The following is a 144179-nucleotide window of genomic DNA, read 5'->3' on the forward strand; positions in this document are numbered from 1 at the left end:
ATTACCTTTAACATACAGCACATTTTACAGTCTAGCTCCAATTTGGTTGTTGGTTTTTGTTGGTTTTTTTTTTGGTTTTTTTTTTTTTTTATTTCCAGCACAAGGACATCTATAATGAAGTGGGGCACCAGCATGTGCTGGCATGCTAGACACACAAAACAGTGCTACACCAACCAGGAGTCTTATTAAATCAGACACACATACCCCCATGTGCTCTTGAATAAGAAAATGGGTAACAACTATGTCTACAGAACAGCATCAGTGGACCGAAACAAAGCTGAAAAAACAAAGCCTTCTGTAACAACTTCAAAAAATTGTTTCCAAAATGAAGAATATTATTACAAGTTAAACTTCAAGTGACAAGCAAAAATAATATCAAGTAGTATTGGAAGCTCTTACATTTAATGTTTAAAGCAAAAGGCAAAAGAAAACTTTCAAATTTAAGCTGAGATACAAATTTGCTTTGCGACTTTGAGCAACGTCTTGTCCTCTTCGTGCCTCTATCAGCCCAGCTTGGAAGTATAGTAATAAATTAAGAAACACAAAAACAAAAAACAGGTCTTCGATGAGATCCAGATGCTCTATTAAACTGCTTTTCTCCTTAAACACCTTCCAAACCATAGCTAAATAGAAATACATGCGACAGCTGAATTTTAAGCACGCATGTGAAACTGTACAATTGTCTTATTTTCCAACAATTAGAAGTTACAATAATTCTTCAGGAATTGGAACAGCATTAGGTTCTCCTATGCATAGTAAAGGTAATTACAACAGAACTGCCCTGATGCCATCTCAAGATTAAAGGATCATATACTTTATGATTCTCTGTTTGTACAGTAACTTATTGTGTGGTTTACCTTGGCTAAGCAACATGCATGCTGAGGCTGCTTCTTATTATACGAAATTCAATATTTTCGCTGTTACCATGTCCTTTTTCTGGCTTCTAATTCCCTACCCTTTTTGAACTTTGTATGGGGTTTTCTCATCTTTTCCTGCTAAGAGAACATCGCTTTATCAAAGAAAGTATATTTTTATTGTATATACATACAAGATGATGATTGGAACTGAACCTGAACATAAAAGAAATTATGCTTATAAAAATACCGTTATCTTAATGTGTTTTAGTCAGAGCTTTAGCTGAATATACTTTTGTTTCCTGCACAAAGAAATAAGCAGAAAACGGGAGAAAACTATAGGACTGATCATGTAACTAAAGACTAATACCATAATGGACATGAAAGAAATTAAATTTGCATGAACACCTACAACACTGCTGCTTTATGTCTGTAGTGTTTGACTTTGCTACAGCAACTTCCTTTTCAGTATAATTTTTGTAAGAAGCATTTGCAGCACATACTATCAAACGCGATACCTCATGCACAACAGGTCTGTCAATTCTGTTGACTCAGATTGCCTCATTAGGAACTGAAAGGGGTGACTAACACAACCTGGGGCTGCTTCAAAGGCAGTTTCTTAGACGTTAAGGAAATGCCTATGAAGCCCTTACTGCTGTTGAAGCACTATTCTACTACTGATGAAACTGCTTCAGTTTAAGTGTGATACAGAGCAATGCCTAACTACAAACAGATAAAGAGTTCCCAGACCATCCATTAAAATGAAGATTTCATAACGCCTACCTTACTGCGACTTGGGACAAGTGCTGCTGAGCACTGGTGGTGTTCTTGAGGGTTTTCTTCTTGCCTCAATAGGAAAAAATCCTGGTAGAATGTTTTTACCCCCTTTCTTTGTAAGAGTTACAGCCACGGGATAGGCCAGGAGCAAATATTTCTCTCTGAACTCAAATTATCACTAGCTCTTTGCTAGGTAAGCAGTGTACCCCACATGCTCTTATTTCTTACTGCTGGAAACAGTACACACTGACTTAAGCAGATTTCAAGCTCAGCGTAACTGCACAAGATAACTGGCACTTTCATAAAAAAAAGCCATCATCACTTCAGTAGATTATCAGGCTCACAGCTGAAATAGCAGAACACGGTTGCTTGCCAAAGGACATGGAGAATGTTAAAACATATTACAGATGACATTGCTAAGTGGCAAATGACAAAAGACAACAAAGGGAATGAAAACTGATTTATACCAACTGGGTCTTAAATGAAACTGCAGTCCCTGACAGAAGCTGAGGTCTGTCAGAAGCCCCAAGGCATGCTGCAGGTCACATAATAGGAATATAGCTTCTCACATCCCATTCCCAGTATTGCTGCGGCTGGTCCTCCCGTGTCTCCAGCTACACCGCCACATCTCATTGCCACCTAGCGGCTAAGAATATTCAATACCTTCCACCTTTAGTCAGGGGGTGTAAATAGTTTCAGGTGTTTATTGTGGGTTTTGTTTTGTTTTTTAAATTTACTCACTATTTTCAGATCTGTCCCTTACCATAACATTGCATGAGACTGCACTAACCACCCACACCAGCAACTTTAACTTCCATTGGTTTGTGAACATGACTGAAAATAATCATTCTTTTTCCCAAAGTCAAAACCACAAAAACTGCAAAGCCAGCAGCTAGATTTCTATTTATTAGAAATGTCTTATGTAGCATGCTGCTAAAGCAATTCCCTGATTCTAAAGCAATACGAAATCACCAGAAATAGGACATGTCAGAGGGCATTTCTCCTATGAGGAAACCCCTGAAAGTTTTAGCACAGTTCCTCACAGAAGTCAGGCAGACTTTGAGAGACCCGAGAAAGTACAAAATGATTAAAGTGCACATAGATAAAGTAGCTACTTGCACTGATGCTGGTTTTGCCTTGAGGCAAGATGCTTAGTTCTTCTCTTCTGCCTACAGGATGAGACACAGTTACAAACAGAAACACTAGAAGCTAAAATAGTGAATGTTAATTTGAGAAAAGGCATCCTTGGTGCATATATAAGCTCCTAACTTGACAATGACATGTAGCTGAGCACAACGACCTGAAGTTGTATCTGTATCTCAACAGTTGTCTGATGCCCATGTTTTATCATAAAGAAAAATGCTAGAGATTATTCAAAATAACTTCACAGGCATTTACTTTGAGACTTTCATCTCCACTCTGCATATGGCTCACTAACTTAAAGTGCAAGAAGAAAATTGGTACAGGCTGAAAACGAGCTCCGTTTTTATAATAGCCTGAACCCTGATGCCTAGAATCCAATATAGCTTTCTTGCAGTATCATAAAAAAAATCACTTCATACCCCTTTGCATCTTTATTTTGCAAGCTTGCCTACCCCTAACCCATCAGGACAGGGCAGCTGAATAGTTGTGGCCAGACAATTGACAGTTCAGATGCCAAAAAAAAATGGCCCTTTAAAAGACAAAGCCAGCTGTGAATACTGAGTTGTGCAAGCGCCCACTGGAAAGAATAAAATCATAGGTTTGACCTTGCTCCACCCATTCATTTTGGGCAGAACTTGCCTAGAAGAGTTAGTGGTTTTGACCTCAGTTTCAAGAGCACGAAGCTAGATCATCTTGACCAGAGCCTTTGATGTCAGGAAAAGTTATGCCTAATTTACCCCAGCATTACTGAAATTAGAATCTAGCCCAGGGTAAAAACGTCTTTTAAATTACTCAGGCTAGTTCTCCTCATGTGCAGGTTTGTAGCTGCACCACAGCGGCTGTTCTCCTCATATCACCTTTCCTATGACTTGGTGTATTTCATTGTTTCCTTCCAACAACAGCATAGGAGTCGTTCTCAGGGTCATCGTTAATTATGGGACTTTGCTCAGTGAAGGGAACTTTTCTCCCTGCCTTCTCATATGATCTCATTTATCTGCATTCTCTTCTAACTGCATACATCTACAGCTGGGCAGAACCAGACAAACCCACTGGGCAGGATAACCTACATTTTCTCTAAGTCTGGAAAGTAAATGGGTAGTTCTGAAGTAAAAAAAAAAAAAACAAAAAAAAAAACCGCATGAAGAAAATATGGGTTGTATATACTTTGATGATCTTTACAAACAGGATTTCGCCCCTGCCCACTCCCCACCCCCCCACCTCCCCCCCGGCCAGAGGGACTAATATAAGTCAAACTATTCAGGGAAGGAGATACTATATTAGTGACAGAAAGGGTGCTGATGAACTAAGAGCAGAAGAAACTAGATCAAGTGAACAGAAAGCAAGTTCATGATTGGATGTGGCTGCCGAAATATCTTCCCATATCTCCCTCTCCTGACCTTTAGTAAACTATATCCCACATTTTACTTTCTCCCTGTGGAGCTATATTGAACATTTACATTCCTCTGCCTTAAAGGACCAGTTCAATACACAAAAGCCAAGCAAGCTGAAAAAGGTTTTCAGAAACAGACTGGCAGATCCACAATCACTGGTCACAGCACTAGGATCTCTAGCAAGATTTTTCTGAGGCTGCCTGGGAGCCAAACTGAGTGGCTGCACTAAGCACATTTCACTGAACAGGCTGTGAAACCTCGAGTCTCAGACAGCAAGAACATGACTGCAAAAGGCCACGAGCATCCTCCTCTAATGTTGACATTAGCCCTGCTTGGAGCAGAGGGTAGGACTAAGTCACTTCCTGAAATCCCTTCCAACATAAATATTCAGATACCACCAACATCTTTAAAATTTCACCTTTTTTTTTTTTTTAAACATCAGTTAAACACAAATAGAGGAACACAACCTCTCCAGGAATCAGCTGTGCGCTATTAAAAAGCATGCTGTAATAAAATCTTTAAGTGAGTCTTAAGTAACTATTAAACAGATAATAATGCACCTTCCTACAGGCAGCAATGAAATTAAGTACTAAACACTACAGTCAGAACAAAATTATTTAGCATAGATGCCTTAAAAATTCATTATTAAAATAAAAACAAAGGACATTTGTCCACCATACATAGGATGCCATATGAAGAACTCATTCCCAAATTTCTGCCTAGGAAAGCAGAATTAGATATAAAGCTTCTTGGAACTTGCTAGAGAGGAGGGAATGAAATCTACCTAAACATTCACTATTTTACCAGCTCATACTAGACGAGCCTTAACATTTTACCTGGGATTAAGCCTTTTTCACAATCTTTGCTATTGTTAGAGGTCACATCTCTGCCATGTAGGACCAGCTGCAGTAGCTCAGAAACAAAACAGCCTGCCCCATCAGGCCAGCTAACCTGTGTCCCCACAGATTTACTAACCTTGGGATTAGAGAGAGATCAGCTTTATAATTAATATAGATTACAGACACCTGCTAGGTAGCTTCACAGCCAGCACTAATCCATCTGTTAGTACCCTGCCCAGTGCCGAGCCAGAGCGCTTTAAGCCAGGGTTGCAAATGGGCTTGAATGGAACTGGCCGTCCCAGATCTACATTGTGAGGGGACTTTTCCCTCTCTGGAGAATTTGGAAGTAGTCATTTAAGCCAGCTGGTATTTGTTGTGCATAAAGCAAAGTAGCATTAATTCAGGAAATTAATCATAGACTTGCTCACTTTCTATACCAGGCTTTATCCATTAATCTGTACTTGCAGCAGAAACTCTAAGTCACATCAGTGACTGAGACAGCCATTGTGAAAGCCTGATAACAAAGAGTTGGAAAGCACACAAGCAATGATAAAGAAAACAAATCAAGGTTATGATATCACAAAAGGAACTTTGTCTGCTTGGCCAGAAAACAGCGTTTCTTTACAGTATTACTTCCTCATTGTCTAATGAGTGTTTTGTACTACTAATTGTAAAAGTTGCAAACAAACCAATTGCCATATTCTCTATCAAGCAAAGATCACCGCCATTTCCTATGTGCAAGTATGCAGTTCAAATAGGTGTTAGTGACGCCCTGGACAGTGCTAGAGAGCAAACAAGGTAGCAGAGGTGCTGCAGCATCGCGTGGAAGTCAAAACTGTTTTGCTGTATGTGCAGTACCTAGGATCAAACTTTATGATGAGACATAAAACCAATTACATTTTATCAATACGTTGCTAAGAAATAATCCACCCAAAGCCATTGCACTGCCTTCCTGTGAATTTCCGCCTGAAGTTTCTGCCTGCCTTGAGGCCAACAGAGACGCTGTGCTCATGAGAACTGTGGCTACACAATTCTGGCTGGTTGGACAGTTTGGTTTGCTGCACCAGCCTGTTTAGTTCTGCTTTATCCTCACTGCCTACCCCCTGCACGGGCCAATCACAGTGGCTTGTTGGGCATTTGTACTCCAGTAATACACTGGAATAATAATAGGAGATCACATGTTTGAATTTACATCTGCTATCTTCATCTCCATCTGGGACAGATGGGCACTGATAGGTTTAGCTATAATGTTTTAAGGCATTACTGCTCTCAGCTGTCCACTCACATCTTTGCCTGTGGCGAACACATGCCAGTCCTGCAGGTTCTGTAATTTGCAGCTTGGCAAATTTAGCTGCAATCATTCACTTCTGTAACTCCTGCTATGTAACTTCTGCAGAAAGATGGGGTAGACACCTGAGAGTGGGAACATAATAAGCCATATGCCTTAATCTGACAGAACTCATCTGTCACAGCCAGAAAGGCCAATATTTCAGTGACAGAGACTTAGATACACACCCCAAACAAACCAAAGTTCCTTCTGACATGAAGCTACATAAAATCTAAGAACAATTTCTTCCTATTTTCTATTTGATCAGTAGAGGTATTAAAACTTTTTTTTTCCATGTGGTGCTTCCACTATAGGTCTATGTAAAAAGTGAGGTCATGTAGCCTTCCATTTCAAGCACCTTGACGTTCTTCATATAGTGCAAGTCAAACTGGCCCTAACCCAGTAAATAAATATTTCCAGTGTTGCTGCTTTCTCTATATCCTGCCCAAACGTAATGACACCACAGCAACAGTTCCTGGCACTTCAGAGATGATGGGAAAGTATAAACAGTGCTCCATCTGCAGTTCATTTGCTATCGCTGTAAAAAAAGAGCAAAACAAGCCTTTGACTGATGGTTGGTTTCCACAGTTCGGTGGCAAGAGCTTTGCAAATGAACTATTTCAGGCAAGAGCTGGTGGCAGTTATTTGATAAAATGCAGCAGTTCTGATAAGAACTGGATTTTTTTAACATGGACTTTGTAAATGATAGTATTCAAGGACAAACTTGTTAAGTCAAATTTGACCCAGGTGCTGAATGGGTAAAAGCTGAGGCAGAGATTACTGCAGGAAAGATTGATGACACTATTAACGTGAATATGTGCAGCTACATAGCTGTGCACAGAGGAAAAGTTTTGTTTGGAGGCAGAGTAATTGAAATCTGGGTATGCTTTAGGGATACCCTTTTGTATACACAGGTATTTTAGCTCAAAGTTATTCAAATATACTTGAGTTCCTATAAGCAAGCTTTAAAAATAAGTATTTTTAAAATTTTATCTGATGAATCAGTTATAAGGTAAAATCAGCACAGGTCTGCATCAAAATACACTCTATTTAACATTATCCAGCTACCCTGTACTGAAAGTGAAAAATCCTCATAATAATATGCACAGCTGCTCTCTCTAATATAACATGTTTTTCGTGCTGCTGCAATGCAATCAGTGTCTGATATTTTTAATTAGTATCGTTCCAAATGTGTAAAATTGAGCTCTGATCCTCCTGAGGAAAAACATTTTATAGTTCATCAGATGTGAAGTACTAATGTGTAAAGAGCACAGTTCTTGTGTCAAACAGTAAGAAGACTTTAAGCAATTGGGGACTATATTCTTACCTTGTGAAATCAGCCAACATTCTTCTAATATCATTACTTCAGTCATTTACATCGGCTGAAGAGATGGCATTCAAGAGAGGGAGGGCCCTCCAGAGAGAAGAGGCAGGAAGAGCAGCTGATCTCATTGCCCACTACACTGAGTAATTAGAGGGGTCTTCCACCTCGTTCCAGTGGGACAGCTCTAAATAGACAGTGGACCTTAGTCTCTAATAGACAGCAGACCTCAGTCTCTACTTGTACTCTTACAAAGCTCTGGGCACCCCTGTCTGATGTGTAGCTTGCTGTCCGTTTTGTCCCAATATTCAAAATTGTTGCATATCTGTAATGAAAGCCAGATGGCCTTCACATTTATGGGGACTTGATACACAGTTGGTTAAATTCAGCACTCAACCAAATCTCAGTATTGACCAAAGTTCTCACCTCCTCAGGGTACAGTAAACACCACCTCGGTGTCACTATAGGCCTCAGTAGTTTAAAAGTTTCACACTGAAATTGGCCACTGCAAGGGCAAAAAGCATTTTTTCCGCTGACTTCAATTCATCCTTCATTTGCAGCTGGTTTGGACCCTGCCAATACTGTTAGGTGAAATTCTCAGATCTGCTAAGAGATTGTAGCTCATCTTCCTGTGACTCAACAACCTCAGTTTATGAGATGTTAGGCCCAAGAAGCAATTTTGGAGGAAACTGGATTGTGAGAACATGACTCAAATGTTACAGAGTTCAGCGAAAAACTCGCTGAATTTGTTCCATCACACTACCTGATGAGTTCTTCTTCAGTCTTCCCTGAGTTTGCAGAGGTAGATAAATAAGTCAGTGAGACATAAATATAATCAGTTTTGAAATCTGCTGAATAAAGGAACCAGTCTTTTTTCCTGATTACCCCCTGGGTCTCATTTTGTTTAAGTGGAAAGGCTTTGTGATTAAAACACTGCGTATTACCAGAGCGACATCCCGTTCCCAGGCCAGCCTGTGAGGATTTCTCCTCACTCCCAGGCTCTCAGTTTGCAAAGTTCCTGAATATTCACGTGCCTTATTCTCTTCAGATTAGGCTGGACTCTTCCAGTAATTCCGAAGGCCAGGCTGTGAACTTGCTGTACTGAGATTTCTCATCTGCAAAATGGTGTTTCTTTACATCACAGAGGTGTGGGAAGCATGAATTCAAATACTTCCCCGGAAGTCAGGGATTTTGAAGAAAGCGGCATGTAGGGCCTACCTGTGCAAATTCACCAGGTGCATGCAGGGGTTACTGTCCCTTTTGCCTCCACTGCAAGTCCCTGCCATGCAATGTGGCCATAATTGCATCTTGGCATTTCACTTTTGATTGGAGTTGCTTCTACTCCAGAATATTATAGGAAGGTAAAGAGCCTGCTGGTGTTTAGAGTTCAGTGCTGCTTGGCTGTTTATCTCTCAAGTACCTTTCAGAGCTCTTAATTGGAAGCTCAACATTCTCCACAAATTCATTAAAACATTTATTGTTTAACTACGAACTTCTACATAACCTGGTCTTTTCTTAATCATAGACTTTCATTCCTTCTTTTCGCAAAGAGCAAATGGAATTGCATCTTTCTTCTGTTTTTTCTAAACAATTCGTTTATTCATACTGGCAACCAGGATATAATCTCTCCTTTCCAGCTGGGAACTGCTTGCTCCAATCCCCTGTTATACACACCAGAAATTTAGCAGGATGAATGAAAACAGTGACACATATTAAGCAGTATGCCAAGTTTTGTCTGGGTATGAAATTTCAGAAAATCTGCTAAAATGCAAAATGGGTGTGTAACTCCATCTATCTCTCCTTTTGCCATAATTATTTACATGGAACCACTGGAGACAGCATGTCATAATATTCATTCATACTTGCAAACCACAAACAAGGAGAAAGCTGAGCCAGGACTAATGCAAACAGACAGAGAAAGAGACAAGTACATCTGGCTATGAATAAACAGTCAGTTTTTCGCTTCCTCTCCTGGAAACTTTCTTGACTTGTGTTCTACCTCAGTTTATTCTTTCAGAGATGAAATGGCCTGCTTGGTACTTGTGTCACGTTTTAAAGCATCCTCAGATTCAGGTGTCATAAAAGACTTAAAGTTTACAAGAGCAAAAGTAGAACTAATTTTTAGAGCCGACAACCCGTTGCTGTATAGGTGACTATAGGCTGAAGAAAAGAATCATAATCATATAATCAGTTCTGTATTACTGATCTGGTTTTTTTAGTTTTTAATTTAAGTCAACTAATCACTGGTTACTATCTACATACAAAAACAATACTAAGGGAGGTGAGAAGTCAGACACTATGGGAGCTGAGTTAAATCCACACTAGGAATGGCCAGGTGATCCTAAGCAGAAGTTGCTTTGCACGCCTGCAGCACTGGCAGTGTTTTGGAAGGGAACGAGCAGCTAGATTTCAGATGTAGGGTCAGAACTGTGCTTCCCCACAGAGGATAGGAATAATACCACAAGAAAATGCAGGAAGGCCCCTTTCACAACACAAAAATGGCACTATGCACCAACGAGCTGAAAGGACTCTAACCAACATAAAAATTCATCATAGGAACTGTATCACAAATCACGAGTCGTTGGAGCACTTTCCCAGACTTAGGTGGGCCTGGGATCAAGTCTACAGATTACGACATATTAACACCAGCTACAAATGTCAAGATTTATTCACTCTCCACCTCACAAATTTATAGAACTGCTTTCACCGTGAGAGGGTGAGATCCCTCATGCTTTTTACCATTTGTCATTGCTCTTCTAATGTTTGAAGCACACTGCATCATAATGAAAGAGTGTTTTAGGAAATATCCATAACAAATTGAATCAAACTGGAAATGCTGTTTGCCTGCTGAACAGACTTGTAATTAATTTTAGAAACCTTCACTTTATTTTTTCTGTCTCCATGCCATAGTAACTTGTTGTCTATTTATTTTAAGTACAATAAAAGGTTTAGTTTACTCTTCTCTGAAGTTATTCAGAATGTAGTCATTCATCTTTTTTTAACAAAATTGCAACAGTACATCACAAAAACATTCCCTGGGGAGTCTGAAGAATCGTAAGCAGAAATAGATGTAGGATTTAATATTACTATTTGTCATATTTGTCATAGGTGAGTAGATACATTCAGTTATTTCTATTGACTCCTCTAATCCTAAATCAATGTTCCAGACAGAGTTCGCAAAGAGAATTATTCCAAAAGGAATGAGCTTCTCAAAATTTAGTCAGTTATTTTTAAAAAATTCATGTAGAAAAAAACTGTTACAGAAAGATAAAACAAACCCAAACGTTATCTATTTTTTAAAAGAAAAAGTTCTCTGTCATTGTAATTGATTATTCTATAACTAAATCATACACAGCAGAAACACAAGGACTATTTACAAGCTAAGTGCTACCAGAAAGATATAATGTAATTAACGCCTATAACTTTCAATGGCCTGTATGTCGTCTTTATTTATTCTGTTATTTACCATAATTTAACATTTACTCATAGCACTTAATTTTGTAATCTTTCCTGCCATGTTTCTCAGTTATATATCTCATCTCTTTTCTAACTAAATGGACTGTGCCTTCTTATAGAAAGGATTTCCATAGGTTGTTCACAAATCCTTCAGCAGCAGCTCTAGGTCTGTTCAATTAAGCTATAGCGTGAAACAGCATTTCAAGAAAAGATGAAAACCTGCTTTTGCAGATACCCTCCCTGCACATCCATTCAAACTGGAATCCAGACTTCTTTTGCTTTTAGCACACAAGCTTGCAAATAAAACACTTGATCACCAAAAGTTCACAAATAAAAGTGCTTTTCTACAACTGGACCTGTGTGCATAGGCACTCGGACATACATAACTCTCCCAAATCTGAAAAAGCTCCCAAATTTGTAAGATTAGGAGCCTTTTTTGTCAGGTGGCCTTGAATGAGCATGGCTTACCTGCAGAAAGGGACAAAAGATAAAAGTTAACCATATTGGGAGGTTTTGCATTTTTTGTGTGAGAAAACTTATCTTTCAGCTGCATTTACCCACCTCAAACAATGAGATCACCACAAATCTATCTGCCTTGCTATGGGAGTAAATTAGAGACTATTTATATCCAGAGCTTTGAATATTTACTGCCTAGTAACACAGGACAAGACTAAGGAGAAAAAAAAAAGGAGAGAGCAGTTCATAGCTATCTGATAGTCAGTGCCCTTCGCCGGTCCTGGAAAGTTTTACAAACAACTGTGGCTTATTACTTTATGGTTTTGAGACCTCATTCTGAAATCAGTGGTTTGAAATTTGGTTTAAAGGAGTTTGCCAAATATGGTACTTAAGTTTTAATGGTACAAAACTAATGAAAGGGTAGGATATGCATAGATTATTGTAAATAAATAGTATGATATGTCATGAAGAACGAAGAAGGGAAGTAATGAAAGACAAGTATACTACTGGGATTTAGAGAGCCCCATCGCAGATTGGCACAAGCACAGTGAAGTTCTCCTGTTACGAACTCGAGCAAAGCTGCAAGAAGCAAAGCTGTGAGCTTTTATTTTGTGCCGAAAATGTTTTGAGAAGGCACTTTTCAGGAATTTATCCTAATGAAGAAAAAGTACATTTCCCATTTTGCACTCTCTCATTGTGGTTTTAATACTTTAAGGTAAAATGATTCAGATTAGCTATTTTTCTTAAGAAATTTTTTCCATGAAGGGGAAAGAGACAAATGTCCCAAAAAAGGATTTAGCACAGGCATTCAAGCTCTGCTGTTGGAAAGGGTTAGTAACAACACATCTTGAATGTCAACTCATTTTCTTTCTTATGTTTCCTTGCAGTTAGGTTTGGGTAAACTTCAGCAAATTGAAGTGTGTGCATACACACATCCTGCTGTTTATGGAGAGTGTAATAACACTGGAAGAGCTGACGTATTGTGACAGAGAATAAATACAAAACTGCATAAACAGATTTCATTGCAATTGGTAGTCCTTAGATAAATCTTCCATGTATCCACATAGTGCTGACCTCAGTAAAGACAGGATTTAACAAAACTGAATGTAAAATCCAAACCAAGGATCTAATTCCATTTTAATATATATTATATAAGCCCAGACTGCAAGTATTTCATTGCTAGTCTGGGTGTAGGAAGCTCAAGATCTGTCCTCCTTACGTGAGCATAAATATAAACATTTAGTTCAGTTTTCTGCAGGTCAAAGAATGTGCTAAACTTTATCATTATTATTTTTTAAATGCTCTTAATTAATCTCAGAACAAGCTGTAGCTAAAAGGTCATTAAGTGCTTTAGACTACAGAAATGCAGCTCCAAGGAAAAGTGTGTTTTTGTGTTGCTAGGGGAACCCTTAATGTGCTATGGGAGCAGTCACATTTTGAAAAACAAGAAATGAAGAAGTAGGTATTGTTTAAGGAAAAACATGAGAAGATTAAATCAAGGTCCAGAAGACCATTAAGCATAAAAAAGAGGGAGAGACACGGTATTTTAAAGAGGATTGTAGAAGACTGGTATAATGTTTATTTATAATATTTATTTATTAAAATTATATTTAGTTATTTCAGAGGAAAAGTTTAGAGCTGAACTATTGCCACAGACTGCTTAATGAAAAAGACTAATGATGCCCTGCAGGGACCTCAGAATTCTGACATGAAATCAGTGAAAAGATGCAGACAGTAGACCTTCCACAATATTTTCTTATGATTCCAGAAATCAGGTGAAATTTCTTCACTTCAGAATTTGTTGTAAATCAGATGTCAACAAATCTGCCAATCTTATATGCACAGTTGTGCCATATTTTACAGTAATCTTCTCTGTTCCCAGGGAAATATGAAAATCCTTGTGAACTGAACTCTAAAACATAGACTTCGACTGCTGTGGATTGGAATCACTGCTCTAACCAAAAGTTATGGAGTCAGGGTCTCAGCTGAGCCATGCCCATTTCTATCCACTGAGCAGATAATCTACAAAAGATGTAAAAATTAATATAAAGTAAATAAGTTTTTGAACAGCTTGAGTAGAACTGTGTAAATAACTGACCTTTTGGCCAACTGATCACACTTTATGTCACTCAGTGACACTAAAGTTTTAAGGTAATATGGTTAAACTTAATCTCAAGCACAGTTTTAAATTCAGAATTACAGTTTCTAAATTTTGAAACAAAACATTTTGACCTGTCTCAGAGAAATCTGCTTTCTTGAGTGAAAACTATTTGAAAAAACAGCCTCAGGTTATTTAATAGTTTCACTGCGCTGAATCTTTTTGGTGCACAAGGCATATATTTGAAAATATTTCCAAACCTCCACTTCTGATTGCTCTAAAGCCCTAGACATGAATCTTCTGCAAAGAAAAACGATACAGTACTGATCATAAATACAGAGCTTCCTCTTCATTGTTCCTTCTTATAATCGTCCTGGTGCCTCGGTACTAAATTTTGTGATTGGTTGCAATCCAATACTTCGGATAGCCCAAGGAAAAACCCAGTTCTACTGGTCACAAAAGAAGCAGAAAAAAGATATGTATATAATCGTCTATTAGTTATAGGAAGCTTATTTTATTTGCACACTTAGCAGTGCCTCAGACAAGGGCACCTAGCACAGACATCATAGCCAGTCTGAAGAATTTTTTTTTTTTTCTTCAGCATTTGTCAGCTCCATTAAGCAGCATAGGAAATTTTTCGTTATCTTGAATAAATTTGTCTGAAAACAGAAATTGTTTTCACTGGCTGAAGGGAAAGGAAGGACTATATTATTAGTTTGCTGCAGATTTTTTTTAATGGTAGAATTACTTTCTGACAAGTTCTTTTTTAATAAATATGTTTAGTAAACATACTTGGGAATTTGCTTGCCAAAATCATAAGTGTTTCTGGAAAATAAGCTTCATGAATAGGTAAAAAATATTGATTTGATACATATTTCTATTGTAGTTCTAAAAAGAAAATGCAAAGAAAGATGATACAGCAGGAAAATTATTTGTAGATAGGCTTTTGCTTAAGAATTCCCAAACTCACTACAGAAACTATAAATTCTTAACTGTAAAGTCTGAAAATCTGTGAAACATCTGTAACAGTATTTGATGATTTGGATGTGTTTCTCTACCCTGTGTACTTCCCATGAGCTTAGTTTGCAAGGAAACCTACACTGAAGCACTAACAAAAATGTGAAAAATATTACGCACTATTTAAGCCAAAAAACATCTATAGTTGAATTGTCTTTAGAACACACAAAATACAAAAATGCAAATTAATTTATCTGTCCTAATTCCAAAGTAACATTTCTATGCACAGACCTCAGATCTAATAGATAATTGTTGCATTCACAACTTTAGCTTCTTCTTCTGACAGTTTGGAATGTTACAGATATTGACAATAACATATTTAAAAGGCCTACATTGGAAATAAAACCTAATAAAAATGGGAAATAATAACACTGGAAAGACTACTTGTCTTAAGACAATAATATTAATTATTTGACCTTTTTCTTCTTTGCATCAGACACCTAGAAGAATATAATGTCATAAACAAACTTCCATAGGGACAAACTTTATGATAGATCATCTCTTTTGAGAGTAGCATGGTCGCATTAATACTCATGAGTTAAGTCACAGTAATTTATCATACATAAGGCTGTGACTTTAATGTTTAATTCCGCTTTCAGTTATGTAGCCCAATGCATCAGACTTCTCATTCTACTAAGTTTGATGTGTGCTAGACATTTGCAATAAAAATATTCTAGCAGAGGGGAGAAAACATCATTGTTTATTTCTCCTTATTCATGACTTGTTCCAGGTAGGAATCAGCTTGAATCTCGATTTTCCCTCTTTTTTGAACAAATTGTTTAGTTTCACTTTGCTTTTAGATGCTTCAATAGCATTAGTAAGAGAATATTTAAAGCTAAGCAAGGCATATTTTAGTTGATCATACTATAAAAGACAAAGTACAATCCACAAAGATTGCAATTCATGACTGTATTGTTCCAATATTACATTTCTAGAGCTGCAATAACTTTAACAGTACTACACCAGCATGTAACTAAATAGCACATTGGTGGCTAAGTCTGGACCAGACAAGCTTGTCACGAGCCAGTTCCCCAGCTGCTATGTGCCAGCACAGCTCTGTTGAAATCAATGCAATTACATTAACATCAGCCAACGATCTGTTCCACTGGATTGTGTTCTGATGTATTTGCATCCAAGCGTATATCTTGACCAATACAGCACACATCATGAATGGCATTAAAAGCATAGCCTGAGAAGAGTCAAAGGGGCAGCTGGCCCAATTGCACACCCCCAGCTGTGGCCAGTCATGGGTACTTAGGAGAGAAGCGTAAGAAACTGCGAATGTATCACGTGAGCTTTCTCTTGTAGGGTTCCAGCTTACGGAGAGCAATGAGTGAGCTGCTGACCCCTCGAGGCACAGTTTGCATCCGGCTCATCACTGTTTGTACCCACCGATCATCCAACACTCATGACATTTATTAATGCTTTATGAGCCCCTTTCTATTTTTGACATCCACAACATGCAGTGGCAATGACTCCCACAGCTGCTTGAAAAACAGGTCCTTTTTATATATTTAAAACAGCTGTTTGATGTTTTGATTGAATCATTGCTAGTTCTCACCTAAACAGTAACTTACTTGTCCCCCAATTTCTTAGCCACCTATTTGCCTTTCCAGTGTCCCCTCTCCATTGAGATGCCTTTAGAGCACTCTGTGAAACAACTACTTCTTTCTTTTTTTACCTCGTTCCAGCTGAGTATGTATCACTAAGGTCACAGAGGCCTGACTAGGCAGTGTTTTACCCCTTCTATAACCATTACTACATACAGGGTAAATAAGGTGCAGAGCAGTTGCAAAGCAATCCTAATTCAAAAGCATTTTATACCCAAATGTATGACATAATATATGTTTAATCATACAGGAACTGACCACTGCTTGATAGAAATCTTCCTGTCTCTCGTAGCATCAACAGAGCAATGTTAATTTGTACCAGATGCACATCTGGCTCAGCCTGTATAAAGAAGCTGTTGAGGTGGAAATTTAATATTTAGACTAGTACAAACTACAGAATTCTGATAAAAAATTAAATTTGGGTAAAGGATTAGTTACTACTGTGATTATCTACTAAATAAGGCTTATTTTTACAGCAAACAGAAATTTGCGGGTAATTGGAATGAACATTTTTGCTGCTAATGTAGTGTCAATTGCATGATGCTTACCCTAACTGTATTTATTATTGAAGTGGATGAGTGACACGGATGAACATGGTCAGACAGGTGACCTAGCACCTTAGGTTTCTTCCCTGCTTTTCAAGAGAAGCTAGTCATAGCCACAGACAGCGAGTCACACACATGAAATATTTATGTAGAGATGAATTTTCATACATGACAATGCCCTTAAGAAGTCATAAACCCTGAAAATCAGGGAATGTGAGAATAGAAATACTCACCACTAACCACACTAGGCTTTTTATGAATCAAGGGTTGTTGAAGATACTTTTGGGACCAAGGCTTGAGCTAAGCAAGTTCTTAAAGAGAAACAGCTTATGCACCAGTCTCCTTTCCTCCAGTTCTGCTGCTGCTTTTTCCCCCTGCTTCTGCTTCCTTCCTTCTTTTTATCAGGATATAAGAAGGGAAAATGATTAAGCTGGGGCTTAAATTAGAAGACTTGTCTTCTGTATTTACTGCTGTTTTCGAAATACGGGACTGGTCTGAAGCCAGGTGACTCGTGTCCCCTTAGTGATTGAAAAGCATGTAGGAGAGCAATAAGGTTGGCTACCTATTGTCCCGACCTTCCTAAGCAAACCTTATTCTCCCTACCCTGAATGTAGTTTCTCTGTCTTTGCTACTGGTGGGTCTGAGTGATCACTTGTTTTAAGATCTGGCAAAGACCTGAAAAAGGTGAACAGAGTACCATAATAGCAAGCTGCCGTGTGGCTTTTTGTTAACTTTCAACTGACATTCCAGAGATTTAATTAAATTTCTCCAATTTTGGCCATTGCCTGGAAGTGTGAATGAACAGAGAGAGATCACCTGAGTTTCTGCAGTCCTTACTTGACCTGAGGCACAGCAATGCATTATGGCACTGAGGGAGGACATGCTCTCCTTCAGAGAGCCACAGAATATAACAAAGGCTGTAGTGCAGCTTCACCCCCATAGCACAGAATGCTTATCATATTCTCGTCACATTATTTTCCTTGGATTAATCTGACATTTTTATCAAGGCGATGCCTGTTGGGTAATTGGAGCATTTAGATAACAGCTCTAAGCAGCATTACAGCTTTTGCTTTTCTCTATAATGGTATCTGAACTCCATACCCACCTTAGGTGTATTCTGAAAAAAAAAACAACATTGTGGAAGGATGGTATTGGGAAAACCAAAAGGAATTAATCATCAACAGGAAAGCAATAATTCCTTAGATATTTATTTATTAATCTACCTTAGTCTCTTTATGCACTGTGTTATTGCCAGCTCAACGGGGAACTCTTGTAGAATTAGCAACAGATTTCACAAGGCTTAGTAATGAGGTAATCATGCACTTTAAGTGTGACTAGCAAAATTATGAGTGCTGCAGAACAGTGCAGATGCTATACAACAAATTGTGTATGCATTTTAAGAAACAACAGCATCTGGATTTTTTATAGGGATGATGAAGCACTAAAATATGAGCAGTCTGATGCCCTTTCATAATGGGTTTGAATCAAAGACGTTGAAGCACAAAGAATGACTTCATTCTGTAGTAATACCCATTTGTTACTCTTTTTGAAATATCAGCTATTTCTATTCTTTTTGGTTTAATAATTTTTCTTTATATTTTAGGCCACCAACTAACTAATTAGACCTAGATTTGATAAGGAATCTTCTAAGCACATACTGCTGTCAGTTTGTCCTTCATGACCAGCTATCAGGGAGCATTCAGCAACCTAACTTCAGAATTACAAAAAGCTATTTGTGATAGAAAAAAGCAGTCTATGCCCTTATTTCATTAAGATGTATTATTCTCATGGAGTTTGAGTATTGCTATTATTTTTTAAAGAAAATATGAGAAATGGCATGAAGGCAATATAGAGATCTGGAAAAATTATTGAAATATCCATGAAAAATGTCTTTCCTTTTGAATGCTTTGAACAGTTATTACTCTGTTGGGGCTATTTCTGGTTGTTTGTTTTTACGAGGCCTCCTTATTGAAGACATTTCCCTGAACTTTGTGAAATCAAACTGGGATTCATAAGACTAAGGTAAGATTAAGTGACAGGACTTATGCCTGATCAGCATTCGAAGTCCCTTTTGAGACAACTCCAAAGTAGTTCACCATAATACTAAAAACTCTGTAACTCCAACCTGATAATCCTGTATCATAAATTATGGAATGATCCTAAGATTTCTGGCAAGACATGTACATAGAATACAAAACAACCACAAAAATTATAAACCAGAGTTGACCTTATGGACCATTTGGTTAATTTTTCATGGTATTTTCCCATATTTTCATGCCTCATTAGTCCACATAACTACGGCATAAAATCTGCGCCCAAGGCCATTAAAGTGAGCATGAAATAATGAGTCTAGGTCTTGTCAGTGGACAGGGCCTAGCAGGAAATCTACGTGAAATGCACCAAATTTAGTAGAGTTTTCAACATCTTCTGTTACTGAAAGTTATGAAAAAAGCAATCAGTTACTATTGAGTTATGTTCCGGTAAATTAGATATGCAAACTGGACACTCAGTTCTCATACTCTTAGCAGATGGCTAGAACCTTGACATTGCCAGACAAGCTAGCATTTTCGGTGTAATATTCCTTTTTACTAGGTATTTCCAGCTAGACTGAAAGGGCTGTCTTTGCTATTTAGTGTAAATGTCCCCCGTGGAAGATTTGTCTTTTAAAAAAGAAGGCAGTAAGAGTGATCTTGCAATGGTGCACTACACGTAGTCCTACTAGCAAAGACCTTACACGTAGATATTTGTTTTGGTGTAGTAAATTGGCAAGAGGGCCAACGAAGCAATGTGAGGGATGAGAAAACCAGGGGAGAAAATAAGGAAGGAATATGATTTAAAAAGAAAACAAGTATGCATGAATTATAAAGTAGAGCTACTCAGCTAAAACAGTTTATTTCTGGCCCTTTACCCATAGGATTTTTCCAACGATAACATGGCATAAGCAGTAATAAGACCATCATGAACGATGTTGCAGACAAATTATGGAAAAGTGATCAGATCCTCTGAGTTTGGGGGGATATTTTATGACTTCATACGCGTGTGCTGGATGCTTGTCACCCTATTCATGTCACAATGACTTTCATATGTTCATGAAACCTTATAATTCTATATAACAAAATGAGCACCAATTTACTTTCTGTACATCTCACAAATAATCATAGCATGAATTTAAACGTTACATTTCAATTTAATGAACTCAAAACCTATCAATGTTAAGCCAATGAAAGAAGTGTAATCAAAAATAGCATCAATTATTTCCATAACCTCTAGGGAAACCTAGGCCTATATGGTGGTAATGTTTAAAAAAGAAAACTGTCCTCTCTAAAAACCAAACAGTTGCTAGAGGTATGGAGAAAATTGTCCTCCAGTTATCTGAATGAGTTCACTGATTTCAGGAATAGCTTCTTTTCCACATACTGAGTCTTCTCCAGCGGGAATAGCTCACTGATACAGCGAGAACAAATGGAGCAAGATGTCTTCCTACAGTGTAAAGTCAGAACAGTAATGACTAGATATAAAATCTTATAATTTAATGCTTTGAAAGGACAAACATTTTGAAAGCGTGTTTCCAAAATACATCTGCAAAATAGCTTGTCATTTTCCTTTAAGACTCTACCTGAAGTATATGATATTCATGATCAAAGATCAGTGTCATTATTATATATTTTTCAAAACCTATGATGAAGTTATCAGCGGCTAAAGTCATGTCTTTGCATCTAAATGACACACTATGCTACTTTCTTCACAATTAACACTGGTGTTTCAGTGGCAGTTCTAGTGCAAAGGAAAAGCTGTGAAAAAGCTCCTCCAGCAGAAACAGCCATAGAAGTAACGTCACCATGTATGGAGGGATCAGCTGTCACTGAGCTTTCTGGACAATAAATAGCAGAATGAGTTTCCATAAGAAATGGAAAAACACCTAAAGAAATACCTGCTAGTAGAGGGCAAAGCAGGTCCGTTAGAGCCTTTAGGAGACCTGTGTGTAAGAACCTCCCTTGAGTTCTTAGTTATGTGTGTTACTACTTTTAATGGGAATGAGAGACAAAATCTGGTCATATCATACACGTTAGGCTTCTATACACAAAAAGTATCTTCTGCATTTCCTTTTCTTTTCCCCTGAAAGTTTTGAGTTTTGAGCTATGCAAGATGGATGAACGAGGACATAGTCTTGTCTTTGGAGTTTACAGTGTCCAGATTAAACTGAAGATATTTTCCAAAAGCATGTGTTATGTATTTAAGAAGTTCACTGTGGGGTGATAGAGATCAACATTTTTTTTCCTGGAAGAAGCTTTGTTTAGTTTCCATTAAGTAATGAGCTGCTAAAGGATTTGCTGCTATAAGAATCCGAAAAAAGACACCTTAAACACACTAAAGCAAAGCATTGTCCTGTGGGATAATTCTGTAGTACAAATTGGTGCCAGTAGGCATTCCATCACTGAAATATCAACTAGAAATAGCTAAACGTTGAAGATTTGTTCCAGAAACATTCTTGAGAAAATTGTTTTCCTGAAATACATAATCATGCTTATTTTTTTTACATTCCAGTGTTTTTACTGGTTTGCAGCCTTGACAGGAGACATGAATCACAAACTTACAAGCAGACAGCATTCTGCATTCCTTTTTGTGGAAAACTCAGGCCCTAATGATTTTTGCAAGATAGACCGAGGGAATATGCAACATGAACATTGCTTATTTGAGATTCGTTTACATAAAAATGAGAAAATAGGATACTTCTACAGTTAGCTAGAGCTAGACATAGACAGTGAGTAATGAAAGTGTTGTGAAACCCATGTTCGTTATTTTTTACTTAGCTAGGTAGTAATTTATTTTTATAAAAACAATTCGTTTTAATGGACTACTCTGTGAAGTATAACACTAGTAAACATGAGTGAGAAGAATAGAACAGAGAGACAGTGGAGTCAGTTGAATTTCATATTGAGGAATTACCAGTCAACATACCACCCAGCCTTTTTCATTCAAAAAGTTACTCAGAATTCATTTCGACAAGATAACCAATGTCAACCCACATGAAATTTTTCTGAGTGTTCAATATTCACACTTCAGTATCTGAGCTGTTTGCTCAACTTAGTTCCTTGATATTGTTCCCTCTTCCTGACTGGACAGCCTTCCAGACTAAATTTGTTTGAAACAAACTCTATCTCATCGTTAAATTAATCTCAATTTAAAGTCCAGCATTCACTTTCTGCAAACATGTTGTCACAACAAGCAAATAATAATGAGTGCAAGCATTTGCTGGAAAAACGGTGAATATCTTCTTGTACTGTTTTTGTTGCTTTACTCCTGTCATACAGTCTTCTGTAAAATATACAGTCAGTAAAAAAGTAATAAACAATTGACCAACACATATCCATTTATTTAGAAACAGTTTCTCGGTGAAGATTTGAGACTAAGACTTTGCATATGTCCTCAGTTGTATGACAGGATATGTTTTTTATCTAGCCACACAGGAAGATCTCATCTTTAGTTTCTACTTATGCAAGTAAATTTAGCATGATATCAAGCTCCTTACACATACACCTTTCTCTGACACCAGATCTATGTGGGCCTCAAAGCAGTGTTTTTAGGTTTACAGATAGGTTGTAAGGCTCTTGGGCTGTAGCAGCAATCACTAGAACCAACCCCAAACACCAAAACCCCACATACAGTTATCAAGAACTAAGCTCACTCCAGCCGTACTGGAAGCCCATAGATTTCAGCTCATTCTAAACAAACTGCAGTTAGCTGAAGGGTGACAGAAATAAGTCTTACTGGCTTCAGGTTTGAATTTCACTGGAATAGCCTGGCCCTCACCGGACACCCACAGGGAAGACAGGCATTTTCAGAGGTACCAGGACTCCACACTGACAGCCAATCCTTCCACACCACAGCAGTTTTGAAGTTGTTCGGACAAGCAACTTTGAAAAAAAATTCAGATTAAAAGAGTTCTTCCTTGCAAGGCCATCAAAAGAAGAATGGAAACACACACACAGTCCACTTCTGCTTGATGTGCAAAGCTCACCAGTTCAGCTTGTGAGACCTGTGTAATGTGAACACTACTATTAATCTACACATTTGCATAAGGATTTTCCCAGGTGAGCACCAGGAAAGTATGTTGTGAAGCCAGTAGATCAAGTTCTGCACCGATTTAAATGGGTATACAGTTCAGGTCACTTAATATCATTTCAAGATCTCTCTGCAGGACAGAAAGACAAGTATTACTTGTAAAAGGGCTAGTTGTAAAAGGGCTACAAGCAGTACTTGTACAAAGTCTGGGACTCCTTCGCTTCTTGGCCATTCCAAGTGCTTGCCAACTTGTAGGATTAAACCTGGTATTCATGTAGGAGACACCGTGGAGCACAAATCTGTGCTTCTGCTTTGAATTGAGGTAAGCAACTTAATCCTCCAGAGACAAAGTTACAACATCTGTAAAAAAAAAAAAAAGGTTTGAAAGTACTCTTTTCCTCTAAAGGGAGCATTATGAAGTGAACTAATTAATACTTAGCAAGGGTTTAGGGTTTCAGGAAACTAGCGCCATGGAAATGAAGGGTGCTGTGATCCCTTTATAGTGGAATATTTGCATTTGGCAAGTAGTTGAGAACTTTGGCATTTAGCCTGTGCCTTAGCATCTCTGGTGTCATGCACTCATATCAACATTTTGTTCTCTATGCTCACGTCTTACATTTCCAGAGAACAGTTACTTTTATCATCCAAAAGTGGCAATTTCCTTACAAGTCAAACTTTGCTTCAGTGTTATTCCATAATATCCTAAAAACAGATTCTATAGGTTTTTCCTTGCATTTTTTATTTCAGCTAGACAATTCTCCACTCCCTCTGCTTAGAAAAAAATTGAGGACAGTAATGGTTTGCTTTCAAACTACAGAGCACTCTGAGTTTTACACTTCACACTGGCTACTGTTGTATAGAAATACTAAAGGTGACAGCAGTGAAAGGAAACGGCTTTTCCGAGTCATAAACTCCTAGGTGATCTGCCTCTGTTTTCTGGATGGTATGAATGTTCTAAATTAAGAATCAAAGCATTCCATATTTCTGAGTACAAGTACAAATTAAAAGTAAGCATTTATAAAATACTTCAAGCCCTTGAACAACAGCAGGACATCACAGCCCATTCCACAATCACTTTTGGTCTGGTCCATTAACATTCTATATACAGTTGGGCATACATCTGATAAGCAGCCCTGAATAACAACATTTCTTTTTTTTTTTTTTAAAAAACACTTCACATATCAAAAGAAATATGTTACATGGGGCAAACCAAAACACCAAATGCAAACACCTGTAAATTTTCAGAACTTTAAGATCATAACAAAACTTACATCCCAAATACAAGCATTCTCACACTGATTTTATTGAATGGCTGGAGATTTCACAGTAGATGAACTCCAGTCACCAAATGCTCAAACTTTCTAAAATTCAAATACTTATCTGAATTTGAAATATGTCACAAGTTTCTCTTTGTACAATGGAGATAATTTTTGCTGTATTTGGTACACATCCATCAAATTATGCAAACTTTTAAAACGTGCAGGCTTACAGTAAGTACATCGAAAGCATTCAGATTGAAAGAATATGAATATTTTAATTCTATATGTTGACAAAGAAACAAAGCAGTACAAAATATGTAATTTTTAATGTGTGCTTTCAAAGGTTACCGTAACTGCATGTCAAGCTCAATTTTTTAGAATTGCATTCTCGAGAAGCTCCTGAAATGATACATAGGCTGAAATGATGCTGTACTTGCAGTGTTCAGTTTAATAAAAATGCTGAAAGATAAGTCAGAAAAGATTTGAATGCTTTGCAGAAGATTTTCTTTATCCCTGAAAACAGGAAAGTAAAAGCATGAATCTTAAATATTTAGCATTCATTAGTGTTGTGTCTGCTATGCTGTCTCATGTGGCCACATCGCTCATTATAAGCCAGTTGGGGAAAAAGGATCTCAAATGTGAGTGCAAAGCTGAATAGTTAGGTTCCTTATCAAAATGGAAGAATGTATCAAATGGATGCTGGGGTCTGTCCTGGGTCCAGTGCTATTCAATATTTTGACTACTGATCCAAATGGCAGATACAGAATAAGGTCATTAGATTTAGAGACAAATGAAGTCTGGTACATTGTAAGTACTTTGGAGGACAAGAATAGGATTCAATATGGCTGTCATAAACTGGATATGAATGGAAAACTTCAGCTAATTTTCAACTTGTACAAGTGCAAGCACCACTTTCAGGAATAATAACTGCATAGAGACAAAACAGGGAAGAGCTGAGGAGGAAGAAATTCAGATAGAAAAGGGTATAGAAATTATAGTTGACCACAGACCGGCTGTGAGTTTACAACGACATGCTGCTGCTAGCACAGAAATGTCACTCTGGAATGCAGATAGCATGCAAGTTTGTGCAGTAACCCTTTTGCTCTACTCAGCACTGATAAGGCTGTAACTGGATTATTGTGCCTAGGTCAGAGACCACACTTCAAGAAATTTATGAACCAATCAGAGACAGTCTCAAAGATAGCAATAAAAATGATAAACAGTCTATAAAATATGAATTATGATAAAATATTGGAAAAGTGGAATTTTTAGCCTAAAAGACTGAGGGAAGGCTTGATAACAGACTTTCAGACACGTAGAAGGCTACTTTATGTGTCTACAGAAGTAACAGGCTAAAATTAAAGCAAGACAATTCAGATTACATCTTCAGAAACATTTTATAATGAAAGGGCCATGAACAGCAGAAGAGTTTGACTGAGGTTTTCTGTATCGCTTCTGAAGATTTCAAGGCAGGCTGACAAATGCTTGTCTTGGAAGTACCCAAAGATTGTTGCTTTTGCCTTGGATTAGGTGACTTCATCTTCCTTCTAGCCCTATGATCCTGTAGTTTCTGTTTGCTCTTTATCCTGCTCAATCAAAGCACTAAAGGTCATAACTTACACCACACTTCAAAATACATTTTATTCAATGACCCCGGTATATGTTTCTGCTTCTCTACCTTCTACTTTAACTTCCAACTGAAGGGAAAAGACAAATTATTTCATTCAGGCAGATAGAAAATAGAAAAATAAATCTTGAACACTGTCATAAGTATCTCCAAAACATCATTTGTTGTTTAATTTACAACTTCAAACAATTGGTACAGCTCAAACCAAAAGGACAGAATTATGCAAGTGACCACAGGAACTAAGAAAGAAATTTTCTTCTATTACCAACAGTGGCATTAATCCTTCTATGGAGATGACTAGAAAAGTTAGAGTGTAGGGAATAATGTATTAATTTTTCCAAAACCATCCCAAGTCATATATCAAATTTCCATCCACAGCTCATTTGGAAGTATTGCAGGGAGTAGCTGAAAGCCATAAACTGTAATTACAAGTCAAACCATGCCAAGTCAACACCAGCATTGTTCAAGAAGTCATGCCAAATGACATCCCAGGCACACAATGTGGAAAGAGGGTTTGCCAACAATTTTAATTTGTGAAAAATTGTCTCAGTATTTAGTTTCACTTCAATATTAACATTGTTTTTAAAAAACGTCAGCCAGTTACATAGGGGCTGGCTGCAATTCAGGTGTGAAACAGTGATGAAGAGGGCCATTAATGAAAAATGCCAAGCCCTGAGTTTCATGTCATTAATATTTATGACATAGTGTGAAGAGTCTCATTTAAATGCCACTTTGTGTGTGGGTTGGGGTGGAGGAAGAAAGGGGTGGTAGGGGAGGAGAATCACTATTTATGCTGAAGTGTCAAGGCCTCATGACAGGGAACAAAGCCCTTTACAGACACAGGGTAGTAACAATTAGTCTAATGTTTGGATCGTTACACTTTATGCGACCTCTGATTTTAATGGCACAAAGTTGTAAAAACTGACTATTCTGTCAAGCTGCCAAGTGGAATGCATTTGGATGGGTATTTGGAAACCAAATGTAATTTTTAACCATCATTATTATTTTGGGCAAACTGCCTAAAGTGGACTGAACCTCAAATATTTATTTCATGCCAGCCTGCTCCTCCCGAAATTATGTTGTCATTTCGGGCAGACAATATGTGTTGTTTAACATGATGCTGTAACTCCTACCGGTGCCTGCTGAAGTCCCGAAGTAACTGATTTCCTCCCTTTGCAGAGAGTGGGCAAGAAGCTGTGTGGTGCCAGTGAGTACCGCCCTAGAGCCTTCCCAGGTCACAGGAGGTGATCAGGCATTCGCACCTCTAGGACTTTCATAAGCAACAGGTTTTGTACACTTACTAGGTTTAGTATTTAGGTTCCTCCGTAATGAAACACTACTCTGTACTGTTAGTGTAATCTGTCCCGGAATGACAATGCTCTGCACTTTGTCACATGGACACAGCGAGGCACTTTCATACTTCTATACAATTCATGCAAGATTTGCATGAACTTTGTAGCCAGTCCTCTTCTCTCTGTTTTTAATTGCAAATTGTCTCCTTCTCTTGACATAAATAGTCTGGTTTATGTCATAACTTAACTCCTACAAACTGCTGTGTTTTTTCAACTTATGTTGTTATGTCAAGAAACAAATGAAGAGCGCTATACACATCATATTTTTCATGCAAGTGTCTGGCATGCATATTGCTTACATAAAAATACAGCATTGTTTAAAAAAGAGAAAAATTTAGAGGGAGATGGTATAAGATAGCCACTTTTTAAAAAGCAGGAATTCCTTGGAGATTAATTTTTTTCAAATGACAGTACTTTATAGGCTACAAAGAAAAATCTGCTTTTCAAAATGCAGAGAACTGTCAAGTGAAATCAAATTTACAATTTTAGATTAAGGAATCCCTCATATTTGTAGCAGTAAAATATAAAATGAAATAATAGTGGAATTAAATGTTGAAAAATTGTTTTAATATGTGCTACTATAAACTTGGTAGTGCTCTCTGTTACTCAGGAAATGTATTAACTTTGAAGTCATTATCTCCTGTTTCTATTCAGAGAACGTCAAAGCTGAGGTTCAGCAGGAATCTAGAAACTTTTAAGGCAAGGATGCATGAACCCCCGGGGCACGTTTTCTTAAATTATGTTAGAGTTACTCTGTAACTATATCCATCTAGAGTATGTGGTAACATCCAGAAGTTAAGAATGGGTGATTATACTTTGGGCTGCACACCCAGCCCTGAAATAAAAGAGTTTAGTTTCTAACTGACTCTGAACCGACAAATGATGATCATGGAGAAACTCCTCCTAATGAATGCTAATGAAATTTTCATTAGTAGGGAATTTCTTACATGGAGCGTAGTGTGCAGTGCTTGGATGCTGTGGCAGTGGGGATCAGGAGTACCCAGTGCTAGCTAGGGGGATCGCAAGGGCGTTAGCAGTTGGAGAAGGCATCTGAGCATCGTGTTATGTGTCACAGTTCTGTTGGCACTTTAGAGCAGCAACCTCCTGCTGGTCCCAGCGGCTGTAATACAAATGGTGTGGGAGGAAACCTTACAGTAAGGAGCAGCAGTAGAGGTGTCAGTTCCTTGTGGCTCAAGCCATGCACTCTAGAGAAATGGTGCCTGGAAAAGACAGGGAAGCAACAGATAACCAAGACCTAGAGTATTTTCTGGCTCTAAGATGACATCAACCTATATGGGTGCTGAAGTTGCTACATATGCCATCAAAATAGTCAGAAGCCAGTCTAGACTTACCCCTGATCCTAGAAGTCACTTTTTAACATATATTATTTGCAATAATTACAATTTTCAGTTGCATTATCCACTTACGGAGTTTTCTTAGATGTTTCAGGTATTCTTTATTGTTCTCTTTGGTCCTGACTGACCTAAATAGGTTACCAGAACCAACCATATGATAATTTTGGGGTTTGCTACTTCATTTACAACTATTGTTTCATTCAAGTTATCAGAAATAAATTTAAAAGCCACTTGCTCCTAAGTTACCTCCAAAACATTTCATACACATTGGCCCAAATCAATATTTAGCTCATCAGATTGTCTTTCTCGCTAATTTTAAACAAACAACGGAATTATTCCATAACCCTGGAATGTGTCTTTGTGCTTTAATACAACACAAAAGAATCAGCACCTTCAGAAGCATTCACTAAAATTGTGTGCCTCCCTTTGGAGTGCCCAAGTCGCATTAGAATGACCAACACCCAGATTGCCAAAGCCATTAAAACTCTAAGTGTTGTCAAAAGGAGGTGTAGATCTCCACCATCCCTGAAAATAAGAAACCATTCACCTCAAACTGAGATCACAAAATCTGGGAATAGTAACTTTAACAGACGCTTCTCACAACATGATCCTGGTTTTCAGTGCCTGTGTTTAATAAATGCAGATCGCCAGAGCCCCACTTTGCAAGGTGCATTTGTTTGTGCATTACGTATAAAGAGTGTATTTATATGTACACTCAATGTTTGCATTTCCCTCTTATAAACTCACATGGTGGCTCTTTAAATCTGACTTTGACCGTTATACATTTGCCAGCCTCATCTCAGGTTCCATATTAATAAATTCAAAAATGCTGGTTGCCGTTTCGAAAGAAACCTCCTTTGAAGGAGAAAAAAACTCTCTTTGATACTTCTAGGATGGCCATGTTCAAGACGCACTTAGGATCCAGGCTGGCTAGAGGGCTCACCCAATGCTCTTATACTGCAGCAGTGTTAAGTTCAAGGGGAGGTTGTCCAGCATCTGGAACTGTTTAGTTTTTACTGAGCATTTTCTACTGAGCACTAAGGTGATCTTATCTCTCTTTATTACCTCTGTGCAATGTGTATACATGTGTTTCAGTAAGGTTATAATTTAGTGGGATTACTACATTCACATAATTGCATCAATCAAGTGACCATTTTAGGCCCAGTTCCTTGGCATTTGATCAATTCGAAAGGAGGGGAAAGTCTTTGATTTCTGGCCTAAAGAGGGTCACTGGAGAGTGATCTCAAAGATGCTGAATGCTGATTTCAATGGAACTGATGATCATGACATCTCAAAAGCAAGTGTTTAGGTGAAGAGTTCAGCTAATAAGGTCCCTGACTCCTAAGTGCTATGCACCTCCTGGGAGGTACTGAGACCAGCTGTCCTAGCAGTTAATGGGAGCTGAGGATGCTCAGTGTTTTGCATAACCCAGCTATAAATGCATTACACTTAACTGCATAATCTCAAGGATAAGAGAACATCTGTCATCCAATAACAGCAAACACCATCTGGTTTTGCATCACTATATTTCTACTTACTTGAACAAATGAAGCTCAAGTGACATTTGGCATTGCTTCAAAGAAAAAACAAAATGTATTTACACTTGTTACTTTGCCCTTTTGCACATTTTGAACAGCTATAATGAAAGGCTTTGCCTACAAAAGCTCTCATTAGAATAATTTGCTATTTGTGCTTTCTCTGCTATCATTTTGGAATTATATCATTTTTCTCTAACCAACTCATGGAAGATATCCAAACTAGTTATGAAATTACTCATGTCCCACTATTCCTGACCTTAACCAGTAGCCTATTCCTTTTTAAAACATAATATCAAGAGTCCTTCTTGATCTTTTCAGCTTCTGGCCCCAAGAAGAATGGCTGGTCAAGCCTTCTGCTTCTCTTTGCTGGTACTAAAACAAAGGAACTGCACAGTATCAGGCCAAAAATCTTTTCTATATGAGTAAACTAGACCTCTGGAATTTCACCAAAAGAAATTTACAGTTGAGTTGTTTTGAACACTTTGTACTGTTCATAATTCCTAGTGACTTCTTATTAATATGTTTAATGTCTGGAGGAAAATTAAATTGCACTTTACTGCGCTGTGGAGTCCATTTTTAAAGATGTTCAAATTATCTGACTAGATAATCATTCCTCTTCTGGCTTTTGACTATGGCTGTTCCCTCTGTCACTTGATTAAACAGATAGCAGAGCATGTGCCTTGGTCTAAAAGTAGGAAATGGTTCTTTAGGAAGCTTTTGGAAATCCATCATTTAATTCACTACTACAATGTACTCTAAAGGCAGTTAATCATAATAATTGATGCTATGCTTTCCAAATTTAGCCCTCAAGGGATTGATGTCCTGAGCACCCCCCAGAAGAGCACTCGACTTCAAAATCAAACTTAGGGAATAGCAGTAGAAAAACTTGCTCAAGTAACCCAAATGAACCAAATGTAAACATAGCTCTGAGAACTAAAAGGAAATTAGTGGAGAACTAGAACAGCTGATATAAATCTAGAGAGGCAAAACTATGTTTATTTGGAATCTTGGAATTCAAAGTCAATTTGTATCTAGTGCTTGGTTGAAATTTTCAGTCAACTTTTACAATGTTTGTCATTTTCTATACAATTTGTATATTTTATTATAATTTACACAACTCATCTCTCTGTTTCCCTAAATATAGAGAGGCAAGTTCTGTAGGTACGTTTTTGTACATATTTGACCAATTATATCCATGCACACACACCTCCAAATACTAAAGAATTTTATTTTAAATGGCTGCAAGCTCACAGCTGAAATTGCAGCTTTAAAACGACTAGCATTTCTAAAGGCCCCAAATTCTTCATCCACACAGCTGAATCCAACACTTGCATCTCTATTCTCACCATAAAACTGAAAAGTGACCTCTCAAGGTAATGTTTAATATTGTATGTCTTACAGTAGCACTTAAGAACCTGAACGACATGTTCCCACTGTATTTAGAACTGTGCAATATCTGTAATATGAGGCTGTCTTGAAGATTTAGATTGTTAGCTCCTAACAGACTAGAGGTAGGAGGAGAAACAAGCTCCGAGAGACAAAATCTTAGAAACCAACTCTACTGACTTCCAGTCCAGTGCATTACACAACAGAACATGTCGACTCTGAAATGATCATGAAAACTGCAGCAGCCTTTGAAGGGAGACTCACATACTTGTGTGCCATTCTTTAAAACTCTCTTCTAAGTCACTAAAAGAAAGCTTTGTATGTCCTTGCAAGTTGAAAATAAGAATTTATGAAAATTCCCCATGAGCACATCTGGAATAGTACCGAATATTTTGCTGCCATGAGAGCTAGCCTTCAAACACAGACACTGCAATGTTTTTTCTGGTTTTATCTGCACTGCACGCTGTAGTACTGCACAGACATAATTGAGCTAGTTCTGACCACACTACCTCAGCTGCTGAAAACAGGATCCTTATTAGTGCTGACATTAATGCAAGCTTATTTATCTCACTCTCCCTCAGCTATATTGCCACCATGCTTCTCTGAATGCCTTCTCAGCATTAAATTAAATTGTTAATTAAATTCTTCTTTTTTTCTGGCTATCTATGGGTTCAGAGGAGCCCTGCTTCTCAAACAAACAGTACCACAAGGCCTTGGAAAAGGAGACATAGGGAGAAGCCACTTATCTTCTTTTGGCTGCAAATCAACTGAATGAAAAGGTTTCTGTCATGATCACACTTCTAGATTACCATCTCCTTACATTTGTTGACATAATTCAGAGCTAGTTAAGTCCTTAAAACAGGTATTTCAAAATAATTCAAAATGCTTAGTTTAAGCATTACTAAGAGTAGTTTGAGTTGGTTTTTGTTATTTTTTCTCTAAATGAATGGTGTTTAGCACAAATTTCATGAATAGTTGTGGCACAAACTTTTAGGGATTTCAGTAACGTCTGCTGGAGGAAGGGCAAGTCTTGATGAGAAACTTTAAGTAATCTGCACTGAGGATCATTAACCTTACCAGTCCGGTTAGCTGGAGCCTGAACAGGACCATGTTCAGCATCCTCACTACATGATTGGTTGACAGAAACAAGTCCTGCATCTGGGATGTGAAATGAGTCAGGAAATGGTCCTTCTCTACCACACTGCATGTCATAAGGCCTATTCCCCAGAATAATTTCAGATCACTAACCATTTCATCAGTATTGAACACTTCAGTTCAACCCACCACTTTCTGCTGTGAATTGTCTACCCATTTTTCAGGGAAAATCATTTTAGTGTAAAGTCACTGCTCAGGACAATGAAGGCCTTGTGACAAGCAAAGGCATAACAAGTCTTCCACCAGGAATATGACTTGCCATACTATAGAAAGCCCTTAGGACACTGAAGAAAGGAGTACTAAGGTACTCTGATGCATTTTGTTCCCCGATAAGATATTAGTGGAGCTTACCATCTCTCCTTTTAAAGGGCAGAAACCCAGTTGACATACAAGGCGACCACAATTCGTGCCAAGAGACTATCATTTGGCAAAATGCCTGACCACTGTAGGTATTTCCCAGCACTTCCCCATAATCTTAATCACAGACCAAGACTATTAAATAATGGCAATTATTTTATTGGCTAGAGCTGACATAACCAAAGCTAAACACTGTCTGCTCTACCTTGCCAAACAGCATACCTGAGAGTACCCACCAGCACTCTCCAGTGCTGCACAGCCACTGCTATGTAATTGTATGCTGAATCTGTGCCACGTGGAGATTTTAAGTGGGTGGTTTCTCCTAAAAAGAAAATTTTCCCTGAAAGCTTTTTCTGATTAAGTTCCTGGAAAGAATTATAGGGTTTTTTTTTTTCTTTTTAATAGAAGAGAAGTTGAAAAGTGACAATTTTATTCTAATACCTTTATGGTAGTGTGTGAAAACTTTTAATATATATATCTGAGTTTTTCCAGTCTGGTTGGATAAGACTTAAGGATTTCTTTCAAGGATCACATGCAATAATACCCACTCACGTGTAGAGACTCCAGTGATGAAATAACAGCTTTTCTTCTCCTGCTGTTTATAACTGATACAGATCAAACCCCTTTCTCTCTTCCTCTGATCTCCCTTACACTCTTTTACACTGGTCAACTCAGAGTTTTGCCTGGTGTCACCTACAGTACAGGAGATGTCAAAAGAAGACAAAATTCCTTCCTGTACAAGCTGCAGGTGGATGGCAGACTTTTAATTGTCCTGCCTGGAAATGTCAAAGCAGGCAGTGCAACGCTTCTTACTTCAGCAAGAGGAATAAACCCTTGTTTGACAGTTTGCTGATTCCTTGACAATCTCTTAGAAAAGATAAATTGCCAACTTACTCCACTTCCAGTCACTAATGTATTTTCATATATCAAATGACTTGATATGTGGAAAAATAATGCTTCAAAATCAGAGATCAATGCTCTAGTGTAGAAGGCAAGCAAAATGAACCTATGACATAGCAGATCCCCCATATTTATAGCATACCTTCTGGCCAAATTCAGTTAGATGACAATGGCGGTCTGGTGTTTCAAGCCTGTGTTCAGTGCACTTCTCCACATGGGATTCTGAATATTTTTTGTGAATTGACCACATCTTTCTCCTCACTTTAGTAACACTTTGGCATGATATAGCACCTCTTTCTCTTATGTAAACATTTTAATAAGTTTTATAAGTTAATGAAGGAAAGCTCACGATGCCTTTGTAAATTAAAATAAATATTTTATACCTGGTTTGCAGTTGACATAATCCAAGACAAAGATAATTAAATAATGTAAATTATTGCTCATGTTAAATGATGAACTATTTTGGCCAGGGACTGTTTTTTATTTATTTAGGTCCAGAAATAAATTAATAATTAGTTATAACAAATAATTGGTTATAACAAAATAATCTTAGATTGTAACAGTGGTAGAAATGGAGATATGGAATTCTGACTCTGCTATATGAAGCCACTAAAAACTAGCCAATTAGACAAAAATGGCAGAAAATGAAAAGGAAGCGTAAGTAAAACCCTACTTGTATTGCACTGCTGGAAGACCTGCTTATGAAACTGAGCACTTGAGCCACTAAGGTACTCAGTGTCTTTCTCTGGTTCATAGCTCCAACTTTCCACCCATCTTTCCACAGATATTTTATTGCTGGTCTCTGCACCGCAGCCTTAGATTAATTTGTGAGATGGAAATTCTTCTTTTCCATGAAGAGGCCAATTCAAACAGAAGAACAGGCCGAGCGAGACTGGTGTGCTCCTGCCCGTGCTAAGCCCCCCACATCGCCTACCTCCGGCTGTGCCTGAGCATCACCTCCCACTGTCCCGGCAGCACAACTGTCGGGACAGAGCTGTCGGACAGGTCTCACCGCAGCCTGTCTGTGCACACTCGGACTCTAAGACCAGCACTGGCAGCTGGGGAGATTCGGGGTGAAGCACTTGGTCGGGGCCACCCAGCTCTCCCTCTGTTACGGCAGGCCTGACGGCGCGTGCATGCCTCTATCAAAAAGTAACAGTCACAAACTATCAAAGACTGCTTTTCCTCTCCAAATTGACTGCCTGGTGTTTTTTCTCAAAACATGAGTCCATCTGCGTCTTCCCAAGCTACGGACGAGTGGAGACATCTGCGTCATTTTGAAAAAAGCATTTGTGTTTGCTTCTAACGGGAAGTTGGAATTGCCAAGAAATAATTGTCCAGACTCTTGGTTGCTTTCATTTTTATACCTGTTATTTCTGAGCAAAAATGACCTGAATCTTCTCTCCTTACCAATGCAAATCTGAATTAAGCTCACAGAGTTATGGAGAATGAGGCGCTTAAAGCATCAGAACAAATATTCTTGAATCCAGAGGATATCTATTTACTTCATTTGACCATACTGAGCTCTCACTGAACATCACTGTACTTCCTGTGTGATAGCAAAGTTCATAGGGCTGATCTGGCTCATCCACTATATTAGTCACTCAGAGGTATTCAGACTGATGGACAGTACTAAGTATTCCCATGACAGCACTGGAGACAAAGACCATTTCTGTAAACTATTGTGGTACGCAAGCAGTAGAAATGATATTTTAGAAAAAGCTGAATCTGGTAGTGTAAATAAAAATAATAACAGCTTTTAAAGCAAAATTACCAAGGTCAAAGAAACACATTATCGTCATCTAGATCTGGGGCTTCCGTACGGTCCTGATAGAAATATCACGTCAGGTGCAAATCTCCTAATGAGGACCAAATGTCATTCTGAATAAACTTCTACTTTTCCCTACATTTGCATAAATCTAGATAAACCCTAGTGAAATGAATCACTGAAAACATACAGTACAGGGTAAAGAGAAGAATTTGACCTACTGCATAAAGATTGACTGTGTTTCTCAAATTTATTTAGTTTTGCAGTAGTGATGAGAATATGATAGTGGACAGCACAGATGAATCCAGGTATCACTGCAGCCATTTCTCATCCTAAGCCTGTGATGTTTCTACTGCACCACTGCATTTGGTGAAGTCAATGATGGGCACAAATCTATGCATTGTATCCTGTCGTTATCACAGAAATACGAAATAATGAGCCACTCCTTGCCATAAAATACCTGTCTGTCACAATTTCTCCTTTTTTCATCATTTCAATTAATTTAATTTATTTCAAGACAGCTAATAATTAAAAGCAAAACATTTTGTTTCAACTCTGCAAAAGATGTGGGACTTTCTTGAGGAAAACCAAGCCACACAACGACAACACTATTATTAACAATACAAGATCTGCCATGCAATGCAGTTTATGACTTATCCTTTCTGTGGCAGGAGAGTCATTACTTTGATAATTGGGATGATAATCTCTGGAAAGAAATCAGACTCTTTTATCCAAATCTTTCAGATGTATTCTTAAAATACAATGATAATTCTTTATTATTTTTCCTTTTTCGATGGAGATTGCATTTGGAAGCTGCAGCTCATCCTTAACTAGTAAAAGTTTACTTACACACAGGAGAACTGTAGCGTGAAATGTTCAAAATTAATAAGACGAGAATAAAAAGTAAACAAAATTTAAATATTTTTGCTTCTTAAGACCAAATTATGTTTTCAATCACATATTTAAAGTCCGATTTACATTTCCCAAAGTAAGAACTTCTGGCACAATACCTGAAAACATAGGCTTGTGGGAATAGAGTACGATTTCATAAATATTGGTGTTTATCTTCAGAAGCTTCCAGATAAGCAAGCGAAATCACAAGTTTATCCACCAAATGCAAATCTAGAAAACCTTAGCTAGTAGTGGCATTATGTAGTGACTTGGAATTAATCTAAGACAGCTACCTGTTTGAAAGAAATCATCTTCCTACAGGAATATCCTTGGTGTTCATAAGACTTCTACCTTAAAATCACATTACCAAAATACTAGAAGGTTAGGGAAAGTGATAAATTTCCTCAGAGGGAGTCCTATCTCTGAACACTACTAGCTTTTTCTCCCAGACATGATTATCCTGTGGGAGTTATATGAACTTGCTTTGAAGGCCACAATTTTTGCTTCAGAATGGCTCAGCTTGTTCTGAGCTGCAGGTATTTTGAAAACAAAATTAAGTTTCCATACAAGGTTAAAAATATTCCCTGAGCCCTCTCCCACATCAGACTGCAGGAGCTGAACGCTACTATGCTATCAATACAGTCAGCATATTTTTCAGGAACAAAATATAAACATTGAGTTAGAACACTTAATATAAGTTTGCTAAGTACTTTTGCTTCCTTTCTTGGTCATGGTTACGAGAAAGTGTTTGTTTAAATGTGGAGGAAAATGAATAGATTCCCCAGACTTCCCTCCTTTGCCAGCAAATACAGTGCTCACCGTACATTGCATAACATGTGGCGAAAAGGGAAAAATTAGATTCTCTTGTTAAAATACTTGTTGTCTGTAACTAGTTTGCTTTTCTCTTTTCCTGTAAATGTATACTTAGGGCCACCTCAGTTTCCACTGACTTCTATAGGACAGGTTTAGTCTTAGGAATAATGAGAAAGGTCTTTGGTCTAAATCCTATGCCCTCGTGTACTGGCATTAATCCCAAGCAACTTTCCTACCACCCCAACAGCAATGCTGAGGGCTGGGGAGATGGCAGCATTCTGTGGAACGGCCCTGAGGGGAAAAGCTCTTGATGTGGAGGTTTAGTTAACCACAGCCAATGTGCAGTATTGAGAAGAGAGGAAGATGCTACTCCAGCCTCACAACCTCTGCTAGGCTGCTGAGATGCCCAGCAGCAGCAATGAATTAGAGAACCAGAGGTTGCAGAGCAGCCAGACATAGAGAATGAGTTCAATCACAAGTAGCAGAGAAGACACACTTAAGTAAATAGCACGTATGTGGTGCCTCGAGCTTCCTTCTTTCAATGAAACCTTAGTAGGAACTAAGCCCACTGCCCATCTGGAGGCTGTTTGGGAGTGTGTGAGTTCTATTCCAGGCACTTCCCAGCAGAGTGTGTTAGCATAAGAAAGCTATTACTGCTTTCACTATTGGTAAAACGGCAGTGACCTAAGGGAGCCAAGGGGTGCAAACAAGCAGAGACTCATCTAGGACAAGGAAATCTAAGTCACTATTCAGGCACATTAAAAGGTATTCTTTTGAAGAGCAAGCCACGCACTGTGCTCTGTGGATAAGGACCTCAGCCCTAGTAGTGACATCAGCCTTTCACAATCACATCAAAACTCCTACACACAAATAAAACAGAATGGGCTTCTTTCCTTCATTTCTGGATATATAATTTTCACGAAGGAATTTAAATGCAATGTGCATATACCATTTCCTACCAGATCCACAGAGACAGACTTTATAGACTCTGATAAAGGCAACAGTAAGACGAGTCTATGTATTAACTTCATATCCCTTTTCAATGAATTTCTGTCTCGTCTCGGTGGGTCAAACATCTGTGGGTGATTTTGCCAAAACTCTGGAAGCTGGCTAGGAACTACCAAGCGCAAGTGAAAGCATCTGTGCTCCAGATAGCCCAGCTGTATGAGCGATGCTGCTCGTCTGCCTGCGGAGCACACACCATGCCAGCTGTTTGACAGGATGAATTGGAAGGGAGATCGATGAGAGGCTGTCTGAGAGAGGCCATGGCACACTTCAAAAGCATTTTTTCCTTTCACTCCCCTGCTTTTATGCACTGCTCATATTGCTTCAGTTATTTCACTTCTTTAATCTGATAAACATTAATAAAACAGCAAGTTGTCCTCCCAGCACTGATTTTTTTCATAATTTCTTTAGGCAGTGAGTTTACAGTCTGCTACTTTGCCAGGGTCAGACAGCTCAGGTTACACAGCCACTTTCCTGCATTAGCACCCAAGGATTTATGTAGAAAGTTTCTATTCTGCTTTGTAGCCAGTGAAAATCAACAAGGCCTGAGACAACCAGCTTCTTGCAACGTCCTGCACTGAAGGGAACACTGTTGTTCATTACATGAATGTTTAGTGGCCTTCTTTAAATTGTTTCATTTCATTGTGTCGTGCTTAGCTCGCTGACTAATCTGCTCTGCTGAGGAATAAAATATCAGTTATATTTTTCTCATTTTTGGAATAAAACCAGGTTAACCTGAACCCAGGTAGCCCGTTTTGTCTACAAGAAAGAAAGTAAATATTAAGAAAAGCTTTTCTCATCTTTTTGAAGGCCTTTTATTCTGTGTTTATAGCTCTTTTTATCTGAGCTTCATGAACATTTGTGTGAGCAAAGATGGGTTGGCATGAGGTTGGCATGAACAGTACGCAGAGAGAATTTCAGGCCTGTAACAGAGATTTGCTGTCTGAATTAGATTCTTGATTAAATAAAACACGTTTTGACAGGCTCAGAGTTGCCTTTTAAAGGTCAAGACATTCAGCCAGAGAACAGAAACAACACTATGCACAAAACACAAAGGCCTGGTCCACCTCCCAAGGACCTTTACTGCAGCACAGATCTGTGAGATCAAAAGGACAGCACTAAACCAGAAGCACCAGTGTGCATGGTCAGATAATGATGGCTCTCTAGTGCTATTAACTCATGTTTCTAAGCGCTATGAAAGAAGAGTTTTCTGAGGGAAATTTGAATAGGACAGGATATTGCACTAGAGCGTATGGTATTTTCAAGCACCTGGTGATGATAAGAGCGTAAATAAAAAGTGATATGGTGAAATGTGCTGAGAACACTAGATATACCAGAAAACTTTACTGTTGACCTGGAAGCTGGAAGAGTATTTATAGGGTGATGGGCAATACGCAGGGGGACTTTTCTCTGATTCCTTCCAAAAAGAAACTAAAAATAGGAGGGCAAATGAAAGTTAGTCTACCTCCACACTGGTTTTTGAAGTAGTGGGTAAGAAACGTTTGAGATCAACCTTAGCAGAAGGAAAGAAGCAAGAGAGCAGGTAGATTCCAGCCTGAAGCAGGAGAGCTGTTTGTTCTGAGAGAATAAATCCAGCTGTGTTTTTTTCGATTTGTATTTTGTGACTGATGGATTTTTAATTGAATTATACTGACACTGCAGACAGCGAAGAACCCGTGCAGGAGAACTCACTGTCTAAACCTGTCTGGGACCATATAGAGCTCCAGCTGAAGCTCCAGTGCCGGCAAGCTGGAAAGCTCTCTGCTGCATGGGTACTGTCCTCTCCTGAGATATTCAGTGACACCCTATCTCTCAATGAGGGCGTTAACACCGTGTCTCTTTTCAATGGGGCTCTTATTTTTTTGAGATGTTCACACTGTTTTGCTATCTTTATTTTTCCACCAGATTTGCCTGATGCTGGCTAGTGGATTTGAAGGATCCTGGAGTTAAAGGAACTGACAGATATTCAAAGACACAGATAAACACACAAACTGAAAGACGTTTTGGTCTTTTTTTATTTTATTTTATTAACATGCAGTAAGAAAGAGCTTCAGAAGTTATTTTATACTACCATTCATGAGCACAGCTCTTCAGAAACAGCAAGAATCCTGGGAAGAAGAAAAAAAAAGAAAAAAGAAAAAAGAAAGAAGCTCTGTTTTTCAGCGAGGGAGGTTGTTTCAATCTGAAGCTTTCCTACTGAGATGTAAAGTGACCAAACCGTCCTAATGCTTTGAGCCACTCTGAATGAAAAACAGCCTGAACCTTCAGGGACCATCACAGCAAGTAAGGACTGTTAGCAAGTGAAAACAATAGTACTATGCATGTTTCAACTCGATGCTCAGCAGGGTTTTATCTGTGTTAAAATCTACATTCTACAAGTTTTTATGGCTGGAAAGCACTTGGGAGAACTTGCAGCATTTACTTTCAACTTTACTAACTAGTTTAAGAACAACTTACATTTCTTTATTTTCTTCCCTTATTAGTAACTATAAGCATTATAGAATTCCAATTCTTGTTCCTTTTGTTTATAAATATATATATTTATAACCTTTTTGTCGTACATTTTCCATTCTGAATAATTCATACTATAGAAAGCAACAGAATTACAAGATTACAGCAATGGCAAAATTGTTTTTTCCTAGTAGTAATATTAAACTCCATCCATCAGTTAACCTGAACATTAGCCCATATAAAATGAACATCTTTCAACCTCACTACAAATTCAAAACCATCAAGAAGACTGATTTGGGTTTTTTCCTTTTGCTAGTTTTCCTTTCACACAACTCTGTATTCCCTTATCACCCCAAACTACTTTTAAGTAGCAAAACAGGGTCATATTTTTATTCACACACAGACAGAAATCAAGAAATAAAGAGTCAGCCACTAAGTAACTAAAGGGAATAGCTGTGATTTATCTCCTATAAACTAACAAAAAGATTTTGCCTAAGAGAAATGCTGGAAGGATAAATCAATCCACGCCTGAAAGACACTTAAACAGATTGATAGAAGATGTAAATTTATCAAAAACTATTCTGGTCAATTATCAATTACATGTTGTGTTTCCTTTACACTGAAAGAACATACAGTGGCAAATGTTTCCTGATTTATCCTGGGTTTTCAGGACCTTAAAATAAGAAAAGAGGAAGAGATGTGATTCAGGGGGGGCTGCAGTAGCTGTTTTCCTGTAAATACAGAATCCAATCCTGCCAATACAAATTTAATCAGCAGTGGTTTTTCCTTACAAACCCCATGAAGTCAGCTGTCAAATATGAAATAGATTTTGGCAGTTATAATCAACATGCATACACTGCACATTCAGATCATGCAGTATAAACGAATATGAAGTCTGTATACATGTATTGAAGTCCAGTACTGCAACACTTTTCTGCATATGCTTTTATCTGTTAATATCACTGTACCGGTGGTGTTTCCTATGTGCTCTGGGTAGCAGAAAATTCTTACAAAACACGGAAAGTCCCTCTTCTAGGTCACTAACAAAGGAAAACAAAATGACAGATAAAGGCCATGTACCACACACACAAAAATTCTGCCTTTCAGTCCATTTTGCCCCTCTGTCATCCGGTCTCATATGGAAAGGAGGAAAACAGCAGAGGATATGTATGTGCATGGTGCAGAATGAACTGAGAAGCCAGGCCATAGCCTGCAAGCACTCAGCTGTCCTTGCAGGCTAGCCCATGCTGTGTCACATTTCATTTCCTCAAGGGTGCTCTTATTACTATTCAAGCCATGAGAACATCACACAAACTACTGTTTCCATATAACCATTTTACTTCGGAAATAAATAAAATTAAAATAAATTCAATAAGCTCTAATAAAAATTAAATGTTTTTTCTTCGGGTTTCTAAAAAGAGACCAGATTTGCAGCTGGAAAACAGGAATGTCAAACACAGCCGGTAGCTTGCAAACAGCTGGAAGGAGTTTTAGGCTCATCAAGAGCCTACTTAATATTGCTGTTCCGAACTGGAACAGTTTAGCAAAATAATGTGCTTATTTCAGTATCACTGTCCCCGTGTACCTAGCTCTTTACGGCAGCTTTGTTCTCACACAGTTTGATTCTCCTCTGCTCTAAAATCTGCACTGAAGGCCTTAAAAGCAGGGTGCCACAACAGCTGACATGCAGGTACTTGCCTCATATTGGATACGGGACTTTTTGCTTTTGAAGGATGAAAGCCATTGTTCACATTTTCATATTCTACCAAAATAAATTTATGCTGAAATTTTTAGAGTAAAAAATCCCAGGTAGCTGGGTCACTGCTGCTTGGCTGTGATTTCCAGAAGTACTTACATATGGCACTGCTGCCATTGTAAATCCCAAGGTATCTAACTGGCTGCTTAAAGACATGAACAGAGCCACCTATATCCCTAACAGCATCCCATTCAGGCACTATATCCCCGTTACACTCCAGAAGTGCCTATTGCCGAGCTCCCTCAGAGTATTGCGATGAGCTTGGACCCTCTCAGGGATAAGCCCTGTTTTCAGGGCTGAGTGGCCAAGTTTCTCCTTCACCATGAGCCCACAGGCCAGCAGATCAGGCAGTCACCAGTGAGGTATGTGCTGTTTTTAGATGCTCACATAAGCCATTTGGGAGCAAAGACACCAAATCAGGTTTGCCACATTTGAGAACTGGGCAGTGTTGCTCACAGCCCCGACACACTGTTGACATGACTCTTTCTGTCTCTCCTAGGACATGGTATAACCTGCCAGAAGCAGCTTTGTCACCTCCATGCTACAGAAAGCATAGACAGACAGATTAAAAATCAGCTCGACAGTGGTTTAGAAGACTAAACACAATACTAAATACAAGTGACTCATCTGATGCAATTTTAGCTATGACAGAAACTTTGTCTATAGCCTAAGTCAAATCACATAATCTCTCCAATTTGTTATAGCCATCTGTAGTACAGGAGCAGTGACAACTACTGCTGTCCTCACTGATCTAATGGGGGGACACTGATTAATAGAAAAGCTTTTAAGAGATGCAAATGGTATTTGGGTTTTAACAAAAATTGTTTTACTTTGTCATTTGTAGGTTTTACAGCAGCACGTGACGTACCAACTATGTTAAATGCTGCAGAAACACATGGCCATGGACAGCCCCTGCCTCAGAAACCTAACAGTGTGCAACCTGCCAGTGATGAAATGTAAGTAGCAATTTCAGAAACGGAGCACCAAGTGGGAAAAGACACGTAGCCATGACAATGTGGACCTGGTGCTCTTGGAGCACTCTCTATTTTCCCGAGAAATACAGCTTCACTTCTTCAGGAAAGCAGGGTGGTGCTGACCCCAAGCTATTTGATGGGAGAGTCTAAAGATCCATTTCACTGATTTGCTCTAATAGTTTTCTTATTTTATCTACCAGACATAAGCTAGTTAACTAGTATCAAAAGGTTTTGAAGGCTCCAGGTCCCCAGGTCAGCCAAAGCTTAAAAAAAAAAAGAGAGATGAGGCAGCATGAACAGCATCTGTGGGTAACACCTCTTCATCAGATTGCAGCTGATTTGGGCTCAGCCATGGTACGTTGTGAATACACTCATTCAGACTCCCTTGGCTGAACAAATGTCTACACCACAGATGTCTTAAGGGGTAGACATGAAAACTGAAGGGGAAAATGGAAGGATCCTGAGTATGCCACACCCCTCTGGAAAAAATGGGATCCAGAAATAGACACTCCCCATGTATAACAACCTCTTTTCAATCTGACTGTTCTCATATGTTTCGTTCTTTCATTAAAATGCCATACAAGCCAAACCTATTCATTTTGCAGTGCTGCAGTTTTCCTTAGTTACAAACTAATCTCTTACATGTTTTCCTTGCTTGGTCAGAACAGTGAAGATTTTGTGGTTATACCTTTAGGTTGTAACATCAATGTTGTACATAAGTAATCGTTCTATTCGCTTGTTTACTGTTTAATTTTTTGTTGATCTTTCACAATCACAGATTAACACTTTACTTAATTACCAGAATATGCCTCTGCATTCCTAAAATGCCCTGAAAACAATTTTTATGTCCTTCATAAAAATACTTCAGTGATATATTCTGTGTTACTTGTAGGCTCTGTATTGGGCAGGGTACAAACCTCCATTCCCCCTCTCCTTCCATAAACTAAAAAAAATATGAATATTTGATGACATACCCACCCAAGCAAGAGATATATTTGTGGTACAGCTTCTAGTACAAAGAAGTCCTGACTCAAGTTGTGGTCTTTAGAAAGTATAGCGATGATTTTAATTCATAATTATTTTTCTAGAACCAGTGATGCATATGTAACACCAAAGATGTTTACTCTCATGAGTAAATCAGATCACAGTTTTACTAAAGTACATTTCCTCCTAATGGGTCAAAAGGAGTTAATTTATGCAACTAAGTACAGTGCAAGCTGGATCAAAGGAACACCTCACCTTTCAAAAACATCTTTCACATAGATCAATAGGAAATGTTCAACAGCTTAATTACTTTGGGGTTTGGACAAGATCAAGTCTTCTATTATTCTAGTAAATATTGTCAGCAAGTACAATTTTAGATTCATAAAATGCTTTAAAACTTTGGCACTAGCCAAATTTACTACTTTTATCTATTTGTAGCAGGACCGCATTGTGGTACAAATTTTCTGGGCACCTTGGATAGTGTACAGCAGATGCTTCACAGAGTTTCCAGGGCAATGACTAAACAGCAGTTTTACTCATTATGTTAAGATAGAAAACACTGAAATTAACTGCATAAACACTTTCATGTATGTTATATCGTGGGTTATGAAGATTTCATAGTGACAGTAACAAACAGTACTAGAAAGATTAATAACCACCACTAAAATATTCCTTATGTGACCTATCAAAGCATATGTTCACTACTAAGATTCCAAAACATCAGGAAGTAAAATAACACCTGTTTAACAGGTGTTATCCCTAAACCTCAGTAAGATTAAAGAAATAAATAAATAACCCTAAGAAAAACATGTCTTGAAATCCCACGTGAGTTCCTGAAGACAGAGGAGAAGCAAGCATTGTTCCATTATTTAATAAGGAAATTGCAGATCATTTTGCCTGACATCAATGTCAGGAAAACTGATGGAAAGGCTGGTACAGGAAGAAATCAGTGTACAATTAAAGGATGATAGTACAATTAATGCCAGTCAACACAGAAAATTAGTTTTGTCAGGAAAAAAAAAACCACCCAAACCTTCCTATTTTCCCATGGGATTATGAATTAGTTTGATAAAGGAAACTTCTGTAAGATTTCTGTAGGGCTTTGGCTCACAGCTTTACAGCATTTTTGGTAAAAAACCCAGCAATGTATAGTATCAGTATGGTTCTTACTAAATGGACCCAAACCATACTGAATGATCTGAAGAAAAATATGAAATTATTGCTGTAAAAACCTGCAAATTACGAAAAGTTATAGAGTGATAAATAATGGGAAGGGCAGGCCATTAATATACACCAACTAAGATCACTTAGTAAGGTCTGGACCATATTTTAACTCAGAGAAGACAAAGTTGTGCATTAAAAGAACAAAGAAAATTGGTCCCATGTCCAAGATGGAAAATTATGTTGTGAAAAGCAGTGACTCTGAAAAGAAAGAAACAGTAACAGTAGACCCAAGCACACACACATTCTCCGAGCAAAGTGTAGGCAAAAGTTATTCTTGTTGTGCAAGATGGGGGATAGCTGGTAGGAGTCGTTGGTGCTGTTACACCTCTCTGTGATTTCAGAGGGATCATTACTGGGAAAATATGCTGAAAAAAACATCTCCAGAAAACCAAGGTCTTTACTAAGAGAAACAATACTAATAATTTGTGATCATAGGGGGCCTTTAGAAACTCCAATTGTTAGATTAATATGTGAGAAGTTTAACAGAGAATTATGGTTTATGAATACAGAAACGGGAGAGAGATGGCTTTCTAATCGATTGGAAAAAAACATAATGGGCTCCATACATGCTACTGAAGACAGATAAGTGCAAAAGGAAGCCAGTAGAAACATTCAGCAGCAAGGAAAACTGTGAGAACAACATACTCTGGGATGTGTTGGTTTCAAATCCCTATATAAAAACAATAGTCTTTGTAAAACCTTGCATGAATGCTGAACTGCTGGGTAAGTTTCCATGGCCTTTTATTAGGAAAACATGAGGAGATCATCATAAGAGTAATGTGTTTCAAACTGCTGTGGATTTCCTTCTTGGTTTCACTATGAGAGTATTCCCCCCATGTTCCATTTCTGGCATGCTATGTTACGCAAATACTCACAGCAGAAAACACTGAGCTGTACATGCTGCTGCCAATGCTGGTCAGATTCTCAACGGATTTTGATACGTACCCTGCTCTCTTCTGCAGATACAGAATTTATCTGCTGCAAAACCTCAAGTGAAGCAGCATTATGTTTAAGAAACATAAAAGAAAGAGAAGAATAGCATAGAGCTGCATGGTAGTGGGAAAGATGCCTTTAGCTCCTCAGCACTGGGGCAACTCTTTATAACTCAGTTGACAAGGCAGAGAGAGACTGAAGCTGTGAATTAAATTAAATTTTGGATACAGTGACATGGGTGAAAGCTATCGTACTTCTCCAGCGGAGTCAGGGTTCTCCTCCTCACACATGCTTAAGCAGCCCATACAATCCTAAATAGCATGGTCCAAACATATGTACCTGAAAAACATCTGACTAATCTTTGTTTTATATAGTTGATCGCTGAGTCTCCTTCTCCCAACAACCACAATTAGGAAAAAAAGCTACTTATAATTTGACTTTATAATTATCTGTAAGTCTAAGCACAAAACCAATACTTCTATTTAAAATCACAGTTACTAGTAAAAGTACTAATAAGAGCAACTGCTGACTGAAAATAACTAACTAGCCAGTAGTTGCTGAAAAGCTCTTTAAAAATAAGCTATGTATCATGTAAATAAAGAAAGGCTTTGTTATGCACTTGAGAAGGGCCTGGAATGAAATCTGGCCTACGCAAGTTTCCTACTTACCTACTACCTCCTATTTAAACACTTCTGAACTCTACGTATACATTAAAAGAAAGAACAGGTTGATCACAGCTTCAATTTTTGACATGTCAGAAGCCCAGAAAGGTCTGCTGAATGCAACTGGAAATGGACTATGTGGGTGCACAGTTACCAGGGATTGTAGCCCATTTGAACCAGTCAGCGCACTGCGGTTGTTGTTACCCTGCACAATACAACCAGGGCATAATCTCCCTACACAACGCTGTGTCTGCATGTTCACTGAAGATGTGCTCCTAGCACGTAGGCACCAGAAGCTCTAGCTAGCTAAACCAGTAATAATGCTGAGAAGTCCACCTACAATTTCACCTACCTGCATCACACCCAATTGCCCAGACCTGTGCCCGTCACCAAATCTGTACTAAGCTTGGTGAGGCCAAGCGCACATTGGAGGACTGGCATAGAATACAAAATAACCTTGAGAAATTGGAGAAACGGATTGCAAGCACAGGATGGAATTAAAAAGGTTCAAGAGCAAGAAAATACAATTAGGCATAAGCAAGCAGGCAAGACCTGACTACACGGCAAGTGTTTACAAAAAGGGAACAGAGAGTACAGTCACCGCAAGTCAACAACATCAGGGGTTGCCAAGAAGGTCTATCCAAGGGTGACTGTATTAGCAGGAATATAGCCTGCAAGGTACCCAAAATATCCCTTCTACTTCATTTAGTATCGGTATGTGTTCGACTGGGTTACTTCATCCTAGCTTGGTGAGACCCCACAGGAGTGGTAGAGACAATCTGGGAAACATCCAGAGTGAAAAAGAATGATCAGAGGGCTAGAAAACATGATGTTCAAGGAAGAAGTGAGAGACGTGGTAGAAATTAGCTTGAAAGAGAGAAGGCTGAGAATGAGAGAGAGAGAGACTTGGTAACTGTCTTCAAATTTATCCCGAGACCTCTAATACAACATAGAAAAGGTTAAAATTTGAGCATACTGGTCAGATGACATATTAAATGCTAATGTTAAGCTCAAATCCTAAATTACATTTTTCAGGAGATAAAGTCAGACAGTATTTTCCAGACAAATGTCTATGTACTACAAACAACTTTGAGAAGCTGCTGGTTTCCTGAGGTTAACAATCATTTTGCATGGTACTTTGATTGACGCAAATGCTCAATCACATTCAAATCAAAATAGGAGGAAGCCACTATTTTACATGGCTTCCTGTAAGACATATGCAATGTTATCCCAAAGGAGAAGGCAGGTTATGCAACGAGTGAGCAGCTCTGCATAGCTCTGTTTATTTGGGAAGCATTTCCAGTAATTATTTGAAAAAGACTGAGAGAATAAACTGATAAGACATTCTCACGATTTAGTATTTTCATCGCTAAAGTAACAATTAGATTTTAAATGGATTGTATCTTGGTTGCTATTTCGCTTTCTTTATGCAACTTAAATAATGGGAGGGAAATGGAAACTTGCTTTACTAATATTAGGATTCTTCCACTGCGTGTGTGTTTGCATGTGTGTGTAAAAGTGCTGGCTAATAAAGAAGCAGAATAGTTTCCTCTACCTTATCATATTCTAGCCTCACTGGCAATACAGTACAGCCCTAAACTTGTTTGAGGAGCCAAAATGGACCAACTGTTTTCCAGATTTCAGGGATGGTAGAGAGACAGCCAATTCCCACTTCTTAGCAAAGCTAAATGCTGCTCCAATTCATCTAATGAGTAAGTCAGACAAATAAGTCAACTATGGTGACATTTGAAACCTTATTTTCTTCTCTTTAAAGGGAAACAATAAAGAAATGAATTACTTTCAAATAAGTTTAAATAAATATAGAGTTCTTTGAGCATAAAATATCACATAAATATTTCTCCTCTGATTACCTACTTCCATAGCCTTACTCATTATCATAAGTTAGCAGCATTTCTAATTTATGAGCCTTGGACATACAAAAGAAATCCCACCTTTCTTATCTCCTTACATGATAATATTTGCAAAACATACAAATGGAAGACTTCAGCTAAAAAGCTTTTCCATCAACCAGTCCTGCTATAGAATGGCCTACTGCTGGGAAAGCATCTTGGCTTGTGTTCTGATCTCTCGAGCATACTGCTTTGCCACAAGCAGCTCTTAAACTTGAACCGGACATATTTATTTGTATGTCATTACTACAAATCCTTTTCAGGTTTATAGCTACTGCACATCAATTCTGTCATCTGAGTTCTGGAAACAAACTGGAAAGCTGGGCGTGAGCTAAGATACACAGAGCTTTTTCAGAGCACTTTGAAAGCCAAAATTATGGAAGACTTTTTCCACTTTTACCATTCACTTCTTTGTTATGCTTGGCCTTCGTCCCCTCCTGTCACCTTAAAAATGAAAACAGCATGTTCATTATTATTCATGGAAATTCATCGGATACGGAGAAAGTATCCCTTTTTTTCCCCCAACTGTTCCATTTTTATTTCTTTTGGGAAAGACTATGCTATTCTCTGCTTGGGTAGCAATCTTTTGAACTGCTGCTTTGCCACTGAAAGCACAGAAAGATGATAACTTGCATTGGCTTTACCGATTCTCATCTTTAGGCTAAATCACGGCACGGCTGTCAAGCCCAAGGAAAGGGCACAGTGCCATGGCACTGCCCAACTTCCCCCTCCTTCGGTACACTGTCCTACACCTACTGGCCCAGCCTGGGCAGCTGTCCACAGAAGAGGCAGCTTCACCCAAGGGTCTCAGTACTTTGTGGCATGAAGTACGGGGATGCTGTATGCTCCTCAGCTAGCCTAGTATTTAATATGACATGTTTACAGCACTCAGAACAGTATCTGTTCTTGACTGGGGCTTACTGGATGTTACTACAGTATAAATGCTTATTTCTATTAGTGCTACTCCTAATTACACAAAATGAGATGCTATGTATTGCAGCTGACATAATTTCATTGACCATTACCTTGTTATTCTCCTCTGAGACAGAGAGAAAATCCTATCTTACTTTTTAAACACCAGTAATTAAATTATATATTTGTATTCAACCTTTCGTAAACAAACTCTTTCTGCCTCTTTACAGAAAAGCTATGTCCACGTGTTTGTTTAGTCTTGTTTTTCCTGTCTAGGTCACCTCTGACAATTCTGCAATTGCTTTTTGAGATGGTGTGAGCAGTACTGTGATCAATATTCCGTATGAGACCATTCAGGGAACGGCATTTCTGATATTTATAAAATCTGCATTTTATAATTGTATGTTTTATATTTCTGTTATACTTCTTAAGCATCCTAATATAGTGCTATCTTCCAAAAGCTCTGCCTAGCTTAGAAGCTTTTATTGCCGTGTCTACCGTAGCCTCAAAACCCTTTTCCTGAAATGAAACGGTTAATTTAGAAATCTGTGAGTTACATGACAGGTGACAGGTTTCTTTTCTTTTTTCTAACTTAACACACTTTCCAGGTTTTGACACTAAACATTGGCTTCATTTATTGCCATGTTGTCTGTTTATGCAGTTTGCTTTGTAATTCTGTATTTCCCTGCTAAAAGATTTCTCTTTGCCTTGGATACTGGCTTGACTCTTGCAGAATGTTTTATGGTTTATGCTTTATCTTCACATCTGCTCTTTGGTCACCAAGCAAAAGTCTCCTGAAACTCCTTTTATAACAGTAATGCTCATGTAAAACTTCCCTCTCTGTGTGCCTCATATTACACACAAACTCTTACAGCCAAAAGGTACACATGTCCAAGTGAGTGTTATGCACAGATGTCACACAAAGACACAGAAGAGAAAAGATTTCCCTCAAGTTCATGGACAGGCTCTTAATCCCTTTGCTGTGAAGTTCCTGCTGCTGCCCCTTCTCAGGCTGCAGAATCCCAACTCTCTGTCTCTATAAGCACTGCAAAAAAAAAAATTGCTAAGGTGTGCAGGGATGTCTGCTGTACCTGAACTGCGCTGCCTTGTGTAGACTGAAAGCGGTGTAAGAGTAGCAGAAAACATTTAATGTGATATTTCTCAACTGATTACACAGGAGAATAACTTTAAAGACCCTGAATATCCCTTTCCCCAGAAACATGCTGCTATTTGTTATTCGTATCTTCCCTTCAAAGATACTGCATGTGATGACACAGGAAAACATACATGGGCATCATACTCTGTGCAAGATCTTTTGTGAATGCAGATTATGAATTATTATAAATGTGTGCACATGCACACCTTAGAATGGAACTACAGTACATGAAAGTGATGCTCAGCATTAACCAAAATTTCAGTCCTTGCTGTCTAATATTGAAGTAGGAGCCGTGAGTCTGGAGCATCTTCAAAGCTAGGCTGTGCATATTAAATGTCTGAAATGGATCTAAAAGCCTCACTGTAGGCATGCAGGACTGAAAAGCCAGGGCTTTAGTACTCCTATCCAGGCTGAGGTCTGTCAAAGGTCATATACGACCCCCAACAGTGAAATATCCGAAGTGACAGCCGATTTACCACGTTTTCGAAGCAGGCTGTAACAGGCCACACCTTGAATAGAAAATAACTGCGAAGTGAGGGCGGGGGAAAAAAAAAACCGTTTTGCCGGACTCCGGGAGAACAATTTACTTTTTCATCGCGTTTCTTCTTTTTTCCCCAGCCCCGTGGGGAGCGCCCGGGCCAACCGCCCCAGGTCAGCCTCGGCGCGAAGAGCAGGCGGCCCCGGGCCGCGCACACCAACGCCTCCCTCCCGCCTGCCCTCCCCCGCCGGGCATCGCCGGGGCCGGGGGTTCCCGCCGGTGTCCCCCGCGGCGGGGCCGGGCCGGGCGGGGCGGGGCGGGGCGGGGCGGGGCCGGGGTGCGGCAGCCCCCCGGGGCGCTGCGGGGCCGCGGCGGAGGTGGAGCCGGGTTGTCCGCTGCGGGACGGGCGGTCGGGCAGGGGATGCGCTGAGGTGTCGCCGGCGCGGCGCTGGGGCCGGGGCCGGACACCGGGGCCTCCTGCCGGCCGCACACCTGGGAGGGAGCGGGGCGAAGGCGGGGAGTGGGAGCCGGCCCTCCCGCCCCGCCGGGCCGAGGGCACCGGCAGCAGGAGGAGGACCGGGGCGGGGGGGGGGGGCGGGGAGAATCAACGACAGCGGCGGCGGGAGGAGGCAGAGCGGCGGCGGGAGCGGCGGCGCGGAGCATGGAGCGCAGCTGCCCCCCCCCGCCGGAGCAGGAAGCGGTGGAAGCGTGGCTGGACGATCACGGCGAGTTTACCCGCTCTTACTTTGTTAGGAAAGCTACGAGGTAAGACCGGAGCGGCGGCGGATAGAGGCAGATCGTTCCTTCCCAGCACAAGGTCGCTCTTCCATTTCCCTTCGCTGTCTCCACAGAAAGTAAAAGAAAAAAACCGACACCCCCCCCCCCCCCCCCCCCCCGCCCACCGCAACCCCCACCCTCAAAAGAGCGACAACCGAAACCGGCAAGCAGCAGCTCCGTTCGGCTGCCACCGGAGCGCCCACGGCGGCGGCTGAGTCTCCGCGGAGCGCCGTGGGCGTTCGCGTCCCTCCCCCGGCCGCTGCCGCTCTGCTGCGGGGCAGCGGCAGCCCCGCACCGCCGGCCGGGCGCTCGCAGGGCTGTGAAGAACCTGGCCCGGGCTCGGAGCTCCCCGCCCTGGGCTTGTATTTACTTAGTTTGTGTTCCCCTGGGTTTAAAACAGACACAGGCAACTTCTCCTGAGCAGCGAGCGGTAGATGTTCCCCTGCCCTGCGAACTCGGTGGAAATAAGCCTCAGCTAAGGGCTGGTCTCTTCGGGAGGCGGGTTGTGGCATTACTTGGCCATCTCGAAACAAAGCGCTCAGTCGCCCTGCGGGCTTGTCGCCTTTTTTGACATCTCGGCGGCCGGGCGGTGGGTGAAGTGCCGAGGGGGCTGACGGGCTAAAGCCGTACGCCGTGCCTTCGCGACCGGCGCTCCGCCCGAGGAAGGAGTCGCGGGGGTCTGTCCGGTGGGGGCGAGCGCCTTGGGGTGCCCTCACCGCAGCGCGGGTGCGGAGGGGAGCGGGGGACACGCCGTGCTGCGCGGCGCGGCCGGCAGGGGGCGGGCGCGGCCGGCAGGGGGCAGCGCGGGGCGGGCAGGCGGCAGCGTCCCGCCGCTCGTCCCGCCGCTCGCCTCCCCTCGGCACCGGATCGTGCCGAGAGCCTCATGTAGAGACCTGAGGGGCTCGTCGGGGCTTTTTGTTTCTTCTTTTTTTTTTTCCTTTTTTAATTATTTTTGCACCCTCCCGGTTTGCCATGCTGCCTTTTGGAGATCAGACGAGGTATTTGCTCACCGTTGTTACACTTCAGCAGTGGGACTTCAAGTTGAAACCGAGTAAATTCGGCTATTTTTAGAAGTGGAGTCAGGTTTCCATTTTGAATATTTTCCGATAAACAAAGCGGTGGGGATGCAGAGCACAGGCGATCTGCAGCTCCCACGGTCCATCTCAGTGGAGGGCTCGGGTCAGTAAGTCCTGCGGTCTGTTCGTCGGACACGCTTCGCTCCGCGCCCGATCCGGAGCCGCTTCACCATCTGCTCACCGCTGCCGGTCCGCTTCTTCCCCGAGTCCCCGGGCAGGGATGGATGCATTCTGAGTGAGGTTTTGCTGCTGCTCCTCTCTGCATGGGATGGGGCGGTAAGAAGAGACATCCCCATTAATAATTGACTCGCAGCAAGCTAGAAAGCTTCGGGGGTCACCTGCTTTCTTGTGACCATCTGGCATGCCGTCCCCTTTCTTCTGTGGCTTCTTCCTTAGGTTCAGTTGACAGAAAAATAATAAAAATGCCTTTAAAAATGTCTTTTAAATGTTGATTGTTTAAAAAAAAACCGCTGTGCATAGATGTAGGATGCATAGATGGAAGTAGTTAACCGTGATATTCTCCAGAACACTAGTGCATGGTGTGTAGCTGAAGAGTAGCTTGTTTGACCAGGAAATAGGGTGTTAGAGGCTTTAAGATGTAGCATTTTATTAGTTCAGCCTGTGACACTTCCTTTGGAAACTGGAAGTCGTATTGAACAAATAGGAATGCTAATTAATAGTAACCGCTGTGTCAGATTTGTTTTCCCCATGGGGAGGTTTGGTTAGTCTTTTTTTTTTTTTTTTTTTTTTTTTTTAATACTGAGACACAGTTTTGTGTTTGTGTGGGTCTGAAAGAGGCAGTAGTTCACAAAATACAATTCAGTCATGTCTCCATGACGGCAATGCCTCTGCATTTAGAGATTTAGAGAGAGTTTTGCAGAAAAACTGTTGACTTTGAGTTCTTGCTTGGCAACAATTCTGTGATGTTTCTGAAGTGATGGAAACATTGCATTTGTCTCAAAACTCTCTTCTCTGCTGTCTTGCATGGAATGACTTTTTTTTGGTCTTTAATGTATAAATAGAAAACTGTATCTATATAATAAGGAATACCTCTTTTATATGTAACTTCATATTTGAAAAGACAAATGACAAGTTACTTGACTATGTTGGTTCAAATTTTATTCACTAAAATGATACCCTGTAAAGCTGAGCGGTTTGAAAGACCTGACATAGTTTGTAAAAAGGTTTAATGTTCTACATTGCAGTGTTACTTAGAGCTTGAAAATAGAAAACCCCTAAAATCTAATGCCATGCTTTGTTTTAGTTGAAGCTTTGTACAACAGCAGTGCCTTAAACAAAGACTATGGTGTTAATGTTTTGTTACTTAGCATTATATTTACTCTGTCAAGTAAAGCAGTGTTCCTTGAACTAGTTTCAACTGTTTTCTAATCTTAATTTACAGCTTCCCATTTTTTGTGTTGCTTCATAATATGCCAAAACCTTCACAGCTCCTAAAAGTGGTAGACCAAGAAGTTAGTTAATTTGGTATCTTGCGGAGCACAGAGGCATATTCTACTTCACATTGCAAGGCACAATTGCTAATGGATAAAGATATCTGTTTCCCAAATATTTATACACAGGAATAGGAAAAGGTTACAAGCTCAACCATTTGTTACAGAGTAATACAAGCCCTTTCCACTGATAGTAATAAGCTCTACATCAGAACCTAATTTAGCAATTTTATGATAGGTATTAAATAATTCTTTTTCTTTGCAATTAATTAATTCCCATAGTATTTTATACAGTAGAATTTTTGGTAATTCCCACAAAAAATGTTTTAATTAGGTGTCTAAATAATACTTATAAGATAAATGCTTTGGGTGATTTTATGCCTGCAGATTTGTTTTCTTGGTCTTTTTTTTAAAGTATGGGAGTCACGTCATCTCATGTAGTCATTGAATAGTTACCTCTTGTTCCATTTTGCATAGGGCAGTTTGATACTAGTACCTGTTTTCATGGTTTAGTTAAAAGTTACATTTTCTGGCAAGGTGGCACTTCAAAAGAAAATGTTGCTTTTTATTCACAATTACTTTGTATTAGCTATTGTTCATAACATGATAACTGTTAGATTTGCTAGGCTGCCCAATCCATATTCTGGATTCTTGAGAACAAAGGCTGCAGGTCAACTACTTGACAAATTTGCACCTGCTTTCGCCCTCTCCCCTAAAATGTGTTGTAGAAGATAAGTGTATACAAATGGCTTACACCTTGTATTTTGATCCTGCAGTGCCTCGAGGCTCATAGCGTCTACAGGCAGGCCACTTTACTGCCTTCCTCAAGTCTGTGATGGAAGGTGGACTGCCAGAGGCTGCAATAAAGCTATGTGGATTGACTTCCACCTGTACAGTGCAAGTTTGCAGTCTTACAAGCGTGTACTCCAGGTGAAAAATTGCTCCCTCCTTCGAGTATGTGAATAAACTGTGATCCCATGAGTAGGAAGCTGCAGAATCAGTTATTTATTACTTTATTTTGTACCAGGGAGACAAGTGGTCTACAGAGATAATATAAATAGCTATTATCCATGAAGTGTTGCTACAGTGTGATCAAAGTGCAGAACAACAAAGGGGAAATGTGTCACCAGCACGCTCAGGGACGAGATGAATTTGGTTCACTTAGTGATACAGTGTGCTGGTTGACAAACCTTCTGGCTGGAGAGTTTGTTACTGCACGCTTACAGGTTCAAGAGTTTCTAAATGCCTAGCTCCTACTAAATTTAAGCTATTTATTTTACTCCTTTTTTTTCAGCTCCTCTTGTTATTTTTCCCCTTTCAAAGTTTTAGTCTATCATGTTCTGGCTTCCCAGAAGGCAGAAATGTTTTGAAGTAAAATGATTCTTCTTTTAAATTGTGTCTCATGTTTACCCATACTGTTAAAGGCTCTTTGTAGCTGCTGCTACAAATATAATTGTTAGCTGTTACAAAGGCATAATCTGCAGCCTTTTTTGTCACAAAATTGTACTCCATTTACGGCTGAATTTGTTACCCTTTTTGTGTTCCTGAAGTTTTATCTTTTTATGTTCCTTTAAAAGAAAAAATTCATGCACTGTCATTTCAAATATCCTACTTATTTTAACCTCCTATGGAATACTTCTGTATTTCTAACTTCCTGTTTATCCCCACTCTTAAAAATAGAGGAGTGATTCTCTTTTAGTGCTCTTTGCGATCAGAAGCAGCAGACTGCCAAAACAGCCAAAGTGAAAATTCTCCGCTCTGTTAGAGGCAACTACATTGTTCCAGGCAGTTTTTTAAATGCATGGCATGATAGATACAAATTATTAACCCAAGTCTGGTATGCCTTTCACTGGAAATAAGATTATTTTGTTATAAATACATCTTGGCTTATTAGCAGGGTTGGGAAATATTTACAAATGGATTAAGGTGGGGTTGTATTTGGAAAAATAAATTTCCTTAACAGCATGGTACTTTATAGCACTTCACTGAGGATTCCAGAAGTGGCGCTTACTGGGAAACTGTACTTTAGTGGAACTCAGAGATTGCAGAACTTGAATATATCAGTTACATTTATTACTTTGAGAAAACTCAAGGACAGTTGTTTGGGTTTTTTTCTTCTTGATGGGTGGTGGACAATCAGTTTGTAATGTGCTGCCTGCAGTACAAAATTACTTAGGACGTTTGCCTGCTAATCTCTGTGTCCAGAGGGCTTTTAAAAATGTCTTTCATTTTGAGATGGCTACTTGATGTTTAATCTCATAAATATTCTATGTCATATGCTTTATGTCATTGTTTTCTTTGGTAATTTATGTGTGCTTAATTTTTTCTAATTGAAAGGAAATTATTTTTTGGAGCAAGTATATGAAAATTCAGATTTTGAAAGATAGAGCTATTGAAGATTTTCTGCATTGAAATGTGCTTTGGCCTGTGTTTTTTCTTAAAAAGAGATTACTGACATACAAAAAAATAATAATCCTAAAAATATACAATAGGAGCCTATCATGACCTCAGTCAGTAGGCAGTGGGTTTTAAACTTCTGTGATGGAACGACCCCTAACAGTTTTCCAGTGGAGGCAAAGAATCCTGTGCAGATTGTTCAAATATGCTGAGTGTGGGGACTTGCTTTTTTAAGTTATCCTACGTAAAGCATTTACAAGAGGACTCCAGCCCCACTGACTCTTCGGACCATGGCTTGAAAACCACAGGAAGTAGTGGTGTTAATGCAGGGATCAGAATATTTTCTCCCAGTTACTTGGTTTTATTAGGTGTTTACAGAGCTTTTCTGAGAATGAAGTACAGAAAAAAAAAAAAAAAAATGGATTTCTGTGAAATCTTGGAAAGTTTTCTTGTTGGTCTAATGATCTCCGTAGCTGTCCCACTTACAAATAATGTATGTCTATCCTTATGCCTTTCTTGATAACTGCAAAGTATTAAGATCACCCCAAAATATTTTAAACTCCTGATTCAAAAAGCACTCAGGAAGGTAAGGAATGTTACCCACATTCATGAAGTTGTAAATGTGATTAAGTATTTTTGGCATTTGTTCTTGGAAATAAAGCTAGGGGTGTGCCAGAGTATTTTGGAAACAATGTCTACAACAGCAATTACTGTAGACTGAAGAAACTGTCATTTATAAGAAATCACTTGCATCTTTAATTCCCAAAAAGCTATAACCTGAACTCCTACACAGAATCTCTGGTGTGAAGGTAAACTAGGCAGCAGATAGTAGTGAGCATCTCTATGTGCCTTTACTACGTACCCTTTGCCCTAGGTAATCAAGAAACAAATGAGCGTGCTCAGTACATCAATTAAAATACAACTGGTAAACCTTAGACGACAGGTAGAAAATAAGATGGAGTGAACTATATAAACAGTCAACATCTCTTTTTGCCTTCTTTTGTTTCAGGGTAACTTTATTATCATCTTACAGTACTTTTGATAATGCCAATAGGCATTTGAAATCTCATTTCCTTTTTTTTTTTGCTCTAGGAAGACTTTAGAGAACAGGGTAAAATTTCTGGCAACTGGTAAGAAAAGTGGAGCTGAGGCGTACATTGCCTCCGCGGGAGACAAGAAAGTTAGATACCTTTCTTTTATTTCTAAATTGTAGAAGTTCATGGAAGTTTGTGTTGGGCATCTGCTGAAGAATCATCACGTGAGGAGGGAGTTCATGTATTTGAACAGGATTAGGACAAAGACTACATACATAAAATAAAAATTCCAATCCATCCAATTTTGAAGCTGAAGTGAGACTTCCGTAGTGTGCAGACATTGTGCTAGCTTTCTGCACAAGGATGAAATTAATGATACATCACCTATGATGTTTTCAGATCAAATGGAGTCCATCATAGCCAATGCTCATGCTTATTTGAATGCTAGATTAAAGCTGAATTGTGTGGGAATATATGACTCAAATCAAGAATTACAAACAGAGCCATTTTAGACAATACATTCTTGACTTGAACTAATATGCTACCACCTATTTTGATTTTCACTGTTGAAGAGGAAGCATTTTGCTTTTGCCATGAATAAATATAATTAGTAAAACCACAGAATACAAGTCTTTCTCTTCCTTACTGGCATAGAAACATACGTAATTTGACATGGAGTGCTTTCTCATTTATATGATTTACTTGAAGAAAAGAAAACAAAAAGGCATTAAACACAAAAGGAGCTATTTAAGAAGCGCCAGAAAAGAAGCCCTACTCAAATGGCCCTTGTGAATAACGCAATGGTTGTAATTTCACGTTAGGTCTGGCACTGAAAATACAGCCACAAAATATATTTGCTTAGTAAAAGATATATATTTTCCCATTTATTTGTGCATTATGGTGAACTCGCCCCAGCACAGAGAGCCATCCCAAAGCCTCTGCACCACTTAAGTCCTACTTAACCCCTATTTTAGGAATTTAAGTGGAACTGAAGTGATGCCTAATAAGTCTTAGGGAGGTGAGGTTTCTAGGCAGGTGTGAACTTAATTTTTAATCCGTCTTTCACCAAAGTCACTGGCATTGTCCTATTGCTTTCCACAACCAAATCTTTAGGTACATGTTGGTTTTAATTTTTTTGAGCTTGGAACAAGAAGTAAATATTTGGAGGAGAAATAAAGATTATGTTTTAGAATTTGACCTTCAATCTTTGAGGATTTATTCTGTCTTTACACTGTGAATAGAACACTCCTTCTATGGAGGAAAGCTTTCTTGCGGGAAGTTAAGCTTGTAGTTTGGTTGTCACAAAACTTGAAAATAGCCAAGAATAGCCTGTTAGTGTTAGTCCCCCATTTCAAGTACTTTTGCTTCAAATAATAAAGCAACCTCTGCCTCCTCTTTTAAAAAATAATATGAGCATTCAGACAAGATTTACATTATTCCATTTTTCTAAAAAGTTGTTATTTCACCCTTTTGTGAGCACAGTTTGAATCAAGAATTAGAGTTCTTAATTCAGATCTCTCTTCAAACAGAAGTCAGTCAGGCCATTTAACATGTTTAAAGTTAAACGTATGCTTATATGAGTTGTGCCAAAAAACTGGCACTGACTTTAAGTCATACTTTGTCTTCAAAAACTGTTTGCTTAGCACTGTTAGAAATAGCATCTCTAGTAACTATAATTGGAAAGGGTTTAAGGAAAAACAACTATTGTCTTTGTCAATCTACTTTTTTTAGTTAGGTTGAAAACACTTCTTTTACAGTCAGTTTACTGTTTCTATCTAATGAGGCCTTATACAGTGTATTGAAATCTTTCCATGGTCAGAAAGGAGACAAAACCTCAGAACGTGATTGTGAAATAGGAAGTACTGGAAAGAAAATAGGAAGGCAAGTATAATATCTAAGTGACTATGACTTTCAAACTCATTTGTTCAAACTGAATAGTTTTCGAGTTGTTGCTAATCCTTTAAATGATTTCTATGTCTAAATTATGTCAAGATGTGGAAAGAAATTTGAAGACATCTAGTGGTTATTTTCAGGAAAGCAATTGAGAAAATAGTTACGAAGCTTGGCTTGAAACACTAGCAGGATTAGTGCACAGGAATTCAGATAGTTGAAAGCTGGTGTTTTCTAGTAGGCAAGTTTGGATTGAATCCCTCTCCTGAAGTGTGTTATCAGTAACTGCTGGTTTGAATGAAAAATTAGCAAAACAGTCTCCACAACTATCGAAACATTACATAGTGTATACATGAAAGACTCATGAGCAACAGAGAAAATAGGGAATTATTTGTGGTTTCACTGAAAGCTGCTCATCACTCAGTACTTTTATGGTACAGTAATTATTATGCATTCTTTGGACGATATAAGATGCAGTATACTATAATTGTTACATCTCAGTATCACTTTTGTGCTCTGTTTTTCCATATTTTGTCCAAAGTTACCAAATACTTGCTGAATGGTCACATAGATATGGTCTTATATATGTAGCATGGTTACATGTGTGAGCAAGGCAATTATAGTCTGACTGTTACTCTTTAAACATCTTTACTGGTTGTGGTTTTGGTGGGTTTTTTTTGAGAAGTGTGCTGTGTATTTTAAAGATAGTCACGATGAATTAAAGATGGGTACAATAAATTATTTAATATTCCCAGTGTATGACTAGAATAGTAATTAGGGTCAGGTCAGCATGGCTTGATACATATGGCACAGGAAATAAAGCAGGTTTCTCTTCAGGTCTTAGACCTGAGGTTGTCTACAGGTCTGCTTGTGCCCTTCTGCATGACCCGGCTCAAGCCATATTGCTTCCTTGGGCCTGTGTTTTCTCACCCAGCGGTTCTCCATTTTCGTTGCCTATTCATATTGAAAACTTGCTTTAGGTAGAGGCCTACTTTCTGTACAGTGTTTAACAAATCAGGGCCAAAGACTCTTAATTCCTATGAAGTTTCTGAGTTCTCCTGTAATGCAGATAGTGTGTACTTGTATACGAGTGATTATAGAGGGCAGGATCACATAAACCTTTTTTTCTTCAAATGTTTTACCTGCCATTGAATTTTCATCCCCTTCTCATCCCTATCTCTTCAAAATTCCTCTCCAGTTTTGTCAGTTGCTGATGAGGTCACCAGCCAAATTCAGCAGTCACTATTGTCATGCTCCTTTGAAGTTGTGTTTTATAGAGGAAAGACCAGATTTGGCTGATAGAAGTGACTAAAAAATGGTTACTTCATATCCAACTATTCCTGTTTATGAACTGTGAGAAAAAATACAGCTTGCTGGAGTGGAGGCTCATACTGCAGTAAAGGATGATGTTGCAGTAAAGGATGCACGCAGCTCACGAGGAACAGATGCTGGTCCCTGTAACTCCTCAACATCAGTGACTGCTATGCTGGGGTGGACACATTGCATTGGTTTTAACTGTCTGCGTAGATTACTACAGATCAGCATCTGCTCCTCTTCAACACTCCTGCAACTTAATTCTACAGCAAGGGTCTTGTCCTTACAATCTGCACTTGACAATGCCAGTGCTTACTGAAGAATATTTATATGAACAGAGTAGTCACAAGTGTTTGTTTCTTCCTGTAGTCCTTTCAAAATGACATCTTCATCATACATAGCACTAATTTCCAGTAACCTCACTTGTGGTTCAGTATGTGTCTGGTATCTGCTATCTGTTGAGCTAATTCTGTGCTGAGAAAGTAGTCGTGTTAGCAATAAAACTCTTCTCTCTTCTTGTAATGCATTGTTAAAGAGGATTGAGTGTCAACAAGCAAATGCACGTCAGGACTTGCTTTTAGATTTTAAATAGAGTTAGAATGCGTTGGTTAATGTGAAATGCTAGTTCTTCCACCCATGTGTGTAACTGTGTGAGTAAAAGGAGCTAAATAGTTTCTTTGTTAGAAGAGGCATTCAGTAAAGGTCAGTGAACACTGTTCTTATTCCAGCTGAATTTGAACGGCTTTCCTGTCGCCCACATAAAAATGCCTAAATGGTTTGAAGTTGAAAACCATGCTTTATAGTTAGGGATTTGTTGTTGTTATTAACCTACAGAGCTTCGTGAGATTTGCACACTATGCTGGCAAGTTATTGCAGCATCATCTAAGAGACGCTAAAGGGGATGGGAATACGTTACTCATAATTATGCAGCTCCACATATAGTTCTGTTCAATATCAAAAGTGCTTCATAAATAGTGCAGGTACCTAACAAGTAGTCAGTTCTTGTTAAAGAAATGTAATTACTTTCATGCAAAAGATTTTACAGCTATGTTCAACATCCCTCAATAATCTGCCTAAGATAGAGAAATGAGTAGTAAAAAGGCAAGAAGGTAAAAACTAAATTACCTCATGGCCACAGTTTGAGAACTGGTATTAGAATTCAGAATACATTGTTCTTACTGATGACTCCTACTGTACCATTAAGGCCCAAGAGGACACCATTACATCACACTCCAGAATAAATAAAATGGCAGGTTTCAACTGGTAAACCAAATTTCTGCTTTAGCTTTTGCTTTGTCCACAAAGGGGACCCTATTCTTTCTCTGCGTTCTATCTTGTATCCACACATCCACGTATGTAAATTCAGTGTAAAGCAGAGCTAGGTGAAATGATAGCATTTTATATTCTCCTTTCCTCCTGTGTAAATAAGCAGTGAATCAGATTGCTCTACAAATTGCTGTCACTCAGCAATAGCACAGCTTCATGCCTGTGCATTTTCAAACATGCCTAGAAAAAGTACATGGCTTCCTATGCCTAATCACTTGCTAGTTTAAGAACACTCTCCATCTGACACCAGGTTATTACAGTTACTTTTAAATCTTATTGTACATTAATGCCAGTCCTTGATGTTCAAAAATCAAGTCAGCACACACAATCATGAAACTGGGTCAAGTCACAAGCCTTCTTTTAAAACTATTGATTATTCTGTATCTACTTTCTTGTGTCTGAGGCTTTAAATGCACCCAGCTTGCATTGTCAGGTTCTTTTCTGCAGCCTTAGTGCTAGAAGCTGAATGTTGTTTAGAAAAAGCTAAAATTTCCAGGTAATTTCTTTTCTTGAGGAGATTAGAGTAAAACAAAAAGAACCCACATGTAACATATATGATGACAAGAGTTATCAGCACTGTGTTTACTTACAAATTTTTGCATTTTAAGCTTTTTATTTTACTTCAGGATACTTTTGGTCATTTTCATCACAAATTTTTATTCTGTTTTCTCATTCAGTTTAATTAATTAAAATTCCAAATGTTATCAAATACTAGCTTCTTATATTGGCTCTCATTGAAACAGCTTTTGCAAACGTGATATTGCCCTATGCAAATTATATTATGCATTTCAGTAATACATGGTCATGGCTCCCATGTTTACTATTTATCCTGTTTAAGTACTATAAAGTAATCTTGTTGAAGTCAAAGTTCTAATAATATATTAATTGTTCTTTATGCTTCTTCACTGCAAGAAACATTTGGATGAGGTAACTCCACACAAAAAAAAAAAACGTATCAGAGCTGTAATAAAGAAGGATCACCGGTAGTTTTTATTAATATCCTTGAAAAGCAGAGCTTGCTTCCTTTAAAATGAGCACCCAAGCAATGAACCAAAACTCTTTCAGATTGACAATGCAATTTCATTGTGTTCTCTTGCACCATGTTTCCAGTAATTGGACTAGTTTTAGATTTACAATAGACGTTGATTGAGGTATATTACTGCTACAGCAAGCACTGTTCCAGGAGCTTCATGGAAAATGTAAAAATGTAAAAACATGGAATGAAATCCTAGCTCTGTGGAACTGAGGCAAAACCCCCGCTGCCTTAATTGTCTCCAACTTTTCATTCAGTGGTTTTGGACTGTCATTGTCAGAAGATTCACAACTGCCCTATGCGACCACACTGGCCATTCAGCCTTGAAGATCACTGGGGCTATAACTGATATTAACCATGTACGTATGGTTTTGCATCATCAGGACCACAGTACACAGACAGAAGCCAAAATAATGAATAGTCTGCCATCCATTTATTTGGAATTGCACTGGTGTGAATGAGAGAAGAATTTGGTTTTACGGTGCTACACTGAGTGATATTTACCTCAGTCAGACATAGTTTTTTGAGTGGAAAACAATGACCAGGTAGCTTGTACTGAAGCGGAATCGGTACTGTATCATAATTACTTTCTTTTGCTCCAGTGCTCCCTTTACACTCACACTATATCCTAAATCAATTCAGTTTTTCATAGCATGTTTGCCTACAGTTGAGGTCTCCAAATGGTATGTGAATGCAAAATCTGAAAAGCTCTTTCAAACCTTCCTTAAAGAAGACAAATAAGTTTCCCGTTGTGGATTGCCTGCTAATAAACGTAATATTGGTGGACTTTAGATTTTAGTCGATTACTTTACTTTGAATTAATGGTTAATTACACTTGCAATATTGCATTCTACGACACAGATGAAGCTGTTCTGTAAGGAAAAAAATGCTATGTACAGTGCTTTTCATATTTCACATATACTGATGCATGTAACCGATCAGCAGCTGACTAACCTGACTAATTTCCATGGTTTCATTCAGCTTCACTCTTGAAATTCCTGTGGTCTGCTGAGCAAATAAAAAATATCCCAAATTTAAAACATGACCACCATGAAAGGTTTCTAAACGATCAGACTTTTTAATAGGATTTTTGCTGTTCATAGACCCATACATTATGTAATTCAGAAAAAAACCGTTTCTTCTGAGAGTAGATCATGTGCTGTGAGGAATCCGTGACACTGAGTATATGAAATAAAAAGCCCTGTATTTAAAAAACAAACAAACAAACAAACAACAACATAGTTTGGACAAGAAAATACTGTAGTGATAAGTAAAAGTATACTCCTGTCATTGATGATATGTGTGCTTATGGATATCCTGTATTTAGTGAGGACATTCTTAGGGCTGGCATTCTAGTACTAAGTTAATTTGAGTAACACAGTTAAATAGTAGAGATGTGTGACATTTTTTAATTAATGAAAAACTCTTCAAAAATATAATTTTGGGAGTATTCAGCATGTTGGGTTGAGTTTAGGCAACGGGTTTCATCTGCAAGGTCAGGAAATAGGAGAGATGCATGAAAACATTCTGTCTTTTTATTATTTTGAAGGGGTTTGAATCAGAAATATTCATGTTTCTTTCCAACAGTTTTTAAGCAGAACTTTTGTGCTTTGAGTCAAAACAGCATTTTTCATTAACTCTGAGAAAGCAAGGGTAGTTAACTTAAAAATAGTGTATAGGGGACATAAAAACAGGAAAGGCTGCAGGTGATTTGACAGAGAGAATTAAAGTTAAAATTATCTTTCTAGAAGTTAGAAATGGTCTAGAAAAGCAGAATTAAACCAGAAAGTTTTGTCTTCATATGAATATATATATATCTTACACATAAAATCAAATCTTAGGAATGGGAAAGACCAGACCTTTTCAAGCACACAATTACGGTGTAAACTTCTGATTTTCTACATTCTGAAAGCCACAGCGTAAGCAGTCTTCCTCTGCCCTATTCAGGTATTTCCTTTAGGCAGAAATAGCTTCCTTTTTTACGGGGCATAAAACATTAGTGCTTAATCTAGGCTAAGTGCTGTGTAAAATTGATGAGTATTGATACAGAGGAGCACTAAAGGTGCATTCACATCCACTGTATGAAAAGGTTTAAAGTTATCCTTTTTGAAGTGTCCTCTTCAAATATGTATTCGTTTCTAGGGATTTTTAACTTATATTATTCACTGTATTTTTATTTTTGTTCTACAGAGAAATGGTTAATGCATGGTTTGCTGAGAGAGTTCATACCATCCCAGTCTGCAAGGAGGGAACCAAGTCCCAGAGTGAATCCTGTGCTTGTCACCAGCCTGCCTGTTCTGAGACCACCAACTCTGGGACACCAGCGAGGAAAATCTCTGCTTCTGAATTTGACAGACCCTTAAGGCCTATTTTTGTCAAGGACTCCGTAGGAGCAGTGAGCTTCCTCTCCGGCTCTGAAAAGAAGGAACAGATGCCTCTGCAATCTCCAAGGATTGAGACCAGTGCAGGGGATCAGTGCTCAAGACTATTAGAACTTGTGAAAGATATTTCTAGTCATTTAGATGTCACAGCGCTTTGCCATAAAATTTTCCTACATATCCATGAGCTTATAGCAGCTGATCGCTATTCCCTGTTCTTGGTCTGTGAGGATAGCTCTAATGAGAAGTTTCTTGTAAGCAGGCTGTTTGACGTAGCAGAAGGCTCCACCCTGGAAGAAGCTTCCAACAACTGCATTCGCCTGGAGTGGAACAAGGGCATTGTGGGTCACGTAGCAGCTATAGGCCAGCCTCTGAACATCAAGAATGCGTATGAGGTAAACCATGAAAATTTATCTTGAACGATTCTTGAAAAAAGAAGAAGCCATATTATCAGCTGTTGTAATATTGCCATTTTAGTATACGTATTTGGAGCTATATTGACTTAAACAAGCCAAGATGCAAACCTGACATCATGTTTTTGGTTATAAGACATGTATTATGGATACATGCACATACAGAAACATGTAGCTATGACTAATGCTGGAGGAATGCTTACATTTTGTAAGTTTGCCATTAGCAGTCAGATATCGGCCCCATCCTAACCAGCTATGTGCATACCAGTATTTGCACTTCTCGCTTTGGACACTTAAATGTTTACAGTTCTGCTTGTATAAGGTTCTTCTGCACCACAATGAATGAAATTGTGAGTGTAATCGTCTGCAGAACTGGAGTCCTATGACTAAAAATACTTTGGAGAATTTCATAATAGCTGAGGCATAAAGAGTAAGAGCTGAATGAACAAGAACGGGGTGAGGGTTTGAACTGTAGAGAGGTCTTCCAAGTGAAACGATACTCTGCAAATGGAGTTATTTAATACAAGGCTAGATGAAAAAAGGAAGACAATCCAGCACTGGGAAAGGACATCTTTTACATCTCAGCTTAACATCTCTTCATTCCACACTCTTTGGATATGTTGATTCTGTGCTTTGAATTTAGGGATGATGGAAATTTTAATGAATTACTTAATTGATTAATTAACTAATTAATAAAGGCATACAGAACTGAAAATTGCCGCTTCTGATTTATCATCTCTCGGTTAATCGAAGCATGTTTACAGAACTAGGTAACGTTACTGAGTAGATTTTTTCAGAAGCAAAAAAGAGCGGTATGATTTCCTAAGGTTTCATTTTCAACAAACACTTGTTTGCTGCCTCTCTAAACATTTGCTAAGTATGTGTTTCCAGCAGGACATGACCTGTCCTTATAGCTTAAAAGTTCATTCTTGAATTGGGTCCATGGTGCTCAGCTTGAAATCAATTACTAGGGAAAGAACAGCAGCCTTTAAAAATATTGCGCTTTGTTTTAGTAAGATATTAAAAAACCCCCATCGTTTTATAACAATATTCAGCTGAAAAAATGAAACAAGCAATCTCTGGTAAAAGCAAAATCACTAACCACATTCATGAAACTTTGTTCCTCTGTAGCCATATGTCTTTCAGTATATTTCTGCAATTTCTTCTTGATAAAAGCTGTACTAGGGATGGTTAGTCCAGGCACATTTATTATAATGATGGTCTAGGCTCAAGAAAGGCTTCTTCTAGGGTTTGGGGTTTTTTTTGTTCTTTCTGGCAGTTTATTTATCCACAGGCATTCATGTTCCACATAAATGATTTTTTGTTGTTGTTTTAACACACTGATAGTAACAACTTTATATAATTATTAGCTAGTAGTGGAACTTCTGTTATCCTGGGTAACAGTTAAGTCAAATATTGTACTTTGCTTAACCTTTAAACCAGAGAAGAGAAAGAACTGGTCTTTAGGCAAGTAGTCAAATAATTGTATTTTCTTCTTCTATCAGGATCCGAGATTCAACGCAGAAGTTGACCAGATCACAGGGTATAAGACTCAGAGTATTCTCTGTATGCCAATAAAGAACCATAGGGAAGAGGTAAGTTGCAGTATTGGGATCACTTCATGTAATACTGTTTGCAGCTATGCTAATGCTTTAAATTTTTATTAGCCGGCAATCATTATATTACAGTATAATACTATCTCTTTTTCAAAAAGACTGCTAATGTTTGCTTGGACTTTTATCTTATCTAGTTCAGTAATGTAAGCCAAAGGGAATTGTCAAGAGGAGTTTAATCCCAGATGCAGAAATAGAATATATGTATTTAACTCTGGAAGTGCTCTTCCTGGTTCCTGTACCAAGAATCTGTCAGCATTAAAGATCTCTGCACATTGGTCTATCTCAGTGCACGCTTAGATTGCAATTAAGAGTTATTGTACTTCTACTGTACTTCAGCGTGGCTTGTATCCATTATTTTCTTCAGAGGACACACATTGGGTTTTATCATCTGCCTAAAAGGCTGGGTTTTACATTCTATTAACTCAGCTCATAAGCAATAAATTAAGAAACATGTTAAGTGCTTAATGTCAGGCATTGAAAAACACATGGTGTCGATTTGATTCGGAAAAGTAATCCACAAGTCATATAACTGAAATTACTCCTAATTTAAAACAATGTGAATCTGCTCGTTGACCTCTTGTACATATTTCCTGTACTTCTCACAGAAGTTCCCTCTTCCTGTCTGATGCTATTGCAGTAGGGAGAATTTTTATTATGGACTAAAGATGTCTTCTTGCACTGAGTAGTTGAAGAGTGTATTCAGTAAAGTCAATGAAAGCCAATGAATGGAAAAAAAGTGAGGTCCACTGTTTTACTTAGGGAGTAAGTAAAGTAAGTTTGGATTTTTTGATCCTGAATATAGTAGCCTTCAGCCACATCACCAGTTCTTAGAATACTCAGAAGGTCTAAGGCTCTCAACAGAGTGTGTCAGAGCTTTAAAATGGAGATTTTCTCTCCTGTAATTCCTTTATTTTTCAGTGTATTTATAGTTTGCTTCCAGAAAGCTCAAACTCCAAAAATAAATGCTGCCAAGATGGGTCTGAAGACATCATACCTTCTTTTTCTTGCTCTTCCATCTTTTACTGCTGTTACAAAATGTGTCACCTTGACTCTTACTTTTTTTTCATTAAACAAATTGATTAAATTTGTTTGTTGAACCTTACTCTAGCTGAGTCAGGTGATCAGCCAGGATTTCCTTTCTTCACCTACTGCTACTTTTAGTTTAAAATATTTTTTTCAATTCTTCCAAGGACAGGACTTGATCCTTTCCTACTCCCACTCCTGCTTAAAAGTCTTCCCCTTTCTAACCGGCAGCAGCCACTGCTAGCCCTGGGCCAGCTGACGAGCAAAGCAGATGTTGTGTGAAGAGCTGTCACGGACCAGTGGTCCATGTCAGGCTGATGCAAGGCTTTAAACTGTACCCAAGCCATCCCATTTTCTTTTTGTTGAATGGAAAAAATGCTATGCTCTGTGTAATTGGGATCAGAAATGAATTAGAAAATCCTGCTGGCCAGGGAGCATGAAAGTGCTTACTTCTCACCGAGTCCTGACGGTAGGTGGGGGAAGAAATAAGAGCTGTAGTCTGTTGGTCCAATACACCATGACTTACAGGCTGAATAAACCTGCAATTGGCCGTATCTTCAGCCAGCTTTCTACTCCTAAGTGCATCAGCAAGTGGAAATGAAGCAGGAATTTGTTTATTTTGAAAAGTTCAGCCAACCTGAAGTTTGAGGAGAGTGTTACACTCTATTTATATGCAATAATTTGAAGGGGCTAAACTGTAAGATTTCTTATAGAAAATGACAGGACTTTTTAATTTTTTCTGTTTTTAAAGTCTCTACCAGAAGGTTTTTTTCGCTCTCACCATAACACGTGGATGACATGTTTCTGGACAGATGTTGGAGTCAGTGAATGAGTCCTTAATTTGACATTTGCATTCTGCTGCTTTTTCTGTTTAAAAAAAAAACAACCCAAAACAACAAAACCAGAATATTGGCTCCTCCTCATTTAAAAAAAAAAAAAAAAATTTAAATCCCCAAAGCCCCTCTAGTAATATTGAGGCTAGTGGATGCTGCCTTAGCGAAGGATGTCAGCAACCACAGTCAAAAGACGATTCTGGAAGACATCCAAAAATAAACACTGAGAAAGAGAAGCAACTGGGGTTTTCTGTTTGTTTGTTTAGTATTAGTACTGTTTTTTTAAAACAAAAGAGTCAGTAATTGAGAGGAAGAAAATCTCATGCTGATTATTAAATCCTCTGGGCCTGCTGAAGTATGGAGATTTTTCCAGTAGATGTTTTTCACATTTGCCTATGTTTCCATGAGGCATGTGAGAAACTAAAGTCTCACTTAAAAATAACAGCTAGTAAGAAATTCCATAGATGAAAAGAAGAAAACAGTTTGGTTCACAGAAAAGCGCATAAAAAGGACCCAGGAACTAGTAACAGTGAGAAAAAAGCAGTGCAATAAGAGGACTTTACCTCTGCACAGATGCATATGAAGAATGGAATTACATTCACTTAATAGTAAAAGAACTTTTCTCAATCCCCTACTCAATCCATCTTGCTGACAGAAATGCCACAGAAACATTGCATTTCAGATGCAGACAATTCTGCTGATTATCTTCTTTCAGTTCAGAGGCTTGCATAGTGCTTGCTTTATGAAGAGTTCTCATTTTCCCATGAAGAATTACAAATGCATACTGACTGAGTTTGCATCTGACTTTGAACGAGGTTCTGATATCTGTAAACCCCTGCTGCCCAATCTCCCGTAACTAAACTGAAATTCTTTCCATCCCATCATATGACAAAAGTATTGCCACGTGATGCTTTCTGGCATGCAAGGCTGATCACTTGCTGGTTATCACCACTGAAGAAAACAAGGAGGAAGAAAGGCCTTGATAACCTGAATGGTATTCTACATAAAAACAAAATGGTTCTAAGTCAAATAATTTTAATCACCTATTCATGTATTTAAATTTGTTGTAAGGTGGATGTGAAGCCATAGCAAAGATGCCATTTTGATCCTGAAGGATTTTATCTTCTGGCGATTCTTCTGTAAGAGCAGAGAGCTGTATGTAGTGATCTAGACATCAGTATGTAAGACTTGCTACTGGGATTATCGACATGTATCAGAGGACACGTCAAAACCTTCAAAACAGACTGAATTTTCATCCTCAGTAGTACAAAAGCCACCAATGAAAAGTTAGTATTAGCCAGCTTGTTCCACAGAGTTACCGTGGTTATTTCTTTTGCAAGAGGAAACTGGTATTGATGGGCACAGGCTTTAGCTGTAGCTGTTACTGCTAACCATTTCAGTGCTACAGTGCTTGTACAGAAATCAGGGGTTTACCACTACTGGCAGAAGACCTAAGGCTGTGGCAGTTCAGCATTGTGTATCTCAAAAAGTAGTTTTTCATTCCTGGTATGTCCTTAAATCTTTAATTTTTCAGAAGCTTTAGATTATACTGATTTGCCTTCTAGACCTCCCCTAATAAAGTCAGTAAATGCAGTGATGCTTTCTTCTGATTTTGTTTGGTCTTGGATTCAGAGACCTAGAAAAATGACTACGGAAGTTGTTGCAAATAATTATCACCTCAGATTTCTCCATCTGGTTTTGTAGATGTTTGTAAACAAACAGTCATTTTGACAAAACTTGACAGAACTGAATAGGGAATGGAAGTCCTTAGCCTAAACCAACTTGGCGAGTTATCCAGGACTGATACAAGACTCAGTACAGCTTTAACTGGTTTGGAAAGTCTGTAGAATGGATGGTCTCTGATGCACAGAGTCATCACAGCTGCTGTAGAATGTCTACAGGAATGACATAATTTTCTGTAATTTCTGCATTTTTTTCTTACAGCTGTGTAAAATAATTTCCATAAAATTCTGTTTAATTTCTACTAAAATCTGTAGGATTTCCTCATATGGGAACTTCTGGCTGAATTAACTGAGACCTATCTCCCAGGCTCTGAGTATGTAGGGTTGAACTTCCTCCTAATTGGCAAGGGACATGTTTTATTCTGGCAATGCTCACTCCTATTGTTTAATTTGTTGTTTACTTTGCCCTGTCCTCTGTCACTGGGAAGCTCTTCCCAACGAATCAGGGGTGCTACTCTTATTTACAACAGCCTTTGAAAATATCTGTTGGATTTTATTGTATAAAATGTGACCAGGCATGTTCCTGTTAGCCAGCTAAGTTACCTTCTCCCACAGTGAACACTTCAGGTATAATACATCACAGTCACTGCAGTACAGTGTAGCTCTAGCCTTACTTTAAACAAACTAACTAAAGTTCCAGTAGCAGTCTTGCTGCAGGATTATGGAGATAAGTAATTTGCTGCTTGGGTGGATTTTCAGCTTATGCTGAGACATGTGTTATAGTAGCTAGACTGCTGGAAATCATGCAGGCTACTGCTGGCATGAATGATAGAAGAGGATGTGAAAGTTTTGTTGATTAAAAATGAAAGTCTGTAAATACAGTTCTGTCCCTGCAGGATAATTTTGTAAGCCTGAATCAAACCTCTACAAGACCAGAAGAGCAAAGTAAGGTTAAAACCACTTTGTCTTCTCAAGTGGGTATGTTCCCATCTTTAAAATGAGATAAAAGTTGAGTTTCCCTCTTCCTGTTACCATTCTTTGGCTTAATGTCATTTTTATTCAGCTGCCAGCAAAGTAAATAAAAAAAATATTCTTCTTGGGAAGCAAAATTATATTAATTACATTTTTAACTCAGCTGAAGTAAGAACCAACTAAAAACGGCAGTAGCTGCCTGTAGAACTGAAACAGCTTTCACAGAGTTAGGCCTCTAATCTTTATGTGCAAAAAATTGCACCATGAAACAATCCAGATAAAATTGAGAGCACAGGCATCAGCGCTAATGTCATCAGTCATCACCTATTGGGAAATACCCTAGGTAGCCTGCTTTTTTTAGAGACAGGAGTCAGCTATTGCAAGAAAATAGTAAAAATAAAGTTCTCTGATAATTAGAAGAAATCTCTCCTTGTAATGTGGAACAGGCTTTATTAAATGGGATAACTGTACAGATTGAGAAGAAAGGTTACAGAACAAGTAGCAGCACTGGAAGATTACGTCTTGCCAGCAAGGATACAACTAGGAAAGCTGTCTTCAGATGTGGTAAAACAGGTGTGGATATTGACTCAGTTTTTATTGGAGGGGTTTTCCCCCTCTTTGGGACTGAAATTAAGAGAACAGTTCCATCATCAAAATTGCTTTTTGTCTTTATGGTACATGTCTGTCTTCCGTGATCTGAATGGAAAATATCAAAGTACTTGGTTTCTGATCGAGGGGAAATTTTTCCAACTGACTTTAAAGAAAGCTGGACCATTAAGGTCCTTTACATACAGCGTGTTCCTCTTCTGCCCACCCGTTACGCCCTTTCAATGCACCAAACCTGGATGAAGGTTATTGACAGGAACTGCATGGCTACTATAGACACAGCTTGGTCTGTAATCCCACCTGTCTAGTCAGACTAGGGGTAAAATGGAAAAGAGTGTGTAGCGCTTAAGAGCTTGCTGGTTACTTTAGGGATTAGGCTAAAGTATAAGCAGATACTAATTACTTCAGTCTTTCCTCTCCCTTAGTCTTGGTTTTCTTCAGTTTTTTCTTCAGGCCAGAGCACTACCTTTTCTAGTGGTCCTCCCCTTTCATAGCTGTTTTTAATCCCTTTCTTTCCTACTAGTTTTGTCTTGGGTGGCCAAGAAATACCCAGAATAATTCTAAAGGCATAGTAGGAGAACGACAAGAAATCAGGCATACATAGCTGTGCTTCACTGCTACAGGACTCAGCTTTCAAAAAAGTTCTCTCGGTGTCTGCTTCTTAGAGAATTAAATACACATAAAATATTGTGCCTAAGTAACTTAAAAAAGACATTTTTGTTAGACTGGAACAGTGCTTTCATGAGCAAGTGTTTGAGTGGACTGTCATTTTTTTTACAATACTCTCCAAGCTTTACAGAGAACTAGCTTTGTCTCACATATGTCTTGTTTATTGCCACAAAGATTTCACACTCTTAATGTACCTGTTACCTGAATAAGTCTTCTGTATAGCTGAGCTCAGAGCAGTTAGTCACCTTTGATTCAATTTTTCTGCTGGTGCAAACGTTAAGTCCCAGCTGGAGATCACAGATCAGTCCCATTGTTATTTCAGATTTGTTAATAGTAAGTTTTAAAAATGCGGATTTGGGTTTCATACTGTGCTTAGTATTTTCCAAAATGCAGGCATACGTTCTGCATGGCCTAAAATGCTACTGCATGATTTACTTTTGTCCTAATTACATAATTACTTTAGTAACAGGAACAGATCCTCTTGAGTTTCCTACATCTTCTCCTAATTGCCTGGTTGCAGGCAAGACTCCAATAGCTAAATAATATCCATCTGAGGTTTTTCTCGTTACTGTCTCTACACATTCTACAGAATTTAGTGAAGTTCACTGGAATTTGCACTGATATAAATGAGGGCAGAATTTGGACCAGTTTAATTTTTAAAACTGTTTATTCGTGTGAAAAAAATGGGACATGCTACAAAGTTGTCTTTAAAAGCTTAGAATGCCACTGAAGCAACAACAACAAAAAAGGTTTGCATCTGCACGAATTTTTTATCATCATCAAGACAACCATGAATCTTTAGCAGGCTTATTCTCCTCATTACTCCCTCCCTCTTCAGTTAAAGCCTTTTATTGAAAGACCTTAACACAGATCTAAAAATGACCATTTCTCTTGGAACACATGCCTTTGTTAATGTATCAGAAACCTGCAGTTTTCTGATAAAGGGAGCCTGTCTTTTTGCTATATTAATATGGCCCTTTCACTGCTTTCTTACAGTTTTTTTAAGCACCACAGACATTCCTTTCATGGAGGGCATGTGTTTACATAAGATGAAAGTACTCACCTTTTGGATGCCTTGAAAAGCCTCTGACCTCATTAAAGTTGTCTTAGCTCATGCTGGATCAAAACTGAAAAAAATTAAATAAATTAAATAAATACCCACAGAAGATAGTGGTATGAGAAAAGGCCTAACCATTAACCTCTGCACATGTAGGATAACATAAAAGCATATTGACTGGTTAAAGGATTTGCTTACTATTCAAAGTCTGCTATAGAAGTATATAAGGCTAGTTGTACATTGTTATTACAGTAAGAGACTTCACTGGATGGGAAATATTCCTCACTGAAGTAAATGAGAGGTTGACTGTGGGAAAAACTGGGTTGTATGGAACGGAGCTGACAGTTAAGCTTTATTTCAGACAGACATTTTTGAGCCCACAGTTGGCAGTGATTCATGCTGCAGAACAATGACCTTATTTGTAACATCAGTATGCTGAGAGATAGTAAATTGTCTTCTTTTCCATTACAAAAAAAAACCCTGTATGCCTTCCATCAGTTTAACAATTATAAATGTAATGATTAACAGTTAAGTACAGCTTTTAAACATTAACACCACACAGTTTTCTTCTGATATTGTTTATCCCAAAAAAGCAACATGTAAAAAATACCATCATTAACACCTTGCACTGGTCTTACACTACTTGGATTTCAAACAAAGGAAGTTCTTTACAGCTTTGTCAATCATCTGTTGTAAGTGTGCCAAAAAAATCTGAAGAGACTAAAAAGCTTTGCATATACTTTATGGTTTCTTACCATGTACCCTTTCATGTTACTGTACTCAGCTACGTGGGCGAAGTAACAAACTTGTATACTATTTTTCAGCAGATGAAAATTAATCTGGTCAGATTCAGAGAGACACGAAATGCAAAAAATCACTGTAGCTAAACTCTAGATCAGGTACAGAGGCTACGTTTTGGAAATTTTGCCAGAGCTAGCAGGAAGGGTATTTTCTACACCCACAAGCAGATGAACTTTAGAGAGAGCTGTCGCGTGGTCAGGCTTATGACTGCAGAAGCAATTGATTGTTCCAGTTTGTAGAATCAATTTTGGATCAAATCAACCCCTCTTCATAAAAACATCCAGGACTCGTGTCACTTTTTTTTTTTTTTTGATATTTCAAGTTCATGCTCAGCTATTTGTAATATGAATAAATTAGGAAAAAACAGGCTTAAATAACTTCTGTTATCCAAAGGTCAACCAAATCAATACCTGTCATGATCATTTATTATCTTCTATAAATTTGTCTAGAAACAGAATCCAATGACAGACTCCTAAAAATTACCTAATTACTCCATTTTCAATACACTAGGTTGTTGGTGTGGCTCAAGCAATCAATAAGAAATCTGGAATTGGTGGCACTTTCACTGAACAAGATGAAAAGGTATAAAAGCTGGACATTTATGTCTCTTCTATTTCCATACGGGAATGTGGGATGGTTATGTTATTACTTTTCGCACTGATCAGAAATTTTGAAGTTATTAAACACCTCTGAAAAAGTAAAAATTCCTAGTAATACTGCAAATTTCTTTTTTTATGAGGCCATGAGAAATGTGGATGCGAAACAGTTTAATTTCTGGATCACCATGGTATCTCTCATACATCTCTGAAACACAGGCTTACTCTACTGAAATGCATTGTAAAACAGTTTCATAACTTTTAATAGACATAATTTTTTATTAATTGGTTCTAACTCTTCTGGTATCCCCACCAAACATATTTTGGATATTAAAATTTGTGTAGTGATTCTTTTTTAAAATACTGTATCACTTCTCAATATAGCAATTGCAGGATAAGAAAAAGCTGTGGATAAATTAGGAGCAATATATGAGAGAATCAGTAGAGCACCTTGATTGCTAATTCTCACACTGCAGTTGCTTTCCAGACATTTCCAGACTTCACATTCAGATTGGTATAGCAAAAAAGAGGCTGCACTCAGGCTGAAGAAGTTGACTTAATCCTCAGCAATAAAAAAAAAATAATCAGAATTCACCCTTTCCCTTTGAAAACTTCACCTTTAAAACAAAGTGCATACTGAGTATCTGCAGGATATCAGAATTAATCCCATTCCAAAAGGGAAAAAAATTGTGGTTTTGCTATGTTAGCAAGATTTTATTTCCACGGTTTTGCTACGTTAGCAAGATTTTATTTCCACTTTCTAAGAGACTCGATTCCGCAAAATAAGAGAGGCTGATTGTCTGCACTCAGTTTTTCTACATAAAATATGTATTGCTGCAAAATTACTTAATTCATTTGAACTGCTTCTTATATCAATCCTACTTTTACCAGGATAAACTGTGAAGATCATTAGTTTAAAAAATTAGAGAGATGAGATTCTTGAGGAAATAACAAATTATAAGTAACTGGAAAAAACCCAAAACCCTGAATGTGTGGTTGCCAAAAATAACTTTAAAATATCAATTAATACTTCAAAATGAAAAAAAAAAATTGCAGTAGCTTATCTTTGAATATAGTTAAGATGCTCTGAGACATTATCTTCATGAGGTGTTGATGTTCGTTTGTCTTCAGGATTTTGCTGCGTATTTGGCATTTTGTGGAATTGTTCTTCACAATGCTCAATTGTATGAGACGTCTTTGCTTGAGAACAGGCGTAATCAGGTATGGTCAAGAGGTTTGTCCCAAGGAAACAGAAATTACGATGGTTAGCTAGTAATCAGTGCCTGCTCCTGATCTCTCTCATATGGTAGTTATTGCTCTGCTATTTTTATTTACTCTAATTGAATGCTGTGTATCTCTGATAAAGCTCTAACTGACTGCACTGAGAAGGAGCTGGGCACGTTCCAGCTTGGGCTGTGAGAAGTGGACCGTCTAGGGGAAGAAGGTAGAGCTACATGTCAGAAAATTCATTCCATGTCAGTATACTTGATGTTGCCTGAAGTTATCCTGTGGCTCACTGTATGTATATTATACAACCAGAGGTGTACATACTCCAGAAATTTCAGACAGAATTATCCCTACAAAACAGTGGAAGTTACACAGATTGCTCTTTTAGTCTGCTACAAATATAAGTAGTCATTAACCATATTTTCAGTAATGATCAGTTGGAAAACTGAATTTCTTTCTGATTAATGTAACTGTATTTTGTAGCCATCTTTATAACTGATGGGTTATTAATGCCATGGCCTTTACAGGTGAATATGTCTGCCATATATGGTATGAAAAGGCTTTGGAGAAACAACTAGGCAGCAGTTGTTTTAAAAATTTTCTGGTAGGTCTGAGTTTCCAAGTGACTATCAGTGTTTGTAAATCGGTACAAATTTGGATAATCTTTTCAAATTGGCTCCGTGCTTCTTGTGAGGAAAAAGGGAATATAATATGAGCACATCTGAGCGGCTAGGTCCTTCGGCAGCAACTTTGAAGTACAGCAGACTGCATTTAAATGATGTTTTCACCAAATGAGTTCATTAGGATCTGTTAGAATTACAACAGATAATAATTGTGTTCAAAAGTCTTAAGAAGTGTAATTATCACTCTTTTTAGAATGCACACATGAGCCATAGGAAGCTATTAGGTTTCCTAAGGACAAATAACTGCGTGTTGTCTGGATATCTCAGGTTTCATTTGATGAACTGTTAATGCCTAAATCTTTTCTGTCTCTCTGACGGAAAACATCAGACAGCTAACTATGCTATTTGTTTCTTCTATCAAAACTGTCACACTGGCTATTATTTACTGTTACCTTGCAGTCTGTGTGAGAGCCTAAACTTAATTTTGGTCACAGACATACATGTTGACTTCCTTGATTCAAGGAAGAGGAGAAGAATCAAAGACAGTAGTAATGATAATTGTTGCTTAAATCACAATTAGTCAAAATTTCACAAAAGACCTTTTCCCCAGGTGCTTCTTGATCTTGCCAGTCTGATTTTTGAAGAGCAGCAGTCTTTGGAAGTCATTCTGAAGAAGATAGCTGCCACTATAATATCCTTCATGCAAGTGCAGAGGTGTACCATCTTTATAGTCGATGAAGATTGTACCGTGAGTATGTCTTTTGTCTAAAGGCAGAAGTGCTTATTCCCTGGGAGCAGTGTGGGCTTCCTTCCATTCTGACTCAATAGTACTTCAGACCCATAGTATGTTCTGTCGTCTTTTTGTCCTCTGCCTTTTCTTTTATGGCATCTACTCACATTAGGTGTTGACTTGGGAGGTTTCGATCTTTGTGGAGGCCAGACTGCCATTTTAGGTAGCCATTTTGCATTACCTGTTGGTAAACTATGGCTCTAAGCTGTCTCCTGTGGCATAGATCTTGAACGTTGAACTCTTCCATAACTCATTTTCTTGGCCACTGGTGTAGGATGGAAGAAAAAGAAAAGGCTGGGAGAAAAACAATGTGGCCTTTGCTTCCTGTGCAGATTCAGTTTTGACGGCACTTTTTAATTCTTGAGTGTATCTAAGCAGGGAGTTATCTAAACAAGGTGTCTAAACAGAATCATGGCCTGTCCCAAGGTCCTGGCTCACTGAAGCAAAGCACAACTCCTTTCCAATCTGCCCACTTGTATTTCCTTCCTATTAAAAATAGGCTGCAGAACAAGGAGCAGGATGTTGTGTTGCATGCCTCCGTCTTGTACTGGCATTGCTAGTTTTACCTTTGCTACTTGTTACAGATATGGGTGTACCAAGACCTGGAAGTGGGGAAGAATTTCCAGGTTCTGAAATGACACACAGCACTTGCAATCACCTGCCACAATCCCATCTCTCACTGTATTTAGAAGAGTGACGAGGAATTTACATAATTTTTGTATTCATATATTCACTGTCCTTGTGAGTTAGATAAACTCCAGCACCTAGTTTGCAGCCTGTGGTTTGAATCTTTAGAACAGAGAGAATCTGATTTCTCTCAACATTTAGGCTTCTCAACTGTTAAATAAAGCTATGTGAGAAGCAACACAGAGATCAGTCAGTATGTTTAAAAGGTTTTCATATCCTCACCTGTCCAAGCAAAGCAGGTCTAGAATTGGATGAATGTTAAAATAAAGTTCCGTGCTAACAGACAAATTTGGCACAGCTTGTAAATGCTGGCATTTCTTCTCAGAGTGATCAGTAAAGATTCAAGACACTTCAATGTTCTTTAAAGTTGTATCAAAAGATAGTTGTATGGTAGGATCCTGTACGCTCGCTGCTAGATATGAAATGAAGTTAAGTAATTGTACACTTGTCTTTTTTAATGCAACAAGCTTTTAATGAGCACTAGTATTCTAACTTATGACAACCTCGTACGCCTATGTATTAAAATATCCTCTCGGTGTTCCAGGATTCATTTTCTAGTGTGTTTCACATGGAATCTGAGGAATTAGAAGATTCAGCTGAAAATCTGAAGAGGTAAAACATTGAATTCAAACTTCTCTTCATCCCAGGAGAACGCTGAAGAAACTATGCTTCTAATATTTTTTTCATAACAACAGACCTTATTTCCACCATGCATTACTGCTGTTTTTATAGAGCAGGTTTTGTCTTGGTATATAGACAAACAGGTCACACTGAGCAGAATGGGGCCTGATCTCTTCACTTTGTCAGGTCTAAGAGCACAGCTGTATCACAAGACTAAACTAGGGAAATGTACAAAATATGAGAAGTAAAAATCTAAGTTGGTGGGGTTCTTTAAAAATGGTCTGTAAGAAATCTGTGTAGGTGACTATGTTGTAGAGTAGACATACCCACATTAGTTGGTAATCCTATTTATGATTTCAATCAATTATTTTAATCATTATTCTTATTTCATAGATAGGGAAGATGACTCAAAGAACGTGACTAAACAAACCAAGAGTAAAGTCCTGAAGTTCTAACTTTCAGTCATCTTTGAGAAACCATTAAGAAGTTCAGCTGGGAGGAAGGGAAAGATGTAGAAATAGTTGCATTAAAATACCCAGGTTAAATAGTTTCCAAATTTAGTCTGAACCTGTGTGTTGAAGTTGGAAAGTTGCATTACTTTTCTCTGTCATCAAAAACAGTTGTTTCAAATAATGTAAAAAGAGCGAGACACAGTTGTATATAAAATGCACTACTACAGATAAAATGTGCAGAGAGAAAATGGAGATTTGTGTAACCCTTTGGTCTTTTTTGCAGTGAACATTTATTATATTACATTTAATTCAATATATTATAAAATTATGTCCAAAGTGTGTGGCTGGAGCAACTAAAAAGTGTTGAGCTGTATTATTTTAGACAATGTACAACCAGAAAGTACGGAGGTACAACAGGCTAGTAAGATCACAGGGTGAAAGAGAAAGTTACTGTTTATTTCTTCTTCTACACTGTGGGAATGGTAAAGAGAATTCACCACCCTTATTCATTATCCCTTTGATGGTTACTAGTTAATGGACTCAAAATGTAATGTTCTGCTTGCATGGGCCATCAGTAAATTATTTCTCATAACTGATATGGAAATAATCTTGGAGGCTTAATCATATCTGAATCTTGTTCATGAGACAGCACAACTATATGCCAAGGACTGCACTATGAGTCAACTGTTGGGAGTTAGAACTTTTGCTATGCTTGAAGGGCATGATTCTGGGCAATAGCAGAAATACAATGACATGGATTAGACAGGAAGTATTGCTTTACATAATAAAATGTCAGGCTTATTATGTAATCAAAGACCCCGAATCAAACCCCAAATCAGACCGGTTTTCAGAGTTTTGGGGCATTGCCTTGTATAACCAAGTTTATGAAATAACAGAAGAATAATTTCCTTCCTCCAGCACTGTGAACATCCTTACACCAGCAGGATAATTAAGTCAAATGTTGGAGGGAAACTACAGGAGCTTGACAGGAATAGGTTTATTATTAGGATATATGCCCTCTGCCGAAGCAGGCAAAGGGTCCATGAGAATTGAAATGGCTTAATTAAATACATTGTGGCTAAAAAAAGGAGGAAATGATTGATTCTGTAAAGGTATTTTATGTCCTGATTTGGAATAAACAGTTCTATTTCAGTAACAGAATCCCCATGTAACTGATCATGCTTTTACTTTTAGAACAATTTTGAAGAATTAGAAGCAGAAATTTCACAAGTGTTCCCTGCTGCACTCTGTTTAAAGAATATGTGAATTTCATCCAGTATTGATTTTTCAAGTGTGTCAGATCTGTGCATGGAGTTTGTTTTCAAAAAGTTCTGTTTATTTCAATATCAACTCAGTTGTTCATTCTTTATCCTTCATCTGTATAAACGGTACCGATTTGTTTATTTCTTATGTTTGGAGTTCAGCGTTAAGGTCCTTGAATATTAAAGCAATGGTGGAACATATAAATCAATCCACTCTGCAGTTTTGTGATGACAGCTGGATTAGGATACAGGATTTGAACTCAACTCCATTATGTATCTATTGGTTATATCCTTTCCTCATACAGGAATGATATTACAATTACCTGCTTTGCATAATGAAGTGACCCATTTTCATACCAAGCACAAATAATAATGTTGTATCTTTCAGGGACTATGATACAAACAAAATCAATTATATGTATGCTCAGTATGTCAAGAATACGATGGAGCCTCTCAACATCCCAGATGTCTGCAAAGACAGAAGATTTCCCTGGACAGTAAGTAGAATAAGCTTGGATTTGAAATTCAGAAATGGAAACTGGTTTTCTGTTTACCTTTCAAACCTTTTTTGTTTTCCCCTTATTATTTCTATTAATTTAATGGCCACAGTTAGAATTATGCAGACACAAACAAAGATACATTTGCTTGATAAAATTCATTATCAGTGAAGAAATCGTACAATACTCACACAGTGAGCCGGGTGGCCAGGGGAGGGATTTGTCCCTACAGCCATTATTAAAAAAGCCTAACATAAATTTGTCAATAAATAGACAACGCGATGTGGAGAGCTTACCATGGGTTCTATGGAAAACATTTAAGTAAGTGAAGAACAGTTGGGAGGTTTTCACAGTAATCCTCGGAGGTTTACTGTGAGTGTTGGGAGGCTCTCAGAAGTTCTTTCCCTTTTATCATCTCCTTTCCTTTCTTGTTCTGGCAAAGATTAATGTTAGAGATGCAAGTTCTTTGCTGTTTTGGAGAAGGAACAACTTCACTTTTCTTTGGGAGCTTTTGTTTCACACTTCATCAAGTGTGAGCTTGTGGTATGGTGTACTATTAACACACAGACACTGGAGAGTTAGGAGGGAAGGTCCCTTGGCCAGACTCAGATTAGAGTCAGGTTGTCTTCAAAGTCATCATCAACAAAAAGCAAACTTGTAATATTCCTGTCTCTGCAGAAATTAGAAAGATGTCTCCTCTTATTATATTTAAGCCTGCTGGCTAGAGGGGTTCAGGGAGAGGGTAATAAAAGGAAGAGGAGGAGTTATGATCAGCAGATAGCTTTTTACCAACCTCTTTGTTCCGAGATGCACAATGAAAAGTGCTCAGCGTGATTGTTCCAGTAAGTGGAAAGAAGGGGCAGGTGCATGGTGGGGAGCTGTGTTGCTTCCCTTTTTCTCTGTGCAAGGTTTCGTGGATGTTCTGGAGTGGGTTTCTATGAAGATTGAGCAACACAGGAATTGAGCGCTCACCACTTCACAGTATAGCACCCAAAGCTATCGTAACTGCAGAAGTGGAAGTAAAACTAGAATCGGACAGATATACTGTATTAGATCAATAAAGAAAGAGGTGATTATTTTGAAGACATTTTAAAATAAAATGAATACGTTGAGAGTCATCCACACAACTGTCTGAAACAGGCCTTTCACTTTGTCAGTAGGGTTAAGGTTCTTTTGCATTTTTCCCTGGAATCTAGATGACTTACACCTTATGCCTGTAAAAGAAACTCATACTGTATTTTTGTTCACTGAAGCTTGTATCAGCTACAGTGTTTATTATACTGTCCAGCTAAAGATGTGCAAATTCTTTGATGATGTGGTTGCTTTTTGAAGGAGTACAGAAGCCAAGAACAGTTGCAGACCCCAGCTCTACAGCTTTTTCACTTCAACCACTTGAACATCTTTAAAATTGTAACTGTATTTTTTTGTTTCTTTAACAGAATGACAATGCAGAAAATGCAAATCAACACATAAAGAGCTTGCTGTGTACACCAATAAAAAATGGGAAAAAGAATAAAGTGATAGGTAGGTATCTTTACACAAAGTATTTTTATACCTTTCATAGAAATATTTCTGTGCTCCAGAGTAAAATTTCAGCAACATGGAATCTGAACCCAGGAGAAAAGATCCTTAATGATCATGTTTTCCACTAAGAAGTCCACTGCAACCTTGACTGTAAATTGCTTGTGTAGTATTAGATCAATAAAGAAAGAGGTGATTATTTTGAAGACATTTTAAAATAAAATGAATACGTTGAGAGTCATCCACACAACTGTTTGTCTGAAACAGGCCTTTCACTTTGTCAGTGTAGTAAGTTACCCAGTATCTACAACACTCTTGTGATACTTCACCATTTTTATAGCTTCTTTGCATTGAAAAATTTTCTGTAGGTAAAATTATTTTCATTGCTTCCTGTTCAGATGGTCAGTTACCAGTCTTGTTCATGTAGATTATTACAAGGCAGTGAAAGGAAGAGAAGATGTAAATCAGTAAACAAGCTCTTCAAGCCTGAGCTGTCTGTATGCTGGGCTTTTAGGGAACCATGGTGGCACATGGAAAGGCAAGCTGAACTGCCCAGGCATTGAGTTTCCTCAGATGACACTCAGGTACAGATTGTACATCAGAAGGCCAACTGCTATGCAATTTTGGTGCTACAAACTGCCCTTTGGAGGTGCCTGCTTCTATCTGTGGATTACCTAGGGAGCCTGCAGTCCTATCGTAAAACACTAGTTTTAAGTGTCTAAAGCTACCTAGTGTAAATTTCTCTGCAGCATCTCCTTTGCTTTTTCTAGAACTGCTTTTCTTCTGTTTTAAAGAGTGGACATACTACCGCTGGTTTCCTGGGGTAACATCTTTAGAAGTAATTTGGTATCACCTAGGTCCGCATAGGCCTAGATGCTTATGGAAACTTAGAAGCCTAGTTATCTCTCGTTCCCTAAAAATATTTAGCTGGCCGTGGTCTGGGTCCTTGAAGATGAGGACCTAAATAGTTTTGAGGATTTGCTCAGGGAATAAGTTTAACAAGCTTTAAGTCTTTCAGTGAGTTTCAGATTCACCTTAAGGGATGATGATGGTTTTGGAAATTACCAGGACTTCCCTGTCCCATGAAGAGTAGAATGAGCGTCAGCCTGCTTTCCTGGCATCAGTAAGTTCCACAAGCAAACAGAACATAAAATATACTGATTCCTAGATAGCAGCACAAATCCAACTTCCTCAGCTTTAAAAAATTTGGCAAGTAAATGTTAAGAGTTCCAAGAATACATTTTTTTTAATGGTCTTTGAATAGTTTTCCTTGAGAGTTATGGCAAAACTGCATAACCCAATGTATATAGTAAATCTGACGCCCCTTTTCCATGAAGACAGATTTTTTTTTTTTTTTTTTTAAAGCAGAAGGAGAAGCCTCATCTTTACCTAATGGAGTTCTCTGAAATTTCTTTTGATATCAGCTTCTTTAATGAGTTCTTTCATTACTTTGTTTTAAATATTCTACCAGACACAAGAAGACCAAGATGAAGATTGAACTGTTGAGATCTAATGAGAAAGACTTCACTATGCCGTTAGCTACTGATAAAACAGTTGCATCGAATCTCATACAGTTTTTTTCTATTGTTATTTTCTGTGGAAGTTCAAAGTGAAAGTTTTCAGTCAGGCCACCCATTTAGGTGGGTTTTTCAAATCTGAGTGATTCTCATTGGGAAATGTTCTTGTAAGTCTTTTACGGTTTCATAACCTGCCTGATGTTCAGATCTTTAATAGAGCAAGGCCAAGAAGTTTGTGACAATACCCAGAAGTTCCTTTAGCATACAATATACTATGTAAGACTATTATTGTGAGTCTGCTTTTTTATTTTTAAGATAGTGTATATCCAAAACAGAATTTGGGAAGTGGGATGTGCAGATGGGTGTGGGGTGGGAAAAACTGTCCACAGCAAAACCAAGCAAATCTTACTGGCAAGAAAGATGAAAAGAACTTTTTTATTCTCCTGACCTGTGCGTTTTTCAGGTATGTGGTGAAAGCCTTACAGAATCTGTCTGTGCTTTTATAACTATGTCCCAATAAAAGACTTCTGAGTTCCTTTAATTGTAGTGTATGGACCCCTCAATGCTTTGGGGAAGGTTTTGAAAAAGGTTACAGTTAGAAAGTCTGAAGTAAGTACTACATAGTATATTTACTGCAGTTCTCTCATGTTTTTTTAAGAGACATTTACGTGCATCTAAATGCTGTGTCTTCTAAGAATTCATTTGCTTTTCTGGCTTATTCACTGTTGAGTCTTAATCTTGTCATCATTACATCACAGTTGCTATGGAAATAATTATAATGTCAAAACCAGTATTAAACAGAGATCTGAAAGTGACTTTCATGAGGTTTTCCTATAGTTTTATAAGTCAGCTTCCTTTTCCCAGGGAAAGTTAATCTTGTTCTTAGTGAATCCTTATCTGCTGGGATTATATGTTTTTACTATCATTCAACTATCTAGTCATCTCATTCCATTAAGGTTCCGAATCCTGTTTGCAGCATTCAGATACCACAACCCCTGCCACAACAGTTTACAGCTTCAGTTATAATATTCTTACTGATCTCTTTAGTGGAGACTCTGATACTAAAACAAGTTCTCCAAACAGAGTGTCATTTGGAAAAAGGACAGTGTTACATTGTCACCAGACATTAAAACTTCTACATGCAAGGCCAATGTTCTTGTAAAAACATAGTTTGCATGTGTGTGCTATGTTCTTTTCCTCAGTTTTTCTACCTGCTGTAGCAGGGAAGATACATGCTTGCTCCCTCAAAGACTTTTTTCCCTTTTAATTAAAAACCTCAATGAGCTTTTTAGTCTGTAAATACGGAGTACTAAAATGCTGGAAATATTCATGTAAAAAATTCTTAGCACTGACAAGACCTTACAGTAGCTGGGGATTATGTTCATTGTTGGTACTGGTGTAAAACAGTATTCATTTTACTTTCTTCCCTACCCATAAGCAGAGAGCAAATCTGGCGTCCCTCACCTTATGGTGGTGAAGTGTAAGGCATTCAGATTCTGTTAATCCTGTGGAAATTAGGAGTACTGACACAAGAAAACCTAAAAATTGTTAGGAGTGTTCTGGAAACACCATGCTAAATAGTTATCTTCTCTTTTGCTGGTTAAATACATATTTAATATTTTACTATTTCTGCTGCAAAATCTTCTTCATAAAATACATAAAGTGTACAAACTGGTACACAATAGCAATTTACAGAAAATGAAGACTTTTTAATTTACTAATTTTTTTCAGAATTTTTAATTTGCAACTGGTATTTTGTCTGGGAAAATTATTTGCAGTTGGCCAGGAAAACGCTAGCTTTTATGCTCAAAACTGCTAGTACTCACAGCCATGAGAGTGAGAAAACAACTGGATTCACTTAAGACAATAATCGCCCCCAAAGCAGTTTTGGCCAAAGACAATGTATACTTACAATGCAGCTGCTTTAATTAATATTCTGATTTCTCAGCAGAAACTGCCATCTGCTAGGTAAAACTAAAGTGAGGTATATGTGTGAATTTCCCACTGCTTAAAATGGTGTCAGGGATTTAAGCTGCAGCAAAGTTTGGCAGAAGTTACCTGTCAGACCTTTCCATGGCATGTGCACAGAAAAGCCCAGAAATTCATACCAGAAAATAAACAAATGCAACTACCAACAATTTTGAACCTAACAAGCTGAATTCAGTAAGATGCTTTTCAGTATTCTTTGGATTCAATCACACATAGAATCAGAGAGTATACTTCAGCTTTGAGCCTTAACTTGAGTATTTTCTGTTTAGTTCATTTATTTTAAAAACATTCCAGTGCTGACTCAAATAAGGAAGTGAAAACTCTGTGTACCACTGTTCTGACTTTCATAAATGTTCTTTTGGCATGGTTACAAAAATTTAATTAGCCTCTAAAGGACAAATGGTCTTTAGGGATCAAATCAATCTAGAATACTATTAATAATAAAAGTTAGGATGAAAATGACACTAGAATTTCACAAGATAATCATGTCTGTAAAGCCCTACATTTTTGTTTTACAAATTCTAATAAATAGCTTTGAATCTACTAAGTAATATGTAACATTTTAGCACTGATTCTATAATACCGTGAAATTACTCCTACAGCACTCCTGTGTGTCACTTTTATTTGTATTGGTGGTTTATACTGTAGGCTAAACGGTTCTAGACTTAATTTTTCTCTTGATGTTCCATATAATAGGTTATATGTTGGTAGTTCTCTGAATTACTTCTTTAAATTTCTGTATCCTGGCATAGGGGTTTGCCAGCTTGTGAATAAGATGGAAGAAAACTCAGGCAAAGTCAAGGCTTTCAACAGAAATGATGAACAGTTCCTGGAAGCATTTGTCATCTTTTGTGGCTTGGGGATCCAGAATACACAGATGTACGAAGCTGTAGAAAGAGCCATGGCCAAACAGATGGTGACATTAGAGGTGAGCTCAAAATCTAGGTGGTCCTTAATTACCCCAAAACAGATCCTAATTTTCTCCAGACCCTGTCTGCTCTACACATAAGCAGCTGCTCACACAGATACTGAAAAGAAATTGTTCTCCCCCAGGAGAACAGCATTTGGCCTCTTGAGTTGCACAGGAATTTTTCTGCTTGTTTCTCTATCTGCCAGCAGACTGTTTAATTTAGGATTGTATTTTAACTTTACTCATGAGATCTAGTGGTGAGCTGAATGCATCTTTTCCTCTACATGAGGCTACACGTTGGCAACATAGTGGGTTTGTTCTCTTGCCTAGGAAGAGGAAATGGTTTGGGGGATTAGGTGCTTCCTTTTCTTGTCTGAGGTTTTCTGTGATGATTTTGGCTCAGTCCTTTAGGCAAACTGGTTTGTGGAGTAACAGCAGCATTATTGTAGGTTTTCAGCAATTTCCTCAGACTCCATCAAACCATATCAAGATGAACGTCATCTGGTCTCAGCTTTTGAATTGGTTACTGTTAAATTTAATAGCTAAAGAGGGCTTTAGTCTGAGAAGCTGAATTACTCAGAGGTGATAACTTGAAGCTGAAAGTGAAAAATTTGTAGACTTTGGATCTCCTAACATTCATTATGTAAACAGAGTGTTTGCTGAAGCCCTAAAATGGGGATTATGTACCCTGTAGGCTCTAAAAGAAACGTTACAACTCTCAAATAAACCTGTATTAAGTCACGCTAAATAAGGTGATAAAATTATTGTCAAAACAACCTCAGTGCTTTAAAAAAAAAAGAACTGACTGTTTATATGACAAATTAGCAATTCTCTCTCCTACTATAACACTTTATAGATTATATAGGAAATCCAAACAGATTATAGGTTAGTATATAAGATGGCTTCTTTACAGAAACAGTCAGTCTCCAGTTGCTAAAAAAACTCAATAGCATCTTCATGTCCTGTGTTCTCAACAGCGAAAAAAGATCAGCTTATTTTGATAATTTAAACCAAACATATTGTCTTTCAGATTTTTTTGCCAAGTTTCAGTTAAAGCAAAACTTTCTTTTATGTCTGAATAAACTCCTGAAAAGATTATTATGGCAACGCCAGGCTCATGATTATAGCTGTTTCATGTATTATTTGTCTTTGAAAGTGGGGCATGAAAACTTTACAAAGAGAAAATGGGAGTTCTTTGCTCTTTATAGAAACTATTTACATTTTCGTGGCCTAATTATCTCAAGAAGATTCTGTGCTGTGGGAGGTTTGTGAAAGCTGCAGATACCTCCCTATATGCTTTCAGAGAGCTCCCTTAAAACCAGTGCAGGCCCTGCAGGGACACTAGATTTCATCAGCAAATGCAATGCTGTGCAGCGCAGCTGCAAGCTGGAAATTCTGCTTTAGGAAAAATATCTTTTTGTCACATTGCTCTTGTGTTTGTACTGAGGGCTGCTTTTCTCTTTCTGTAGGTTCTCTCGTATCATGCTTCTGCTGCTGAGGAGGAAACGAGGGAGCTGCAGGTAACAGCGGTAATTGAATTTTTTACTATTACTTTAGAAATACTCCATTAATAGAACAGCAAAGGGCAGTCGTTTACACACGTGTTAACCCTAAACATGCAGAAGCGCATCTTCCAGCAATAAAAATTATAGTGAAGCTTAAACTGATTGGTTCCTGAGCTGAATCAAAACATCACATAAAAGGGAAACATTACAATGCCTACAATGAGAGGTACAGGTTGGCCAGAGTGCTGCAATTACAGGGGAACCAGAAGTATACCGACTGCCTTTCTTGTGAGTGTCAGTGCGAGTGACAGCTGATGCAATGTTAGTGTCAACTCACAATGATTGAGTATTTCAGAAGCAAAACATTGAGAACTCTTCTTTCTGCAGCTAAGTCTGAACGTTGTATATTTTAAACCTTTGGTACCTTTCAAGCATCCCAAGTATGGGTGCAGCTTTATGGCCTTACACAGAAATTCTGTATTTAATTGTTAATGCAAAGATTTTTTTTTATTATTTTTATGGTTACTTTTCTGTGCAGTATCCTGTTCTGCTCATGTTTAATTCTGTGTTTAGAAACTACTGCCTAAGGAATAACTACAGCTATGGTTTCAAGTGTAGTTCAAAGCACAGCATGTGCTTAGTCCCTCCAGTTCTCTCTGGAGCAGATGTTCTGGGGAAATAGTGTCACCCCTGCTGTGTGAAAAAAAATAAATGCGAGGGATGACGAGGAAGGTAGACATAGGGGACCAGAAGCTGGGTAGTAAGGGACTGGACTGGAAAAGCACGGTGCCACAGAACAAGGCACAAGACTAAGGATAGTTCCTTGATAAAGTCGATAAAGAGGCACTGACAAGACCAGCATGCAACCCCTCTCCTGTGGGTTCTCTTCAGGGCTGGCATTGTAATCTCTGCGGTTACATCTTTACTGCTAAATAAAACACAACCACAATAAACCTAGCACTGAACCAGTGTCTACCTCTAGTGCTTAACTGTCCACGCGCTTTCTAGCACAATCTTGGCCCGTGTCAACCACCACTTCAAGGTGATACCACAGCACACAGTACCAGAGCACATGGCACAGGCCATCTCCAATAGGCAGTGTGAATGAGTGCACCAGATTTGGCTTCCTCTAGCCTACAGCCTTGCAGCTCTATTCGAGCAGGTTTTGCACCCTTAGATATACCACATATCCTCATGTCACATCCCAGGGCATGAAACAAATACCTTTATTTTCATGCTATGCAGTCTTTTAGTTGAATCATTTCAAACCTTTTTCCTAAAACAAGGAAAAGAGACCAATCTTGCTCTTTAAATATCTGTTGTTAGCATGTACCCTTGGAGATACAGGAGCATTGCTGCTTTTTCTCCTTTGCCTCTGTACTCACAAAGTAGAACACAATTAAATGTTGCCACTATCAACTTCTGACTTTTTTTTTCTGAAACTATCGCTGTTTCTGTGCATTGTGGCAGTACTTGAAAAGAGATAGGGCCAAGTGAGTTTCAGGATGAAGTTATTCATGATAAAGACATCAGTACTGCTATTCCTAGCATTAAGCTAAGTCCTGGATAGTGACACCTGAAGGGTGTCACACCCCAGATGAGGAAGGTAACTTACTTCCTCAGCTTCCCCTCTTAGTCGTGGGAGAGGCAGGTGATTCTAGAAAGCCGTTCAGAGCAAGTGATAATTTTAAGTACCGACTCAGGGAAATAGGTAAGCGTGGCAGTTCCTTTCTTATGCAAATCATTCTTTCCTTGCAATCTGACTTAAACTCGTCAGCAAGGTGTAGAGAACTTTTTTTTCTTTTTTGGTGTGCTGACAAAGACTTTCCAAAAACTTCTATGAAGTACTTGTGCTAGTGTTTTCCCCTAATTAAGAATAACCTCTACTACATTACTGGGATAGCTTTGTGTTGACAGTCTTCCCATTAACACATCATAGAAAGACTTTCATTTTGAAATCAGCATGTGGAGCAGCTAAATAATATAACCACCTTGCCTGAAGTGATAGACGGATGTTACTTGTAGTTTATTCCAGGCTTCAGATTGTACAGCTTTGATGTAATGTGTGGAGATGTGACCCAGGTGCCTAAATTACAGTGATGTAGGAAGTCACTGTCTATAAACTGGACCCTCCCTGGTGGCTTAAGCTAACACAGTGCATATTACAACTTCTCTTACGCTACTGAGGGTCAGCTGATGAATGGCAATTGACTTGGCTTCAGAATTTTATTAATTTGTATTTTGCACTCATATTGTATCAAGCCAGCCAAAATAGATTAAAAGGATGTTTCTGGGTATACTTTTTGTGATCTGCTTTGTTTTGCTTCTAAATAAGCACAGAAAATAGATGCTTCATCAGGCAGTTGGACTAGATGATTGTTGTAGGTCCCTTCCAACTGGAACTATTCTATTCTATTCTATTTTTTATCTGTCTTGTGTAATAGGCTCCAGTCAAATTTTTCACTTCCATCATCATTCCCACATACTACAGCATGTCATATTGCATCAGTCACCTCCTTTGAGCCTGGATACTGTCTGCAGCCTGTGTCGTATCATACAAAGCAAACGAAACAAAGCAAACCCATTTATAGTTGCCCCTCAGTTACTGCAGTGGTCCCACATTTTCCTTAGCCTTCCTTTTGCTACCAATGTATTTATAGAAGCCATTTTTGTTGCCCTTCCTATCCCTCACTAGTTCCAGCTCAAGCTGAGCTTTGGTTTTCCCATCTTCATCCCTGCACACTTTGGTAATGTCTCTATATTCTTCCCAGGTAGCCCATCCCCACTTCCACCTTCTGTGTACTTCATTTTTTCATTTGAGCTCACTCAGGAATTCCCTTTTCACCCATGCTGGCCTTTTACCATGCTCCCGTGACTTCCTGCATGCCAGAATGGACTATTCTTGTGCTTGAGGCTTTCCTTGAAGGTAATGCCCTGGTGTATGAAATGAAGTTATAAGCTTTATCTGTAGGTTTTTCAATCATAATGGAAGACAAGTTTTTAAAATTATTTTCTATACCTAACCAGGTAATGAAATGGACTCGCTAATTAATTATTCACTACTAATTACTATTAATACAATGCCTATAATAAGCAATAGTAACTAAAAAGTTACAGTTATGCAAAGAGGGGAAATAATTAGCACATTTTCTCTTTTCTTGACTATTTCATGCTCTTTATAATATTCCTGAGGTGGAGAAATTGAGCAAGAGGTTGCAGTTTCATCAGTGCTTACAGAAGCTGACCATAGCTCAATAACTTGAAATTAAAATAGCTGATGAACTTTCATGCCATAAAATGGGGGGCAGATAGCTCTACTGGCTTCTGTAAGTGAAACAGGAAATATCTAATCCAGTTAAATAACACTTAAATAGCTATAGAGTGCAGTTTTTTGTGTCTCAGCTGAAATGAAACTTATTGTTGGGGCTGTCAAAGACAGGAGATCAAAGAAGGGAAAGATAAATTATGAATGAAGTCAGAATACAGGCATGAGGTGTTCTGTTAACTTCTACTGTGTCCTTCCAGCCCCCTTTCCTCATGAAATACCAGACTGCAGTTGCAGTTTTTAAAAATTACATCATTAGAGTTCCTGAATGGTTGCATTATTTTCCACTGAACATACAGGCCCGGTGGTTCTTTCACATGCTCATAGGTGAAATACCACATGAATACAAACTGAGGGACATGAAATCACTGGTACAAGAAATGTGTAAGAATGTTGGAACTTTTTTCCTGTGTAAATACCGTTTTTTCATAATCTTTCATGACTTTCCAATTCTGACATACAGGAAAGATAACAGCAAACTTATATGGAACAGAGATCGGTAGAAGTAGTTATGGGGAGAGCGGGTTTGCATCCTACATGTAGTAATACTGCAGATTATGACACGTTTCCTTTTCAGTGTCTCAGCCTTCTAGGATGCAGCTCCCCATGCTGGAGAAATTCCCTGGGATTACAAACAAGAAGATAAACACATAGGTTTATTTCTTTCACCGTTTCAGTTTTACCTGATTTTCTTTTAAAACCAGATTCACATTGAGGTGAAAACAACTGATACTAATTTTTGTTCTATAGCGTGAGACTTCACATTTATTTTGTTAACAACCTTAACATCTGTATTTTGAAGGGCAACTACTTACCTATACTCTGAATTTTATAACTAGAAAAAGTGGAGTTGTAATACATGTAATACATGGAGATATTACTGATAACAAAAGTTACAGATTTTAAAAAGTTTTTTGCTTACTTTATAATTGCAGATTTCACATTGAAGATTTATGATTATACTCAATCATATTTCAATGTTTTCAATGGAAAACATTGTCCAAAGGTTTTAAAGATTATTGGTCACAGGTGAACCCTAATTTTTCAGGTTTCTAGCCCTGAGAAAGCTCTGTCTGCAGATGTGTTCTGACTACCATAGCACTGAATGTGGATTCTGCCAGGAATTCTGTTCTTTTGACATCTTTCCTCATCATTTTTAGAGACAGTTACAGATTTTGATGTCTGCACATCCATAAAAACAAACATACAACTCCACTGCCTTATTGTTTCAGTCTCTCAGTTTCATACATACATACTCTTCGTTATAATTTGCCTTAGGTATTGTAGATAACAGACTGACTAGGTAATCCTTTCCGTATTCTCTTGATCTATGGAAAAGTGTGTGTTAAATCTAAGCAAATAAGGTAATGTTAAACAAGAAAGGCTAAGGAAAGATAAATGAGAAGTAATCGTCAGGTTTCAGTATAAGGTGAAGGTAAAATTTAGTATCTCACTACTTCTGTGTTGAAAAAGCAGATTATGTCGTCCTTTCTCTTTCCAAGTGCTAAGTTGTGTTCTCTTACCTCTCTAGGCTGCTGTAGTACCCTCCGCGCAATCTCTCAACCTAACTGACTTCAACTTCAGTGATTTTGAGCTGTCAGATTTTGAAACAACACTGTGTACAATTCGAATGTTTACAGACCTCAACCTAGTGCAAAATTTCCAAATGAGACATGAGGTATGAATGCTGTCAAATGGTCCTTCATGTAAAGAGACAACTCCATTATTAGAAAATCAAGAGAATAGTGAAACAAACCTGCAGTAAATGTAATGGGAAATCTGTAACAAAGAGTAGTTAGCAAACTAGGAAGATATATAAAGTAGGCAGTATTGGGGTTTGTCCTGAGTTTGGTTCTACTGACTGATTAATAATTTGGTTAATGGACTGTGAAATGCTTTTAGAAAACTTGGGGAGTGGAGGGTAGATGACTTGGTTAAAATTCGAATTAGTTTGAAAATGTACAGCAGTATTTCAAAACCAGCAAGAATAAATATATAAAGACTAACAAAACCAGTCAAATGCATAAATTAAAAATGGTAACCAAAAGAATAGCTTAGTGGTAACAGAAAAAACCACTTCTCATCTACTACCATCAGAAGCCATGTGAAAATCAATAATGTGCTATCGTGGCAAAAAGCGGCAAATTTCATTCTTTACTGACAGAGTGGTATTTAATGCCCATGGAGGAATTATATTGTAGCTCATATTTGAAGAGAGACACAGAAATACAAATTATTTTTTTTAAAATAACAGTTTAGGAAATTGAACAAAGTTTGAATGAATTAAGCTGATTTTCTCCAGAAAACAGAGTATTGAGGAGGCAGATGATAGCAACTTCACATTAAGTGAAAGACTGTTCTAAAGAGGACAGCAATATTGTTCTCTTCCATATAAGGCAGTAAAAGTAATTATCTTAGTTTTCCCCCCACAAAAGATTAGATTAGAGATTAGGGGGAACTTTATAGTTATGGAGATAGCAAAGACTGAAACAGATTACTTATGTGGGCTTTGGAAATTTCCCTGAAGGCTTTTACCAGAAGATCTAGTTATAGATATGCATCTGTCAGAGGTGATCTAGACAGGTATTGTTAGGTTCCTGGCCCTGGAGGTGGACTAGATAATTGCTTAGGCCTCTTTCTTCCAGTTAATACACACAATTTCTATTTGTAAAATCCTTCATTTTTAAATACTGCATTTTTGCTTTATATATTTTTCAACAAAACTTCCAACATTCAGTATCAAAATGCAAGATTAATTCAGAAGACTTCATAGGCAAACAAATTAGTAAAAGAAAGCAGGTATTTATTTTCTAGATCACCAGTTTATAGACCAATTGAGATTAATAGTGTTTAAGGGCAAAAAGGACTACTGTATTACCTAGTCTGATCTCTTGAATATCCCAGTACTTAGTTTCACCTTTGTAGTGAGGTCAAGGACTTTACTTCCTTAAGAGATATGTCCCAACAGAAGGGAGTCAGGTAGCCCAGTACGGGGTGGGCTTCTAGTTCCTAGTGGAGGAATTGTAACGGATTTGTAAAACGAAAATAACCCCATGACAGCACACACGTAATTACACATCTCAAGAGAAGCAAGAGAACGCTGGCAGCTTTGAAGCTACACTTTCAGCTTTGCATACTAGAGCTAACAAAAACTGGCAGTAGTCTAGCACTCCTTTTTCAACAGTGCAAAGGCAGAGAATACTGATGCTTTTGTTTGTGTGGAATTGTTTATGTGGGTGACTAATACTGGATTTTAATTTCTGTCAGTACAACATCTTTCTTACACTAGGAACACTAAAAATTTTCTTGAACAAACCAAGGGCTAGATTCTCAGCCAGCATTTAACATAGAGCAGTATGCTCTATCCATTTAAACCAAGGGACCTGTTCTAGTACATGTCAAACTATTATCTGACCTTCATACCTTTCACTTCCTTAGAAGCAAAGTATAACTCACAACTTGTAAATACTATTGTGTAAAACATCCAGGGCATGCGTTTGCCCTGCATAAAAAAATACTACCCGGCAATATAGTAATCGCTGTCTTTCTATCATACTTATCTGCTTACCAAAGTCCAATTCTGCTTGTCTTTTGACAAGCTGATATGGGGGAAAACCCACATGTTCATTATCAAAACAATTCTTAAGAGAACTCTGTAATTAGAAGAATAAATTTTCTCTATCAAGTATGTCGTTACAAACAAGGATGATTTTCTCCCAGTTAGCTCAACATAACTCAGTTTCTGAATTAACAGCAGTGCATCTGACACTAACATTTAGCCGTTAGTAATAAAAACCCAAACCCAGAAGTATTACATACTCAATGAGAGCTGAACTAGTGGCTGGAAGCATATTCTTAACTATGTTTACAGTTACAAATATGTTATATTTGAACTCAGTTGAGGAGTTAAAAGGAATTTTTTTCTGTAAGAGAGACAGTTTTCAAGTGGGATTAGCAAAAGATTTGTTTTCATTAAAAGAACAGATTTCTAATACATTTACAGTTAACTATGTGATGCTGTTTTTTAAAGGTTCTCTGCAGATGGATTTTAAGTGTAAAGAAAAATTATCGGAAAAATGTTGCTTATCACAATTGGAGACATGCCTTTAATACAGCGCAGTGCATGTTTGCTGCTTTAAAATCTGGTAAAATTCAGGTACATTTTGCTGTTTCTACATTAAGACTCTTCTGGCTAAAAAAATTATATAATGATGCATAGTTCTGATTGTCGTGTCAGTAAGGTGTTCATCATTCCATGGTATTGCTAGTGAAACCCAAACAGATCTGCTGAAGACTTCTGGCTTTAAGGGCTTGGTCTGTGAAACTGTTGTCATGTTGTTATGTACCCAGTTTCAGTTAAATCCTCTGGAAATGATCAAGTGGTTGTTCCCAATGGCAATATCTCAAATAAGGCACATACGTGATTGTGTCCTTTTTAAAGTTAATACTTATGCTTTAACCTTTTAAAGTTAATGCTTATGCTTAAGCAAGTCAAAAAGGTGGAGAAGAAAAGGACTGACCCTATTTCAGGATGTTTCCTTATAGTATTCAACAGGAATTTTTTTAAGTTCAAACACAGAGCTGAGTACAGCTTTAGACAAACAATAGAACATTTTTTTGGAAATAAAGATTTAAATGCTCATTTCAATGCTTTTGAACAATGTTTCAACCTTCCACTTAAAGAAGACGCAATAATTTTAAAACAACCTAATCATTCTTTATTACAAATATTGAAGGGCTAGATGAGCCCCAAAATAAGAAAGATACTGATTCAAGATTTTTCCAAAATACGTTTTTATGTTTTGTTTTTATATTCTTGAAGAAAACAAAATGTTTGTGTTCATTCTGAATTAATGTGTTTCTTCAGATTGATTACAGAGGATTTTTATTAGTTGGTTTATATTACTTTACGGTAAGCACTTCTGAGAGAATAAATCAATCCTATTTGTAGACCAAAACCCCATGCCAATAATGAAGAGGCATTCTCCTCCTCTACAAACTTTGTCTCACTAAAACAAAAGACAAAAGGTGCTGGAAGAGACAAAGGCAAGGGATTTCATATTCCTTCTATACTGAAATGTACATGGTAGTTTCGCTCTGTGTGCGGTCTAGCTGATGATCCTGATAGCTTGCTTGATATTTTTGGAACCCTGTCAGTCTCCACTGCAATTTCCATACGTTGTTTTATTCCTAACTACATTGGATTTACTCCACATTGATTTTCATGTCCTAGATTCTGGAGTCAGTTCTGGCACTGAACATAAGTCTCTCAGTTTTCTCTACTTTGAGGGGAAAAGCAAGCATTGGGGGACACATCTTCCTAGGAGAAACATAAAATCAGTCATTTCCAAAATGATTTGACTAGACTAAGGACAGGTTTCATTATCTAGAAAGCAGATGCAAATCTACAGAAGTTGTAATGGCTTAAGGAAAATTTGGATTTGATTGTACAGAGGGTACAGCCCAGCAGTGGCAGTGCTGTCTCTAGCTGTTCTTCAAATTCCTGTCCTGACTGCTGTGCCTGCTATTCTTGTCCCATTATGAAATGCTGCATGAATACTGTAGCTTTGTCCAGCCTCTGTTTCTCACTGGACAGATTTAAATAAAATTTCCATCATCAATTAAAAACATGGTATTTTTCCCTTCTTATTATTCCAATTTTTATACTCACTTAGGGAATGTAGCCTAACTCTCTTGAGGTAATAGAGGAACTGAGCTAAAAGTCACGAGTCCAGAATTTTTAAAAATTCCTCATGCTCTCTCTTTGCTGCCAGGTGACGTTATGCACGTCACTTCCTCCTCTTCTATATCAGTTCTCTCATCAGTATGTATAGGGCTAGATGATGTTCCCTCTGAAAACTGCAGTGAGGCCTACGGAGAATGATTATTAGTGTGCACCACAACTTCAGACATAACCCTTACTCTCAGCACACCATTTTATGTCCCTGTCCTCCCCAGGCCAGACCTGTATCTGCTATGTGGGTAAAGACAAGACAGCAGATATAAAACACATTGTGCAAAATAAATCCCCATCACAAAACTTACTCACTTCTTGTATTCCTCTTTACATATAGAGCAAACTGACTGACTTAGAAACCCTGGCTTTGCTGATAGCAACTCTAAGCCATGATTTGGATCACAGGGGAGTGAACAACTCTTACATACAAAGGTAAGTCAGTCTTAGAGAAGTCAAATAACAACAACTGAATACCAAAATCACAGAGCTAAATGAAGTACAACCTAATTGATTTGATGATGTGAAGCTGTGCAAAGGAGCAGGTGTTTACAAAGCAGTGAGAGCAAGAACAGCCAGAAAACGTTCACGAGTCCAGAGCAAAGATGCCCAACTTCAGTTCTTGACTAACTACGATGGCAGATGAAGCGAACTCTTTGTAGACTATGCAGGGGCAGTGTCCTCCTGCTCCTGTTCCAGATGTCCTATCCCCCATTTCCCATGCAGTGGCAGCAAAAGGTCCCAGCTTCTAAGGGACAGCGTGTAAGAAATGTGCAGCTTTTCAGATTGCTCCTTGCCCAACCAGCCGTTCCCTGGCTGGTGCGGGCCAGCACAGCACGGAGGTCTGCAGCCGTCTGATACAAAGGTGTCTCCCTACCATTTGGAACTCTCATTGTTTTACCCATGATTTCGTCCTGTTTTTCCAGTGTTCTAAGCTGATTTGGACAAGATACATATTTAAAATCACTTAAAAAATGTATGACTGTTTTGCATTGATTTGGGGTTATCTGTACTTTTTTTAGTTTTCATTCAATCTGGAATTACAGAAAAATCTTTACAACACAAAAAGCCAAAATATGTTTTAAAACGTTGAAACAAAATATTTTTACTAAACAAAATACTTCGCTTTGAAGTTATCAAGATGAAGCATCTGAACTCTTCTAAAATTTTCTCCGTATTTTGATTTTTAACTAAAAATACTTGGGTTTTTAGAATTTATTAATAGTTTCAGATCTGCCTAAAATGTGTTTTTCACACTTCACATAGCAGTATATGACTCTTCGATTAAATAAATAGCTTGACTTAAAACATGGTATAAAGTGATTGCTGTGATATGGCAATGTGTCCTGATCTGACCAGAGATGGGGAAAAGATACCCAGAAACGTATACTTGTATCTTTTTCTGGCAGAGTTGGAGAGTGGTTTTGAAGCTACCTTTGGAAGAAGTGGTCTGCTGTTCTCGCTGTGTGTAAAGTAAGATACTAGGGGAGGAAAAGTTTGCTTGAGGCAGAGAATACTGAAAGGCAGAAAATAAGTAAGCTCAAGCTGAATTCCTGCCTGTTCAGAATAACATGTTCAGAATAACACTAAGCCTGATATGTAAAGCAAAAAAAAAAGAACCAACCCCCAAACCCCCACAAAATTGAAAGAGTAAACTTTTTCTAGTTCCCTAATAGGGGATTCCAGCAGTAACTGTAGCCTTGCAGTGATTGGAACTGGTTAGCTATTTTTTGCTTTATTTATTTAAAAATAAATTTCCTGGAAGACATCTGGAGATGCGTCATCTCCTCTCAAAAATGTCCTGGGAAAGTGTCATAGACAGCAAAATCTAACATTTGCACATGCTGTAAAGCAGAGATGATTACTGCTTAATAATTCTTTTTCAATAGAAAGTTCCATGAATTTTGTTTTTAAATCTCTCATTTAAGTCTAAATGAAAAGTTATTTTTTCCAGGAACGGATCCCTTTTGTTTCTTCCTTGGAAGCAGGAAGAGTGGATACTTAGCATTTGATTCTTTTCTTAAGCAACAGAGTTTCAAAAAGTAAAATGGTCCTGGTAGTAGAAAATAAAGGAAATAAACTGCTTAAAGGTCTTTTGGTAGATATGCAGGGTTTTATTTTCTTTTTCTTCCAAACCCACATGTAAAGTAGGCAAGCACAGCATATGAAAATTGCATAACCAAACCACTGTGTTCAGAAAGCAATGGTGTCCTTTGGCCTGGCACAGCAGTTTAACAGAAATGCTGTGTACTACAGAAGTAAGACCTGAGTTTATTTCCAGCACTTGTGTCTTCCCAGACAGCCAGGGTCTGTAAGTACTGAGCAAGCTCTAGTTTGCTACAGTACTTGGGAAGATAAACTAAGATATTTCTCACAGATTTCTGCCTTCAGTCAGGATGAACTTTAGGGGACACAGTATGCATCCCGCGTAACTCAATGGGAATTTCACCCAGCATGCGTTGGCACCATCCTACAATTTGTTTCCTACAGAAACACACAAGTATTTTTGCTCTATACTTCTTTTCCAGGGGTCTCAGAGGAGGTGCTGGGCAGCCAGCCCATAATCCTCAGGGGCTTGCATCCTTTAATCTCCCTTTCTGTGTTTTTGTTTGTCTTTCCATCTTTCTTTCCACATTTTTGTGCTGCTTAAATCCCCAGAGTCTCCTCTTACGACTTTTATTTAAGTGTGCACTCACATAGGGATCAATCCTGCAACCACTAATTCATGTGAATGATCCTTAACCATACAAAAAGACCCATGGAACTATATGGTAAAAAATAATTTCTTACATGATTAAACGTTGTAGGTCAGATTATAATTAGAGTAATAGATTCAGGAACAGCAGCAAAACAGACTTCCAAAAGAATCCAAATTTAGTTGAAGAGAGGACATAACAATGTGGGACCAGGGCTGAAAATGAAGATACAGTAGCAAAAGCTAAGAACCGTATTATGTAATAAGGAACAGGGGGAAATTAGAAATCCCCAGAGAGGAGGAGTTTCTGTATTTTGTCTAAAGCTACTCGAACAGTAAATTCTAATTTCATCCACACAGTCAGTTTCATGCTGTTTTTCACTGCCTCTAGTACAACCAACACCTTGTTTCCCTTTTGGATTTTACCCTGGGCAAAGGGTAGGTAATGACATTGCAGTCGTTTGGTCATGAAGAGAGTAGTGATGAATGAAGTACCAATACAGTTGCTAACACTGGGAAATTACTTGATCAACCTTGTGGGCCCTGCAGCGGAGTCCACTGAGGTCAGCAGGGATTTTTCCTGTGGTATCAGCGGGCTTCCGATTAGGTCTCCATTATTATTTACAAGCTCAGTAGTTGAGATGACTAAATATGCCAGGCAGGTGTTTAAAATGTTACAAAACTCAAAACTGTCAAATTTTGCTTATGAATGAACCCTTTTTATTGCCTTTCCTTTTCGTACAAGATCTTTCAGTCATAAAACCTTATTATTACATTCTCGCTCCTTGTGTGCAGCTGGGCTCTACAGGTAACAGAAGGCCAAAAACTAGAGTTGCCAGTGCTCTGACAAAGTAACAGCGTTGTCTTTGGATCTGTACTCCCCCTGCATCCTTCCACATGTATTCATTTTGTTTGGTCAGTTACACAGAAGGGGGGTAGAAACTGTTTAAGGATGCGTGTGGGTGGGTAGGGATAAAGTGATAATGAGCAGAGGACTTTAAAAGGGAAGTTATTTCTGGATTACTAGTATGTTTAATTTGACTTCTCCATCTGACGGGTCTTTTTACTCCTCAGAAGCGAACATCCACTGGCTCAGCTGTATTGCCACTCAATCATGGAGCATCATCATTTTGATCAATGCCTTATGATCCTGAATACTCCAGTGAGTACCACATTTTCATGTATGCTGAAGGAAACTATTCCCTATTTTACTTTTTATTTTTAGCTTTTGGATAGATTCCCACCCTTATACATTCCTAAGTGATCCTTATTCCTTTTTGGGTAAAGAAAGCAAATGCAACAGTTTTGAAATCACAGCTCCATTGCTGAGCACTACCAAATCATTCCAAGTGTTGCCTGATAAGCAAAGCTGTGCTAATATTCTTTTGAGTACCTGCATCCTTGGACCAAAGGAAAAAAAAGGCTTTGTTGCCATTTTCATGACCTCTTATGAACCACCAAACAAACCCAAGTCCTTGCTCTCATTTCAAAAAACATTCACAAAGCAGTCCTGATGAGACCAAAGTAAACACTGTTAATGTTGACATTCCAAAGCATAGCCAAACCTAAGTTAAGTAAATATGCAAATAAACCTACATTCTTCTTGTTTTATGTTATTAACTAATTCTAAGGCCAGTTATTCAGCATGCACAATCATTTCAAAGCGGCATATTTTCACTGCTCATTTCATATCACAGGTATGGTACTTCCAACATCCTTTGCATTGCAATGATTTTTTCCTATTCAGATGGGAAAATATGGAAAAAAAGTGGAGGCAAGTTGCCATTTCACCAGCTCCATAGTGCTTTGGTTTAACAGTGGCCTGCTGAGTTTATATTCTACGTAATAGCTTGTTATTTATGTTGTTTCATAAAAGGAAAATACTTTCATTTACCTGAGGTGTACAGGCAGGTACTGGAATCTATTATAGTTCCTCTGCTCCAGGGAGCGGGAGGAAAAGGAAAGAGAAATGCTATGACACAGCTAGTGGCAAATTTAATTTTGATTAATGAAATGGACTTAAAGGCTTTGCTGTTGCTCCTCTTGCAGTTTCATTTTGTAATAGTCAGTTATGATGCTATTCTGTGTGGCTTTCTGCCATTACTCCAGAAGACTGGAATTTTTATTTTTAAATTGGGGAATCTGCAAAAGAAAGCAGGGTAAAAGAATGACATCAGATATCAGCAAGGAACTCATAATGATTTAGTATGTGAGAGACTTCTTAGCAAACTGGTGTGCTGTTGCCCATTTTACTGATAACACTGGTTTTGTTTTTTTTGTAAAGGGAAATCAGATTCTCAGCAGCCTTTCCATTGAAGAATACAAGGCCACACTGAAAATGATAAAACAAGCCATTCTTGCCACAGACCTAGCACTATACATAAAGTAAGTCAGAGGCAAGTTTGGCTGGATAGTCATTGCTGGACACTTGGATTGTGCCATCATGCTGCAAAATCTTTTGTTTTATTTCTTTTAAAGGAGGAGAGGAGAATTTTTTGAACTTCTAAGGAAGAAGCAATTTAATTGGGAAGATCCTACACAGAAGGAGCTATTTTTGTAAGTAAAAGCAGAATGATTAAGAAGTCATTAATATTATTAGGTACCAAATTGTCCATGCCATGTTGCTGTGAATTCCATTAAAACCAGCAGATCTGTGTGCCCTGGGCCTGTACAAACTGGCAGTGGCACATAGGTCTGAATTATGAAGACTGCAACTTGTATAAAAAACTTTAAGTAGCACATGAAGTTCCATGAGCATGTCTGTTCTTCCTCAAGAGTGTAGGGTTCCTGTCTAGGCATCATGTTCTTTTGCCGTTGATACTTTATACTTAAATATTGAATTGCTGCAGCCAATAACTAAAGATTCAGGACAGGCAGTTTGTTTTGAAGCTGATTCCTTACTAGCAGTGAAGAAAAAAGGAGATTAGGAAAAGAGACACATATTGTAAGGCACAGCCACAGAAAAGCAGGCTTATGTAGGCTGTCTCAGAAAGCAAGGATGCCATATTTCAAATTCAGTGCCTTTAAAAACCAGTCTAATTATGTTCTATGTCTATTCCTATTTCAGTTGCTGGCCATCATACTGTCAATAAAGATGGCAGTCACTGCTAATGTCAGAAATAAATAAATGTGCTGTCTGGCCTGTAGCAAATAGAATGAAACAGTTCATTTGACCTGAATCCACCAAATGAGCCCGTCCAGATTTGCTCATTTCTGTGTGCTCATTTCACACAGGTGAAAATCTACCACATCATCGAGCCTTGGTTACCTCTATAACTTTGATTTAATTTCACTTGTTTTCCTGACTTTGATGTTCCTTGAAATTTGATATCCTATTTTACTAATCACTTGCCTTGATGGCTACATACATTTCAGAATAATTTTCATTTCACAGTAACTCAGAGATTTCTTTCTGTTTTGTTTTGTTTTTTTCTACAGAGCAATGCTGATGACTGCTTGTGATTTATCAGCCATAACCAAACCATGGCCAGTTCAGCAACGGGTATATGCTTAATTTTAAGATTTGCGAGATACAAACTCCCCGTAACAGCTTCTGCTTCCTCCATCCAGTCCTTCTTGCAAAGGCAGTGGTGGAATGCAGAGCCTCAGGAAGCAGTCCTGCAAAGTGCTGTACATGGATTAAAGAGTTTCTCAGGTCTTTGTAGCAAGATCTGTACATTTAGCTATGTCACCGTGTTAGCAGTAATCTGAAGATAAATCAGGAATCTTTGTTGTTTCCAACATTTCTGGGTTACTACAAGGCAGTCGATTGGTACAACACACAAGTATCAGCTGATCTTTTTCTATGTGTTGATCACTCCAGCTGTTACCAGTGGTAAGGTGCCTATGTGCCATTCTATTCACTTTGCTTTGTCAGAGTAAATGTGAGCACACGCAGGTGTTTCGTTTGTGCACGGGTGTGCGCAAGAAGAATTCTAAAGCTAGCTGTTAATCTGGAGAGTCTCATTATGAGGGTCCCAATTTGATCTCTCTAAGGAGAGACAAGAAACAAGGAAACAGTTTTGACTGTAGGTAGCAAGCAAACGTTTAGAGCTCTTAATGTGTGAAATCTCTTACAGATTGCTGAGCTTGTGGCTACTGAGTTCTTTGATCAAGGAGATAAAGAGCGGAAGGAACTCAACATAGAACCAACAGTAAGTGGCAAACTCATGCAGAATCACCCCTTTCAAAATGGCTTCTACAAACAGCACTTCACATTCCTTTCAAAGGCCACAGTTTCTCCCACTGCCCAGAATACAGGACCAACTTCTTCCTTGCCTTCCTAGTAGTCAGATTTGTTCTGTGGTTCCCAAACACCAACAGTGTGTTATTATCTCTGAGCGAGAAGAACAGGCAGCATTATTTCTTCTCAATTGGTATTACTAAGTTGTCTAGAAAGTACATTCCTAAATTGGTACCTATTTGCAACTATCCCAAACCAGTAAGCCTGTCTATTTGTCTCGCTATTTGGGCTCTGTCAGCCCAAAGACAATCTCCTAAGGCAAGTCACGCAGTCAGATTACCTGCATTGTGACACTTGTACTGATGCCCTGCCGTTCTGAGCTTGCTGTGCTTTTTAAGGTGCTCCTTTTTAATGCCAGCCTGTCTCTTTGGTTTTGGTTGGGGTTTTTATTTAATGCATTTAAACACAGAGCTTGTTTACTCCTTATCTGCAGGATCTAATGAACAGAGAGAAGAAAAACAAAATTCCCAGCATGCAGGTTGGATTCATAGATGCTGTTTGTTTGCAGCTGTATGAGGTATGGCACCTAAGAAAGAAATGCAAATATCTAAAACCAGAACTGCTCACTGTAACCTGTAATAGATGCAGATTTAAAATTAGTATAAAAATCAAATAAAAAACTAGTCCCTTAGTTTAAATAGATTTTTAAAAAATATATTACATATGTTTCATTATTCAGTTGAAGAAATTATTATTTTAGTATTTATCATTAATGGTATGTTTGTCTGAGTAATGTATTTTGTTAGCATTTTTTAAAACCTAATGATAATTGCTGTGCTCTGTGTATTTGGTGTTAGATCCCTTGGTTATATTCTGGATTCCAGCAGCCCCAGTGAGCTGCTATGATCATCAGGGAAAGTCACAAAACTAATGCTTTGCTATCTATGAAAAGAATGGTATCCATAAAGTGCATTGATAAAAAGTGTTGTTTAAGAGTTTTAAAGAATTCAGAATGCTTCATGCAAAAGGTGATGATACACTATGTATAGGAACTTTACCCAAATTTAACATTCCCCATCCTATATTTTTCTTTCTTCACACACAAAAGCAGTGCATGAGAGAACTCACTGAAATGGTTTTCATCCTGGTCATAAACTGTATAAGCAGATACTTGGTCAGATATAGTGTGAAACAAAACATAATGATTTCTGATTTTTTTAAACCAGTAAAGAACTAGAGGGAAAGCCTGTTCATTGGGACTGTAGCAAGTATTTCACAGGAACTGAGGTGAGAAACAGAAAGGTGAGGAACAGATAGCCTAACTCTTAAGAATCTTCCCATGGGAGGAAGAAGGTGATTACTCAATTTTTTTCTTCTTACACAGTAAACTTTTCTAAAAAGAATCCACATCCACCAGTTGGAAGGAAACAAGGATAGAGGAAGGAGAGGGAGCTACTAGCTGATGCTCCTAAAACTTGTTTCTGTGCTGTAGAAACTGTTTTTCAGGAAAATAAGGCAGCCTTTGCTGGGAAGCCTTAGAGAACTGTCTCCAGTAGGCGGTAGGCCATTGAAAGAAGACTGAGTATCTGTGGAAAGGTATAGACTATACAAACAGAAAATTCTTTGAACAGAACACCTGAGTGGGTTTGAATGCTCACAGCTCCAGAGCCTGAACTTCTGTACTTTTTGTTGTTAAGGGAGGGCTTTGCCTTTCCCTTTATGAAAAGACCAGAAAACGTTCAATTATTTACTCTGAAATACACATTGCAGTTTACATCAACAGTTACCAAGTGAAGCACCACTTCACTTTGGACTGGTACAGTCCAAACTGTACCCAGCTCCTGTACAGTTCCTGCAAGGAATTGGGGTGCATGAATAATTTCTAGCTACTGTGTCCCTGCTTTGTAACTGCAGCTTTGGTACGCCACAGCGAATACAAAGCCATTCCTGGTTAGTAGCCAAAAGCAGCTACAAATGTTTGAAGTCTTCTGCCTTCTCTTGAACTGGGGAAGAAAGAAGGAGATACTGTGTCCACAGGAGGGAGTCTAAGCAGCATCTATTTGTTCAGAACGTGTTGCCTCTTACAGCTTTCAATGTATCACTCTTGTCATCTTGTCTCAAAGTCTGACCCAAACTGGGACAGCACATAGCAGGCTGACAGTGTTTGGGACTTTATATAGACTCAGAGTATGCCAGCATGGGTCCTAACCTGACAGATAAGTAACAGTAAGTTACCTGCAGGGGCAGAGAGCACTAAAGAGGATGGAGAGCCTATGAGGAAGTGACAAAACCCGTAACAGTACTTGCAATTCCAAGGAAGGTGCTATGGTTTGAGCTAATCCAGTGGGGTTTTTTTCATTTTGACTGGAGTACAAGCAGGGGATATTACCTGCTTACACAGGTTTTTGTTTTCTTCAATGAGTAATAACTGGTAAAACATATAAACAACTTCAGTGTTACTTTGAAAATGCGCAAGCATGCAGTTCACTCTCCAAAGTTCTAACAGTATAAAAGGAAACAATAAACAGGGTTGTAATGACAGCCTTTTCACTGTTTGCTTCGCTTTCACCCAGTCAGTAGGAATCTGACACACAATGAGATGAGTTCCCAGTACAGCACTGCAAGTATGTGACTTACCATGTTATTCAGAGCAGGTCAGATCCCCATGAACTGACGTTTGTGGCTTGTGTTAGCAAGGTAACCAGTGCAGTAGAACTGAATGAGCTACAAGTCTTCCTTTTAAGTTCAGAAATCTGAAAAAATAAGAGAAATATGCTTCATTATCTTCATTTTTTTAATTGAAAAAAAGTACAACTTAGCAGTTTTAAATGCTGTTTAGGTAAATTCAGATAAATAAAACAGGAAAACTCCAGAGGTATTTGACAGCCCGATTCTTCTTGTAGTGGTATAAATCAAAAATAATTTGATTAAGTCTGCTGGAACTAATGAAGCAGCTTATAAAGCCAAAAGGAACTATGAAGATTTATACAAGCTGATAATTCCATAGGGTCCCTATGTAAAGTTACAGGAGAATTAGACATTGCTACCTCACGCTATTTGAATGAGACCTGAATTCCATGTGTAATTCTGACTGATACTACATTTTGTATAGCGACCAGCAGAGGGGCCAGGATTCTTCTCTGTGTACTTTGAAGTTGGTCACAGTAGTTACAAAATCAGTGGGCTCAAACACTCTTTCCCATACCTTGTTTTCCCACATTGTCTGAACTATTAAACTTCCACTTTACACTTCTGAACAGTGTGACTTCATTCCAAAAGCCAACAGAATCCTGAATGCAAGTAAGGACTCACTGTCAGAGCGTGAGGATACATGTTTCATTGCTTCCATCAGGAAATAAAACCATACAAAAATGCTTATTAATTGTTCTTTTATTTATTTTTCAATTCTATTTTTAAGTCTCAGAATCCAGTTTTCCTTCACTCTGATATCGTAACAAAGCTACATCATGAAAAATACTTGATTGACTTCAGTCACAGTTATTCCTAAAAGGCACTAAGTGTCAAATGTAATTTATCTATGGTGTGCTGTCTTGAGTTCAAGTATTTTTGGGAGAACTCCTCTGAATCAGTTGATAAGCCATCAGTGAATATGGTCCCATTGACTATACCTGCTGTGTGTCTGATTGCCGTCCCAAGGGCATCCTTATGACCAACCTTGCTATACATTCATAGGTCTGGCTCGCAAACCAAGTCCATGCGTAGTGCTTCACTAGGAATACCAGGCAGGTCACTTGTGCATAATACAAACTGATCGTGGTTCCTTCTGCACCTATGTATCAAGTGCTGTATGGACACTGCCACTCAGTCTAACCTGCACTAGTGCCTGGTAATTGTGTTTATGTTTGATGTGCAGCAGGAAGCCTTCCTTGAAGTTCAAAATACAAGCTCAATTTCAATTACAGATAGACCTCGTATTTCAATCATTCTGGTCTCTCTCATGGTCATCTTTAAGAACACTTGTTGTTAAATGTAATCTGTTTTACATGTTCTTAATTTATTTCAGGCCCTAACGCATGTGTCAGAGGCCTGCTACCCTTTACTGGATGGCTGTAGAAAAAATAGGCAGAAATGGCAATCCTTAGCTGAACAACAAGAGAAGAATCTGATTAATGGAGAAAGCAATCAAGCCAAACGGAACTGATTTAACAACCACAAGCTTAAGTTCACAGAGAAGACATAGTAATAGGGGAGTACTGCATTTTGCTAAACACTGTATGAATTTGGCTTATGTTTTGCCACTGCTGTATTATTTTTCCACATTTCAAGATATAGCATGACCACGTATATGCCAAGGTTATATAAAGATAGTATGTTTCTTTTATTACATCTGATTGAGATGGAAAAAAGATCTGCAAGGGTAGTTTTTGCTACCCTATTCCACAAGAAGGTACGAGTGCAGTTACTCGACTGTCCCCGAGAGCCTATTACTTTATAGATGTATATAGTTGTTTAGCGATCATGTTGTGGCCAGTATCTTAAAGACTACTGCATTTCGCACCTTTTTGCCTCTTCCAGTCTTGCTGTGTTACGTTATAAAAGTAATGAGCAGTTTTGCCTGTTCTCTTCCCAGAGGTTCAGAAGAAAGTTTGGGACTAGCTCTGGGGAGCCTAATCCAGCATATACTATGCTAGCCTCTTTCAGCAGACAGAACCAGGCTTTGAAGTGAAAAAGCCCCAGAATCTGTGCACCCAGTAGTTTTTTCCATATTAAAGGAATGTCTTAGCAAATGTCTTTCATTTGGAGAAATCTTTAAAAACCCTGTGAACTACTAGGCAATGGGGTCTTAGGAGTTTTGTGGTGTCATAATTATCCATGAATAATGGAACCTGCTTGAAGATTGATGAAATGTCGCAACATAACTGACAGGCTGCCATGGAAGAACGGCTCCCATTGAAAGCTGCAAGAAGCACACAGAGAAATGGAAACTAAAAAGGATCGTTTTTATATGCTGTTTTTAATTTCATTTGGAAGTTGAATTTAACATCATCATAAGCAACAGATTGAATGACGGGCAGGAAGAGTAGGAGAGAATGTGACTGCAAGAGCAAGAGATGAAAATCTGAATCAGGATGATGCAGGAAAGGCACACTTCTGGTGGCTATCAACGACTGATTCTTTAGGCCAGTGCTATTATGAAATGGCTATGACCACTTTGAAGAAAGTTTTATGTTAACATCTTTTAACTAATGCTAAAAATTATTTTTAATGTTAACAATGGTTAATCACAATGTCTTAAAAGGAGTAGGAAAAAAGAATACTGAAAGGAAAAACAGCCAAGAATGCTACAGGGATTTGCCATTTGTATATGAGGCAATAGCATTCAGGGAAGAAAGAAACCAATTAACTTGCACTAGTAAAAGAAGCAACATCATATTTCAATGCCGATGACTTACAAAAATTGTTTTGAATTGGGAACCAATTCATGAAAGTACACACATTAGACAAACCCCAAAACAGCAATACAAAGAGAATTCTATTCTTTGGGTAGACAGGATTAGGAGATTAATGTCAGCAATCTAAGATTGGTTAGCAGTAGGTGTAACTTTGGCTGCACAGACACACACAAAATGTGGGGTTTTTTTAATCTGTAGTAATGATTTTTCAGTCAAAATCAGCAACGGTATTAGGCAAGAGTAATACATTTGGGATTATACGTGGAAGTGTGGGAGTTTATTTCTATCACAGTAATCCAGAAAATTCTGGTTGGAAACTGCAATAAATGCTTCTTCCCAGGAGAACATCAATCCCCCCTTGTAAGAGCTGGTCAGAACAACAGTGAAAACAACCTCTTTTTATCAGTCTCTGCCTTTAGATAAACTGTACCAGAAGCTAACAAAAGATGAAGCAAATGTTTCAAAATGTTTGATGATACTGAGTTTCATAGTCAAATTTTTTTAATGTAGAATAAGCTATTCAGATAGTCTGCAGTATTTCTGGCGATTAAATCATATCTCAAACTTCTCTAATGACTACCAATAATATATTATTCCAGATGAATTTGAAAACATTTTTCTGCAGAAGTATTTTTCCTCATTTTTTTCCCCCAGATTTTAAAAGAAATTATGAAATTTGATAATTACAAATTCCTGGGCTACTGTTATGCAGTGCTCCATATGTGTATGTATATGCATATGCAGCACAACATATACACGTATGTCATAGCTACGCAGAAAAATGACAGCAGCCTTCCCGCCGCGCTGCCCCCCCCCCCGCCTCCAAAAAAAAAAAAAAAAGGGGGGGGGTTTAGGTACTTTTTGACAAGTAGGAAACTTTTCTTCAGGATTTGCATAGTCCTTGTATATTCTTTTCCTTGAACGCTTGAGATACTGAATATAATTATTACACGAACTGATGAGAAACATATTTAATATAAACATGAATAAAGTATGTGTATATAAAGGTGTATTCTTGCTAATATGTTTGAGACTAGTAATTCACGGTGACAACACACCAGATCAACTCTGGTGATATTACCACGCAGCAATGTATCATTTACATTAAGATCCCAGTATTTGCTATATTGTGTGTTCAGCAAAGCTTTGTTATGACATAAATTTATAACTACTACAAAAGAGTGCTGGATTCCTGCCTTTGACTTGAAAAAAACGGACAGGACATTGCATTTCTTCAAAGGTTCACTTAAAATGAACACAGTTATACACTATGTGCATATATTTAATTACATATCTGTACACATTGATCCCACAGAATCTCTTCCACTACAAAGATTGGAACGTACATAGAAATACAGTTCCTAGTAAATAAACCATTTAAATGTGATGATACACCTGAATCTGTATATATTTCTACAATACCAAACCCTTTAAACTACTGGTTTAAAAACCTTAAAAGCATAGATTGCTGTACTTCATGAAATTTCAGGGAGTGATCAGATTCTTCATATAGTGTAATAGCTTTGTATGAACTGTTTGCAGAAATTGCTCATTCCTTTCATAAGTAAGTGACAATACGAATAAAAAGTCAGGCTGTTTTCTGCCTGAAATTCATTGCCTTCAGAATTCAACATTTTCAAACCCAGCTGGTGGATTACAGCCATGCAGCTGCCATGAACTTCATCATGAGTCGTGTATCTAATTATTTTAGTCAGGTCTCAAACATATTCTCCCCAACTTACATTGTCTAGCTAAAGAAATGAGTGTGGATTGTACAAGAAACATGCTGAAAAGGGGTCAGTTCAGTCTCAAGTCCAATAAAACGATTGTGAAATTTTATATTTAAGTCTTCAGGTACAGAATTTGTCCCACCCACTAATTTTTAGTACTTGTTCAATTAAGACATCTAAGTTAGTATCCTACTTGTTCTCAGTCACGGACATACTTTCTTTTGAAGTCGCTCCACTGCACAGTTTAATGCTTAAAGTACACTTTTCTTTCTGTTTTTGTTCCCCTTTTGAAAAAATTACTTGTCATACACATTAACAGACACAAAATTACTGATTAACCCTACCCCTTCTAATTAAAAATAACAGTGAGGCTCTTAAGCTGTAGGTAGTACATATTTTCCAACAAGTTAGTCACACATCCAATATTAGCAAGAGAATGTCTAGGTTTTCTGTTCTCACACACAATAAAAGAAAGGAGGGGGGGGAAAATGTAATGTTGATTTTGGAGATGGCATTGACTTTTAATTAGTAGCAGTTTAAAGTTAAGAGCAGATTACTCTCATATGTTTACAGAATACAAGTGGGCTAGTGATAAAAGTGAGTAATCTATTCCATTGAAGACCAGCTGATCTCTCTTTAGGAGAGAGGACTGAAGCCTGATTTTATGCGTCACCCTCTGATAATTGCGTGCATGTAAAGGTAAACTTTTGAACTCAAATCCCATGCATTTTATCTGGGCAGTGGCATGAACGGACAAAATCAGAACACTGTCTAATTCATATGTAAGATTTCTCAAAATTACTAGGTAACTAATTTTCCAACCCATTATACAGAAAGATTATGAAGAGTCAGATCTAACCCCTTAAAATCAGGGGATGTTGCCTGAGTGATCTGGTTGGTGCCCCTTGTAGTTATGCATGAGAAGAGAGCAGAGAGTGCTAACGGAAAAAATGTCTCACATAATAAATTCATACTTTTTTAAAGGTTTTATAGAGACCTAGTGTTTCAGGCAAATTTATACATTAGCTTTAGTTAGGAGTCTTGTCTCTGTGATGCTGTAGTTTCTTCTTCATGTCAAATCACATGCAGTTTACATTCCACAAGGTTTCAGCTTTATTTCACAGTCCCCTGCTGTACTTCTTCAGGGACTTGCACTAATTTGAAAGATAAGATTGAACATTGGAGCTTGAATAAAAAAATTAATTTAGCCAGAGTATGAAAAATAATGAGGGCTGGGTGTTTTGGTTTGGACTTTCACAGGAACAAGAAACATGACAGAATCTGGCCTGGTAATTAGTAACACTTGCTAAATCCAGCAAATTGTGACAGCAAGGTATTTTATCTTTGCCATTGCTAGATGAATGGAAATTGCACGGGAAAGTTTATTTTCCACATAAAGAAGTTTGTTTCCATAGAGAAACTCGTATCTAAGTACCACTGTTTGTAAATGTATATTTATGTGACAATGCTATGTAATAGCTAGTTTCCACTACTTTCACAGCATGAGCCTGTCATGCCAGGGCCTAAGGCATGCTCAAATGCCTGTCGGAAGTCAATTCTGTGATTCCCATTTACTTCAGTGGGAGTTGGATTAAGCTGTATAGAAGGTGACAGAATGGGTCAAATCCGCCTTTTCTACCTATAAAGAGGGACCAAACTCTTACCCTTGGTAACACCTGCCTCACCTGCTCTTTGCTGTATTCAGCTGTTCCTGCTGATGCCCAAGGTACCTTACAGATGTAACTGAAGTTAGAATTTGAGCCCTCTATGTGTTCACGTGGCAGGCACCTGATGTGTCTCTTAAAGAATGTAGTGTGAAATGCACTGTAAATAGTTTTAATATACATTTCTATTATAGTTTAATAAAAATCTTGATCACAGTCACTAGCCACTGAGTTTGTCCATTTGTATTCTTTTATCTTTTAAAAATATTTGAATAAATATATAGTTTCTGGGCACAGTATTTTTGTACTAGGTTAAGGGGTTTACTCTGTATATTATGTTTTGCCTTTAAGCAGTATTAAAGTCTTCTGAATGTTTTATATTCTCGCTTGCTTCTGTCCTATGACTACTTAGTGAAACTAGTTACATTACTTAAGAGACTCATTAGTCCTACTTACTGTACAGCTGATAGAGAATATAGTCAGGTTATCGTCTCTGGTCAAGCTGCTGCTTATTACTTATTTCCTCATTCTTCTCTTTGTACTGTTTTCATGCTTTTTAAAATAAAAAGGACGATGTCAAATTTTACTTTTTGTTAATTAATATTATTGAGGTTGAATTTTCAGCACCTCATTGTACCCTGATTCAAACCATTGCTTATATTTTATAATAACTTCTCTAGGTCCTAGAAATCTGGAAGAGAAAGACTTTGCTATTAATATCAAGATACTTATAAGTACTACTGAGATTAGCCAGTGGTAAAGTACTTCTCATTTAAAAACATCAAAAAATAATTCACTGCTGCGAACCACTAGAGAGCACTGCAGCTACACTTACTAGGAGCCGTCAGAAACCAGTTTATTGGCTAAGCAAAACTGGCAAATACAACGTTACACAGACCCATCCTCATCCTCTGCCCCCAAATATCAATTCCTGGGGTAGCATGTAAGACATATGGAAATAGCCAAGCCAGTGACTTGAAACAAAACTGAAAAAAAAAAAAAATTTTGACAACAAAAGCATCATCATGTGTGAACTGCTGATCCTAGAAGTAATTCTAGACCAATGGGCTTCTTGGCAATTTCTGTTCTTTGCCTATTAGGTCCTCCACAGCAACACTTCTGGCTTGACTTTTTTTAGCTCTAGGCAAAACCAAAAAGTATGTGCAACCCTGACAAACAACAGTCTCATTCAAAAAGTCATGAAGGGCTAGATTTAGTTCAGCACAAAACACAAGCACTGTTTGCTTGAACCAACAGCAGTTTATGAGTGCAGCTGAACAACTGTCTATGTATATCTACATATATCAGGTAACCATTTGCTGTTGGGACTACAGTCTTTCCAGCCTGCTCACCAACCCAGTCATGCTTCTGCTTCGTCTTCGCTGGCCTACTGAATGTTTGAATTCATTTCTGAGAGGCGGTGCAGTTTTCAACAGGAGTACTGGAAAACATTTCTTACCCAGCCCAGAAAAGGATATAACGTTGAATGAGGGTGTTGTTATTGAAGAGGTGAAAAAGACTATCACACTCGGTCTCGCACAACTACAACGCCTTTCAACAAAGGGAAGAGACAATAGCTCCTCCTGCCAGCCATACTTTTAGTAACAGTGGTGACAGCTATTGCTGACATGCATTTCACATTCCTATGGAATCTCATCCTTCAAGATTTTTCAGAAGTAATTCAAATGTGTGAGTGTGTTACAGTAGTGAGCTTTAGGATCTAAATTCATGGAATCTGACAGCCATTGAGTTTTTCAGCCCTTCAGAGGAGAGTAGCATTTCTTAGCACATACAGAACTTTAGAACTTCAATTTCAGCTGAAAAATACCACAGGTTATAAACACAGAAAATTTTCACTTCAGTATTTAAAATTCAGAATTTCTTGAAAGATCCGGCTGTGTGTTTTCCCCCCAGTAATCCAAAGCTCTTATTTTATTTAACATGGAAATAAATGTTCACACTTCCTGAGAGATCGAACTGTTCTTCAAAGAGCTGCGTTATTTTCTGTACTATCAAGTAAAGATAAAATCCTTTTTCCTGCTGAAATATGAGGATAATTCAGCCATAGCCTGCTACTGCTCACCCAGTTATTCATAATGGCTGATAAACAGATCCATACTTTACATTGGTTTCTTTTGTTTAACAACAAAGATCTTTAACAAAAACCAGGAGTAAAATCCATGGTTAAATCATACCACTATTTTTCCCATGATACATTCACATACAGGCATTTCTTCAGAATCCTTTTTTGTAATTAATCAAGTGACTGGCACATTATTTTATGAAACGGCTTTTTAATGGAAGGGAAGCTCATTTTACAGCTAAGTAGAGGGGTTAATTTGATCAAGATCACATAGAAAGTCCATTCCTCAGCTGGAAATAGAACTAGCATCTGGGTGTCTGTTCTGCTTTTACATGAGACCTGAAGAAAAGAATGTTTTGTCTTGAGACCATCTTTTCCAATTGGATATACAAATATTTAAGTATCTGAGCCATACAGGGTGCTCTCTTGCTATTATGCTGAGCTCAGAAGAACGCTGAAGCTCACTATTTTACAGATGAGATTAGATTCACTAATCCAGATAATCACAATAATCTTTGGTGGAGTCTGAAGCTATATCATAATCAAGAGCCAAAGTGTATGATCAGCAAACAGCTATGATGTTGAAATAAACTAAAAGTCCAGTTCAAATTTTGGAGAAACTGAAAAGACTGATGCAGACTTTCAATACTGTATGTTTGTTAGGTCACTGGACTATAATTCGACCCACCCTTTGATCACACTTCATATTCGGCATAAAAAGAAATTACTTCCTAAATTTGCCTGCTGCTATTTGCCTAGAAAATACAGGAAAAGACTATTAAGATATACATTTAAATACCTCAGATAAGCCTGAAAAAGCACACTTATTATTATTGGCAATCGTTCACTGTCACCCTCTTTTCATTGAAACTAGGCTAGATTCTACTATTTTAGGTAATCCTAGGATTCATTTTAGCTCAGAATTGTTACTGCTTTAGGGAAATCCTGCATTTTGCTTCTAGATTTTTTTAAAACCAGAAACTTAGCAAACAGGCAGCTGGAATAGGTCAAAATCTAGCTCAAGTGTGATCTAATCTTGCTGCAATACAACATCCAATTGCAATATGTACTTAAAAATTATTTATCAATCAGTCTGCATGGTTTTAACAGATTCATCTCTCTCTTAATATATAATATTATATATAATAATATTTATGTAAGTATACTATGTTTATGCTGGCACCAAGCCCTAATCACTCCATGGTAAAGCTAATTTTAGGCAGAACCTCTTGAAGACAAGGCACAAAACAATAAATACAATAGACAAATATAAGCCACTGCAAAAGCATTGTTGTCACCCTGATCTTTGGAACCTCACTGCCAATTACCACCATCATACAGCTTGGTATGATTATCACAGACTGGCATGATGAGATTGCCATGACCATATAAGTTAATAATTTATTTCCATCCACCTCATTTAAAGATCAAACTTCAAAGTTAAAACGTTTGTCCATTTTCAGTGTTCTGAAGCTGGCTTTTTGAAGAAAGCCACAAAGCCAAGAATACACACCCTTAGCTTTCATGACTTTCATGCAACCTGCAATAACACTAAACCCAACTTTGTCAATGCACCATCTAAGCAAAAATTGTAGTTTTGGAAACCACACAAGGAAGAGGAAGACAGATGAAGGAAAAAGGTTGTGGAATATTCTAACACACACAAAAAAAAACCACCAACAAAAAAAAACTATAAAAACAATTTTAATCAAAATTTTAGAAGGAAACCCAGCTTTTAGAGGAACTCTGAATAAAGTGTATGTTGTGTGCTTCTAGTACCTGTAAGAAAACTGAAGTCAGATTTTAGTGCATTAATTATCCTACGTAACTCATGCAAATTGTGAGAAATTAAAGATGGCTGCTTGTTCTAGCACTGACACACCATCAGACCTCAGAGGAGAACTGTTCTTTATGCTGTCAGCACTACACCAACATAGAGACACCATGACACTCATAAATATTGACTGCCTGCGGAGATTCTTACTTAATTGACAGATCCTGGTCTGAACAGGACCCTAAGGACCCATGCCCGGTGAAAAGAAATGCAAAGGATGGGAAAAATGGGACAGAAATGGAGCAACAAGCTTTGATGTGAAATTCAGTACCCAGCTACTTGCTGCTCCCATGGTGAAAAGGTTTGGAGTTGGCTGGTTAGCCTGACTTCTGAGGGAAAACAAAGAATCATAAGGGGGGAAAGGCAATTGTGAGGTAACTGACCCAAAAGGCACATCTGAGAGAACTTCATGTTAGTTGAGGACTTGCTCCAGAAGACCCTCCCCCTATTTTATGGCTCAGAAAAACTGCTGAAGTAAGTTTGATGTAGAAATTAATATTCAACCTGCAGAATGTCACTACTTTTGAGTTATTTTTTCAGAGGTTAAGAAGATAGACTAGATTCAAATGAGGAAAGCAATCAGTACCATTCGTTATGTTTAAATACCTAAACACTACTCCAGATACCTTAGCATTTCTTAAATGAAATGAATCAGCAGGTTCTTGGAGAGAATGCAGAAGTAGCTAAAAAGTAGAAAAGCTTTCTTGAAACGCTCAAAATAAAAGGTCATTTCCTATTTGTTAGATTTCTACTGGATACAAAAGAGCTGGTTCAAAAGTTGCACTACACCACTGTCAGAAAGAACGTTTCTGCAAAGACTGTAAAGAGTTAATAATTTTGTTGAGCAGCAATAAATTGGATGAACTATAACCAGACACCAGGCATATGTTTATGTGTATATATACAAAATAAATAATATAGATTGACAAAGATAACTACAAAGGTCAAGATACACTGCAATGCAATAAAAAGAGATAATCTGACTCTAAGAGAAGCTCATCTTGCCCATCTTCTGAGATGGCTGAAGGGTAAGATGGACATCCATGATTAGCACAGCACTGGGCATGGGCTATGACACTTTCTGAGACACCGAGTTTGGATTCAGCACCACGCTAACACAACTATTCATGTTCCATTTTATAGCTGGCTGATTTTTGCTCAGTTTCAATTACAGGGGCTAGCATGTATATATTTCCCTAAGTCAAATGTCTTGCCTGCACCTGACAATGCTCCAGTTCACAGTGAGATGCAGTATTTCAATTTAGTCCTTCACAGAAGACGTTAATTCTGGAATTCTAATATTTATACAGAGGCAGGATTTATTTCTACCAAAATTATGCCTACTTCTTTGCAGACTTTATTTTAGAACTTTTATGTAAGCAAAGGTTATGAAAAACTGCATGAAAATGTGGCAAGAAACTGCACGTAAAAACTACATAATGAGACCTAGATGGTGTTGTTAAATACATATTGTGAGGCAATTCCCTCACTGCCATTAAGAGTCAACAGCCTGAACGCCTTCCATCTGGCAGGCTTCTTTACCCTGCAAGACAGGAATACAAGAGGTAGGAAGAGGAAAGCACAGGTAGCTAGTACAGGATGAGAGGCAGGCTCTGTGTCTTCCTAGCCTCAGAGCAAAAAAGGCATTTCTAAGATGGAAGACCATGGCTTTGAGGAGGCCATGGACAGCAGCTGGAACAGTGGAAGACATGAGGACAAGCTGCAGCCCGAAGAGGACATGTATCCCCAACCCCAATCCTTGTCACTTGCAGGTAGACCTTCCCACACAGAACAGGGACATGGCTGTGGGTTGCTGCTCTCTCCCAGCTGCGGCTGTGCTGGCTCACCAGGTTGGTGCTCCAACACATTCAGTGTGACCTCATGCTGGGTGTGCTGCACCCTCACAGCAACCACTCATTTGGCAAATGAGATTCTTCATATGCCCTCTCTTCCCCACACAGTTTAGGCAAAACCCCCAGGTTTGAAACACCTGCTGTGTAAGAGGAGGTGGCTCACTTCAAATGAAATGAATTAGGAAACACTCATAAAAGCAGCTCTGTTGGCAGATCTGAGATAACCTCTGCAAATTACTGCTGGGAGTGTCTTCTTGAACAGGAACAGCTGTAGTGGGAACATGAGGTGTTCACAACAGAGTAGCTTACACCAAACCTCATCTTTTAAAAGACCAAAGGGTCTGGAAAAGTTAATTTTAACTCTTATGCATGGTCAGTTTCTAGCACCTTGCTTAGGCTGCAGGTATGGCACTTTTCCCTACATCACTTGCAACAATGTGAACATATATTCTTTTTTCTTTTCATCATGTGAGAAATACTTGTTGAGCCATTTTCTCTCTCCAGTCTGTTAGGCAGATTACTACTGATTTCAAAATGAAGCTGCCTGGAATGAAAAGCCACACCACTCTGGTATCGCTAGCGAAGTTCTAAATTTATAGTTACACTTCAGCAAGACCTCTTGTTTCAGGCTGCGACCCATAGATGTACAAGACTATGATAACATGACACACTGCCAAAATTTGGTGAGTAGAGCACAACCCATCACCTGTGGACTAAGCGAAATCCTATTTGGCGTTCAGGATTTCCATTTATGTTTTGAAGCTAACAGATAGCAAAGCTGATGCCATCCATGTGAGCAGAATAATTATAACCCTAAATTTGGTGAAGACAAAAGCTGTGTCAGTAGTTTTGCTCAGTTTCATGCAGCACCAACCAGACGGGAAGGGGAGTGGGGGAAGAAGCAGCTGTCAGGGAAGAATCCTGTTCTGCACTATCCTTGACAGACAAAATCTGGGACCAATGGAAATCAACCACATCAGGTAAATTCACTTAGCTGCACATCTTTTTCTGTTGTTAGAATGGGTTAGATGCACACAGCATTCACTGAATGTGTTATAATAAAGAAAATTTGTAGGAACTGCTCAGAATTTCAACTATATATTAAAGAGTGAGCACATAACTACAGAATGTCACCCCAATTTTCATAGCTCAGCAATAGGCAAGAAACAAGCGGATAGTCTTCTGAAACAACCTGCAGACATTCAGTAAATCCCCTGCCTCATACTTACAATGTTGAGCAGAACAGACCTCTACAAAATTACAACAGACAAAGCAGACATTTGTGTTTGGTTTGTTGGGTAAATATATTTCCTCCAGTTGCATAAAGACTCTCCCACAAGCATGAAGATATAACAGAGACAGAAAACATCAAGAAATTTGCTTTAACTAGATAGCTGATTTTTACTACAATCGAAATACAGTGAATAAAATGAATGGATTAGCAGTTCTTTATCAAGACAAGCAATAAAGATACTGTCATGATTTGGGGGCAATAAGGGAGAGATTCAGCAAGCAGTGTGGTCACGATCGGAAATTTGATCAAACTATAGTAAACTTCTCCTTGAAAAGATCAGTGCATCAGTTGAGCTTTAGTCAGCCACATCATCCTGTAAATTGCTTTCAAGATAAGCCAGTACATAAATTCCCTTTGCAAAGATCTGTCACTTCAGAACAGTCCTCCTACAGACAGAAACATGGCATTTAATGGTACCTGGAAAATAGACAGAAATGAAAACTATGAAAAGTTCATGGAGGCGATGGGTAAGTCTTACCTTTCCAATGCCTTCTACAAGAATAATACCACTATGGCTGAACACAAACTTGAGCTGTCTGTGAACTACCTTCTGGCTAGCCTGTCCTTTTGCTGTTTGCTGCTCTGCCCTTGCATAGTGTACTGCATTTATATTCAAAAGATTCCACAGCGGGGGCGGGGGGGGGGGGGGAAGATACCAAGAAATGCTCTGATTTTGATTACATTATGTTAATCTTAAGCAACTTAACTAATTCCAGCAGATTTCTTGCAGCAGAGGAAAGAATCTCTACGTCTACATTTGAGGAAAAGGCTCAGAGAATTTGAATGATAAAATTTAAGCAGAATTCTATAGCAGGAATATTATTTTGATAACTTGAAACTAGTTTAAAAATTACACAGGGAGGAGATCATCATTCTTCAATTTTACAGAAACACATGAATTAAGTAATTTTAACATCTTGATACTTTAAGTTTGCATAAACTGTGTCTTATACGGATATAAACATAACCATTCTAGTTGGATGGTGGTTTGTATTATAGCTGTACTGGTACACATGGCTTCAATAAAAAGTGAAGAATAAAAATTCAGGTCAGAATGCTGGAATAAACTTACTTGACCACATAAAAGTCACTAAAAAGAGACAAATACGATGGTCTAGGGTTTTGTTTTCTGATTGATGTTAATTGATTTTTCTAGGTATTAACATGATGAAAAGAAAGTTAGGAGCCCATGATAATCTGAAGATCACTATTCAACAAGATGGAAACAAATTTACTATCAAAGAATCCAGCACCTTCCGTACCTTAGATATTGAATTCACTCTGGGAGTCAGTTTTGAGTACAGCCTGGCTGATGGGACTGAACTTACTGTAAGAGACTTTCTATATAATTATATATTTGTTATACGATGATAACTTTATGAAGTAGAGTTTCAAGATGAATGATTCGTCTTCCCAGTTTTTAATTTTTTTATTTTTGGGTTTTTTTTTAAAGTTTTTTAAATTTTACTTTTAAAGTGTGACTGTTCAGGAATGCTTGAAGCTTATCTACAAAAACGCAAGATGGTCTTAACTGTTAATGGTTCAACACTGTACCGTGAAACTCACGGTTCGATAGATTGCCCCAAAAGAAGAGTACATAGCAATTTTCAGACGATTAAATCCAGCTGATTGCAATTTTAATTCCTACAATACTCAAGTACACCACCTGGAGTACAGAGTGGGTATTTGTACGGAATTTCTTGATAGAATCAATTAAAATAATGTGTACTAAAGAAACCTATCTTGGCTATAATGCAATTAAATAAACTAGTGGTTTTATTAACATTTCATTTTCCCAGCCTTTCCATCTATGTCCAAAAAAAGCATTACACTGTTTTAATCTCTTCTCACTTTTAAGCATTCCCACAGGCTTTAAATCAAATCAGTGTCATATCTATTGCAAAATATTAGGCTTTTTTTTTTTTCCCATTACAGGGTTCTTGGAACACAGAAGGAAATAAACTTGTAGGAACATTTACTAGAAAAGATAATGGAAAAGTACTCACAGCATACAGAGAAATCATAGGTGATGAACTTGTTCAGGTAAGTTAAGCAGTTGCTTACAACTTTACAACAATGAACTGAAATAATTTTAAAAGCTGTTCTGAAAGTAGGAAGTGTTTTCTTCAAGCCAAATAACCTCAACTATCTTTAGCTGAAATTCTCGAGTAATCTATCAAAATGTAAAATTTTGAAATAAACCTCGCCATCTGTGCTTTTTACAATTTTTTACAATTTTCTGCCCATGTGAACTGTATCTTAGCCATGCATCCTGCAGCCTGTAAATACAAGCTGTATACAGATACACACACACACACACACAATATAGATGTGTTCTGACTGAAGGCCCTTTTCCAAGTGTCTGCCTTGCAAAAGCCTTACTGCAGGAGCTTACTACAGGGTAACACTGTCAATAGCTGATAAATGCCCTTTTAAAACAAAGTTTGGGGTTGGGACAGTGGATGATGGCACAGAGGGGTAAGTTTGAGACAAAAGGGAAATGCTTCACAGCTCTGCAGTAAAGCCAGAAACTGAACTGAACTGTAATGCTTTAAGATCCTCTCTGCTAGCAGGTCACAAGCTTCTGAAATAAATAAAACCTTATGGACAGGTGTGAGACTGGAGATACCAAAAACATACAGTCTGACCCTTCAGTGATTCTTCGCACTTTGAATAAAAGCAGTCACATAGATGAAGCTTGTTAAGTAGTGGTATTGGGAATACGGCACTTCAACACCTTGGGTTTTTATGGAAGCCCCCAAAAGCTGTCCCATGGTGGTTCAAATGTTTGCATAGAGAATTTACACTTATTGACAATAGGCTGCTTTCCTTACGTTCCTTTCCTCAGAGCCTGCACGAGGGCTGGTAGGCCCCACATGGGCCACGAGTCACAATTAATTAAATCACTATTGACCATCTCTCTATAGCATCTGTGAAATGAAACTTTGTCACAGCAGACATGGACCTTCTCTTCTTAATTTCTTAACAGACCTACGTATATGAAGGAGTTGAAGCCAAGAGAGTCTTCAAAAGGGGCTAAGTACTTCAACCAGAACAGCACCAGAATCAAAAAAACAATGAAAAAAAGACCATTTTCTACATATCTTCTGTTGTGGTTTTTTTTTCCCCTTTTATCCCCTCACAGCACCTCCTAAGTTGCAATTACTTAGCCCTGTTGAAAGCACAGGTTAGTTCCTTATGTTTACTGTTTTGCCTTGAATAAACAAAATCCAATTACAACTTGATACAAATGCTAAAATGTTATTTGTACCAAGTCCCACTGGAGTGCCACACTGTAAAAGGCTGCAGAAACTATTTTCTATAAGCAAAACTTAAATACTTTTTGTACTGGTTCTCAAATGGCAACTTAGTTTCCTTACCATAATATTTATATTGATAAACAGTTTCTCTGTGTATTGAATATTGTGTAATAAAGGATAGCAAAAGCTAAAAGAAACCTGACAACACCCAAGTCTCTAAGACTATTCTATGTAAATATAAATATTCAATAAACATGAAATATGGTGTGATAATACAGCTCACTTGGAAGACTTAAATGATACCTCGCTCATATCACTAGGAATAATATAAAGCACATACTGACAATATACAGGTATCTCACATAAAGTAATTCCATTGCATTTGTTTCTAAAAGTATGACCGTGCTTTTAAACATGTAGATTTTGAGTTGTTCCAGGTGATTAGGGGTTCAAATCATTCTGCGTCAGGAGGAGTATTAGCAGGGTCGGACTGAGTTTCTTTCAAGACATGAATAAAAATACTGAAGGGATCTTAAGAAGATAAAGAACGATTTCAGACTACGTTGACATCAAACACCAGTGTTTCTGATGAGTGACAAATATGCACCATGCTCTCCTCTGTTGTCTGGTCTCTAAGTGCTATTTTCAACCCAGCCTCACCTCCCTTGAGCTGCGCCATTTCCTACGGGTTGCAGTAAAACTGCCTCTCGAGGGTCATCACTAGTTAAGATCTGCTGTGACCCTCTAACTGTGCCTCTTGGTGGTCATCCAGTCCTGTCCCCACGTCCACAGGGCAGCCTTCTTCCCAGCCCTGGACCCTTCCTGATACAGCAGCAGAACAAACCTGTGTGCTGCCAGCACTCTTGTCCTTTAGCAAACATGCCCCGAGCCCTTTTTTTTTGGCTTCCGAAATTTTTGCATCCATGCTTCTACTGCCATAGCTAGAAAATGACCGATTCACATCAGGCTTTGCTAAAAGGTCACAATATCGTGTTGGCCTGAGGATAGCCCTGAGGTCTAACCCAAGATAGGAATGCAGCTGCATCTGTAAAGTCTCACAGCACTTCACCACAGAATTCCCTGATGATGGTAAACAGCTGGATAATCTTCTACCATGTGCTTATTCACATGCTGTTACAAGTCCAATTTCAAATATCATTTCTGAACAGGTACATTATGATTTTAATAAGTTTTTAAAACACCTCGCAAAATTCATCCCCTGCTTTCTTGGCTCTCCTTGACTGTCTTTTTGCTGGCCATAAATGAATAAAAAAGAAAAACTTTTCTCCTTCAGTTATTTTTATAACTGAGTCCTCCCTTAGCCTGTATTTTTGTTGCCTTCGGCGTCTCACAGCTCCCTCTACTGCCAAAATGCTCTCATGACACAAACAGTATTCGAGTTAGGAAGATAGATAACCCATGAATTTGGATTTCCTCCCCCAGATATTGATTGTACGCAACTTCCAGTGTAGTTATTTTTTACATAATCATCTTTCAGTGGACAGATATACCATCACAATGAAGAGGATACTATTTTAAACAATCCTTCAATTTTCAATTACAGAGATGTAAAACTGAAAAGCAAAGGCATGAAATACTAAAAAACCACCACCAAACAAAAGCAACATCCTAAAATCTGGAAATAACACTATTAGAAAATTCTGTCTATCTCTAGGCTATTTTGCTTAGATACTAAAACTTTTAAAAGAGAGAGGGCTAAACAATAATGGTGCACAATAAGCTATGTAACAGCTTCTTTCAGTTAAGCTATGTGCACTGAAAAAGCAGACTAAACTACAGGGCAGAAGACCAAATTATCAAAATGCTGTTATGGAGTTTGACCTTCATTATCAGCTGCATGTCATTAATGCTTCTAAATTGCACAGAAGTATATTAACAACTGCTTATCAAACGTTTCAGGAAATCGGAGAATGTAATTTTATTTCTTTTAGAAACTTTACTGGCTGGAATGAAAGCTGTATTAAGTTTCTGAATGTGCTCTCTCTTTCTTCCCCGAGTATGCTGAGCCTTTAAGTCTTGCACCCCTCTGGTACCTGAAAGTGGAACTCCAGCCCACGCCTAGTATCAATGCGCTTACCTCTGCCACATCCAGCCCAGTAACACCCTGATTCATGGTTATTTTGATCTAGGTTACCAGATTTGTTTGATTGATTTGCTACAATAATCAGTAGGCAGCTTTTTTTGTCAAGTATTTGAGAAATTATTTTAGTTAATTCTGGATTACATACAAGGTTACAAACTGAAAAATAACCTGGTAATTATTTACTAAAAAAACCACCCCCACCCATACACACAAAAAAAACAAAACCAAAAAGAGCTCAAAAGTATTTAACACCTCCAAATACTGCAGATAGATGTGGCCAGTGGCTGTACTTAAAATTTTTTAATGAGGAAAAATCTTTAAACATTCAGTCTTCAATACTTGAGATAAGATCATCAATTAAAGGGATGGAGGAGAATGGTACAGCTTCGGTAAACAAATAAATAAGATCATTATGTCAGAATGTGAATGAGATGGCCTAGTAAATTTTACTAGGAGGCTTTAGTTTCCTAGGCAGGAATTTCAGAATCCTGTGACTGTGCAACCTAATAGCAAATCGTTTGCTTTGGGGAAACCTACAATCCACGGTTCGTTTTGCTCAAATGAGGTAATATAGATGGGTACAAGACCTAAAGGGGGAAGTATTGTCATTGTTTCCTCCCCAAATCTCTAATATACTTCACCTAACACACATATGCTTAACTGATACTTGCTAAATAAAGACAAAGTTCATACTTATTTCTAATGATAGAACTTATTAAGGAAAATAACTATCCCTAAGTGCATGCTTACGAGAAGTCAAACGCTGATCAGATACACCTGCAGCAAGTATTGCCTTTTCTCTTAATAGGAGTCTAAAAAGGGTTAACAGCCACAGTGAGGAAGTTTTTGTTTAGTATACTCCTATGTTTCTGGTCACTCTTCTAGACACAATGAAAATAATTGTGCTTCTTTCAATACTAAGTGAACTGGCTGGACTGAGGATAGCACAACCCAATTGTAAGGCATCAGATTGTGCAGCTTTATCTTCTTAGGCAGCTGTGTGTTGTGTAAATAAAGCACACAATATACACTATCTACCTGAACTTTTCCATGTTTGTTTAGGGTGTACAAGCTCCACCAAACTTCAAGGATAGGAGTGTGTCCTAAAACATTTTCAATTTTCCTAAACTGCTTCACAACAGGATTTCCCAAAAGGTCTTTTAGTTTCTTCCAGGCCATCACCTGCTCTCCAAGAAACCCCATCAGGAAGAACTCGTGAAGGCTTGTTACCACACGGCACAGCTGAAGGCCAACAGGACTCTGACAGGACTGACCACCTGCGTTCCCCCACACCCTTGTCTCACCTGGCCAAGCGCCCTGAGGACTGGCAGGGGGCAGCAGCCGGCAGTGCCCAGGTACTACCGCGGAAAATTCAGCCACCAGCTCAGAGGGAGCCTCCACAAGCACAGCACCGGCAGGAGAAGCAGGAGTTCCCGCCATCTCCACTGTCTTTACCCCACTGGCATGGCCGGTAGCCCCTCAGCAGTGCGCGGGAAAAGGACCCCTGCTGCAGCAGCCCGCCAGCGGAGCACCGAGGGAGCGCAGCCGCGCTAGAAGCGGGCGGCGAGACACCAGCGCCCTCACCGGGTCGCCACAGAGGCCTCAGGGGCGCCGCCATTCGCGCCTCCACCGCCGCCCCCCAGGGCGGGGCTCTCCCTGAGGCGACAAGGGCGGTGCCGCCCCGCGCGGCGGCAGTACGTGCGCTCCGCTCTCATTGGCTTCCCCAAGCGGAAGAGCAGCCGGTGCATGCGCAGTGCGCGCCGCCGTGCCGTGCCGTGCCGTGCCGTGCCCCGTGCCGTGCCGCGCTGCGCTGCCACCGCGGCGGAGATGGAGGCGGCGGGGGAGCGGCGGCGGGAGCGGCCCGCGGCGGCGGCGGCGGAGGATGGCGGGCGGGCGCTGTCGGGGCAGTCCTACTGGCTGGACCTGTGGCTTTTCGTCCTCTTCGACCTGGCGCTCTTTGTGGTCATCTACCTCCTGCCCTGAGGGCGCCGGGCCCAGGTCAGCCGCCGTCGGGGAAGGGGTGCGCTCGGGCCGGGGTCCCGCCCGGGGCGGGCCGGCTCGCAGCGGGGAGGGGCGGGGCGGCCTTCCAGCACCGAGGCGAGCAGTAGCGAGTTCTTAAATCTGATCGTAAATCGTGTCTAGTTACCCTTCCACCGAAGTTGGATCAGGACCATACAGAGGGCTCGTAGCAACTGCCCGGTTGCTTCAGTCACATTTCACATTTCTTCAGTATCAATGACGGCAATTTCTCCCCTTTGAGACTTGTCAGAGCCTTAACATGCTTTGATAAGTCTCACTTTCTTTCTCTTTATTACTAATATATACGATTGAGATATTTATCCGGTGATTATACTCTTAAAATATCTAAATAAAATATAAACAAAACTCACTGTAACAACCAATAAGGTCCTTTCTGCTTTTCCTTCAGCGGCTCATGTCTCCCGAGTTTTTACATAAACTGAATGCCCTGGTTGAAATGGATGTACTGGAGCATCTAGAGGAAGAGGAGTCTTTTGGTTTAAATACCTGTGTAGGGAGGAAAAATTCCATGTGCAAGAGATTACATATTCTTTGATTGTAACTTGTCCTGCGTAATCAAATGATTAACTGGATATGATTTTCCATACGGATTTTCAAAGGCACTTGCTCCCTTTCTTATTCTAGGGATAATTCGGATTCTCATCAGTGCAATAGGTAAAATATCTAGCTGTTTCATTTGTGTTTCCTGACACAACTTTGATGCCTAACAATTTAAAAATTCCCTGTACTATTTCTGCAATAAAATAGTCCTTTATCAGATGAAAGTCCTTCAGGAATACTGAATGTAGGGATTATTTCTTTCTACAAAGCCTTAATTACTTCCGTAGCCTTGTTGGTATGACAGGGAAAGGCCTCTGGCCAACCAGAAAAAGTATCTGTTACCACCAATAAATATTTGTACAGATTACATCTTAGTAACTCTGTAAAATCTATTTGCCAGTATTCCCCAGGAGTTAATCCTTTTTTTTTTTTTTTTTTTTTACAACTGATCCTATAATGCTTTTTGTAAGTTTAGGATTATTAGCACAACAAATAGCAGACCTTTTAACTATCATATTCATTAAGCTTTACATTTCTGGGCCAACAATATATCTTTTGGCAGTCAACACTAGTGCATCTTCTCCTGAGTGTGTTGCTTGTCCATTGTTGTAGCTCTTTAGCTGGTATGTGGCCAAATAAGGTGGGAAACCTTGGGGCAGGGCAGTCCAACACAGCTGTGTCCTTCGCCCTGTAGTCGGATTCTCCCACTCAAAGGCAAAGATGGTCTGACGCTGTTCGTCCACAGGTTTACAGGAAAATGCATCCTTCAAGTCTAATACTGTAAATTAAGTATTATCATTAGGAATGGAGGCCAGGAAGGTGTATGGATTTGGAACTACAGGGTGGGTACCCACCACCCTTGCATTATTCCAAAAAGAAATTTATCATAGGTTCTAGCCCCCTCTGAGCCCCCAGCTTAATAGGATTTTTTTTTTTTCTTACCAGTTGAGCTCCTGGTTTCAGTTGTCTGTTTACCAGGGTCACATTTTTTGCTCATCTGGGTATTTTTGATGCCCACACCAAAGGTATAACTGCATTCAGTACTTCTTCTGGGATGTACGTTTCTTCATCTTCATCCAAATCCTTTTCAGTCAATTTGGGCTTTCCAGGCAGTCTGTGGAGTGATATGTAACTGAACAGAGTCTTCAGAAAAGGTTAGTTGTGCATTCAGTTTACAAAGTAAATCCCATCCAAGCAGTGGCAGGGGGCATTCTGGCATATAGAGGAATTAATGAGTTAATTTAATATCTTAAATTGAACATTCCATAGGCTGTAAAAATGACCTTAAGGTCTCTCTCCCTGTTGCACCAACAACAATTATTTTAGTTTTACTTAAGGGTCCCTTACAACTAGTTATTACAAAATGTGTGGCTCCACTATCAGTTAGAAAATTTGTCTTATTTTTCAGCTTTTTCTAAAACAGTCTTTCTTTCTTTTTTCAGTAGTGAATAAATATTCTAAAAGAGCCTGTCTGTCTCCCCAATAGGGTTATGAGTCATCATTACTGGTTTGATAGTACTATGCATTCCTTCAGGATTGTTTCGATACGATCCCACCACCTGTTTCCAGTTTAATAAATCGCAGGTGGTAATCGGTACATGTACATATACTGGTGTCGCTTCTGGTCCTGGAGCGTGTCTGAGGGGAGCCTGTTCTGCAGGTTTCTGTTTTCTTGTTCTTCCTGAGACTGGACTTGGGATTTTACTTTCCTCATCACTTGAACTATCCGTCTCTAAGTTCTTAGGGGGGAATACTAATAATTATGTATCCTCTTCACTTTCTCCAGTCTCAGATTGCCCACCCTTACATACAGTACAACAAGATCTGTTTCCTTTTTTTTTTCCTTATTCAAATGAAATATACCAATTCGATGCTTAGATCTGTCAAACCACATTTGTTTTTCAAATATCCCAATCATTTCTCAAAGTAAAAAAATAAATCAACATAAGGTGTTTGACGTCTTTTTCTGTCCTAGGACAAAACAACATTAATTGCAATATTGTATTATATTTTAAAGATCCATTTTCTGGCCATTTTTCACCATCCTCTAATCAATATTGTGACCACCACTGATTACAGTAACATTTTACTTTGGTTTTTGTCAGGGGATCCCCACCAAATTTATTCCAGTTCTTTAGGGTGCATCCTAAGGGAGAGCAGGAGGGTGCCACCTGAGAAGCAGTAGTGCCCATTTGGGTACCGAAAACCCACAAACGAGGGACATCTCCCTTCATCTTCTGATGCGTGTCCCCCTTGATGATACGTCTTACACAGTATCCAAAAACTCACTGCTGCTCAGTGCTTTTCCTCCCTTTCCTCATTTAAAAAATACCTTTTGAGTAGCGTTGCACTGGTGTGTCGCTACTCTTGACCGCAGGCGAGGAGCTGATGGAGTCCCCATCAACAGGTGGGTTCCCTGCTGGGGTCCACTCAGGTGTTTTCTCCCCGTTGGGTGCGGCAAGACGATCCGGGCAAGGCTGTCAGTGCGGTCCCCTCTGGGTCACCAAAATGTTGTCCTACAAGTGGGGTCTGGTACCCGGTGTGCAAAACGCCAACATACACCCAGAGCCTCGAGGTATTTTGTTTCGTTGATGCACATCAGTGGGGGTCTGTCCCAAGACAGCACACCTGGCCTCCGAGTTTCCCATAATTATACACTTAACTAATACATATTCATCCATCATCTCTTTGATGATTGGTTCTTCTTCCTTGCTTCTAATGCAAATTAGTGCACAGTCTCTGTCATCTTCTGTTGTCCTTTTTGAGTAGGTGGTACCATTTGGGTAGGTGGTTAGCGAGTCAGTGTTCGTGATCTCCCCTTGCCAGAACTACCTTTTACCTCCTTCTTCTCTAATCTTGGCAGTTCCAAGCAGTTCTTCATGGTTTGTTGGCCAAACCACAATCCATCACCCTTTCTGACAGAGCCACGGTGTCTAAGAGTTCTTAAATCTAGTCTTAAATCATGTCTAGTTCCTGTTTCACCAAAATTGGATCAAGACCATACAAAGGACTCTTAGCAGCTTCCCAGTTGCTTCAATCCCATTTTACATTTGTTTAGTATCAATGACAACAAAGGCACTGGCTCCGGGAGGGAGAAGGGTTGGCACGTGGCCTGGGGGTGATGGGAGGGAGGGGAACTCCTGCTGCCCCACCTGGAGGGGGTGCCCCGGGGGGACCCCCGCAGACAAGTGTGGGGGAAGGTACCACTCTGGTCAGGGGAGCAGGCACCTTGCTGGCAGCGTCCCAGCAGCCTAGCCTCAAAAGGCCTGGAAAGCCCAAATACCTCTGAAGAAATGTAAAGCTAATTCCAAACAACCAGCAGCTTGATTTTTCAAAAAATTTTTTATACAAAAAAAGATGCAGTATCAGTCCTTGAATCTGGAAGTACGCTTGATGCTTCTTTCGCATGTGCTGTGTCTTCCAGAGGGCTGTACAGCACTGCAGAAGTAACCAGACTTTTTCTGTTCTCTGTAGGGCCGCTGCCTAACCACTGGATGCACCTTATGGAACGAAGCAGTGGAAGAGGAGGACCATTTGTGCAGTATAAACAACTGGGAACATGACTCCGCTTGCATCTGAGTGCAGGAGGCATATGTATATACACTCCATATCATAATACAGCTCTGGCTGTATCACAAGTATTACTGTTCAGGTTTTTACCTGTACCCCGTTTCTGTGTTTTAAACTGCCTTAAATGTCACGTAAGACAGCTTGACTGCACTTTTGTAATTGGTGCCTAAGGGTTTGTTAAGCAGAAATGAAAATATGTACTGTTTGAATAAATCAATTGAAAGGACAAACTGTTGAGTGGCTGAGAATGAAATCCAGCTCTTATGTGGACTGAAGTTGTAACTCAACCCTTTTCCCTCAGTAGGTGAAGCTTACCCAGCTGTTTTACTTTCAGAAAGTTAATCATGAGGGTTTGATGCTGTTTGGTTTTCTGTTACACCTTTCTCTCTTTATACTGCAGCGTGAGGAGATGCTGGCTTCAGCAGGTGCAGTGCCTTCTGGAACGTGCCAGCGTTTAACAGCAGTAGCAGCCCACTGGCCTCGCTCATTTACATGAAACAGGTTCCAGTTTCCTTGCTATACACAGGGAAGGAGCGAGCTTACAGGAACAGCGGTCTTGAGTAGCTGGCAGGTTACACGTAAAGTACCCTCTGCCACAGCCCTTCCGTGGAGGACTAAGTACACAGGAATAGGTAAGTAAGAGGTGTCAGCTTTCACCTGCCCTAGCAAGATTTCCCGCCTCGCTGTAGGGAGACTTTCAAAACAAGTGTTAAGGAGGCTCTTGCATTCTCAGGAGAAAGAAAAGGACGCCAAGTACATGGAGTGGGCTTTTCACCTGATGGAGTTTTGGGGAAGAGACTCTTCAACTGAGGATGAAGGGCGTTCAGTTTTCTTGAGTGTTTTGCCCTTGTAAATACTAGTTTCTCCTTCTGAGACGTACAATTCATAGCTGTTGGGGTTTTTTTCCGGAATAAATGTAACAACTGGATTTCAGCGACTTTAAAGTGTAGAGTGTTTCAGTGTTTTCTAACAGAGTGAAGACAGACTATTACCAGGTTAAATAGGATTTGGGATGCAAAAGTGGGCATATACTCTTATTTTTCTTTTAAAGACAATTCTTCCATGGACAGTGGCTTGCTTTAGGGCTCAGACCTATGCTTTAAGAACAGAGATGCCTGTACCTGCTAGCCTGTATGGTCTTGGCTGTGGGTAGCTACAGAAGTCGGCAGTTCCAGAGTTCTTGACTTGCGGTGCAGAAGAGCACTGAACTGTGATTGCATTCTCATAGATAGAAAAATGGGTTTTCCAGTTTTTTAAATAAAGCTATTAAAGGGCTATTATTTTTTTTTTATTTTCCTCTAACACGATTTCACCAGGGGAATATCAAGGGAAAAATCTATTAGGGAAGCACTGTAATGTTGCTCCATTTCTCTTTTCGTAAGGAAGACAGGTGAGAGTAAGTCTTAATAGCCTTTAGAAAGTTAAAAGTATCTTAAAAGGTACCTTCTAGTCATTTAGTTTTCATACCAGGTTTTACTTATCTCAGAAAACTTAAAGCTAACACCATGCAGGCTTGCGGTGCATCAGGCTCAAGCTATTTCAGACACTCCTCCTGGAGCACACGAACACACGTGTCAAGGCCAGTGTCACTTATCCCTAATAGCGCAGCGGTAGTAAGGCAGAAAGACAGCACGTGTAACTCATCACATCAGCTGTCACCAGGTTTGGGGTATCATGGGATTCAAACTGCTTTATGCATTTCATACGTATGGAGAAAGCTTAACAGGTTAAACAGCTTTATAAACAAATACTTCAGAAGATGGATTTGTTCAAAAAAGGTAACGAGCCACCATCTCTACTGCTGCTAATGGTGGAAAGTTTTGCATTATCTGTCACTGTTTAAAGATGTAGCTCTTGAAAGCCAACTTTTTTTTCTTTAGAAAAATGTGGAGTACAAAAAGAACAGGAGACAAAGATACTTTAAATTTTTTATCTGATAGTTTGAGCAAGCAGAATTTCGCAAGAAAATATTTCTAGAGACTGAAAAATATATTAAGTACAAGACTTGTTAATGTCTTTACTGTTACAAAAATCGTCTAGGCTCTTATACAAATCTATAGCCAGAAGGGGACATTTATAAAAAAATAAATAGGCACCCTAGGTCAGTTAAAACCAGTTATCACATATTAGTTAGCAAATATTACGTACATACATACATGGAGTGCAGAGTCAAATATAAAAACAAAGGTGCCTTGATTACCTGTCTATTTACTACAATTAAATACCTGGTAAACATGGGTCACACAGAAAGTCGCCTGGTAAGATTGTTTCAAGCAAAGCAAGACTGAAGTACATCTAAATTACTGCAGCTACTTAAAAACCAAGTTTACCAGTTGTGCTTACTGGAAGACAAATTCATTGGTATCAGTAATAGGCATTCATATTGCTCGTTGCACAGAAGGATGAACATCGCTATGCATGTTTCAAAAGAACTTTCTCACATCATTCACAGTTGTTGCTGTGCTATTCATACATAAAAATACTGTCATTTCAAATACAAGATTTTTGCAAAACATTTTACAAATTATACAGTATTTACAAATTCCAATAATCTTTGCTTTTACACACGTATTAGAAGACAGTTTTACTTCACTGGCTATGTATATTATGTAACATTGCTAGATGACCTAGAAAAGTTTAATTTACAGGTTCTGAAATCGCTGTCAAAAATACTACAATGAGGAATCTTCCAAGTTCTTACATTTCAGGGTTCTTTTTCTGTATTCAACTGATTTTCCTACAAAAGGATAATTTTTAAGTTGCTGTTTACCAGCAGCCATACCTAAACATGCATAATTATTTGCACTACCAATTCTAGAATTCATTTTTTCCTAAGTGCTACAACAAATTTTGATCAAGAACGTAGAAATAAGAAGATTAATCTGAGATACCTGGTTTGTTGCATATAACATGTTCCAGTTTTACTCTAAGTTACATGTAGTTTAAAAAACAAGCCTGACCTTGACACAGAATAACCAAAACTGTTTAAATGTCTACCTTGGATAATGCTAAACAATTGCCAATATTTGGTTGAAGCACTAAAACTCACATGAGGTTTATAAACATAAAAAAAAAAGCCTCTCTGACTAGCAGTGCAAGTATAAGCAAGAGTGTTTATTATGCACATTTAACCTCCTTGTTATTTTCATAACTAAAAGGCATTGATGTTTAGATGTCATCAGGAGCACCCTAAGTTAACACTCTAATATGAATAATGGCAATATTTAGCCTTTTTGGATTGCGTCAGGCTTTGGTGACATCAGTTCTAAATTATACGCTGTTCAACGTTACGGTAAGACTGCAGCACAACTCAGAGCTCCTGCCTTTGACACCACAGGACACAGTGGGTCATTTCAAACACTCAGGGCTGCCATGAAGGTGAAATCCCATTTGGTCCTCTTTCCTCCCCAGCCCTCACTGGGCCACATACTGGGCCTCAGCACTTGCTAGATAGTTCTGCGCACTGATTTAACTAACCAAATAAAAGCCAAGTAAATCCTCCTCTTTGTTACCGAAATAAGTCAAGTTAACAAAAGACATGGTAAATGCCAGAGCTGCCAAAAGTGCAGGGCAGAGCGCTAGGGCAGAGAAAGAGAGGAACCCCTTCTTTTCATGCCCCCTCAGCTGCCACAGTCTGAACGGCTGTCGGTTCGGCCAGCCTGATCTGCTCACACAGAACGTATCTGTGGGTAGGACTGCTCCGAATAGCAAAAAATGGTCTTGGTAAAATCCAATGTCTGATCCCCATTAAACATTGCTTAAAATGTCAAGGTGAAAAAAGATAGGAAGTTCAATAAATAGCAGCACTGACTTTGCATGCAGTTGTAGAATAAATCAGAACTGAACATAAGTAGTAAATATATCTGAAACCTTACAAAGTTAATCTTTCATAGTTGCATGATAACTCCTGTATTTTAAAATTGCCATCCTATTCTGCTGTATCTGTTTGTAGCTTATGTGGCTAAGTTTAATAAGTATATAGCTTATGTGGTAAAGAAATCTGATACATACACTAACATGGAGCAGATGTGTTAACAGGACAGTCTATTACTGCAGTTTACTTGAATTCCCTTTGAAAGTCTTGTTTGCAAACTAGAACCATTTTTAAAGAATTATTAAGGCTTTTCAAATTAAAAAAGTTAGAAATTCTCTGGGTAAACTTGTATTAAAGACACTTGAAGGTTTGTGAAAGCACAGACTCTGAGAGAAGTCAGCTGAAAAAAACCATGTCACCTCCTGCTACCTATCAGGACAAATACTGCTCTATTGTAACTACATTTACTGCATTACCTATGGTAGCATGTTTATCCTTTTTGTTAGTTTAAGTACGTAGTGACACCAGTCTGAAGGAACACTTCTCAAACTGCAACTAGTTAAATCTTCTTACAAAATTAGTAACACCTAGTTGATCCCACTGCTGTAAGAGGCATACACCCAAAGGGACCATTTTTAGTATAAACCATAGAAGACAAGCTGAGTACAGAGGTAAGCATTAAGGCAACTAGAGTAACAAATCAAAGAACCAGAAGTTTAGCACCTCTTCTCCTCTGTTCACCTCTATTTGCATATTAATTTAAACAGTCATAACTCCAAAGTACAGTCAACTGGGTACCTAGTTATCACACACACAGATTCACGGTTTGTGCCCATTTACAGACTGCATGAAATGCAAAAGTCAGATCCAGATTTATTTTTTTTCTTTTCCTTTTTTGAAGAATCTATCGACTGCAGTGGATGCCTTCCACATTTGCCTTGTACCTTTGCTCGGGTGTGGGGTGCCTGGGCTCAAGAGTAGCATGGTATGTAGCGTTCAGTTCGACTCCAGCTGATGGAGGATGCCTGTCTTTGTGAAAGCTTCCACTATCTGTAAAATACAGTTTGGGTCTCTGATGGTATTTCATCCTGTACGTGTCAGTCATACAGCTATCTACCGAAAAATACGTCGTTAGGGATACACTATCGTTTCCGTCCCCGCAGCCAGCACTCGGTCCCGTATGACGAGATCCTTTCTTTAAAAAGTTTTCAGACACAGTCCAAAAGTCATTAACCGCTAAGCGAGGTGGAGAATCCGGTTTGTGAATAAACAGTTCATTCCCTTGCAATGGCTCTTTAAGCCTTTGTTCGTTTGTAAATACACTCGCTTCTGATGCGGATTTTAAAGGGGTACCTGTTGGCCTTAACAGGTTACTTTGCACCACTTCTGTCGATTTCACATCAGCTGCCAAGTTACTTTCTGCTGCTGGCAGAGTATTCAGAGCATATTTCTTCGGCGGTAAAGGGGGAGGGAGGTTCTGGTACACCGATTCAGGCACCCAAAGACCATCCACCCTTCGGAGTGGTTGCCCAGCATGCTCGCCGGGAGGAGGAAGCACCATGGGCCTTTCTGACAGGTTCTGTGGCACAGAAGGTGACAACCCCACCTTGGGACCAAATGTTCTTGCGTGGTGAGAATGCGGCTGGGAAGAGGAGTGACAGTCACTGTTGATCAGCCTCCTTCCACAGACGTTTTCTGGATAGGGGTGGGAGATTCCATCAGCGCTATATAGTGACACATTCATCTTCTCAAACTTGTCTGGATTAAGCCACTCTGAGGAATTCTGTTCGTTTGCCTTGTTCCTAGTTTCTGATTTAACAATGTCTTTAAGAACTGGCTGTAGAGCTGATGATGGGAGAAGTTTCCTATTGGTCTCAGGCATTTCAGCTCTAAAATACAAAACCACACAGGATGTAAATATCCATAAAAACATAAGAAAAAGGTCAAATAACCCAAGGATTTTTTTTTCCAAAGGCAGCCTTGGTAACACCGCTTAAATATTCACTGACTAGAGAACTGGGATGTTTAATAAGTGGTATTAAATCACATTCTGCGATTCTGTAAATCACTCCATGGTTTCTTTCATTTGAAATGTAAAGTGCCCCCAAAAACCTCTGCAAGAGACTGAATGTAAGGCTAAGACAGTCCTGAATGTTGAAGGAATTTATGTCAAACATGACCTCTGATCTCTTGTAAGCATCCCTGTGACTCAGTCTGACACTACCACTTTTCATACATTAGATGTTACTTTTGGGTGCTAAATTTGTATTTAGATTCTTGATTTTTTAGGAGGTACTGAGCACTTACAGTTCAAATTAGACACAACAGCTATGTAACAGCAGCTTCGAAACAGAAGTTACCTTTTCGTCCCCTTCCAGCCAAACTTTCCAAAGCTTTGTGGGGTTACTGCACTGCCCACTAATTGGTTGATCACTGCCTGACGGGGTATTTAAATTCAAACCAGAAATTATTAAACCCCTTTACTCTGTTAAGATGGTTTAAAATAATGTAAGCTATCTAGTTCCACTGACAGCATCAAAATTAAAATAAAACCAGAGCATTTAGCCCTGTCAAGTATGTAAAATACAGAAGGCATTGTCTGTCAAAAATATGCAATACTTTAAACTTTTGAATGCTTAACACTGATTACTATCACATGACAGAATTCTCTATTTCTTAAACTATTACATAGTAAATTAATGCCAGTACTAGTTACCTCTTTACTGGAGGACTGGGCACCTGCAAATGTAATTCTGTCGGGAAGTTAACATGAGGCCTGTAGTTAACTTCTGAATTGATCTGGTCTTTCCTCAAGTCTGGGGGTAGAAAAGAATTATTTCAGAATAAGCAGAAATACAGTCCAATTCCTTCTTTGTAATTCCTCAGAGGTTACACAAGCAGCAACAACAGAAAAAAATCACAACACATCAGGACAATTAATTCTTTTTGAGATTTGACATTGAACAAAAGAACCATTTTGAAGACAATCTGTCAGAAGGTCAGATCTTATATTCATAATCTGGAGGAAATACTTTTTTTTTTTAAGGTTAACATTTCATCTAATTAAAAGTATATTTTCAAAAGCAGCTTTTTATAAAAGCATGTTTATTCAAACACCCAAAGTAATTTAAATTACAAAATAAAAACTGTTTATGATTTCTGAAATTTCACATCATGTAATAATAATTAAAAAGACTGAATACTGTAGGGATGTGGGTTTTGTTTTTTTGTTGTCTGTGGGGGTGTTTTGTTTGTTGTTGTTTTTTTTGAAGAAATGCATTATGCATTCTTTGAACTTACAGCAAACTGTACAGTTCGTAGAGATGCTGAGCAGACAGAGCCCTCAGTCACGTGCCCTAAACGCACAACATGAGAGTGCCCGGGCCACCACTACTACACTCACACTCTAGAAGCTCATTTTATTTGCAGGCAAAGGTGAAGAATCATTCTCTAAAAATACACAATTTCTGAACAATGCAGCTCCTCGTTAACAGTAAATAATGGAAGCACTGAAATATCCATGTCGACACCACATAAAATAAATGCTTTCTTGGCAAGTGACAAGCAACAGCCTGTTTGTTTAGAGAGAGATATTAGAAGTGTTCCTAATGCAATGATTGGCCCGCTATAATCAGTCACCTGCTCTGAAGCCATTCAAAGAAAGTCTTATTTTCTGTATGTGTAGACTAGTTTCATCTAACTACTATGCCTATTTCAGAAAAACAGGAATTAAATTCAAAAAAGGCAGCATACATTGCCTGATTTCTAGTAGAATTATCTCATGTTCAGTAGACAGTACTAACTTAGCCAATTTCCAATGGGACAACAAGGGCTGTTCCATACTTTCATCAGTAAAAACTACAAGAATAATGTAATCTTACCAAGACAAAATATGTTTTTATTCACTTTATTTGAACTTGCAGAAATAACGGAACATTTGACTTGTGACCATATGAGTCAAAAACCCAACAACAGAAAAGAACTAAACTAAAAATTTCGGGTGATACTTGTTCTGAGGTCAATAGCTGCCCTATCTTTAACTGATGAAAGACCAAAGACATTAAATCTTTGACAAAGAACACAGGCTGTAGAGGCTAAAATGGTATATAGCACAGGAGACAACCCCCCCCACATGGCTTTCATTTGAACCTCAAAATGAAAAAAAATCTTGCTATTCCAGCATGATAAACAATACCACAACCTTGGAAAGAATACTTATGGGAAAATATTGTTAGTGAATCAGCCTGTGTGACACTGGCAAGGGGCAAGTAATTAACCTGAAAAATTTAAAACTGCTCAGTGGGCCACAGCATCAGAGCTAACTAACACCGAGGTAATATTTCAAACAGAAAACATTTCATTCTGCTACAGATTTTAATGAACTGTAAATCACTTTACTGAAAAAAAAAAAGTGCACAGGCTCTGACACATTATGTCCTGTATTTCCAATTCAATATTTAATCTCAGTCCCAACATCAAGATAGATACAGTCCTAGGAATTAATTAGTTAAATAATTAGTTAAATAATGTGCTAGATCAACAGTGGCTGAAGGTACATGTTTTTAGCTTTCACACTTTGAATATATCGGCTTCTACACAAGAGCACATCTACTTAAAAATCGCAAGTAAGTTGCCCATACGACTGCTCTTTAATTCCCCGAGCCACCTGACGTGAAGATTACAGATTTTAATTGTCTTTACTGCAAGCCAACCGAACTCCTGAGGAATTCAGCACGTTCAGCCCTCCCGAGAGGCAGTATCACAAATCGGTCAGGCAGCGGCAGCAAAGGTTAAGCTGTTTCCTTGATGTGACCACAGCACACATTCAGCCAAAGCTGCTCAGCGATACCAGGTGGTTTGTGCCTTCAGAATTCCAGCTAACTTAAAAATAGATGTGTTATTTTCTCTTCTGCTGACAGGATATCCATGTCTGGTTAAAACCAGACGCAGACTCAATTGGGAATTTTGGCTCTATGTTCTTTGCAAACCTAAATATGGGACACACAAGCACTGTGCTCAGCCGGAGACTGATATCCTTAGCAATGGGTCATAAGAAGCATACCGATAAATGAAATGTAACTTTCCTGACACACAAACCAGTCTGCTCTTCAGTTTTATGAACATCAATTTTCACATCTGAATAGCTAATCTGGATTTTCCAAGGATTAACAGCCATCCTATAGCCCACAGGTAGGGCAGACAAGTTCTCCTCTAGTATCCCCATTTACACATACAGAACATTTGCAAAAATCTGCAGAGCCCAGTTTGGAGTGGGACGGGATGGACAACACACCCAAAGAAACCCCCATACATTAAATTCAATTTTTTCCTGTGTTTGATTACCCCCCCCCCCCTTAAGTTTTTTTAAAGTTTTTTTTTAAGTTTTTAAGAACCAAGGCAAAATACTTTTTGTAACAAGTGCTGTGGCGAATTCCTCTCTCTGAACCCAGGCATTTTGCTGTATTCAGTTGAAGTGACAGATGACTTACTGGAAGCTTTGGAAATTCACAACAACATAATCCCAGTCAAGAAGGTAAACACATTATAACTTGTCCAAAACAGAGTGTTATTTTTAAAAATAAAATGACCAACTTCAGAACAAAAATCCTTATATTCAAGAAACTTTCTAGAGCTTTTTTTGAAGTCTTTTTGGAGCAACATGCAGTTGCAAAACATTTCTTATATATTCATTAGCATGTTGTTTTTTTTTTTTTTCTCCATAGCTTTAAAAATCTGGAAAACATGAAAATAAAGTTCCACTACGTTTTTTTTTGGGCGGGTGGGGGGCAGGGGGGTGGTGAATACTTGCATGTGAGAGTAAGTCTGAAGCGAAGCAACAAAGAACACCAACTATTACCCTTCATTCTGCCTGTCTCAGGAAGTTGATCAGGTCTTTGTTTCAAAACCCAATCCTGAACCTTGTCAACATCTATTTTAAATTGCAAACTTCTCACATTAATAAAGAGGCTGTCTGACTACATTTGGAAATCTTGAAAGTTTAGGGTTTGCATTTTTTTGTTTTTAACCCAAAATCTTTACTCTATCATTACACTCCAGAAAACCACTTACTTGTTTCTGTTTTATGCCAAGTAAATTAAGAAGCTGCACACTTTAATTCACTACTCAGCTCTTCAAACACGACAGTCATATACATTGACCGCGCTGTAAGGGTAACAACTGGATTTTCTTCAGTACAGTTGCATATTTTAAATTATTACCATACACATATGGCTCTCCTACGATGATGTGTTTTCTTTTTCAGAATTATGGTTGGTGTGTGCGGTTTTCTGAAGTGACGAATAAACAAAGGCAATTTGGATTCTTCCTTTATATACTCACTAGAGCTTCAGAATGATTCTAGATTTCAGATGGAGTTGTCTCATGCTATTGAACTGAGTAATTATTAATGGGAAAACCTCTGGACTTGTAGGATTACAAACACTGCTTTGCATTTAGTTTCACAGGAAAGCAATTATTAATTTAAGGTTGATTCCAACTACATCCGTTTTTGAGATCACTGAACGGGCAACTTTTAATACTGCATCTCAAATAGGAGGCCATCAAGCACTCGGCCAATTTTAATCACAGTGCTCATTCTACTGACAAGTTAGTTCGAGAATGAAGTGCTCTGAGCTTTGGGCAGGGGTAGGAGTCTAAATATGTCTTTAAGCCCACATACATGTGAAATGATCAAATCCTTCAGTTATCTTTTCACTCCATTAATCACTTCCACTGAAAGAATTATTTTCCAAAA

The 144179-nt window shown here is 38.6% G+C and overlaps 3 protein-coding genes across 4 annotated transcripts in view; 2 read left to right on the plus strand and 1 right to left on the minus strand.

Annotated features, from left to right (window-relative positions):
• The first annotated feature begins 52404 nt into the window (after positions 1-52404).
• Positions 52405-110387, plus strand: PDE5A (phosphodiesterase 5A). 2 transcript variants are annotated; one of them, XM_086464330.1, is made up of 21 exons: positions 52405-52508; positions 66232-66814; positions 68338-68427; positions 76602-76673; positions 77819-77908; positions 79148-79285; positions 80559-80626; positions 82738-82846; positions 84286-84370; positions 88626-88801; positions 90253-90312; positions 95145-95291; positions 97644-97769; positions 99688-99782; positions 103117-103204; positions 104327-104427; positions 104521-104598; positions 105481-105544; positions 106122-106196; positions 106719-106802; positions 110250-110387. In XM_086464330.1, the coding sequence occupies exons 1-21, from the start codon at positions 52405-52407 to the stop codon at positions 110385-110387; spliced, it is 2571 nt and encodes an 856-aa protein (XP_086320456.1). The 2 variants fall into 2 exon arrangements, with proteins under 2 accessions (XP_086320456.1, XP_009958827.1); XM_009960525.2 differs by lacking the exon at positions 52405-52508 and adding an exon at positions 57039-57186.
• A 12110-nt stretch (positions 110388-122497) lies between these two features.
• On the plus strand, positions 122498-125137 carry FABP2 (fatty acid binding protein 2). Its single transcript, XM_009951529.2, has 4 exons — positions 122498-122564; positions 123254-123426; positions 124033-124140; positions 125087-125137. Exons 1-4 carry the CDS (start codon positions 122498-122500, stop codon positions 125135-125137), a joined length of 399 nt encoding a protein of 132 aa, XP_009949831.1.
• Positions 125138-138298: 13161 nt separating this feature from the next.
• The window catches only part of USP53 (ubiquitin specific peptidase 53), a 23947-nt gene continuing 18066 nt past the window's right edge, over positions 138299-144179 (minus strand). Inside the window, exons 14-15 of the mRNA XM_086464251.1 lie at positions 140142-140241; positions 138299-139314 (exon numbers count right to left, since the gene is read on the minus strand). Of these exons, the coding sequence (XP_086320377.1) occupies positions 138330-139314; positions 140142-140241 (1085 nt within the window). The 3' untranslated portion in view covers positions 138299-138329. The remainder of the gene's footprint in view (positions 139315-140141; positions 140242-144179) is intronic.

Source organism: Leptosomus discolor, chromosome 4 (assembly GCF_034619465.1).
Source record: "Leptosomus discolor isolate bLepDis1 chromosome 4, bLepDis1.hap2, whole genome shotgun sequence".
Lineage (NCBI taxonomy): Eukaryota > Metazoa > Chordata > Aves > Leptosomiformes > Leptosomidae > Leptosomus > Leptosomus discolor.

What these genes read in the sequence shown, in the direction of transcription:
- PDE5A (XM_086464330.1), top strand. Translation starts at nt 52,405, where the DNA reads ATGGAGCGCAGCTGCCCCCCCCCGCCGGAGCAGGAAGCGGTGGAAGCG. An exon ending in ACATCAAGAATGCGTATGAG is followed by an intron (nt 66,815 to 68,337) that starts GTAAACCATGAA and finishes TTCTTCTATCAG; the next exon opens with GATCCGAGATTCAACGCAGA. An exon ending in TCAGCTGAAAATCTGAAGAG is followed by an intron (nt 80,627 to 82,737) that starts GTAAAACATTGA and finishes TGTATCTTTCAG; the next exon opens with GGACTATGATACAAACAAAA.
- FABP2 (XM_009951529.2), top strand. Translation starts at nt 122,498, where the DNA reads ATGGCATTTAATGGTACCTGGAAAATAGACAGAAATGAAAACTATGAA. An exon ending in AAAGTTCATGGAGGCGATGG is followed by an intron (nt 122,565 to 123,253) that starts GTAAGTCTTACC and finishes TGATTTTTCTAG; the next exon opens with GTATTAACATGATGAAAAGA. An exon ending in CTGATGGGACTGAACTTACT is followed by an intron (nt 123,427 to 124,032) that starts GTAAGAGACTTT and finishes TTCCCATTACAG; the next exon opens with GGTTCTTGGAACACAGAAGG.